We start from the raw sequence: 143,342 nt of genomic DNA, 5'->3' as shown, positions 1-143,342 counted from the left end.
TCTTTAAATAACATATCAAACTGGATAATTGATTCTGGAGCAATAGACCACATGACATGGGATGTAACAAAATTGCACGATTTTGTTTCTACTAATTCCAGCCATGTGACCGTTGCTAATGGAAATCAAGCTGAAATCTCTGGTTTTAACTCCACCAACTTACTGCATAATGTTATTCACAACATTCTTCTGTTACCGGACTTTAAATCCAATTTGTTATCAGTTGGTAAGATTACACAAACTTTAAATTGCATCACAGGGAAGACGGTTGGTGAAGGTCGATTTGAGAATGGCCTTTATAATCTCCTTGATCCTCCCAACCAGTGTCTAGTCTCTACCAAACCTGTCAGTTCTGATTTTTTGATTCATCAGCGGTTTGGGCATCTGTTGGATCGAGTTTTAAACCAGCTTTTTTGTTTAAACATCAACACTAGTTGTTGTGATGTCTGTCAATTCGCCAAACATACTAGATTACCATTTCCTGTATCTTCTACCACATCAAACAATATGTTCGATTTAATCCATTTTGATGTTTGGGGCCCTGCCCCTGTTACTTCTTATAATCACTTTCGTTGCTTTGTCACCTTTGTTGATGACCACTCTCGAACCACTTGGGTTTATTTATTAAAAGGCAAAAATGAAATTTTTGCTTGCTTCCAAAATTTTTTCAATTTTATTCAAAATCAGTATAATGCCACAATTAAAATTTTTTGATATGATAATATCACTGAATATATAAATAAACATTTTTCGAATTTCTTTTCCACTAAAGGAATTTTGCACCAAACTACCTGTATTTACACTCCCGAGCAAAATGGAGTTTGTGAAAGGAAAAACCGCCACCTTCTTGAAGTCACCAGATCCTTGCTTTTTCAAAATAACGTCCCTCATGTTTTTTAGTCGGATGCCCTCCTAACTGTCGCTTATCTCATTAATCGCCTTCCTAGCCCAAAACTTAAAAACCTCAGTCCTTTAGAAATTCTCAAGGGCAGAAAAATAGAGCTAGGGCATATTAGAGTCTTTGGATGCACAGCCTTTGTTCATGTTAGATGTTCTCACAAACTAGATTCAAGCTCTGTCAAAATCGTGTTCTTAGGCTACTCTTCTGGAAAGAAGGGGTATACGTGTTATGACCCGTGCACACATAAGACCTACATCTCCAGAGATGTGACTTTTGATGAATGCACACCTTATTTTACTAACTCTCACCCCACTCATGGAACTTTAACTTTGTTATTTCTAGATAATTCTTTCTTTATTGATAGTTCAGTACTCTCTTCTCCATCGACCGAGGAGCCAGCTTCCGCAGCCAATCCTAATGCCACCTCTTCAGGGGGAGTCAGTCCTATTCCCGAGACCACTTCTTCAGGAGGAGTCAGTCCTATTCCCGAGGCAACTTCTTCGGGGGAGATAGGTCTCCGGTTAAAGAAGTCGCCCCTCGAAGATCATCCAGGCCGATCCGACCATCAGTCCAACTAAAGGACTATGTGTCCCACAAGGTGACGTATCCCATCCAACACTTTATTAGCTATCACAGTGTATCCAACTCATATAGGACCTACCTAGATAAACTCATCTCTCACACTGAGCCCTCTTCCTTCTATGAAGCTAACACCGATCCTAACTGGTGTCAAGTTATGAATGAGGAGCTTCAGGCTCTTGAAAAAATGACACCTGTGAATTAATCTCTCTACCAAAATATAAAAAACCAGTTGGGTGCAAATGAGTGTATAAAATTAAATATAAGCATGATGGAACGATTGAGCGATATAAGGCTCGGCTGGTAGCCAAAGGGTTTATCCAAACATATGGGGTGGACTATCAGGAAACCTTTGCCCCAGTAGCCAAAATGAGCATTGTTCGCATTTTATTATCTGTTGCTGTTAACTCATGATGGAGCTTATTTCAAATGGATGTCAAAAACGCCTTTCTCCAATGATCCCTCGAAGAAGAAGTCTACATGACTTTACCTCTAGGGTACAAGCCCTCAAATGATCAATCCTTGGTAGGTAAATTGAAAAAGGCTATCTACGGATTGAAGCAGTCCTCGAGAGTATGGTATGCCAAGCTAAGCCACTTTCTCTTAAAAATTAATTTTATTAAATATGCTTCTGACTCTTCCATGTTTGTTAAACACACTCACACATGCACTGTTATTATCCTTGTATATGTTGATGACACCATCATAACATGTAACAATAATAATGAGATAGAAAAAGTCAAATGGAAACTAAAAAGGGAATTTGATATCAAGGACCTCGGACAACTGTCTTACTTCCTTGGAATAGAGATAGCCAAATCTTTTAAGGGTCTATTTTTATCCAAAAGAAATTATGTTCTGGATCGCTTAAAGGAAACAGAAAAAATAGGGGCTAAACCTATAGATACACCAATGGAAACTAAAGCCAAACTCAATCTTGAAGATGGAGATCCTTTAGATGATATAGGGCACTATCAGCGCCTAGTAGGAAAGCTGATTTATCTCACTGTCACTAGACCGGATATCACTTATGCAGTAAGTATGGTAAGCCAGTTTATGCATGCCCCTCGCACAAGTCACCTAGATGCCGTCGATAGGATCCTTAGGTACCTCAAGGGCACACCCGGCCAAGGTATTTGGATGAAGAACAATAATATGACTGATATAGTTGGTTTTTCTGATGCAGATTGGGCCGGAAGCTATGACAGAAAGTCAACTTCTGATTTTTGTATCTTTGTAGGAGGCAATCCAGTGACGTGGAAAAGTAAAAAATAACTGTAACTGCAAGATCCAGTGCAGAAGCAGAGTATAGAGCAATGGCATCAATAGCCAGCGAACTAATATGGATCAAGCAAGTTCTCGCAGACATGGGGATTAAATCTAAAAGACCAATGAAAATGTACTGCGACAACCAAGCTGCAAGACATATTGCTTCAAACCTTGTCTTCCACGAACGCACCAAGCACATCGAAGTAGATTGTCACTTTATAAGGGAAAAGGTCCAGTCTGGAGAAATTGAAACCCCATTCGTCAGAAGCAATGAACAATTGGCAGATATTCTCACAAAAACACTGAACAAAACCAGCCATAAAAATTTCCTCAGCAAGATGGGATCGGTTAACCTATTTGAACCCATCTTGAGGGGGAGTGTTGAAGAACATAAGCAACACTCAGCAATCCAAAACCAACAGTCAAGGACTGGGGGATAAGGCCTCAGTTTCTGTCATCACAGGCCAGAAAGTTGACATTAGGAGCATCAGCATCCTTTCTTCCCTAAGAAAAAAAGGTCACTTCCACTAATTTCAGTATAGCAAGAATAACGTTGACATAGAGTTAGGACCTATAGATCATAGCAATAAAACCGTTAATCACAACCTCAATCCTGTAAATCTCAGAATACATATTTGATCATCATCACAGATTAATACCAATTTCCTACAGTTTATTTTTCCACAATATTGTTATATGACTTTAAAACTAATTACAACAAATTGGCATTTCTCATTAATTATTACCATGTGACAATCAGATAATTAACCCATTAGCCCTACCTTAAGATACGTCTTTATCTCTGAAACAGCCTAAGTGGATAAAATAAAGGAGCACTGTTACGTTTTCAGCATGCATTTGCATTTCTGATATTCACTAGGGTTAGCACCTACATTCAGCCAAATTAATTAAGGCATATAATTGGAGCAATTGAAATATTGGAGTAATTCCTAGTAAGATTTGATTTTGTTTAGGACATTAAGCATTAATTTGACGATCATATTTCTACTATGTAATGCAAAAAGGGAGAGTTCTATGTCTCCCTCCTTTTCCATAACCATGCAACAGATTGTTTATTATTATTATTATTATTATTATTACTGTTACTATTAAAATGTAATAATAAGCCTATATGTCTTTACGTGCATTCATTCGCACCGTACGAATATGATGTAGAAAGGAATTTAAAAATTGATGTCATTTAAAAGACTATCTGGAATACAAGAAAAACATGAAGCATAGACACAAACATGGGGTGTCCAGATACAAAGAATATTAAAAATTGATGTAAATGAAAGACTATCTGGGTAACAAGAAAACAGGAGGAGTCGACACATCTCAAGATTCAAACATTAATAAAAGAACACGGAAATTTATAAATTCCTATTTAAATGAAATTTAAAGAAGAAGAAGAAGAAGCTAAAAGAGATGACACAGACAAGGGCAGTTTGCCCTTTGGAGCAAGGAATGGGCCAGAAATCTTCAGTTTCCAACGGCAGAAACAGACTCTTAAGAGGGTCCTGCATATTGGACCAATACATGCTGCGCCTGTCATAAATATAAGTGAAAAAGATTTTTATGTTTGAGAAAAGACTGAAAAAATTTAGACAGCAGAGAATAAAGAAAAGATAGAGAGAGAGAGAGGGGGGAATGCGGACGTGGTAATAATAGAGACAGTTCATAGGTGGCTTCTATGTTGCAATTTTGTATTTCTTTCCGATTTTTTCTTGAATAAAATCTGATCCTGGGATAGGCCCCCACAGCGAAATCTCTACATTTTATAATTTTTTTATTTATGATGCAAGCTATAAAATCTGTAATTATTTACGTGATATATGAATGGGATCATCTCAGTTCAGCATTCAAACTTATTTCCATTTGATCTTTCGTTTCTGTGAAAAAAGAAATGCATTAAAGCGATAGCCTTATGTGGTTGAACGGCAGTATTGATGACGGAAAAGATCTTTGAAGAAAAAGAAAAAGAAAAGAAGAAAGAGGGAATAAATAAGAAAGGGGAAAAAGAAAGATTAAGAACAACAAAGAATGGATCCTTCACCATATGCTTGCAAGTTGCAACAGATTAAGTATACAGTGATAAAGTTCAAATTGTAATAAATGAGGATTGTCCAGAGGTGAAAGATCTTAAAATTTCGATGCCTTGTACACATGTGGCACCTTTCACATCACAATAACACATGTCAATATATAAAACACCAGCAAGAACTCTTTTACAATAAGAAACAAATAAATAAATAATATGCAATTAAGACCATCCATCCCATTGTCATGGAACATACTGAGAAATGATGTTTCTGAATTGAACATACAAAAAGAAAAGAAGGGCTCGGGTCTGATCAATCAATTACTGTCGGGCAATGATAATTGTAGGTTTTTTCTTTTCTCGTTTTAAGAAAAACAGGGCATTTGATCTGATTCGAAAAATTGGAAATGTCTATAATAATACCAACGAAAATAAAAGTTCCAACAAGATATATATGTTTCGCATGGGCCGAATTATTCTTGCCTGAGGCATAGATTAATGTTTGTTCAAACGGCATCAATATACATATATATTTGTCCAAGACATTAGAACATATATATGGTAATTGGGACCGGCATCTGATTGTATAATGTTAATGCAATTTTTCTGAAATCACAACCAACATTTATTTTATCACTTCAAAAGATTTGGAATTAATAGCCCATAAAATTTGTCCTCTAAATGGATGATTGGCGAGTCAACACAACAGTCGAATCATGACTATATATGTATAAGAAATTGAATTCATTTTCTTTTTCTAAATTCTGAGAAGATTTTGGTTTGTTGAGACTCTAATTAAATTTAACTTAAACTTTGAGTTACATATATTATTAGAGGATAAAGTTAAAATAATTATGTATATTATATTATTACTACTATCGTCATTATGATGAAAATGCTAGATCTTGTCTCTAATACAATGAACTTTAGGGGATTTTATTGGGATATCGTAAGATTATGATAAGAATGAACAAAAGTATTTTGATAATTGAAGATATCTTCATGTGATACTTAAGAAACTTTTTCTTTTGGTTCATCCATTACAAATTATTAGCACGAACTGATTTTTCTTTTAGAAAGAAAACATAAGGACAGATTCCACAACAAAACAAAGGCAGAGAAAAAACATGTCTACAAGATGTAACCCTGATTGGTGCCATTAAGCTTGGCAAAAGAAACACATATGCCAACTCATTGCACGTTGATTCGTTTTATTAATTTCTACATTTCCACAAGTACTCCACATGGGTAGATTTTAATGCACATCACCAATCGTGTCTTTCCTCCTGGACAAAAAGTGAACGACGATAAGCAAATTTTCATATCTATATATATGAAATATATTCTAGTGAATAATCAACAACCCAACATAAGCATATTACGGTTCCTTTAAACTTGTAAGCAAGCAATTTCAATCCTGTATTTTGCAGCATGGTCACGTTCATTTGAAAACGATCAAACAAGTGGCAGAAAACATGTTTAAGCATGTTTCCGAACAGATAGTGATACAACATGCAGATTGATCAACGTCTTTTTACATGATTACATATTACTATTCCTGAAAGTTATTTACAAATTACAAATTGCATAGTGGAGTAGACTATATGTCAGTTTAAAGGTATTGATTCTTCTGCCTTATTTTCATTTTAAATAGTTGCCCAGTGGCCTTTGCGTGAGATTTCTATTATTATTATTATCGTATCCCCTAACCCCTAAAAAGAGATGAACAAATTTTTTTCTTGAGAATAATCAATTTTTTGTACAACAGTTTCACAATGAAAAGTTATGACATCTACAAATACTAATAGATGAGAACACATTCGTCATGCCTTGAATGATGTGAGAAGATGTGATCAAATTAACTAAGACTGATTAGCTAAGAATAATCAATTATACAAAACCTATTCCTTTATCATATATACTATGAATGGATTACTAAAGCCAAAGTGCATAGGCCAAATGCAGCTCACCTAGCATGTGAATGTAAAGATCAGGATATCAAATACACTATTTTCTTTTATTGTGGCTTAACAATACACACCAAAATCCTAGGACCAATAACATGAAAAATCCCATACATTACGAGCACTTTTTTTATACTTATATTCAAGTTATAACATTAGTTAATTCGATTCGGTATATATTGTTTAATTATTTGATTAAACTGCACATTCAGACAACACAAAATGATGGATGGTATCTTGAAAAGGATTTGTGTTCTGGAAAGTTATAGAATAAAGAAACCTGCTTGGTAGGTAGGAACTGCAGATTTGGCAATTGTTCATGCACTTAATTGATTAAACTCGTCTTGATTTTGTAATATATATGCGCTTTGTGATAGGCAATAAATAAACAAAAAACAAGTAGTTGTTGTGTTCTTACAACTTGCAAAAAAAACCCACATGGCCATCTTCTTATATGAAACCGTCACACATGTAGAGAGAGTGATTGATTCTGATTGACATGTTTATGCATGTTTGGGACAAATTAGATATCCAATCCAAATATTGCTGCATTAATTCTCTACAAATTATAGCTTGTTATTAACAAAATAATGAGGAAGGGTGAAAAAGAAAAAGAAAGATAAAGAGATAGACATATAATTGAAGAGAAATTATTCATGTAAGAAAAAAAAAAGTGAATTTTTATTCAAAATAATATTTTATAAATATGTACATGTAAAATTCACTTAATTCTACAAAAATACAAGAGCAACCCAAGGAATTTTCTAAACTATATTCAAATAGAATTTTATGAATTTTACACATAAGATTCACTAAATTTTTTTCACTGGTGCGCATGGTTGTGCGTCAGTCCTGAGTTCGGCTGATATACAAGCTTACACCTTTCCTCTTAGCCGAAAAAAGCCTCAAAATCTGACTGTATGCTTGCTGAAGATATGCCAAGAGCTCATTCTTTGGTTACAAGCTTATACCTTTCCCCTTAGCTGGGAAAAACCTCAAAATCTGACTGCGTGCTTGCTGAAGATGTGAGCGTACGGCCCATTTTGTGGCTTTACCAAAGGAACCCATTGAAGTGAGGTAAAAAGAGCAGCGAGCATGGTTCTTTTCATGATTTAAGCAATCTTTTTTATGAAAAATTCAATAGATTTATTCTATATCTTTACATATTTATTAATTTTAAATAAATAAATATGTGTAAATTATTCGGTACTAAAATATAAAATATTCATAATATGTATAACTATTTTATTAGTTACAGTATATAGATCTAATCTAAGTAATAATTTCACTCTTCGTATTAATAAAAATAGAGAAAGGGAAAGGTGTAAAGGTATTAATAGAAAAGTCCCTCTTTCTTGTATTCTTAAAAGGAAAGTAAAAAAGGTTCAGCCCAAACTTGGAGGACAAGTGGACCAAGCATACATCATTGTTGGACAGTGAGAACTAACCCATAATTCAACTTATCTTTTATAAGCCTATAAATCAATTTGATAGTCTCTTTTCGTGCCAAGTAATACAGGAGACATTCGTGGGCTCAATTGATTTTGGAGCCAGGCCTCTTTATCTAATAATTTTGAGGAATTTACAACAGGTAGGCTGTTTTGTTGAAATAATTATAAAAATACCTTACTACTTTTTCTCTTTTTTTTTTCTTTACGTTTTTATGATTTCTAGTTAATGACTACTGTAACATGTGTAATTGAAAAATAGAAAATTTGTCTTTTATTCTCAGAAAGGTAGACATAGAATGAAGAAATCAAGAAGGTGGGCCAGAGCCATGTCAATACTACAATATATGTGGGACTCTTGTTGGAAAGTTAAGACTGATGGCAGATGTTATGATCATCTACATGCATGCTGCATCGGAAGGTGATAATAAATTTAAGATGATCACTGACCGTTTATTTGTGTTGATTACAGTGTTTCTTCAAATTAAATTGAAAATTAAAGTATTAAACTGACTAATTAATATAAATTCAGAAGGATAAATATATATTTAATTAAAAAATATTAATAAAAAATATGAGATAGTGTTAAAAAGATTATATGAAAAGAATTTATAGATAATATATATATATATAGTAACTCTAGACATGAAAAAGATAATAATTTTAATGGAGAGATAACTCAAGCTATTAAAAAGTTGAGATAGCTGTTCTAGAGAAATAAAAAAATAATAATAATAATAATAATTATAATAAAAGTCCAAGCCCTTGAATTATGCTCTGTGGATCACTTGAGCCTTTCATGTTTTTCTTTTCTTTTGGTTCTCAATAAGAACATTTTCTTTAAGAAACGGCATATAGATGCCCTTTGGTTACTTCATCTTTAACACCTATTAATAATTGATGATGCATATAAACGGAGCCCCATTTCAATAAGTGAGGATGACAATTATACTCATTTGTGGACTAAGTTGAAACTTAAGAATAAGTAAGAGGATTAAAAATAAAGGTACAAATAATTTTGTTCATTTGCACCATCTTCTCGATGTAGAGAGAGATCATTTTGTTGTACAGTTTACTTTGAATTTTCTAATTAAATCACTACTATTACCATGTTATTTTGAGCATTTTAGCATTTTTGTGGGTATGCACACATAATATTTCAATATATGTATTTCTTCTTGTTTATTTTGTTAGTTTCATCTCAAAAACTTTTTTTTGTACTTCAAAAAATATTACCTCACATCATTATTTAAGGCTTGAAGCCTTACTAAAATAGAAATGCACCAAAGGAATGGACTTTAGATTCTTCCAAAAAATTTCTTTAAGGGGAAATTATCTTTTTTAGATTGTAAATATATTTCCTCTATACATGGAGAAGATGGTGTAAATGAACAAAATTATTTGTAGATTTGAATATCCTTTTATTTATCTTTTTTATTTTCAACTTAGTACATATAGATATATTTGTTATCTCCACTTATTTAAATTGCGCCGCATTTGTACACATGATCAAATATTTATAGAAGTTAGACATAAAATAACGAAAATATTTTTAAAAGAAAAAATTTTCTTTTGGGAATAAGAAAAAAGATATGAAGGGCTCAAGTGGTCCACAAGGCATAATTCAGGGGCTTAGCTATACTTTTGACCTAAAAAAAATTATAGCTAATAAATAGTTATAGAAAATAAGTCTAGAAAGAGATAATAAATAATAAATATATATTTATATATTTTAAGAACTTATAAATTATTTTTTTTACAGATCACCAGTTTCGGTTTCAAGTAAAAAATAATTGGTTGTTTCCGAATATGATTCAATTTGAGTATGGTTCGAATTTTAATAAGTTGAATTTCAGTTCAGTTCCAAGTTGAACCGGTTTGTGGCGAAGCTTATATGTGACTAATGAGTTATAATAGGGGGGGCTCAAATTTCCATCTTGTAATAACTAAATGCATGTAACCAATATCTTTCATAGTTAGAGCATCCAACACCCTTTAACCATGCGTTTTCTTTTATTTGCATACTTATCAAGATCAAATGTTAAATCTTATTTGGAACAAACTACTTAAATCTTAATGATATACAAATTGTAGTTTTATTTTTTCAGAAGTTAACATCTAAAGAATTTTCTATATTTTGATGTCTGCTGACGTTTTGGAGGATATTTCTTTCCAATTCTTTTTTAATATAATTATGGTATCAAAATTCCAGTACACGACTTTATATTTGTGTTTTTCTTTTTTTTATGATACGGTTGATTGTTACGTCATAATGTTATTTTATTTAATATTTACTAAATTTCTATAATTTCTAAATTTATTATTTTATCAAACCGACCAAACCGAACTATCAAGATTTTTAAGAATTTTATAGAGTTCTAGTCGCAGCTGCTTGACATGCCTTGGGACGGCTAATGGTCTGTACTTAATACTGTCCTAGGTGGTATGTACATCAACCAGTGCCAAAGAGCTCATCTTCCAGCAGTTTGTAGTTAATAGTGACACGATTACTTGGATTTCTTTATATATTTCAAGAGATTGGTTCATTTATTTTTAGAAAAATATCAGAAATATCAGGTTTTTTAGTTTTTTATTAAATTTATAGTATTTTTTATTTTTACTGTATTAAAATATCAAAAATACGATTTTTTTTAACTCTTTTTAAATTATAATTTGATTTAGTAATTTATTATTATTATTTTTAAATAAAACAAGTGAAAAATAATTACCCCATAAATTTTAAAAAAAATTTAAACAAAATAATAAATTTTTTAGAAAAGATATACACAGATTTATTGATTTTAAAATATTTTTAAAAAATTCTCAATCTTTTTTCTAGTCCCAAAATGCATATAGAGTAGCATTTCCACTGGGAAAAAGAAAAGAATAATGAAAATACTAGTTTATTTTTCTAGATTAAACATTAGCTTAGTTCATGATTTAATTTATTAAAATAAAAAAAATTCTATGCATTATCAAATTCATATCTTCTGCTTCAAATATATATTTATGCAAATAAATTTTACACGTCTATTTGCAAAAATAAAGTGGGCAAACATAATAAGACAGTCTCTTCTCATCGGCAAGGTTTTAGAATAAGACAAAAGAAAAGAAATGTTATCTTCTACAGAACACAATAAGCAAGATCACGATGGAAAAGAAGTACCCCAACATGAGCAAAAAGAAGTCCCTTTCTAGTTATTTAACCACGGGTAACTGCGATGATTTCTGCTTCTAACAGTTTCCAATACAAATTAGGCTACAGTTACATCATCTTATCCCAATAGACAAACCTGATGGTACAGATGATAATTCCACATATCTACCGATAAACCATTACACGATATTAACTTACTGCAAAGATAAATAAGAACAACAAACCCTCAACTTGATCGATGATTGCATGTTTCAAATGACGCAAAATTGTTAACCAAATGTGAAATTAAAGAACGACTTTAACCAAAGCTGAAAAGAAAAGTATTTCATAGAGGAGGAACAAGAGAACTCTACCACAAAAGATGATGACTATTCGTGTCACTGTAATTACTGGCACAGCTGCTCAACTGCTGTCACAATCTGTGCAGGTTGAACCACGGTCCATTCCTCCAATGTCCCAGCATAGGGGGTTGGCACATCCTGTGAAGACAAGCAAACAATAGGAGCATCCAAATAGTCATTGAAATTTTCAGTGATTGCTGCAGTCAAACTAGCACCAATTCCACCAGTCCTCATGCACTCCTCAACAATCAGCACACGGTGCGTCTTCTTCACTGAATTTCCAATTGTGTGCAGATCAAATGGTTTCAATGATCTGATATCAATCACTTCAGGATCATAACCCTTGTTCACTAAAGTTTTGGCAGCCTGCATTACATGATATCTCATACGCGAGTAGGTTAAAATGGTGACATGCTCTCCAGGTCTAACCATCTCAGCTTCCTCAAGATTACATATGTAATCCTCATCAGGGATTCGCTCCTTAAGGTTGTACAGCAAAACATGCTCAAAAAGTATCACTGGGTTCTCGCTTCGGATTGCAGCTTTCATCAAGCCCTTGGCATTATAAGGAGTCGAGCATGCAACCATTTGGATTCCAGGAATTGACTGAAAATATGATTCAAGGCGTTGTGAATGCTCAGCCCCAAGTTGCCGGCCGACTCCACCAGGTCCACGAATAACTATGGGTATTTTAAACTGGCCACCTGATGTGTAATGGAGCATACCGCAATTGTTTGAGATCTGATTGAAAGCTAGAAGGAGAAATCCCATGTTCATACCCTCAACAACTGGCCTCAAGCCAGTCATGGCAGCTCCAATGCCCATACCAGTGAAGGAGTTCTCAGCAATAGGGGTGTCAAGAACTCTGAGATCTCCAAATTTTGTAGCCAGACCTTTTGTCACCTTGTAAGAACCTCCATAATGACCAACATCTTCACCCATAACACAAACAGTAGGATCTCTGTCCATTTCTTCTTCCAAGCCTTCCCTTAAGGCCTCGAACAGTAGAAGTTCATGTCTGATAGTTAAATGCAAAATTGCGTGAGTACTCGTGGAATAATGTGAAAAGAGTACCACCAGCAAACATAAATAATGATGTGATTATCCCACACTTGTCAATCTCAAAACTAAAAAAATTAAAGAATAAAGCAGACTTGAGCATGATATGAGACTTAATATACCACTTATTTAGTAGGGGTATTTTGTCCAAGAGTTGAGCATCCAAAAAGAAATCACAGCTGGAGTAAGACAATTGGCCAACTAGCATCTAGGTTGAAATTTTCAAGTACTTTCACTATTTGGGCTGGGCAAGGATCCGAGTTCTCTTTAGCCTAGACCAGCCCCGCCCATTTTAAATAATAATTATCAGAGATCCTATGACAAATAATTTAGCAAACCATGGGATCAAACTCAGTGTTAAGTTCCATTACTGATAATTAATTCACAAACATGCTTCCAGTACACAAAAGAATTAAATGATCTGGTTTAATTTAATTTCATTTTGTTGCCCAGCAAAGCAGCAAAAAGAATGGCCGCTTCTATCCTTATCTGTCACTAGTTCAAACGTTGGAAAAGAGAATCTTGGAACTGATTTTTGAAAGATATGACAATATTGATAGCACACCATTGTCTTGAACTAGCAATACCTAAGAATCACATTGTTATGCATTCTGACTGAAAGATCAATCATAGAAAGGGAAAACAATACAAAATGATTTGAAAAGATTATTATACAAAAAAATACTCTTTGCAAACAGCTTTTTAACTGCTCGCACACTCTCACAACCTTTAGTTAGTAAGTTCAATTTTTCTAATTGATGCCTACGAAGTGAAGTCGCAAAATTAACAATTACAACAAAGCAATATCATGAACAGCACAGCTCTAACTAACTTTTTATAAAAGAAAAGATTTCTCCTTCATACAACAAAAGCTGTAGAACGGTCAAAGTATATTGTAAAATGAAAAAACGGAAATTAGAAAAGCACGAAGGTAACATGAAATCGAGACTAGCGAAAAGCACATGATCCCATTTTATTACAAGAACAATATGTCATTGAAGTAACATGAAATCATAGCAAAAATAGGCACGACAATATTATTTACAGAGTTGCAATTCTCAATGCACCAAAAAAGGAAGGTCACGATGATCGTATGCCATGCTTCTACACTTCAAAACGTCGTAAGCAAGTAACATAAAAATCCCAAATATTGACGCAAAACAAATAAAAAAGAAACAAAATCACTGATTCTTGAAAACTGTCAAGATACTCAAGGCAATAAAAAAGGAAGAAGCATACCCGGGTTTAGATGCAGACGAAGCTGCAGAAGCATCAGCTTTTGTCTAAACAAAAACGGTAGTAAAACAAATTCAGTTAAATACTATTAAAAGAAGCAAAAAAGGAGACACGGGGATAGATGAATTACTGCAACAGCATTGGTAATCAAGTGCTCAGCCCTGCGACCTCTTGAATTAGAACCCAAGTTGACGTTGTTGCTACCGTCAGATCTGATTACTAAGAGGCTCGCTTTCCTCTCTAAATGAAATTCAACAATACAGCAGATTCAGTTTCTTTTTCACAAAAAAAGATTAACAGGTTTCAACTAATAAAAGGAATCCAAAATTATGCACAGAAATCGAACCAGAGAGGGATCTGCGAGAGAGGAGTTTAAATTTGTTGGAATCTATGGAATTGGATGGCGTCAAAGCCGTAAAAGCTCCTAACCCCTGGAAAGTTGTAGCCATTTCTTTCTCTTTCTTTTAGCAAGAAGAGAACAGAGAAAAGAGGATGGGTAAAAGGGGTAGCGAATTAAAAGAAGGAATTTATAGAAGAGCAAAGGAAACTAAAATGAATGGGCGGAGAATTTGAGGAAATATAACAAAGAATAGCTACACTGCGTGTTCGAGCTGTTTAAGTTTGAGCATTGCCCCCTTTGGCGATTTATTTCAGGCCACATCCACACTCCCACCTTGTTTCCATCGCCACCTCTCGCCTCTCTTCACTTTTGGGATTTATTTGCTTCTCTACATCTCCGCTCTTTGCTTTTCCTACTACAGACTTGCCACGTTTTACCCTTAGGGTATTTGTGTCATTTCATCGCATTTAGAAGATTACGTGGAGTCGTCTGGATGGTTGTTGAACTTGAGGGAGATGCGTCTTTATGTACTGAATGAAGCACGTGAACTGTGTGTGATTTGTGTCGTTGGTCACCCACATGGACGGTTGGACCAACCCTAACTAGCAGCTCGTTAATAGTTGTCAAGTGCGTTCGGGTTCGCATCGCCTGCATGTTTGTTTAGACTAGGGTTGCTGCACTTATCATTTTGATAGTTTTAAATCTAAAATCAACATTTTTACTCCCAAATGGCCGTTTACTTGTCTACTCACATGGCAAGGCCCTGACATCACTTGGTCCACCTGTCATATGCTAAGTTTATTCCCTATGGGGCTTTGTCATGTGTCGTGGGGCACGTGATATGAAATGTCCACGTAAGTGTTAGAGTGACGTGTGAGAATTAGCTCTTAGGCCGTATGCGCAAGCCCAGACGATCTTGGACCAGGCCATTAAAACTCCAGGAATAAATGCTCCCGCCTGTGCTGCAGGTCAAACCACCACAAAAAAATAAGAAAGAAATGGAAGCTCTTTATCTCCTCTTATCAATCATATCAACATCCATTAGTTCCCTTGCTCTATCTCTCCTTCTCTTTCTCCGCACTCTCCTCACCCGCCTTCGTGTATTACACTCCACCGGCCGCCAGTCTGACTCAATCTCTCTCTACGAAGGCACTGTCTGGCATGAGCGTCGCCATCCCGTTCGCCACTCCTTTCAGTACTCAGTTCGTTATGCTCTTTTTGACCTCGACCGCTCTCCCTCTACTCCGGTTGGCCACCTCAGCGCCCATGATGCTCGCCGAATAGCAGACTCCAATGGACCAGTGTACTTATTATTAATTTACTTCAATCTTCAAATTAGTTGGATTGATTGATTATAAAATGCTGTGTTTTATGCAGTTATCTGTTGACAATTCCTCCCAGCGTTGGATATGAGCAAAATCCATTGAGTTTGTATTATTGCTATGAAGTTGAAGGATCTATTAACCATTTAACCAAGTGCATTGCTGAGGTCTGTACTTGGCATGTTTTTGTACTTTTGAGTCTGACCTCTGATCGCTGAAAACTTGCAATATGTTCTTTTCTTATTGCTATTTTCTATATAATATATGGTTAGTGTTTAATGATCATACTCTATATGTTCTTTTTTTTTTCTCTCTCCTTCAAGCAAGTATCCAAGTATATGATATTTAATGCTCCCCATTTGCTGTTCTTATATTACACTTCAACAGGATAGAGCTAAGTTGTTAATAATAAGCTTCATGTCCGGAAAACCGATTCGCTTTGTGGAACATCTCACTAACTGCTCTATAGTTCCATAATTTCTAACATATGAGCTTGTATGCAAACTGTGTGTTTTAGCTTTTATTTCATTTGTTCACAATTTTAAGAAACGGAGTTAGATACACTGAAACTATGCAATCTTTTGCTCACACTATGCAGGTGCTCTCTTGCTTTTTAACAACTAAAAGTAGAAATTATTTGAAAATGTTATCATGGAAATAATTACTTACATTTTAACAAGTAACAAAGAAATTAGTGCATCATTGCTTCCGTTTATTCATACTCTCTCTTCTATGTCTTATTTACTCACCATATCATTTTCTTTCCTTTTTTGTTTCTTTTGATTTTTTCATCTGTCTTCAATATTTTTCTGAATGAAATACGGTAGTGGGGATAATTCACACTGCAGGATACTGTGAATTGCTTGTCATTGTGTGTGATATGCATTCGAGCGTTAAAGACATCATATTCATCCCCAAATAGGAATCAACTATTGACCCATTCTTTTTCGAATGCTTGTACAATTGTTGGAGGTTCATTTGCTTACTATTGCACATTATTTTGATCACACCTGATAGCCTTTTGAAATTTGTGAGCTTGCAAATGTTAGGAAGAGAACATTCTACTGCTGTATGATTGGCATATTCTTTTAGATTGACTGTCTTGTATTCTGATGTTTGGATCTGGTACTTTTTGCTTACTTTTCATTGGTTCTGGTTTAAGGTAACAAATACGCCATGGGGTGAAAGAGTCACATTTGTCTTTAATCCAAGCTCAGATTTAGTGGCGAAACCATTGCATGTTAGCCCATTTATGGTATGTCCTAGAAATTTCTTTCATCTTTGTACTTTCTTTGTTGTTATAATTATGATGTGTTTTTTTATTGCTTCGTGATTTTCCTTGTGAATATATATACACCACTTTCTTCATAATTGATTTTTAGTTTAACCTTCCATGTCTTTTTATTGTTGCTAACTTTCCCACTATTCCATTGGGATACATGCAGCAATACTCAAGTCTAGGCATAATGCAAATCTGAACATTGTTTTCTGCGGTAATAATATATGTCATGCCCCACATTTTAGGCTCTGTGCCATAGTATGTATGAGTAGTCTGACAATGAGATATTGTTTTTGTGTTGGACAAGATCTGAAAACTTCTGCGACATAATTGGTTCCACCCAACACAGTACCTTGGAAAGACACCTTAGAATAGTGTCAGCAATTGTTGTCTTCAGATAGTGAGTGAAGCTTTTGTGTTGTTTAAATATGTTAATATAGGCTGTAAAATCTTAAGGGTTATTTGAGAGCTCATTGAATTCCCAGGTCAATTGAAATATAGGACTACTGTAATTAAGCAATTCAACATAAACACGGGGATAAGTGAATCAGGTGATTCAGATTGAGACAGTTTAATGATATAAGACTAGCAACTTACACCAAAATGTCATTTTGTTTGTCATTTTTCAACTGTGCATAATGTTGAAGTATTTCAATTTTCCAGACCCTTATTGTGAACAGAGGCCCTTCACTCTTTAACATTAAGATCTGCGGAAAATGGCAGGATATGCTGGGGAATTGGCGCATTAAAGCAAATGCTCCAGGGGACAGTTTATCCGTGATCATCTCAGTTCAACACCCTGAGTTTGGTGACTATTTTGTGGCTACATTGGAAGCTAAAAGATTACCCTCGCTATTGGCATCTGATCACTCTTTCTTCTTCTGGTTGATGCCTCAGAAAGTTGCACTATGGATATATTGGCATGTAAGTAGAGTTGAGTAGATGATAAGTGTACTCTTGATTGTAGTCTTGATCTGAATTCTAAGCAGCAGTTCTGTTGACTTAATTCATTGGATCACTTATTACAATTCCCGGAGGATATCATGGAGTACCTAACCGGAATGCACAAAAGTTTATTCCCCTATTCAAGTACATGTAAAACAAATTTCAGCATAATATTTTAAATATTAGAATAGTTGTTTTGTCTTCCCACTTGCTACTAGAATATTCATTGGGCGTCCTTATCTACTACAATATTCATAGGCGTGCTTGTCTACTTGTAAAAGAATGATTTGAAATCTAATAAAGATGTTCACTCTCTTTCACTATTTTTTCATGTAGGCTCTCAAGTTGTGGTGGAAAAATGTGCAATTTATCCAACACCCAAGGTATGGTAACCCCAGATACAGAGAGGAAGCCGTGCTACGTGATCAAAAGCTTCAATGCTGTCGGGCACCTACAAGGAACGAGGATAAACATTTGGAAGATAGAGGATTTTGCCCAGGAAGTTCTGTTGACAGGAGTCATGGTGAACGTCAGTTCAAGTGGAAAGATGCCAAGTGGCCTTGGTGTTGAATTGTAAGAGTAAGTTTTTCATTCAGTTGTTTTTAATGCAATTAGCTTTAAGCTTTTCTTATAGGTATTTACTTCTTCCTTTTTCCTATTTTTGAGTGGATACAGGACCAGAGGGTGAAAATATGTCAAGGTTGGTTACCAAAATTGAAACCTGCTTTCATAGTTGTCTTGCTACAGATGATTTTTCATTTCACTCTCTAAGGCTGGAAGGTTTTTTTAAATTACTATTAGAGTATAATGCCCTTCTTGCTTACTCAGTGTCATGGTCCATCCAATTATTTAGCAAGCGTTAGTGTTTAATATCTTATATAATTAGCATCTGAATAGTGCAACTTCACTGAAGCAAATGTGAGAAGTGGAACTCTGTGGAGTTATTATCTAACCACTTTTCATGATAACCAGTACCCCGTCTCTTCATCAATATGCTATACATTTCATCACTACTATAACTGTTTAAGGACCATATATCAGAAAATGAAATTCTGACGAAATAGGAGCAGCTTCCTCATTTTCTTAATCTTTTGCTCGAATAATAAAGCATTATTTTTTGCCTGCATTCAGGGTCACTTCCTTTCCGTCTGGTTATGACTTCAATACATATCAGTGTCAGTTGAACCACTAGCGTGCCAGGCTCACGCAAATTGCATATTCAATGATCATATTTTGCCTGGTAACAGAACTGTGCGAATCTGTATTCTTAATTTGATATACCTGATGATTCTACTTATCACTTGGTATTACAAGAGTATGTAATGGTCAATTCCTCATGGGATAGGCTCATTGTTAATAGCAAATAGCGTTGTTGGCGTGGCTTGTAGAATGAAATTAATAACTTGCATCACTGGTCAGTAATTACCAGCATTTGATATGGGCAGTGGTGCTTAGCAGTTGTACGTGGAAACCTTCTATCCGGCAATAATAGAGGACCAACATTAATAACTTGCATCACTGGTCAGTATTTCATGCTTATTTCCTTTATTTTGTTGTAGTTGGTCTGTCACGATCCGAATTTGCACCATGACCGGTGTTAAAACTTGTATAGGTGAGCTTATTGAATGGAAATAGTTGAACAAGAGTATTTAAAGAGCTAAGTAATTGGAATGAGCTATCAATAATAGTGAGTTGGACCCTAAGCTGAAAGGTTTAATTTTGAAAATTAAAAATTTTGTAAGCCAAAGGATTTTTATTTTTTAAAAAAAATTATAAATTTTTTGAAAGCATTAAATGTAAATATTGAAACAGTAAATTGGAGATTTGAGGATTTAATTTGTATAAAAGTAAATGCTTATAGAAACATGTATATTTGTTGAGAATTGAAAACTTGATTGCCCTATAAAATAAATGTTAAGAATTTGATAATATAAATTTTGGTTCTCTTGATTTAATTGATTAATTTGTTGGATGTTTGTTCTGCAAAGGGTCTTCTATAGAGCTCCAAGGATTGATGTCCAGATTTATATTATTTTGACACCTTAACTTATGCTTCCACCATTTTGTAGGTATTCGATGTATTTCTAACACACTCTTTTTCCCGTTCCCTTTAGTCTTCAAGCATTCACAGATTTAGTCTACAAAATCATTCACAAAGTTATTCTATAATAGTTGCAAAATCTCAATTTAAGACCGTTAAGCACGTTCTTAAGTTTAAATCATTTTTCTCCGTACTGGTAATTAAAAAAGATACTTAAATTTTCAACGGTTCAGGTCCACACAAACAACTAATAAGAATAATATAAATTCCAAAATCTAGACAAAGTTCACGCCTACGAAATATAAGATTCATATACGTGAAGGATAGAAAGTTTCTACATGTAAAAAAGGCAGACATAAGATTGCTCAAAAACTCGATGAAATAAGACATAACATAATCCTTTTTTTTTTTTTAAGATTTGACAGTATAAACAGACGAATATCGGAAAAATTAGTGGATTAAGTTAACAGCAAGTGATGACTTCAGTCTTGTGTGTTCTAATTTGGTAATGCACTGCAACAAACAATGAGAAGACAATGACGGTAAAAAATCGGCAAAACCATTCCGGCAATTAAAGATTTGATAGTTCTACTTTGGTCTTACAATCATATATATCTATATACATATTATATATATATATATATATATATATAAGAGATATGGGTCTGGTTTATGAGAATCTTCTCTCTCATCGGTACATTCCTTTCCTTCAATTTGATTGGTTGCGCCCTTTTATGTTGTGGCTTTTCTATTGGCTAATGGTATTGTTGTTTTCGTATATAGACACATGTCCTACACTTTTACTTTGCCCCAAGCTGGATTTATAGGTGATCCGGTGGATTTTCCGGGTCGGATTCTTCTCAATGGTTCTTTCATGGACTTGGGTGGTGGTGATACATGTGCCTAAGTGAGGTCGCTTAGTAGGGCTGAGCACGGATCGGTCCAATTCGGTTATTTATAAATCACCAGTACCATACCAAACCTTGGTTATTTTAAAATTGAAGGTATCAGTACCGTACCAAACATAAAAAGATCCAATACCGTATTGTACCAATTTTACGGTTCAATACAGTTCGGTTCGGTGCTATTTTCGGTTCTAAAAATTTTTAAAAACACAACTTTAATCTCATCTTTAATCAAATACATTTAGAGCAAATATGATTACCAACCTAAAAAAAGTAGCATGAAAATCTGAATTAAAATTGCAATCATATTCTTAAACAACATGTTTCATAATTCAGTCACTTGCAAATACAATAATTCATTCAATATTCAAATACAAACCATTAAAATATATGTTACTGCTAGCATAAAAATATGATCACCATAAACACCTAACTCTACTCGTCTCTTTACCATCAGAGTTCTTAATTTTTTCAAAATGCAACCAAACAAATGACCTAGTTTTACTAGGAGAGGAAGTAGGTGGATCAGCGGTGTTAGTACCTTCATTAGTGTCAACAGTGTTTTTTTCTTTTTCTGTTGGTGGTGGACACGGATGTTTACTTGAACAGACAACGATACTGTTATTGCCAGCAGATGAAGCATTATTTTCCGATGGAGGTGGAATTGAAGCTAACCACAAGCCATTGCTGTTTGAAGAAGTAGAATTAGTTGTTTTCCTCTTCTTAGTGTTGGATAGTTGGCTAACTCCATGTTTTACCATCTTTATAAACTGCAACATATAAGATAAAATTAAGTTAAAGCTTAATTGCTATAGATAAGTTATAAATTTAATATAACCAAATATGCATCTTTTAATTTGTGCACTTTCATTTTCAACTATTATTTTTACTAATTCAATGGCAGTCGTCCTCAAACATGTCCTAGTTAAGTTATGCGAATCATTATCAAGAGTAAAGCATGCAAATCATTATCAAGAAAATGTCCATAATCAAATCATTCATTAGCATGCGAATCATTATCAAGAGTAAAGCTTAATTTTTACTCTGCACAAACAGTTCAATAATGCAACAGGAACAATAATAAAAATGGCAGCACTAAAACAGTATTTCATCGTTAAAACAAGAAACAAAGATACCAAACGCATACGATTTCATCATTAAAAATGGCAGCAGCAATACCTGACGGGAACAGCAGGAACGATGGGCGATGGGAACAGCACCAACGATAAGCGACGGAAGCGGCGAAGCGAACGATGGGGCCGGCGGAACAATGCAGCGATGGGTGACCGGAAGCAATGGGAACATCAGATGGGCGATGGGAATGGCAGCAATGATGGGCGATTGGGAACGGCAGCAATGAAAAAATCCTAACTTTGTTATGTTTTGACAATTTTTTGTAAGTTTTGTTTCATCCTTTTTCGAAAAAAAATTAAACTGTAAATATAATTTAATATATTTTTTATATTTTAATTAATTCCCCCTGTGGACACCAACACGGCCGTGTTGATGTCTGTGTTCCCAACACGGGCTGGTGTTTATGCCCGTGTTACTCTCTGTGGCCGTGCTCCCTAAAAGTTTCTTTTTCTTTGATGTTTGATGCATCCAACACGGCCGTGTCTGTGACCGTGTTGGGAACACGGCCATGTTCAGCTTCATCATGCCCATACTTAGCTCGTTTCGGCAGCTTTGACTTCCAATTATGCTCCAATTCTTCCTTTTATCATTCTTTAACTTCTTTTGGACCTAATGCACACAAACAGATGCATAGGGTGAGTGTTGGGACCAATTGACATCCAAATGTCCATAGAATCAATCTTAAAACCCCATTTAGATGTGTGTATTTTACGCATATCAAATAACCCCACACTAACTCATTGTTTGCCCTCAAGCAATCAAAAATAAAATAAGAAAAAATAGTATGTATACTAGATTACTAGTATCAATATACTATGTGACATATTAATATATATAACTTATATTTTTTATAGAGTATAAAGTATATTATAATATTATAGTTAAATATAAAATAATTTTTTACAGAGTATATGTATTATTTTTTTAATATGTATTATTTATATAGTATAAATAATTATTTATAAATATATGTAAAAAATTCGGTTCTACGGTTTGGTCCGGATCAGTACAAGACGGATCGGTTTTGGTACAGTTACAGTACAGTTTTTACTAAAGAACCAGTACCATACCGTAATAGTAAAAAAAATCGGATCGGTACAATTCGGTTATAAAAAATTTCGGTTATTTTCGGTTCTGGTACTTTTCGGTACGGTTATTCGGTTCGGGCGGGAATCACCGAGATCCATGCTCAGCCCTATCGCTTAGTCTCTTATATTTGTGGCTCAGTCTCTGGTGGAGACCGACCTTCACTGAGACCTATTTGTCTTCTTTCCGGAGACCGGTTATTACTAAAAACAAATAATTTTACTTCTTTTGGCTTAAAATTTATTTATAAAATTAAGAAGCCAATTAAATATAGATTTTACAAATTGCATAATATTGTATCATTTATCAAAAATTCAAAAGAGGGCGTATAATAGCATTATAAATCTAATATTTTAAATATTAGATAAAGTAGACCAAATGTTTAAATTGAATACGTTATTGTCTAATCTTATTGTAAACTTGTAAATCATCTTGATGTGCCTAAATTAGTACTCATAAGTATACGAATCGAGTTATAATTCGGACAAGCTCACCACGAGGTCGATCTCACAAGAAATTATAAAGCATATATTATAAATATCAAGTATCACACATAAAATACTGAAAATAAATATAAATATTCTAAATTAATATTTTAAAAATGATATTTATAAAAGAAATTAATCATTCGAGTTTTATATGAACTATATGATAAAATAATTGTAATATCCAAAAATTTTATATTTAATAATAATTATATTAATAATGAGTTTTTATTTAAATTAATTTTATTTTATCTTTATTTGGTCTAGTTGGAATGATTTAAATGCAAAGTTTGAAATTTAAAAATTAATCAAGTAAATTACTTGAAGGGTAAATTATATTTTTAGTTATTCTAATTTTTTCTCCATGTATATGTATATATATAAATAAAATTATATATTGTAAAATTATGGCAGAAATTGTAAAGGATGTTTTAATAAAAGAATTTTGGAGAAATTGGTATTTTAATTAACTATTGGTATTAAATTTAATTAGAAAAATAATTAGTAAAATGATTATTAAATTTAATTGTGTGTAGGATTTAATTGGAGGATTATTTTGGAATAAGGATTAATATAATTTTATTATTATGGGGGTTTAATAAAAATTTATATGTTTGATATTTTTGTAAATAATTGTATCGGCACGGGTATATATGTAATTGTGTATTTTCAATAATTATAATTTGGCCCAAATTAAATAGTTAGTGGCTTAATTGAAAGGTTAAAGAAAAGTTTAGGGGTTAATTGGAAATTTTATAGGGTGAAATTGTAAGTAATTAAAAAGTTGAGGGATCAAATTGTAATAAAGAAAAGTTCGGGGGCTTAATGTCGATATTGAAAGGAAATGAATCGAGGAAGAAGAGAAAGGAAGGAAGGAGATGTCGGGGAGAGAGAAAGTGGCGGGGGAAAGAGGAGATCGGTCATGGCCGTGTCCTTCCATGGACAACCGGCATGCGGTTGGGCATGGCGACATAGTGGTCAGCGGCCGATGGCGGAATCACGCCAAGGGGGGCAGCGGCTTTCGAAGGATGTTCCTGCCGTTTCCGGCGGCCTTTCCTGCCGATCTCGGTGGCAATCGGCTCCCCTCAAAGAGAACTTCCTTTTGGCGGCAGCAGCGTCGGTTTCGGTGGCTAGAGGAGAGAGTTCCGGCGAAGTGGTGGCAGCCCCGGCTTTTTCGACGAGCTTCGGCGGAGGATGGATGATCGGAGGACGTATCCCAACTCTCCTTAGCTTAAACTTCGCAATGGCACCGGTTTCGTAGCGATCGGGCTTCGTTTGCAAATCGACGGCCGAGATCGTCCACAAATCTCTCCGGATGATCGGAGGTCATATCGGAAAATCGGAAGTAGGGATCGTCATCAGCGCGTCGTTTCGAGTCCGATGGTGAGTTCGAATCGTCGATCGGACTCCGGCGGCTGGAGGCGAGTCGACCGAGCGATCGAGTGTTTCGGTAATTTTCTCTGGCCCGTTAATTTGTGGAAATTCTTTGATTTAATTTGTGTCTATTGGTTTATGTTGAGTATTTGATGATTTTTGTGAGTCAAAAATAATTGTCTGCCAGTTTGCCTGCCTCGTGTTTTGTGTTGTGTAGCGAAGTCGGAAAAAATGTGAAGTCTGGGGACCCGACTCCCGTTGTTTTGAATTGTTGGATATTTGTAGTATTTTTCTGGCAGGCCCTGGACCCGTTTACGCTGAATTTTCGGTAGAATTCACCCAACTTGAGATTCTTAGACAGTCGGTGTTAGGAATCTAGACCTGGGGTCAATTGTAATTGTTCAGCATTTTGATAAATTATTTTTCGTGATTAGATGATCTGTCTGTTCGACTCACTCCAACCGAGGCACTGGAGCAGAGTTAGGAGGTCGCCAAACCAGTGAGTTAAAATCATATATCACTTATGCACGTGTCATGCATAAAATTTGATTTGCTACTGTGATTGTTCATTTGCAATTCCAATTATTCATTTAATTATTATTCACTGAGATTAATTTCAATATTGTTACTCGTAATAGGATATCACTATTTTGATAATTAATGTTATATTTACACAATTGTTATTATTATTTTTCCACATAAATTGCATGATTATTATCATATATGTTGATTGTGATTTGGGGATGAGGCTTTAGTAGAACATGCCATCTGATGGGTTACATCAGGACCGTGTGCGCACCGGTAATGATCAAAGACAGGTAATAAGGTTATTATGGTTTTGTTTGCCCTGATCGAGCATTGCTCTTTGGGCTGAGTTCAGTTGATTGCCGGGGTAAAAGTCCCTGATCGAGCTTGCTCTCTGGGCATCGGCTTAGTTGGAAATCAAGTGACCAGACTGGAGATAAGGTCCCTAATCGAGCTTTGCTCTCTGGGCGCCAGTCCTGTTGAAATGAGAGAGTTGAAATATTAGAGTTGAGCTTAGTCGAAACGTAAGTTTTGAAATTGATCGAGATGTTGAGTTGGGATTAGGGTTCTACTGAAGTACTCCGTCCCGTTGAGTGTGGAATAATTTTTGTTTAAGCATGGCATGACACATATGTTTTGACATGACATGTTTAATTTTTGCATGACTTATTATTTATTTTAAAATTAAATAAATGTAATTTTGAGATGTTTGAAACTGTTTTAGATATATGATTTTAACTCACTCGTGAGACTGACAGTCTCCATTTACTGTTTTTCATATTCGTGACTGTTAGTCTTCCCGCGACTCTTACTCAGTAACCCGACTTCTTCATCATCGAATGGTGTTTGGGTTGTTGGTATGTCAAATTGTAAAAATCTTAGATTCTCCGCAGTAGTAATAGTAGAGGTATCAATGGTAATTTTCTGTTGTTTCGGGTCTCGCCTAATTTTTCTGGCAAACCGAATTAATTATATAAAATGTAGCTATTAAGATAATTTGTGGCTTTAATAATATTAATTTGATATGAGATTTGTTTGAGTTGTGAGTGTCAGGCTTACTATGGGATTCGGTGGCCTTACGCCTACCCATTCCCTAGTGCCGGTCTCGGGCCCACAGATGGGGTCGTGACAATAGTATTTAGTCTAACTTATATTTAGTAATTTTCTTATTTTCTTTAAGTCCAAATCTATCAAATGAAATGGTGATGTGCCTTTTTCCCTAAGTCACTCAAGCTAATGATGTAATCTAGGTTTCTTATACCAATATAGATTAAAGTAAAGATGATGTTTCTAATAGTTTTAATCTAAAGATTTTCATAATAAATATTACTACTAAATTGATATGATGGTAACTAATAATAATAGATGAAACTAATAAATATATGAAAGTAAAGAAATCATTCATTGAACTCAAAATATATAAGTTCATACATAAGTAAAAAGCTAAACTAAACACTTATGGAACTTAGCCTAACATATTTGATCCAACGATCATTGTAATTAAATAGAAAGACTTAAGATACATAAAATTAAAAACTAAAACTCCCTCAAAGTTCAAAGGCCCTTCAAGGAATGAAGAAGATTGATCATCTCTCTTCACGTCTTTAAAAAAGCTTCTTTGATTTTTGGAAGAATGATGCAACCAAAAATTAGCTAGATGTACAAGATGATGAATTATAGAAATTTCTACAGAGAATAGTAGAAATCTTCTCCAGAGAGAATCGTAGTAGGCGAAGAACTCTCTGTTTTAATTAACCTTTACTCCTTATAGAGATTCCCTTGTTAGAGTTCTTTTCTCAGCACATAATTATTATAGTTATCTCTTACTATCCTAAACAAAGTAAACAACTTAAAAAATAATCATCCATTAATTACATTATAATTATTTAAATCGCCTTTCTTGGGCCTTAATGTATTCGGTTAGGACTAAGCTATTGATAGCCCATGTATCTGATTCCTGAGTCTTTTATAGCCGCAATCTAATTAAAGCCAATTAGTGCATTTTTAGCACAAATTCTCATCTTTGGCGATTATTTTCTGAATTTAGATAAAAAAATTAAAATAAAGTAAAAATACATATTTTCACAATAATATGTATAAAAATATAACATTAAAGTTCTAAAATATCTTTAAATATCTATATACAATTTGGATCGATCACAACTCTATTTAGTTTTCATAAGAAAAAACTATGCAAAAGAAACAAGAAAGGTATAAAGTATTTATTCTTGGCTTAAAAATATGAAGCCCTATGAATCCTGCCTTCATTTCAATCAGGAATAAGTTTTCATAGTAAAGAAGTATTAGAGAAAGTCATGTTAGGATAATGTTAAAGACAGGGTAGAAAGTGTTAGATATTAATGAAAATATTTAATTTAGATTATTTAATTTTATTCTTTTGTTAAATTTTGAATTAATTTTTGAAAAGGATTAACTAAGAAAAGATAAAGAAGAATATATATATGTATATTGATCTATCTGTTTTAATAAGCGTATGCTCTGTGCTTGCCTCATCTGAGGATCCTGCACACCAGAAACTTGTTGTTGATCTATCTGTTTTTCTCTATCTTGGTATCAGAGCCAATTGGGTTCCGGGAAAGAAACATCATCTGCATAAAGAAGATTTTAAACTCATTTTAATCTGCATCAGATCACTGATAAACAAGCACTGTTCATTTATGCACAGTAGTAAGTCCCGTCAGGTGTAAGGACAGTAAAACTGGTGGCTTGGTTCATGTTTGTTTAGAAAGTTATTTTGGTTTATTTTAAAATGAATTTAGAACCATTTTTCTGTAGATCTTCTTCTTTCTCAAACTCTTCTACCTCTGAATCTTCAAGGTACAAAGGTTTAGTAAATAGTGAAGAAATCACTATTGAAGATTTTACAAAGCATATTAATGATTGGGAAATACCCAAAGTTCAAAAGAAACAAATTTATGAGTATTCAAAGTTTTCTCTTTTCAAAACTTATTTTACTATCAAAACTGAAGAAAGAGATATTCAGATTTCAAAGCCTTTTGAAGAAATTTATCTTTTAAATCCAAAGACCCTCCACAAGCATAAAGAAAAAGATTATAAATATATCCATATAGGCCTTGTCCAAGTAGGAATAAAGCCCCTTACTAGAGAAGGTTTAGATACTTCCATCTCAGCAGTCCTTAGAGATGCTAGGTTTACAAATTTTTATGATTATTTATTAGGTACTGTCGAGTCAAGCCTCAATAAAGGACCAATTTCTTTCAATTATTTTTCAAACATCACAATTTCATTAAATGATAAAAATATTTTAAAGAGCATTGTTCTTCAAATAAAGACACATAATTACAAAATGCTTGAAGGATCTATTCTGATAGCATTGATTTTCAAAATACATTACAAAGCTATGATTTCTGCTTTTGGTTCAAAACACAAGCTCCATTCACCAAAAGGAGAAACCTTATTCCTACAAACAGATCTCTCCAAATCCAACGCAACAATTCCAAAAACCATTCAATGGAAAGACATCATCACTCTTCGAGAAGAATGGATTCTTGAAGGTGCAACCCAACCTGAATCCCCAAAGTAAACAGAACCAAATACAAATCTCAAAAATATAACACAATTCCCAGATGGAAAAGTAAAGCTTACATTCAACAGGAAATCAACCTCTTCTAGATTTTCTGATGATGATTCTTCAACATCAACCATAGATATTGGAAGGGTATCAAAAATACCTTCTATTATTTATGCTCCTTACAAAGAACCAACTCCATCTCAAACACAACTCAGATTTTCAACATCTGATATACCAAGCTCAAACAATATACTACAGAATGTTGATTACCAAAGCAATATCCCCAGACCAGTCTACAATGAACCAAAGAAAGAAAATGAGGATATAGAGATCGTCTCTACTCCCTCTTCACCATCACCATCTGCAATAACACAAAATCTAGAAGCAGAGATCAACATGATTTTAAAAGATTTTCAAATTGAGAAAAAGCTTTTACATGAAGATTTCTATTCAAAGAAGAACCATTCTAAAAAATTTTGGTTTTTTAAGAATTTTTTACAAGAAAAAAACAGTATTCAAGAAAGATACTATCAATTTTGCATTCAAAACAAAGTCCAAATCAAATTTTTTGATTGGTTTCAAATTTATTGTAAAGAAAATAGTATTCTTTATTATGGTATTCCTAACTCTTTTGCCTAGTATCTTAGGTAAATGAGCTAAGAATTTCTCTTTCCAGAAAGGTTGGTTTGAATCTTCCCTAAGCATGACTCTAGTCAGGAAGGTGTCTTTGTAGGCTTGGAAATTGCTAAGCTTTTTACAGGTTAGATTGCTAAGGAGCTTAGCATTCTTATCTTTCAGAAGAGAAGGGTCTCCTATGAAGTGGAGGGAAATCGTCAGGATTAAGGTTGACACAGCATCCTCAATTGGATTTCCTAGTTCATCTAAGATGGGGGTCCCTTCTATTGTGGTTTGGATGGCACCTAGGATTTGGAGTTGTTGTGCTTGTGTGAGATGGTAATCCCACCATCCTTTAAGCTGGCCAGAAAAACCAGCTATGAGGAGTTCAGCAATGGCTCTATCAGAGGTACTACTTTGGGTTTTGTAAGCATTGGCTGCCATGGTCATCTGTTGCAAGAGGCCAAGGATATTGTATTCTGACATTCCATCTATATTCCATTCATAGACGGAGGAAGCATTGAATCTAGATTGGGTTAGGATATTGTTCCTATTTTCTATTCCTAGATCTGGGGCAATATTCCTAGGAGTATGCCAGGTCAATATAGGGGCTTGTCATCCCAATCTGTTAATGTTAGAGGGTTTGTCGATGACACTTTCAAGCTCTGAATCATTTGATTCATTGCAATGGGCTTAATCTATAGCACTAATATTTCTATTGCTTTGAGAAGTATCTGACACTAGATTTTTGGAAGACTCAGAAGTTACTAATTTGCTAAGTTGTTATCTGACTGCTCTAACAAACTCAGTTTGCTTTTGAAATTGATATTGGCTAGACTTTGAGATTTGGTTGGGTTTGAAAACTGGATTATATATATATATATATATATATATTTTACTTAATCAATTCTTATAAGAATTAATTCATGATTTACCAAAAAGATAAAAATAAATTAGATTAAAGGATCAAGACATAACTTTTCAAAACTAATTACTAAATCGGTTATGTTGCTTCTGTGGACTTGTCAACTTTTTGTGTGGCTTTAACATTACCCCTCAGTATAAGCTGTAGCTTTAGGCCGCGACGTACTATTAACGGAAATACAACCAAAACAAAAAAATTATTGACCTTTGCTTTGTCAATAAGGATATAATCACCAAGAAAATATTTCTTAAATTTGTGGTGGAAAAAATTCAAATTCAAAGAATAATAAATTGTAGAATACTAATATACTTTAACAATGGTAGAAAAATTAATTATTAGAAAAAAATTAACTTGCCGAAAAATAAAATATTGTCAACGATAAAGAAGAATCGGAGGACCGAAGAAGTTTGGAAGAGAAAGAAAGGCATAAAAGAAATTATAGATAACCATATTAAGAATTTATGTCTTAAAACTTTGTTGTTGTTTTCTTGAGATTATTATTTGTTTGTTAGAGAAAAGAAAAGAATTTGGGACGGTAAGAGACGCAATTTGATTACGGGCTAGTGATTGCTTGTCCAGCTTGACTAGTTCAATGCAATGCAATGTGATTAGTGAATTTCCCCAAGTTGACTATGTCAGAAGCTAGGGTCAAGTGTAAGCTAAAGACAGGAATTGATTTGATGGAAAGGACAGGGCTCTCTGGTCTTCTGCTAGCCACTGATAGCCTAGGTCAACTTAAACCGTCTGCCATTAATACAGGTTCTAAACACAACGCAAGACTTTGGAGATGCGATGCGACCGAGTCACAACATCATTTCTAGTTCTCTTCTGCATCAGTCTCAGTTTGTTTTCATTTTTTTCTTAAATCTTTGTGTTATTGAACAATCAATCTTGCAGGACAAGAACTATGTGGTCGTTGGCTGGTTTAGGTCTATATAAATTTAGTTGAACGAAAAAAATTAATTTATTGAATGAGTTTTGACCAAAGAGTAATAATAATTCATAGACCCAACAAAGTTGGCCGTTTTTTCTGGTCACCTCTTCAATATGAGGTGCATTTTGCAAAACTTCTTTTATTGGATATCGAGACAAATATCTCGATTTACCAGCTATGATTGGTAGATCCAGAAAGCAAATTTCTGTTGATCTCATTACAAAATTCACATTCTTTAGGGGACTACTGTTTCAAATTCTTCTAGAGCCTAGCAAGGTCTACTAGCAAGGAATTGCTTCTTAAAGGGCCTCATTGGCATATTGGTAGTAGCCAGAGAATTTCAGCTGTTCCTGATGCTTGAATCTCTACTCAGTTCTCTTTCAAAGCATATTTTTCTGCTCCTGACATCCAAGATCATAAATTGGCAACTTACATTAACTCCACCTTTAGATCCTGAAGAGGACACGGTTGATTAGCTGATATAGCAGTTCCACATGTCAGACAAGTTTATTGTGAGATCAGGCTATTTTGTGTGGCTTTCTCTTTACCATGTCCAATTCCATTATTTAGTAATATCCAAGCTGTTTCTCCAGTTTATTGAAAGAATTCGTGAAAACTTTACTTACCCAATAAAATTAAGATGTTTTTGTTGTAAAGTTTTATCTAATAATCTACCTATAAGTTCCATTATTTTTGTTAGACTAAGGAAGTCTGAGCTTTGCATTCGTTGTGGGCACTCGGGAACTTCCAAACATCTCTTCTTTAATTTCGAATTTCCTCAAAACGTTTGGCGTTTCTCTTAAATGTCATTATGTGGTGGGTGTGCACCGCTAGAAATGATCTCATATTTAGAGTGTGTTTTTGGAATTATTATTTGTGTGCAATGCTAGAAATGATATGATAATTAGGGTAATGTTTGGGGTTATTGGTGGATATTTTAGAATTTTTTTTTAAATTTTTTTTGTTTAGGCTGGATACACTAAATTAATAGTTGATTAGCACATATTTATTAATTTTAAATAATATAATATATATCAATCATCAAATATTAAAATATAAAATATATCTCTATATTCATATAATTTTCTTATTTATTATGGTGTATATATACCAAATTTAAATAACAATTTTATTAATTTAACCTATTAATATTTAATTTTTTTCAAAAATTATTTTTTTAAATATTTTTTTTTTAAATATTATCAGTTTAACTATTCTTTTATATTTTATTTAAAAAGAAAATTATTTTTTTATGCTTAGCATTCTATCATAATAATGATAATAATAATAACTCATAAATATACGTCATGTACGAGACTATGCATAGATATGATTTACTAGTAAATTACATGATTCTTTTTATCCTTCTTTTTTTTTAATCTGAAATTAGAAGAGTGAAACTATTTAAGCATCGCCAATTTGTACGAAGATAGATTAACATTTAAACCAGGAGGGTCCACACCTGTTTTTATACTTTGATTTAAAATAAGATGTAAAATAATGAAAATGCAATTGCCGTGTCTATAAGTGCTTTCGTGTCAATGAACTTAAGGCATCCAATCCATTATTTTGCGTGATGGTAATGGAATGTGTCCCACTTACTCCTCATATGAAGACCACTAACATCATGGAATCAGTGCCCAATTCGCATTTGGCTGGTAATGAAGAAGGCAAAGAAAACAAAAAAAAAAGAAGAATTCTGGAACATTTCAAGCAAAATAGAAGTGTTTGAAACAATAAATTTACACACAAAGCATGCCTTATTTCATGTGAAGAAATCATTTTAACATCATGAGAATTGGCAAGGCCACACATCCCCTTAAGCTAATTATAGGTTCAAGATAGATTAGGATCTCTAATGAGACTAACGTTTTAATTTCGGTGGGTTTTTATTTTTGTTTTATTTTTTCTCCTTAATCCTCTGCATGAAGATGAATTCTCAAATTCAAATCTGATAAGAATATCACTTGGACATTTTCTTTCGGGTATGCCATAAACTGTGTGAATTTATTATTCATTTTCTCAATAAATAGGACAACCTATGAAAACGATACTTTCAAATTTTCCATAAAATTTTTATATATAAAAGTTCTCTTCTTGACTTGAGCTTGAGAGAGTTGTACCGAAATGATATGATCTCTTCACATGATAAGATTTGCCATTTGGATGTCCTTTTTTTTTCTCTAAGTAAACGTTCAAATCAAATTATTACTCATTAATGTGGCAAAATAATTCTACTGGGTGAATCCATCTAAAGAAAAATTTGTTTACAAAAATAAAATTCGTGATAGAATTTTTTTATTATTAGATATTTAATTTATCAATAGCGTATTTTTAATTTTAATTATTGTTTAAGTTCTAGTAGAAATAGATTTCAAATTATACACCACAAGCATGCTTATTTGGTATAATGTTATTTTGGTTTTTTAGTACATTTGAATTAGAGTACGAATAGAATGTAACGGAGGTTGGCCCTTTGCAAAAATTCCATGGGAAGCCGCAACCTCTTTCTAATAAATCAAGCATTGCCCTGGGAAACCTAACTAAACCATTTCCCATGTCCCAAATACCATGTGATAAAATTGAGCACATTGATCACGTTTTTAATTATGGATGCAAAATGAAAGTGACGTAGCTTGAGAAGTTTGCCATTCTCAATTCTCATCAAGAGACCAGAAAAAAATAAAATTAAAGACGATAGATAGGGTCGGCCATGGATTTATATTGACATCACTTTCACTGTTTGCTTCACGTGGTTTTATTTTCTTTAATTTATTTTTACTTTTCTTCTTCTTGCGTGAGGTTTGGGTTTCACGTGAGAAATTTAATGTTATTCCAAATGTTTAATGCCACAACATAATATTTCACTATTAACCACTGCGTTAATTAGTTAACTAATCCAGTGCTCGAAATTTAATGTGAAGTAAAATAAGTACCATGGAATTTCATTTTTATTCATTTATTTATTTTTCAAAATTTGGTGAAGAAAAGGTGCATTAGCACTTTCTGCTTTAAGCCATATAGTTGCTTACCCTCTTGTCACAGGTATCATGATTAAGTTTGATAAATTATGAAGGGAATCCCTTTATCTTGATTTCTATAAGATTACATTCATTTTAAATATATTAGAGTTTGATTACTTTAACTCTGCTAAATGATCTCTAGTTTTGATTTGGTTTATTTATGATAAAGGTTAGATAACTTTTAAAAGAAATTTACTCATTTTAAACTTTAAATAGGAAAAGTTTACAATTTCTCAATTTCTTTTTAGAAAAAGCTCTTCTATTAAAAGAAAAATCATTCTCCAAATAAATAAAACTTTAGAAAGAAAGAAGAGTTTAATTTTATTTTTTTCAGGATTTGAAGTGACTTTATAGTTTTTTTTTTTTAAAATTTTATTATTCCATTTTCATATATTAAATTATAAAATGCAACTAATAGTGGATCAGGTGGAACATAATATTTAATATTTAATATGTTGTTAATTAAGTTAATAAAATTATTTAATTTTGTTATAACATTTTAATTAATTTAAATTTATTTATGAGTCTTCCAATATATCCTTATCAAATTGGATATTGAAAGAGTTGTTGAAGATTCCATTTGTGTGGATGGAGATTTTCAGTCGAAGTGTCCTTCAATTATATTGGAAGATTCAGAAATGCTTTCAAATAATGTGTTTTGTTGAAATGTTCAAACACATGTGATATAACTTGGGGATGTATATTATTTATAGCAAGCTTTTCACTTCAACCAATGTTCTATCTATTTGGAAAAATCAAAGAATTTGAAATAAATTGGGATATTCACTCAGAATACATGCAATTACCAATTAAATAAAGTTAATAGTCATATTGGGGATGTATATTATTTTTTTAATTCATTTTGTTTGCTTTTAATATATGACCATTGAATTTGACTTTTGTTCTTTATCAAGAATACTTAAAATCTTCATAGAAAGTATTATTTTACGCTGCTAATAATTTATGTGGTTTATAACTATATTTTTTTAACCAAATTCTAGCGGATACTCCCAAAAATTTATGTTCTATTAGTAAAAACAATGGAATAATATGAGTTTCTAGGGCTTATTTCAATTGAGAGACTTTAAGAATTTAAATTTAAAGTTTTTTTTATTCTTTTGAAAATGTGGAAAGATATATTAGCCGAGGCCAGGAGGCTCCACAAAACAATCATCCAACACAGAAGTCATAACCTGAGGAGGGACTTCCTCCATCAATACTAAGAGCCCCAATATGCTAAATTGCAATTAAAACTAACATTTCATTGGACTGAAGTAAGATAAGAATTTTATAATTTCAGTAAACACTATATATATATATATATATATATATATATATATATATATATATATATATATATATTTATATTTATGAGACTAAACTTTTTTTATATGTATCTTATATTTTAATACATAAGATTTTTATTTTGATATATATATTTTTATTTAATATATGAGATTCAAATTTGTGTGTGATTTTTTAATTTTTTAATTAATTTATTAATTAATAAATATATTTTTAATTAAATATCCGATTCCAATTCTAATAAAAATTATATTTTAATATTATACTGTCTAATAAATAAATTAATTTCTAATCAAATACCGACAATAAATACTAAACTTTTTATAATATAGTAAACCCAAGTGTTTTTAGTAATCAATCCATGACATTTTCCATCAAAGAAGTTTCTATATCTCCTTTTTCATAAATTTGTTAAATATTGAGCATACTTTTTTTAAGAAAGAAAATAGATGTAATTTAAAAGCGCAAAATGACATTTCACTGGAACTTTCATCAGAACCACTGCCAAATCTATAAAATATTTTGTCTACAAGAAATGTTTTAGAAATTTCGGAGTAAGAAAAGAAAAGAGCATTCGAGAAACTACCCTGCAGTGTCTCCTCTTTGGCGAACCAAATACCATGAAACCTCTCTGTTTTGGTAGCGGCCACAAATTCAACATAAAATATAGAACAGACAAATGGGTGGAGAGATTTTTTAATATTTAATGCACCGCAAAGTACATTAAACGAAGTCATAAATTAATTGATTTTCTTGTTTTTTCTCACACTAGAAAAATATGATCTTAAGAAATGATTTGCGCCAATGGACTGGGAGAACCAATAAAGCGACTATGCGGCGGTGGCGGTGGCGGTGGCGGTTGGTATTACCAATTTGGCAACCCACCTGTTTCCTTTTTCTTCGTCTAAAAAGTTGCTAACTGGGAAATGACGAATTACCAACAGATCAAAGATATAGCTGTTCTTTTTGACAAAGATCACCAATAACTAGTCTACACCAAAAAAGAGTCCACCTTATTGATGGACCTATAAATCTTTTTTTCTTCTCTTTTTTATTTTTTACTGTTGAAGTAGATAATTTTAAAAATTAAGTGACTAGAATGAAAGTGTTAAAATAATTAGAGTGGAAAATTAAAAGCTTTAAAAGTTTGGAAGAAAAAATAAAATAAAATATAAAAAATATCGTAAGATTGTAAAAGTTATAGAAGTTGTATGGATACACACCATCAAAGACATTAGAAGTTAGAAAGGCTAAAATGAAAAATTCTAAAACATACATTTTATTTTTAAATATTATAAATTATCTTTTATGCTAAGGTTCTGGTTTTAAATTTAGTATACTATGTCATTAAAAGATTCATTTAGTAAAATAATGATATTTTTTATTATCAATCTTATTTTTAAAAGTTAAGTGTTTTATTAATTATTTAGATGATTTATTATTTTTAGAAGTAAGATTGATATATAAAATATATTATCTTTTTATTGAATGAATTTTACAATAACAAAGTAGATAAAATATCTTTTATTTATATTACATTATAACATATTTTATATTAATTATTATTTTGTACATTTTATTAAAATAATATTTAAGATATAAAAAGTTCTTCTTTATTCTCAAAGCAAAGATATTAGTGGGCAGCCTAAAACAAGGCTAATAATTAACTTAATTTAAAATTTTAAAATATCATAGATAAACCGTTTGTATTTGAAGAGCAGATTTTTTTTTTTTATTTGATAGATATTCAATAAAATTTATCAATTAAAATTCAAAAATCTGTTTAATATCTACGAAAGAAAATAAACCCAGAGTACTTTTGAAAAGAGAAAAAATCGAAAGAAACAAGTAGTAAAAGATAGAATCTGATTAAGATGACTATTAAATGTAACAGGCACAACCAGAAAAACGTTGGCTGTTGTTTTAGGTGGAAAAAAGAAAAAGCAGTTGGAGCCGACAATTAGGGAACCAAAATTCACGATTCTAATCCAAGAAACAGAATTTTAAAATAAATGATAATAATAATAAAGAGTAAACGAAATTGAGAACGACATGCATCCATGTCGACCAGTTTAATAAATAAATATATAACACGTGAAGGAATTAAATAAATAAACAGAAAAGGCCAGCAAAAGAAAAAGAAAGGTGGCAAGTTGATGTAAGCAATTAGTAAAGACAATACAGAAGATCATTTTCCACGTGATTTATTTATTTTGTAATGTGTCTGTGCTTTTACGTGTATATCCTTTAACTTGGTTGTCTATCAGCTAACTCTTCTTTTTGTGGCCCCCGCATTCTTAGCTACTTACAGTTTTCCCATATATATACACCCATTATTTGTTCTTCCAAAAAAAAACAATCCAGACCTTCTCTTATTATTATTCCTTCATTCATTCGTATCTCTCTCTTTATTTATATATCTCGTCGATTGAATATTAACAACAGTTAATAACTACAAAAGATCAATCGAGATGAGGCGAAACTGCAATCTTGAACTCCGCCTTTTTCCCTTCTCCGATCCCGATGACCACCTCCAGCATCCGTCATCGTAAGTTCTTTCTCTTTCTTCATCGATTTTGCATATCTAATGTATCATTGATAACTGCATTTATAGTCATTTCGTTTAATTTGTGAGCGCACACAATTAATTATATTTGCGAACAAATACATAGCAAGCAAAGTTTTTCTGATTCTCGATTCTTCTTCTTGATTAAAGGATGGAGGATTTTTCAAACAAAAGCCCACGCCAAGAAGGCCAGCAGCAGCAGCAGCTAACTATTTTCTACAATGGCAACGTTTGCGTTTGTGATGTTACAGAATTTCAGGTATGTTTTCCCTTTCTCCAGAAAGAACTATAGTTTTCTGTATTAATTAACCACATTAGATCATTAATTAATAATTTTTGTTTAACATGCAGGCTAGAGCAATCCTGCTGTTAGCAAGTAAAGAAATGGAGCATAAACCAAGAAGATCACCATCAGGATCGTCGTCAGAACCTGCATCACCAACGTTGCCATCTCCGATTTACAGCCCGAATAACGGTCTATCAATGAAGAGGTCATTGCAGCGGTTTCTTCAGAAGCGAAACCATCGGATCCAAGCTACATGCCCTTACAGCATTAATCGGCGAATAACACCGTTGATTAATTAATTGTATGCGGTGGAGATTGATCCACCTGCAGAGATATGAGATATAAAAGTAATGATTCTTTAAAATTAATCAGTGGATGGCATTTACTTAGGCTTGTAAAATTTTGGATTATGCTGTAGAGTTGTACATTTCTTGATTACAAAAAAAAAAAAAAAAAAAAAGAAAAGAAAAGAGGATTTATCTTTTGTTTTAATTTTCATGATATTTATTAATTTTCGGATTTTGAAATCCTAATTCTAGATCTCATTAGATTTTGGATGCAAGTTATTTGAAATTAAAATTGGGACAATTGATGGCATTGGAACTTATATGATAGGTTTGAACTCATTACTTCAAAATTCAAATACAACATTTCACTTTCTTTTCTCTTTTATTCAGTATTGTACTAATTAAGATAGTGTGGTAAAATCAGACGACTATATTCTTTTTAAATCTCCTTTCATGCTTAAGAAAATTTCCTTTTGCTAATCTTACATATTCCATTAAGTTGTATCACAATTCAATTCTTATAATAAAAATTACAACTAAAATGAAAAAAAAAATTATAATTTAAAGTTTGAAAAATTTTATTTTGGCTATAGGTCGAACTACTTTCTTTTTATACAATAATTTCTTAATTAAGGGAAAAATCAATCACAATAGTTGCACGTTGCCATCAAAATTTTAGTCATGTTTTCAATTGATATTAATATTTTAATTTTTTTCTTTTTTATACCAAAATTTTAATTTTAATTTTTATTATAAAATACTTATTAAAAATTTGATTATTTTTTAATAGTATGGAGGATAGAGCTTTACATTAGCATTCAGTCCGTTCACGTTACGTTTGACTTTAGACAAGCTTTACTATGCATATCTTGAAAAATATCAATTCTTAAATTTTTCTTTTCAGTACCACACATATTATTTTTGTTTTAACCGATAATACTTTATGCCATTGGATACTATCACCTGTAACGAAAATTAAAATTTAAGTATTAGTACTAATTAAAAATATATGCTAAAATTTTGATACAAACGAGATTATTTAATTTAATATCAAATTCTAACATTTTATATTATAAAAATTATACTCTCTCGCTTTTTTTTTTTTTTTTTTTGATACCTTAGGAGGATATCTCAGGAAAAAAGGGCCGATAAGTCATGAAATACACAACATGGAGGTAGTCGACGAAAACCCACCTACTGTAGAGGAGAATACTCAATCTTAAAACCTCTCACTCTAAAAGCAAACGTTCTTACATCTTGAACTAAGCCTTAAATGTCTCCACTCCCATATATTTAGTGTAATGGTACTTTGATATGACATAAATACAAAATTGTATTAACTGTATATCAATGAATAACTTGTACAAAATACTATCAAGTCTCCAATGTGAAATATTTATTTTTTCTACAAAAAATATGTATAGGATTATGACTATATCACTTTAATTATAACATGAAGATTGCTCATAACATTAAATTAAATCTACAAAAAATTCTTAGGTAATTAAATTTATCATATTATCTATAAAAATTACTAATTATATAATAATATGTGACATTATTTATTAAATATTAAATTTATATTGATTAAATTATTTATTACAACTAACCATTATAATTAAAAAACCATCGGCATAAATTTAATATTTAATAAATAATATTACATGTCGTTTTATTTATAAGGTGAACTTTCTTGAGCTCTACTTCAACTTTACTTGTGATTATTTTGTTTAAACTTCGGACAAGACCGAATTTAGACTTAAATTTTTGAATTTTTTTCCTGAATTTAGCACGTCATAAAAATATAAAATATTTTATCTTATAATTCATAAAAATATAAAATATTTTATCTTATAATTTTTAGGTTGTTTCGAACTTGTTGGATGGATGTCGAAAAGAATAATACTTTTAAATTCATCCAAAAAATAATTAGATTTATCAAATTTAAATTTAGACAAATCTAAAAAAAATAGAGATCTCGCTTCCCAGGCCCATTAACTGGTATACTTGCACTACTTCTCACAAAAAGCAATGTTCCAATAGGTGAAACCATTTCTTGTCCACGTAGTTATATGATTTAGTGTCTAAAAGCTTCGAATTGATGACTCCATTGTTTTTTGAAAGAGAATTGCAGGCAGATCATGTAACCCTTGTCATAAACTTGTAGAGTTCTTTTCTCCACCATAGCCATCTATTATTTTTTAATGAGTTAATGGTCGATTTCCTTTTTACCTTACAGGGAAAAAGATTATGAAAGAGAATAATGAGTAAAACTGTTTGCTATTAGATTAATTATTCTTTGTTCATGAATAGATTAAAATGGTGTGAATTACATCTATAAGGAAATCCAACTTACATGAATAGATTAAAAATGATAATCTATTTGGATGATCCTCAAAGTATTATGATACTAATAAGGCAAAAAAGGAAAAAAGAAAGAAATAAAAGGTAAAGAGGACTTGACTTCAATATTTGATACAAGACAACAATTTAAGCTCTCTCATTTTCTTGTTTTCTTATCAGAGTTTCATAGTTTTCTTTTCTTCTTAACTTATATTTATGAATTCTAATAAATATAATTAATGTATTTTTTGGAGAGTTTTGATGGAAATAATGAATTCTCTTTATACAAAAAAGACACTCAGTTTACAAAAATTTTAAAATAAAAATTGTAATAGAAAGAAAGAAATAAATTATACATGAAAGGTCTCAAATTGTTGTAGTTTAAAAGAACAAAAAAAGGAAAAGAAGAATTTTTCGTCAAATACTAATCACCATCTTTTAGAGTTCTCCTCTTAAGAAAAAAGGAAATAAAGAAGGAAGAGAAGACGAAAATACTAGCTATCCGAGGAAGATGCGCAGATTGCCGATTCTAAAGAAAATGAAATGAAAAATGATTTCGTTAAAGATTTAAATGACTTAATGAGTTAATTGTCACTTTACAAATAAATAAATAAAATATAAAATGCAAACACAAAGGAAAATTAAAAAAAAATTATATATATTTAAAAACAGAAAAAACTCAATGATGGAGAGAAAAAACTCAATGATGGAGAGAACGAGAAAAAGAAAAGGGAGAGTGAGTGAATAAAAACAGGAAAAAAAACTTAAAAAAGAGAAAAGTAGAAGGAAAGAAAAAATTAAAATAAATGGATAAAAAAAATTTATAATGTTGAGTGAACGACAGAGGTTAAATGATTTAAAGTCTTCCAAGAGTAACATTAATTAAAAGAGAAATTATTTCTTATTTTCAAATTTTAAATCCTACAACAAAACTTTAATTCTAAACTCAAATTTTATTAAGGGTAACCAAATCATTACACATTAGCACTATTATAAATATAACTCTAGAAAGAATTAAAAAATCTTACTAAAAGACCTTTTAATTCCATCAAACTGATTTTAGATAAATTTACTCTATTTTTAATTAGTCCCTGGGGCAAGAGTGGTTAAGGGTAGATTTAGCAATCCAATCAACAACTTTTGTGAAGGAGAAGGAATAAGGTTGCTGATTGAGCAATTGGATCTTCCTCACCACTGCCTCAATTTCCCAAGGAGGTAAGCTTTTGCCCAACAAACAGTAGTTGACTGTCACCCATGTGTCAGATTCAATAATGCACACCTTGGGAGATAGTAGTAAAGCATGCTTCCCCAATAGCCAGTGCTTTAGCAGCCAGAGGGGTTTACTCGCCAGGATCCTGCGTGAGGCGTTCCTGCACACTTGACTACTCCAGTGGCAGCTGTGTTCCCCCTATGAACAAAGGCTGCGTCAGAGTTGTAGCAGTAGCAGGAGGGGCAGAAAATATAATAATATAATGTTTCTTTGAACAATAATATAACACAATTGCAATTTTTTGTTTATAAAAGAAAAAAGAGAATGTGAATTACGGAGCTTGGAAGTTGGATGAGGTGATGGATTCATATGTGAATAATATAATGTTTTATTGAACAATAATATAATACAAAATTATGTCAAATCCTTAACCAGAAGTAGTGCTGGCATCGGTGGATAAAACTTGCTAGAATTATAATTTGATGCGGTCTTTAACACATTTATAATATCAATTCTTTTTATATTATAGGTGGAAGAAGAAATTTGCATTTAATTATTGAAATACACATTTTGATATAATTAAAGAATCTGATATTACGAAGATATTTAATGGCAGTGGGAATACTGTTTGATGCTTATTTATTTATGAAATAAGGTTCCTTCAACTTCTTAGTGAAGCTCCATTTAGTATTCTTTTTAAAAGTTTTGGTCAATTTAGTTTAACTTTTAAATGATTTTGAATAATATTTAAAAGATAAAAATCTTTAATATTTATCTAAAATCAGTTTTAGCTACTAAGTTGAATAACTATGTATTTTAAATTATAAAATAGCTTCTTTCAAAAATCAGTAAATTATTTCTTTATTTTATTTTTTAAAACAATTAAAGATTTAATTTTTTAAAGAAGAATGCCTTTAACTCTTTTATATAAAATAAAATAAAATAATCAAATCGACTTAACATGATACTCATTTTGTTATTTTTCGAGTGGACCACATCTTACCTCGAAATCGTGTACCATAGATTGCCATTGATGGCAGGCTTTGTTTTTTCTTTTCTTTTGAATGAACTGAGCTTCACTGTTTCCTTACGTTTTCTTTTTAAGAAATTAAGTTAAATAAACAATTCTTTGAAGAAAAGAAAGAGAAAGAGAAACCAGAACACATGGAGAGCATATTTAGCACACATGAAATCAACCTAAAACGACTGAATCGTACAGCTAAACATTATTTATAAGTTACTGACTATTAATTAAAACTGGTTCCATGCATCTGTGATCTGCTTATGTATTTTTAATTATGAAACTATAGAGAACTCATATGTTAATCCACAATGATTTTATTATTATTTCAGGTCTAACAACAAACATAAATTAACCCCTTCTTCTTTCATACGTATAATTTAGAATCGTTTTTTATTTTCTTCCGACATGATGGAGAATCATTAAGTTTTGCCCTGGTTGGCCGACAATGAATTATCTACCTTTAGTTCAGTCATATTCATAATTATTATTAGCATTTTTAATCTAGTGATAAGATATTTTATAAAAGGGTATTATGTCATCGTACAAGCAAATGTTTTACATTTAAATATTAGTAACGTTTTATTTAATTTGATAATATTTAAACTCTCTAGGCTCATAATATTAATATGAAAATTTCACCAATGCTTAAAAAAAATGGTCATAGATTTGTTATGGGAAAAAAAATTATAGGAACAAACAAATAAACGTCAATTTAATAGATTGTTTCTGTTCAATTAATCATTTCCTTTGCCCCATTAAAAATGAATCTAACATTCATTACATGCCATACTATTACTTTTATTTAAGAATTGGATCTGAGCCTTTTACTTTTTATATATATGTCTTTCTTTTTCTTTTTATAAAGTTTAATTATATAGATCTAATAATGGTTGATATGCTGTTATCAAAGAAATGATTTGCTTTTATATATATATATATATATATATTCTTTTTTTGTTTTCTTTATTTTCTTTTTTGTCCCTAAACTGAAAGAGCCATAACCAATGCATCTGTATTATTAATTACAAGTTTTTACAAATTTTAATTTTGTTAATCAGTTTTTGATATTGATTTTTCTTTTTGTTTCTACTTAGAAATTCTGATCGCTAAAAAGTGACATTTTACTTGTAGTACACTAAGAAAGATTCGTGGTTTTTGGACTCTAAATCATATTGAGAGTCCGAAAGAATTTGATGAGATTGAAATTCTAAATGGACTAAATGGGGAGAATCTAACTAAGAGATTGTTCGTAGAAACAATAGTGATAGAATTGTTTTGACATATTTGAAAAAAAGAAGAAGAAAATATGACTCTTAAAAACTTTTAGGGAATGACAATAAATTAGAGACTCTTCTTGGAGTCCTAACTGTTAAATATACTCTCTTAAAGATTTTGTTGGGTTTTTTTTTCTTTTTTTGTTTTTTTTTGACCCATGAGGAAAGCCCAACCATTGAGCATATTAAAGTCTTATTTAGACTTTCTATTTTGGGAGCATATTATTATAAAAACGTCTAGGGCTAGAGTTTTTTTTTACCAAGACTTCATATATTAAAAGAAAAGAGAGAGGTGAAGAGAGGAGAATACACAGCAGCAGAAAAGTTCCGTTTCCCATAGATTGAACCGTTGGATCGTCGTGATTTTTGGACAGCAGCTACACAGCATCTGGGCCAATATTTTGGACGGTGAAGATCGGTTTTTGAGGTCCGGAGGTCGGGTTTCGTTGGTCTGGACAGTAGCTAATTTTCTGGTGATATATTTCTTATCTTGGCTCTATTTTGATTCCATACACCTTGATGTGCTTACTTCCAAGGATATGATGATTTTGTATGCCTCTAGTATTATCTAGAGAAGACTTTGTATTGCTCCTTTGATGATGATAGTGGATTTAAGCGGCCAAAATGGTCCCGTGGTTTTTCCCTAGTTTATAGGTTTTCCACGCTAAAATTTCGGTGTCTTTGTGTTGTTGTGTGCTTACTGTTTTAGCTCAATATCTTGGTGCATAGCAGTGATATTGTGTGTGTTTTAATTGCATTAAGAACATCCTATTTGTTTGCATCCTCGGGGTTCATTCAAGTTGGGAAAGTTTAGACAAACAGAGATTAATTCGCATTTATTTGTTTACCGTTTGTACGTTTTTCCCATCAAATTGGTATCAGAGCCTGGTTCTTCTATATTGGGTTAAACTTGTTTGAATGATGGAAGCTAACACAAGTAGGATGATTAATTTGAATGGTTCTAATTATCATATTTGGAAAGGCAAGATGGAAGACCTACTTTATGTGAAGGATTATTATTTGCACATGTTTAATCGATAAACCCGAGAGTAAAACAGGATGCGAGTGGAATATTTTGCATAGACAGGTTTGTGGGTATATTCGTCAATGGGTTGATGATAATGTTTTGAACCATATCAGCGGAGAGACTCATGCTCGCACTTTGTGGAACAAGCTTGAACAGTTGTATGCTAGAAAGACCGGAAACAATAAATTGTTCTTAATAAAACAGATGATAAGCTTGAAATACCATGATGGAACTCCACATCGATCATTTGAATTCTTTTCAGGGAATCATAAATCAACTTGCAGGAATGGGTATCAAGTTTGAAGATGAGATACAAGGCTTGTGGCTCCTGGGCACTTTACCGGACTCATGGGAAACTTTTAGGACATCATTGTCTAACTCTGCAGCAGATGGTATTATCACCATGGAATTAGCTAAAGGCAGTGTTTTAAATGAAGAGATGAGAAGAAAGTCACAAGGTTCCTCTTCACATTCTGATGTCTTAGTTACAGAAAGCAGGGGGAGAAGTCAGAGTAGAGGTCCAGGTAACAAAGGGAAGCATCGAAGTAAATCCAAAGGAAAGTTTGCTGATTTTGAATGCTATCATTGTGGTAGAAAAGGGCACACAATCCTGATTCTGCAGGCAATTGAAAAGGAGAAGAAGAAGAGCGATTATGCAATCAAAAGAACCATAAGAAAGATGAGGATGGTAATGGCAATGCTGAAGTTAACATTACTACCGATGAGTTTCTTATTTGTTCTGATCTTGATATGATCAATATTGCACATGATGATTCGAGCTGGGTTGTTGATAGTGGTGCTACATGTCATGTAACATCACAGAGGGATTTTTATTCATCTTATACTCCAAGTAACTTTGGTAATGTTAGGATGGGTAATAATGGATTATCAAAGATTGCAGGCATCGGAGATATTTGTTTGAAGTTTGACCTTTGGGATAGAGTTGGTTTTACATAATGTAAAACATGTTCCGGATATGAGACTTAATTTGATCTCCATGGGCCTACTTGATGGCGATGGTTACAGTAACAACTTTGGTAATGGAATATGGAAACTCACTTGTGGTTCTTTGATCGTGGCTAGAGGTAAAAGATGCTCAAAGTTGTACATGACACATCCGAAGATCTTCAAGGATAGGGTTTATCTTTGTGGTGAATCGACATGACTGATTTATGGCATAAGAGACTTGGTCACATGAGTGAAAAGGGGATGTCTCTTTTGTTGAAGAGAAATGTGTTACGGTGTGCATGATATTCATCTAAAGAAGTGTTCTCACTGTTTGGCGGGTAAATGAGCAGGGTTTCCTTTAAGAGTCATCCTCCTTCCAGGAAGGAGAGTATACTTGATCTGGTGCACTCTGATGTTTGTGGTCCTATGAAGACTAGGACACTTGGTGGTTGCTCCTACTTTGTCACATTCATTGATGATCACTCCAGAAGGTATGGGTTTATACCTTGAAATCTAAAGATCAAGTATTTGAAGTGTTTAAGCGGTTTCATGCCCCTCGGTTGAGGCGGAAAGAAGCTTAAGTGTATTCGGACAGGATAATGGAGGTGAATACATTGGCCCATTTGATGCTTATTGTAGAGATCATGGTATTCGACATCAAAAGAGTCCTCCCAAGACACCACAGTTGAACGGATTAGCAGAGCGGATGAACAGAACTTTGATGGAGCGTGTCAAATGTTTGTTGTCACATGCGGTACGCCAAGTTCATTCGGGGAGAAGCTTTGAATACAGCAGTACATGTTATTAATCTAACTCCTTGTGTTCCTTTGTCTTTTGATGTACCCGGCGAGGGTTTGGAGTGGCAAAGATGTTTCTTACAGTCACTTAAGGGTCTTTGGATGCAAAGCTTTTGTGCACATTCCTAAAGATGAAAGATCAAAGCTTGATGTGAAGTCAAAACCATGTATTTTCTTGGGTTATGGCCAAGATGAGTTTGGTTACTGATTATATGATCCTGTCCACAAGAAACTTATTCGAATCCGAGATGTTGTGTTTGTTGAAGATCGGACCTTGAAAGATGTTGAGAAGAAAGAGCGAGTTCCTCAACATAATGATGATATTACTTGATTTGGATCCGGTGCCTCCTCGGCATGTAGAACCACCTCTTGACGATGATGTTCGGAATGATGAACAACATGATCGATGATATTGATGCTCCGGAGCGAGGTGGATGAAGAATTTCATTCGGAGATACCGGTACCAGACGTGCCACCATTTGTCCCACTTAGGCGGTCTACAAGAGATCGTCATCCTTCCACTCATTTTTCAGCCTAATGAGTATGTCTTACTCAACGATGGGGAAGAGCACGAGTGTTATGCAGAGGCCATGGAAGATGAGCACAAAAGGGAGTGGATTGAAGCCATGCAAGATGAGATGAATTCCTTACATGAGAATAATACTTTTGAGTTGGTGAAGTTGCCTAAAGGCAAGAGAGCTTTGAAGAACAAGTGGGTCTACAAAGTGAAGATCGAAGAGCACACCACACAACCTAGGTACAAGGCTAGATTGGTGGTCAAAGGGTTCGGAGAAAGGGTATTGACTTTGATGAGATTTTCTCTCCCGGTCGTGAAGATGGGATCTATTCGTGTTGTTCTTGGTTTGGCGTGACCTTGATCTTGAGGTTGAACAGGATGGATGTCAAAACAACTTTTCTTCATGGTGACTTGGATAAAGAAATCTACATGGAGCAACCTGAAGGTTTTCAAAGTTAAGGGAAAAGAAGGCTATGTGTGTAGACTTCAAAAGAGTCTTTATGGGTTGAAGCAAGCACCAAGACAGTGGTACAAGAAGTTTGAGTCAGTTATGGGGGAGCAAAATTACCGAAAGACTACTTTAGACCATTGTGTTTTCTTCCAGAGGTTTGGTGATGATGATTTCATCATTTTATTGTTATATGTTGATGACATGTTAATTGTTGGCAAGAATGCAGAAAGAATTACTCAGCTGAAGATACAATTGAGCAAGTCTTTTGCTATGAAAGACTTGGGGCCAGCAAAACATATTCTTGGCATTCGGATCACTCGAGATAGAGCTTTGAAAAAGCTACACATGTCACAGGAGCAATACATCGAGAAGGTGCTTCGCAGATTCAACATGGATAAAGCTAAAGAGGTTAGTTCTCCTCTTACTACTAACTTCAGGTTGACAGATAAAGATTGTCCATCTTCTGAGAAGAAGATTGAAGAGATGGATAGAGTCCCTTATGCCTCAACTGTAGGGAGCTTGATGTATGCTATGGTGTGCACACGACCTGATATTGCTCATACAGTAGGTGTAGTTAATCGTTTTCTGTCAAATCCAGGTAAGAAGCATTGGGAAGCAGTGAAGTGGATTCTCAGATATCTACGTGGTACTTCCAAATTAGGTATAACATTTGGAAATGGAAAGCCGATACTTGTTGGTTATACTGATTCTAATATGGCAGGAAATAAGAACAACATGAAATCCACTTCTGGATATTTGATGACTTTTGCAGGGGGAGCTGTGTCATGGCAATCGAGACTGCAAAAGTGTGTGGTTTTATCCACCACCGAGGCTGAGTATGTGGCTGCAAAGGCGTGTAAGGAGCTATTATGGCTCAAAAGATTTATGCAAGAGATTGGCTTTGTGCAACAGCGCTACGTGGTTCTTTGTGATAATCAAAGTACTATTCACCTTGCTAAAAATTCTATGTTTCACAAACGAACCAAGCATATTGATGTGAGGTATCATTGGATTAGAGATGCACTTGAAGATAAACTATTTGAACTTGATAAAGTTCATACTGATGATAATGGTGCCGATATGTTGACAAAGGTTCTAGCAAGGGAAAAGTTGAAGGTATGTTGCTCCATCGCCGGTATGGCGAACTCTTCCTCATAAGTCAAAAAGGGGGAGATTTGTTGGGTTTTTTTTTTATTTCTTTGTTTTTTTTGACCCATGAGGAAAGCCCAACCATTGAGCATATTAAAGTCTTATTTAGACTTTCTATTTTGGGAGCATATTATTATAAAAACGTCTAAGGCTAGGGTTTTTTTTTACCAAGACTTCATATATTAAAAGAAAAGAGAGAGGTGAAGAGAGGAGAATACACAGCAGCAGAAAAGTTCCGTTTTCCATAGATTGAACCGTTGGATCGTCGTGATTTTTGGACAGCAGCTACACAGCATCTGGGCCAATATTTTGGACGGTGAAGATCGGTTTTTGAGGTCCGGAGGTCGGGTTTCGTTGGTCTGGACAGTAGCTAATTTTCTGGTGATATATTTCTTATCTTGGCTCTATTTTGATTCCATACACCTTGATGTGCTTACTTCCAAGGATATGATGATTTTGTATGCCTCTAGTATTATCTAGAGAAGACTTTGTATTGCTCCTTTGATGATGATAGTGGATTTAAGCGGCCAAAATGGTCCCGTGGTTTTTTCCTAGTTTATAGGTTTTCCACGCTAAAATTTCGGTATCTTTGTGTTGTTGTGTGCTTACTGTTTTAGCTCAATATCTTGGTGCATAGCAGTGATATTGTGTGTGTTCTAATTGCATTAAGAACATCCTATTTGTTTGCATCCTCGGGGTTCATTCAAGTTGGGAAAGTTTAGACAAACAGAGATTAATTCCGCATTTATTTGTTTACCGTTTGTGGCTGTTTTTCCCATCAGATTTTATATATTCTTGGGCGGGTATAGTACAACATACTAATTTTTAATTCTTATATTAATCTCTTTAAGATAAAAATTAGAAAATCCTTTAAGAATTAGTAATCTACATTTAGTTAGGTATTGATGCGAATACTGATTGCTAGTTATTATTATAAGATTTAAAAGATCTAAAGCTGCTATTTGATTTGGTAGGTATTACTCCATACCATAAAGAATCAAAACAATGACACTCTTTTATCCACGTGCATGATTTTATTTTTCAATGCATTTGTCCAAGTTTCTTTTTTTTTTTTTTTCGAAAGAAATTTGTTCAAGTTTTAAAATAAGGATATGTGTTTGCATTTTCTCTTTTAAAAAACAAGTTTGATACAATAAGATCTGCAATGCAATTATGCATCTATTGAATATTATAAAAAAATGTTGCTCGTATCAAGAGGTTGTTGATATCTATTAGTAAATCTTCATAATAACATTCATAATTATCAAATAAATATGCTTGGCATTAATTATATCTATTGGAAATTTTGTTCTGATTTATATTAGCAGCCCAAATCAACTTTTGTCCATCATGGTTGAGAATGACTGTCAAGTTGTGGTTAACGCTATTATTAAGCGTGAAATGGATAGAACACGATTTGATCTTATTATTGCTGATGTTTTAGATTTTTCAAGTTATTTTGATAGCATATCCTTTTGCTTTGTTCCTAGATAAGCCAACAAGGTAGCTCATAAACTTTGCTCGTTTTGCTTTTAAATCTGAGATTGAAGAGTTTTCCTATTGTGTGATGTTCCAGCTGCTATTAGAGTTGCTGTAATTAGGGACTTCCCTTCATCCTCATACAAGCTATCTTCTTTTCTCCACAAAAAAAAATAAATAAATAAATAAATAAATAAAAAAGTAGAAGAAGAAAAAGAAAACAATAATAGCAGCCCAGTAGCCAAATATTTTCAAAGAAAAACGAAGTTAAGCTCAGTCCATGTGCATTTTAAAAAGAATTCCCGTACAAAGATTTGCTATTTTCGCACTTTCTTTCTTCCCCCCCCCCCCAAAAAAAAAAAAACAAAAGAAAACGAACAACAAAAAAGTTGATGCTTTACCATTATACTATTCATTCTACAACATATAACTAGATTTTTTTAGTCCCTAAGATGATGATGAATAATAATATAAATCATTATTGAATTAGTTTTATTTTAATTATAAAATTTTAATTTATTTTATTTTAATCATTTAATTTTGATTTTATTTACAATAGTCATTTTATTAAGAAGAGATTCATACGTTATTTTTTTTATTGGTTATTTTTATCACATATTAATTTTTTATTTGTAAATTAACTAAATTAAAAATAAATAAATAATTAAAATATTATAATTAAAATAAAATTAAATATAAAATTTAGTGAATATTTATTTAATTATCCCCGAGATGTACATGACAACAATGTAACACATTATTTATAAAAAAAAAAAATAGTGCATAGGTCACAACTTGTTATTTTCATAAGGACAATAACTCGAGAGGCATAATAGCAAACTTGAGCCGTACCGTTTCAGAGAGACTTATATTTCTGCCTACTGGTTCGCACAATCCAAATGCCAACCTGTCCGTATGAATCATTGTCCTTCTTTCATTAATTGATTCCTATGTATTTATGGCTAAAACTATATATCAAGAGGCGGTTAGGGCTAAAGAGTATGTCTGGGTTCCAATATAATTTTGAAGGGGTTTAGTTAAAGGTTGAAATTTTGAAAAGAATTTATTTTATTTTTAAAAAAAATATAAGAAAAAAATAAAAGAAGAATGATAAAATTGAAAGAGATATTTTGGTAGTATAGATTGTATTAATTTACTAATGTGGAACTCATTTTGAAATTCTAAATATTTTATTAAAATTTAATTTTGTTATAACCAATTTCATACAAATTTGATTATATAGAATATTAAATTAATACTTACTCCATTTAAAGTATATGAATTTTAAATTCGTTAATAAATTCTATAAATTCTATAAATTTTGACCAAAAATAGTATAAATCTGAATTTTAAAAAATCTATTTTGATTACTGATTATAACTTTATAAGCAGTTTTTGGATATTCTTTTAAGTTCTGCGAGAAATTATATAATATATTGTATTATTAATAATAGGAACCTAGTTTCTTTAATTGGGTTTTCTTTTGTCTTCTTAAGATGGTTATTTATTTTCTCAAAAAAGAAAAAAGGGTTATTTTAAGAATGTATTACTCGGTCATTTTGACCTCAATTAAATAAAATAAAAAATTCTAACAAGAAAATTGAAGCTCTTACCAAATTTTCATTTTGAAAACAACATTCAATATTTATTTCAGTCTCAAAGATACCAGTTTGAAAGTTGCGATTTTAAATTTTAAACTTGATAATAAAATATAATTTTAGGAAAATATAGCATTAAAGAATCTTCTCTATATTAACTGTTTTTACTCTTTTTTTTCTTATAAATAAAAAATATGTAGCTAATATAAGTATATTAAACAATACAACTAACATTGTCTAGTATACCTCATTGGTATGTTTAAATAGAAGACTAATTGAGAATTATCATAATATATATTGATAATGAAATGCATTGTTTTTTTATTTATATAAAAATGGTTGTATTTATAAAGTTGAGATTCAAGTTTTTAAAGATCTTATATTTTTAATTACTTGAAACATAAAATCGCAAAAATCTTTTACGTTGTAAATTGAGGTTATTAATATTTTTTTATATTTTTTTATGCTTGTAGAGTTAGTGATATTTTCTTCAAAAAAAAAATGGAATAAAGAGAAGAAAAAAAGTAAGAGAAGAGAAAATACATAATAAATTAACAGAGATTTAATGGGTTGGAAATAAAAAAGAAAAATCTCAAATTTATAAAAAGAATGATGAAAATGCATGAAGTCGACTGAAAAAAACATAAGGATGAATACAAATAGTTCATATATTAATTGAGGAAGGTTTGAATTTAGGTTATAGTGCACATTTGTAACGTGGCATATAGATGGTGAAAAATGCAACCGAGAAAGAAAGAAAAGAAAAGGAAAAGCGAAGAAAAGAAAGTTCCGATAAATGGTGTTATGGTTTTATGTGCATTACGTGTCAACCTTTTATAGTTGTCGACAAAAAGATACCTCTTATGCCCACTCTCAGTACTTTTGCCCACAAATTTGGCTCCTTATGCCTATTTTTGTATTTCTATAAACGTCTGTTTTCCATTTCTCATATAACGCTTCATTCGTGTTTGCTCTCTCTGTCTCTTTTTCTTTTTCCTCTTCAATTTGCTTTCTTTAGTTCTTGTACGTCAATCTCAAAGTTGGCAAACACAATATTCTATTATTTGATTTTATATACAGTCCTTCAGGATGAGAAGGAACTGCAGTCTTGAACTCCGCCCTGTTCCTTTCTCCGATTCGGGCCACAACCACCGGGAGCAGCAGGCAATGTCAGTTTCTTTTCTCTTGTTAGATACAATATAGAACTGCCGTTTTAGAAAATTGTATTTTGCAAACTTTCTGACATTCAGGTTTCTTCTTTCTTTCTTTCGGTCATATTAAGTGAAAGCCCACAGGAGAGACAGCAGCTAACTATTTTCTACAATGGGAGGGTTTGCGTCTGTTATGTTACAGAGGTCCAAGTATGTTTCCATTTTTATCTTCTTCATGAAAAAGCAATTTTTATGCATAATCCTTTTTTCTTTTCTTATAAATTTGATTGTTATTGCGTTCAGAGAGTTTTAGGCTTTTGTCTGAAAAATGTGAATAGTATTTACTTTCTATTGCCATGAACACGAACAACAAAAAGAAAATTGGAAATAGCAGATTTACCAAACAAAGCCTTATGATTGTAAGAGTATTTGCCTTAAATATTTCAGATTAAAAGATAGTGCTTGTGGAGATCATTGAGATCAACAATTTAAGTAGGAAACAATTTCTTTTCAAGTAGTTAGTATTTACAAGGTAACCACAGTTTTCTAAGAGTTCAAATCTTGAGTTTTATGTCTATTTAAAAAATATTTATTATTTATTAATAACAATATAACCTTTTTCTCTTTGTCAGATCATGGACTCATGGACTAGAGTAAGGTCCATCATGGACTCCTCTAGGATAGAATTTCTAGAAGCAAGAAATGAAATGTTCACCTAATAAAATGACAATAATTGTAAGAGCATATTACTAAGAATTCTTTTCTTTTTTAAATAAAAGATAACAAAAAATTATTTGTCTAGACATGGATAATGTAAATCAAAAGCTCAAAATATAAATTAAAATAATAAAAATATATGTTATTTTAATAGAAGAAATAGTAAAATGTATTGAAATTAAAAGTTCAATTTCCAAACAAAAGCGTGTAGACATAAATTTTATTAAGTGTCAGGCGACTTTGGATTAATAATTGGCCCCAATTTTAGTTTATCTGAACACGAGTTTAATGTTTTAAAGTGGAAAGACTTGTCCATGACGGTGCCATCCGTCCTAATTAGAAATTAGGTTCTCCTAATAGGGCAGAAAAAGAAGAATTTCCTTTTTCTTTTCTAATAAAAAAAGGGTTCAAATAATATAGCAACGGATTATTGGTGTGTCGATCAATGACAGGAGACTTTGAGGAACCTTCTACGTGTTGAGTGTAACACGCTTTCTTTGACCGAACTTTTGCCACGTGAGGTTTTCATGCCTTCTTTTCTTATAATCAAAGTAGCCTACGATTTTATTTTAATCTGACTCGTCTTTTGAAAAAAATTAAAATAAATAGGTGGGGATTGTTAAGAGCGCTCAAATAATGAAGTTTCCTAGCTAATAAATTGTTAAAATAAATATATTAAAAAAAACGTCTCACTTTCAAACAGAACGGCTAGAAGATTAATTATCATTATTTAAATGATACTAAAAATTTGTGCATTTCACAGGCTAGAGCCATACTGTCGCTCGCAAGTCGAGAGATGGAAGATAAAATGACGACTTCATTACTCGGAACGCCGACCGGCCGGTCAGAATTTGTTTCGCCATTGCCATCTCCGCTGTGTAGCCCTAGCACCGGTCTATCCATGAAGAGATCAATCCAACGTTTCCTCCAGAAGAGGAAGCATAGGGCTCAGGCAACTTCTCCTTACAATTATTAATAGTATTGTTGAGAACGGAAAATTAATATTGTACGTAGGTTTGAAGCCTATAATGTGTACCGTTCTAATTAAAAGGATATTTTGTAAATTAATCATATGCCATTGTGTCTTAGTGGCCAGCTTTTCTTTATAATTATATATTTTACATTTCTTTATTGTTTTATGTTATGTTCTCCTAATTTTTATATCAGCAAAAGAGTGCTTGAAAGAGTCTGCTATGACATCAATTCGTTGTTATAAACTTTGAATAAAAGAGTTAATTTTTTTTTTCATTGGATTAAGTAATATTTTTATGTTATATTTATATATGTATATATTAAAGATACGTTTTATTATAGAATTAGTTTTTATTTAAAGTAAAACATATTTTCAAGACAAATCAAAATAAGAAGTTAAATTATTTACTTCTTTCATCTTAAATTTATAGTTCGCTTTCATCTTAAACGTATGAATTAAGAAACTTAGGTTTTTTTTAGTTGATGCCTTTAATTTTTATTTTCTTTCTAAAATACTATTGTTAAACTTCTTATTTTAGTAGGCCAGTCATATCTCACTAAATACTTTATTAACCATTTTTATTAATTGATTTTTGAATAAAAAAATACTATTATATTGATACTTAAAGAAATTAATCAATAAAATTTTCAATTTCAAAGCAAGGAGACAGAAAAGAATTAAACAGTAAAAAGTCCTTTTATATAGTTACTCTCTCTATTGCAAAATAAGTCTGTTTATAGTAATTGCATAACAATTGAAGAATCTATGAAACAACCTCAATTATAATAAAACTAACTTGATATAAAGCATTCAGTCAGATAAGTCAGAATCAAATCGACTCAACTTAACTGAAGAAATTAAAATCTCTCTAAAATTGAACCAAATGAATTTAAAATCAATCTAAATTAATTAAATTATATATAAATATGATGCGATTTGAATAAGAAGGTAAGCAATAAAAATGATAAATCAAAGTAAATTTAAAATCACTTTAAAATTAAATTTTATAATGAAAATGAGAATATATTTTAATAAATAATTTATTATTTCAAAATAATTGGTTATTTGGAATTTCTTGACGTAAAACCAAGCAAAAGGAAAACTATTTCGGTTTTGTAAAAAGACTAAGCCAAAATTTATAGAAAGATTAAATTTAAATTTCTTTTTTTAAATATAGATATTCCATTAATGAGAATTAACAAATACATATTGATATAAAAAATAAAAGTAAACACTAAACATCAAGAATATATGTAAAGAAATTTATTTTTAAGAATCATCTATGGTGTTGATAAAGCAGTTGATTGTAATTCTGTGAAAAAATGCTTCATTCGGTAGCACTAAACCATATATCGATTTTATAAATATTTTTTTAACGAGTCTGATTGTTTGAATATTAAGCTTGATCTATTTTTTCTCTTCACTACTCTTATAGATGGAGAACTCAACAGTCCTATAATAGAAAACCATAAAATTTCTATCATAGAAGAACTCAACTTCTATAATAGAGGACTATAAACTCTTAAAAAAAATATTTATATTTATTTATAAAACTAATTAATAGAAAAAAAAATCACCGCCAAAATGAGATTTTAATAAAGAATAAAAAATAAAAAATAAAAGAGACGATTAAGCTTTTTTATAAAATAATGCCAAACTTCTAAAATCTAAACCTAACTTAACCAAGTAATAATTAGTTGGAGCTTTTCATAATTTTTCTTACCCCAATTTAACCCTTTAATTAAAAGAAAAGCTAAAATCATTCATATAATAGTTTAAAAACAAAGATAAAATTTAAAAAGTAACTGTTGATTAATTTCTTAAGATGTTACTTAAACCTAAAATAAAAGATTCCTGTAAAATTAATGCTTATTTTAAAACCTGAAAAGTATTAAACTAATAATTAAGAATGAATAACATTTTAAAACGAATAAAATAATTTAATATAATAAAAATAAAGTAAAAATTGTGAGAAATGCTTTTAATTTTTATTTTTTTTTGTGAGTTAGGAAATTCAAGGTCATCGTTGTATATAATATAGGATCTAAAATCAAAGACTGCAATTGTTTAACTGTATTTTGACTCTGACTGCAGCCCAATTGATATCTAGCAAACTCGGTACACGTTATTCCTGCTCACCAGTACAGAAAGCGTTTGCAATAGTTATTTTTATTTAAAAAGTATAATTTTTATAATTAAAAAATTATATATATATATATATATATATATATATATATATATATTACTTTATTTTTATAAGTATTATTAATTTTAATTTTTATTAATTTTTATTAATAAATATAAGAATTATAAATATTAGTTAAATTAAATATATAAATTTTTTAAATATAGTTATTAAAGATAAAATAAAAAGTGAAATTTAGCTTTCTATATAAAAAATTAAATTTATTTTTTATTTTATTTTTAGAATATAATTCTTTAAAATAAAGAGTTTGATATATATTAAAAATATACTAAAAATATATCTAATTAAATTTATTAAATAAATATTTTCATGACAAACCGCTTGATTAATAATAGTAATTTTTTTTTATAAGGTGTTTAAGGGCCCATTTTTTAGTACATATAGAAATTATAAACTTTAATAAGTTTTATCGTTTTTAATATTTAGAATTTTAAATTTTATGATTCTTATTACTCCATAACCAAGGTAATTATTTTTAAAGTTTTAAATTTTATATAAAAAATTTTAAAATAAATCCTTCTAATATTAAAACATGATAAGTTTGTTTAATGATATTAAATTTTTAATTTGAAATAGATTAATTTATAAAAATTAGATATTTGTATATTAAATAAAAAGATCTCACTCCTTCATTTTAAATTAAATAGTAAAAAACTTACAAAAATAATCTAGAAATTTTATGAAAACACAATTAAACTATAAGAATTAGTGAAAGAGTATTATAATTTTTTAATGTTTAGTTTAGATTTTTATTAATCGGAAAAAGAAAAAAAAAAACAGAATTGGGTTGTTATGGCTTCGTTGTCGTGTAAAATAAGGGCGAGTCATGATTCTAACAGCTGTGACAATCAGATAAATGAGATTAATTTTGATTTGATGGGACCATTAAAATAATAGAATAATAATTCTGCATCTCGGGAGGTCCACAGAGATAATGCATTATTTATGTTTGGATGGTGGGAAACTTCCCACTGTGAGACATACTATGGTTTCCCTTTCAAACATGAAAAACCAATTTCTTGTCTTTCCCTGGTTTTAGCGTTTTCTTTATTATTTGTAGAATAATCTTTTAGGTAAATTTAGTTTTTCAGGTCATTTTGTTAATGAAATTAGTTATGTGTTGATTTGTGAAATAATCTATTAAGGTTTAATATTTATATTAGATGAATAATATATTATCTTTAATTATTCATGATAAAAAAATTTAATCAATATAAATATTATAATTAATTATTATATATTAATATATAATTAATTTTATCTACAGATAATATATCAAATTTTTATTTTAAAAAATTATTATAAAATAACATTTCAATCAACCCTTTATTCCTTAAATATAAAGTAAAATATTTATTTGGCTCTTTATATATGTAGATACAAATTTTACTTTTTAATTTATATTTAATAAATGTACTATAAATTTATATAAACTTAATTAATTAATGTATATAATTTTAGTTTTTTATTGATAAAAATTTTAAAAATAAAAAAAATTAAAATTATTAATTCTTATAAAAATAAAAATAAAATAAAGAATAAAATATAGAGAGTGCATTATTTTTTAAATAAAATATTTTATTTTTATATTTAAATATTTTTATTATAAAAATTATATTTTTAAATAGGACTAATAGAGATGTTCTTAGTTTGTAAATAGTTGACTCTCAACCCTCAGTAATTTAAATTATTGGAACAAATATTAAGATATCATTTTATCCACTGTTTTGTAATTGAAGTCCGCATTTTTCTTTCTCCTGCTTCTTCGCTACGTTAAGATTGAAGGAAGGTATATAGTGTTTCATTGATTAGAAGAAAAAGGAAAACATCAAAAGAAAAGTATTTAACCCTAATACAAAAAAGAGCTATATATACTCCTACACTAAGAATATAGAAAAGACTAAACTACCTTTACAATATACAAAGAATTACATTATTTAACATCCCCCCTCAAACTCACGAAGCAATGGCAACAAGCATCGAGAGTTTGTCGAATGACAAGCAAGTAGGCGATTAAACATTTTGTAAACAAGTCCGCAAGCTGTAAGGAAAAAGAAACAAAAGGCAATGTCAAAGTGCCATTCTAAAGGTGATGACAGGTAATATGACAATCGATTTCGATATGTTTGATCCGTTCGTGAAAAACCGAATTATGAGCAATCTGAATAGCACTCTTATTATCACAATGTAAAGGAGTCGGTTGCCGCAGAAAGACACCCATATCAACAAGCAACCATCGCAACCAAACTATTTCACAAGTAGTGGAAGCCATAGCGCGATATTCAGCCTCCGTTGAGGATCGAGAAATGACGTCCTGCTTCTTACTTTTTCAAGAGATAAGGGAATCACCTAGAAAAATATAAAATCCAATAGTCGATTTGTGGTCAGTAGGATCATCGACCCAATCAGCATCAGAGTAAGCACATAACTCTAATGATGAAGTAGATGAAAGTAGAAGAGTCTGAAAATGAGTGCCGTGGAGGTATCTCAAAATGCAAAGAACAGCAGCCTAATGAACTGTAGTAGGAGAAGTAACAAATTGACTGACTATATGAACAACATATGCGATATCAGGACGAGTGATAGTAAGATAAACTAGACTTTTAACAACAGTCCGATATAGACTCGGATCCGACAGTAGAGAACCATCAGAAGCAGAGTAACGAGCGTTGAGCTCAATCGGAGTATCAACAGTCTTATTATCAGAAAGCTGAGCACGCTCAAAAATATCAGAAATATACTTAGATTGAGAAAGAAGATACCCTTTTGGAGAGGAAGCAACTTCAATACCCAAGAAGTAACAAAGGGAACCCAAGTCCTTCATAGTAAAACAACGAGTCAGTTCGGACTTTAATAGACTAATCCGAACAGCATCATCACCTGTAATAATCATATCATCAACATATAAAATAAGCAAAATTCGACCAGTCGAAGTACATTTGACAAATAAAGCAGAGTCATGGTTGCTAGGATGAAAACCAAGTAAAGTAATCACAGTAGAAAACTTTTCAAACCAAGCACGAGGAGCCTGTTTGAGACCATAGAGAGCCTTCTTGAGTTTGCAAACTTCACCAGGCTGATGATCAAGACCAGGATGAGGAACCATATAAACTTCTTCGTGAAGATCGCCATTCAAAAAGACATTTTTAACATCCATTTGAGTTATATCCTAGTGACGAACAAAAGCAACAACAATGAGTGTTCGAACTGTGGTCATTTTAGCAACGGGAGAAAAAGTCTCCTCATAATCCAGACCATATTCCTGAGAATAACCCTTAGACTGATAGAGCATTGTGAGGACGAGGTAGAAGGGGAGGTCCATTATGGAGAGGCGGTGGTCGATAAGACCACTATTAAGACTGCTGCTGTTTTCCTCTGTCCAATTTCGGACATTGAGATTTCCAATGACCTTTTTGCTTGCAGAACCCGCATTCATCCCGAGCAACAGATCCAGATGATCTGAATTGAGACTTAGAATTTCGAGGAGGCATGGAAAAAACGGATGAAGTAGAAGCTGAAGAAACCTCTTTTACAACCGAGTGCTTCAGATTCAGACGAATTTCTTCGGGCAAAAGCTCACTAATAACAGAGTCAACAGAAGGCAGTGAATGACGATGCAGAATAGACCTGCGAAGTCCCTCAAACTCATCATGAAGGGCCATTAAAAACTGTACCAACCTCTGCTCCTCTCTTCGTGCAACATAAACCCCAAAGGCTCGCAATTCAGTAGATTCTGTGAGAGTCAATTGATCCCAAAAATCTGTCATAGATTCATAAAATTCCTGAATGCTCATATCTCTCTGCTAAAAAGCACAAATATCAGACTCCAAATGGTATTGTTTTGCAAAATTAGGCTGTGTGTACAGTCTGGCCAGATGATCCCAAACCTCCTTAGCTGTCTCAAATTTTGCTAGCTGAGTGCCTATGGAATGTTTAACAGAATTATTGATCCAGGTGATAATTTTTGAATTATCGACCTCCCATTTATCCAGTAGTGCCACATAGTGCACGCTTACCGCACTATCTTGGGGCTTAACGGAGACACCCGAAATATATCCTCACTTTTGTTTACCTTTTAGAAAAATTTTCATCACATAACTCCAATAGGCATAATTTTTACCATCTAATTGAACACTGATTGCTTGGAGTAAGTCATCCCTAACTTCAGCCATCATGCCAATAGATTAACAGTAATCAATTATCCAAAGTATAACAGTCAACTTGCTACAGAAAAATGTTTAGCAGATAGTACCAACAAGCCAAAGTGATTAGCACAAAGAGAAAATGCCCACCCCTTTTGTACAGAAAATCAACAAATCAACAACAATCGATAAAACAACACATAGTCTAAAACACTAACAAACTGAAGCGAAACTAATTTTCAAAATCAATTTGAGTCCGAATACCTTCTTTTAGCTCATATGAAATGACACCGTTTCATAGCAGCTCTACAACAGCAAGAAGAAGTATTTCCTTTCACAACAGTTGAGCAGCAAATGCATAGCACAATAAATGCAGATGCACGCTGACAAGAGATACGATCGGCGTGTTTTCGCGAGACCAGCGGTCGGCGCGGCAGGAAGAAAAACAACACAGTCAATCAAAGCGAGACCAGTAAGAAAGAAGCGCCGCAGCAGACTTAGCGAAGAAGAAAAGCAGAAGAACCAGGACCAGCAGTGAGAGGAAGAACAATTTATTTTCCAAAACCTAGCAACTCTGATACCATGTTAAAATTGAAGGAAGGTATATAATGTTTCATTGATTAGAAGAAAAAGGAGAACATCAAAAGAAAAGTATTTAACCCTAGTACAAAAGAGAGCTATATATACTCTTATACTAAGAATATAGAAAAGACTAAACTACCCTTACAATATACAAAGAATTACATTATTTAACAGCTATTTCTACAGAAATAACAGGGAAAATTAAAAACAATATGAAACTTGACTTCATTTCTTCTACCAAAAATTATGGAGCCCTTTACAAGACATGGCTTTTAAGCAACCTGATTCAGTAACACACTTAAATTTAATGGCAACAGCCATGAGGGACTCAAATTGCAGAAATCAAAAAAGTAACATGACTAACTAAAGTGCATATCTCATCCACTTTAAACTCGAGCTAAATATGAAAATATAAGTAGAAATTATTTACAAATTAATTGACTGCCACAATACAAAAATATTTATAAAACGAAATATAACCGTGACAAGGAAAGCCTGGTTATATTTATTTTACAAAGAAATGAACTTTTTTCGTAATAGAATACTGAAAATTTTCTGGTAAATGAAAGCCATGGAAAATGGATGTGCCTTGGCAACTCCATACTTTTCCCCGTCTTTTGTGCTTGGGAAGATGCACAGGAAACTTATGAGAAACTGTATGTTTTACAAAGGGTTGCAAAAACGTCAATAAAAACACGTGGTGCTCACAACAAAATATCATGGGGAAAGTACCAAATTTAACATAAATATAATAGGTGGTGTGATTTTTCGAACCCCTTCAATAGCTCTATTGAATTTTTTTAACCTAATCTGGTGCTTATTTTCCTTATACATTACAATTAATTAGTAATAGCATTATATGATTTTTAATAGAAATTATTATAAAAATAGTGTTCAAACTTATAAATATTTGACAATTAAGTGTTTGAACTTTTAAAAGTTATAATTTGATTTATGAACTTAGTAAATATTTACGATTGAGTGTATATAGTAGGTCAACAATAAATTATATATTTTTCATATCAGTTTAATATAAAATGGTGTGTCAACTAGTTAAAATTTAATAATCAAGTATTTAAATTTTTAAAAATTATAATTCAGTATATAAAATTAAAAATTATTAATTATAAACAAATGAAACTCTATTATATTTTCATAATGAAAAGTAATATTGATATGATAGAGAATAAATTTTTCATATAAACAATAAAAATTATAAAGATAGATAAAAATATATAAATAAATACTATACATGTCATAAAGGGATATATTAGTAATTAATATTATAGTTAAAATTATTATTTTCACTAATGATTGATTTTATTTTAGATGTTTATAATAATGAGTTGAAGAAAATAAAGCGTCGCTCAAAGTTGGATAGAAATTTTTTTAAAAAAATTTGATAAAAATATAGTGAAAACAATATAATAATGGTGGTAGTAAGAATAATATATTAATCTATTAAAAATACATATTTTTAAAGACTTTTTTAACGTTTTATTTTTTTAATCTACTAAGCGGATGATATGTGTTTTAAGATTACAAGTCTGTAATTACTATTGATCTGCTATATGCACTCAACTATAAATATTTACTAAATTTACACCCCTAATTGTAACTTTTAAAATTCTATAAACTTAATTGCCAAATTTTAATCAGTTTACATATCATTTTTTTTAATTATCTAATTTTTTTTTATATAGGTTACCGGTTTAATACACTTTAATGTTAATAATTTCTTATTTCACACACTAAATTATAATTTTTAAAAACTTAAACACTTGGTGGTTAAATTTTAAAAAGTTTCCACACCATTTTTGTGATTATTCATTTCTAATATATCTTTTACATGTACATTTTAAAAAAAAAATCTCCACATAAACTAAAAAGATAAATTTTATTAGTTAATATTATTATTTTTTATCATATTTTTAAAAAAATATTTTATAAACACTCGATAAAAATTAATTTGAAAATATAAACTATAAAAATTAGTGCATCTTTTTGACAATTAATTACTAAATTAATAATTAAAATAAGAAAAAAAATTACTATCTTTTTTAAACTAAAGAGTATCAATAATTTATTTATCTCGAGTATCTGTAAGAATTTTCTCTATCATTCCATCACACTTCCAAAGTAAGTATTCTTCGATGACCTTTTTATTTCAAATCAAGTATCTCTTTAAAAGATTAAGGAAACATTAACTATATTATCTTCAAGTTTATCCTTATTCATTATGAGTGAAAATATTAATTATATGAAGAGACCGGACCACTTGAGAATTAATCCATTTTATAGCAACTTGGTAATTAAGTAGAACAATTTATAAACTAATATTAAGTCGTCTCGTAAAATAATTACTGGGTCAGAAAATGGGCCTTTCCGGGCTATTTGCTTTGATTTTTTCTAGAAACTGGAATATGTTTAAATACATAAGCCGTTCTATCTTATTAATACCTGTTGACTGTTTATTCTCGTATAAGAAAGTCTGTTTTGATGGTGATAACAAACAGCTTCATGCATAGTACTGTCTTTGTCATTTCATAATCAACTGATTCACTTAATTACTTTTAAGCTGAGTAGCATATAAGTTGATATTCGTGAAATGTACAATTGTTTGTTCTCCTAATTGCTATTCAAGATACAAATTAAGCAAGCTTCCAGCAAAAAATTGAAGAAATAACTGAGTTTGAAAGAAAGGGATGTTTTCCAAAGGGCTTGTTTGTTGATCTGTTATCAGGAACTAGAATGAGTGATTGGTGAAATAACACCCCAGAAGATTCTGAGATGCTTGCTGGATAGGAATATTGGTAATGTAGGTGTACATGAGATGGGTGGTATTGGAACAACCATTCATGATGCATGTGAACAATTTGCTAGTGTCATTTGGGTTACCGTATCGAAATTTTCAGCCCCGAAAATTGCAAGCTTTTATAGCAAAAGCAGTTGATGTAGATTTCTCGGATGATAATGACACCACTAGGAGATCAACAATCCTGTTTGATGGAAAGAAAAGATCTGAACTCATTCTTGATGATCTGTGTTATGAGTTTTCACTAGAGGAGGAGGGAGTTCCTCAACCAACTAAAGAGAATGGCTGTGAGTTAGTAGGTATCACTTGACTAATAATAGTTCATTAAGGAATGGAAGCCAACAGGGGAATCATAGATCTCCTCTCTAAAGAGGAGGCAAGCAATTTGTTCTCTGATAAAGTAGGAAAAATCCAATTTCCTTTCTCCTGAAATAGAAGCTGTTGGAAAGCTGATTCCTAAAGAATGTAGTTAGTTGCACTGTGGAACAGGCCATGAGAAAAATTGATAATAACGAGTATTGAAAAAAAACTGTGAACTTTGAGCAGAAACTGAAGGTATGGAAGAAGACGTTTTTTGCAAGTTTAAATTTCAGCTATAACCATCTCATGATTCGAGAGTTTTCTATACTGTGCATTGTTTCCTGACAATTACAAGGTTGATGTTGAGGAATTACCGGATGGGAAATAGATGAAATTTTGGACAGGGAAAATGAGATAAACAAGGGATTTATACGCAGTGCTTCAGGAACTCAAAGATGTCAGCACACTAGAACTTATAAGAAAAGGAGGCTAAAAATGCTTATGCAATGGGATTGGGGCGGATAGTGTCTTTTTGCGTTTGAAAACAGGGCATACCCACAACTGTAATAGGCTTAAATGCTTCTTCTCAACTGGTTTCTTACGGTGCCTCCAAGTTGAGGTATGGAATTGTGGTTCGATAGAGGGGATAATCGACGAGGACGAAAATAACACGTGCAGACAATGGTAATGGCTTGCCTAGTGTGTTCCTTTGGAGGCTACGTTCGTTATATTTATCAGCATTTCTAAGAGAGCATGTTATGTAACTCCCTGGAATTTATTGATGTGGAAAGCTAAAGAAGCTCCATTTCTCGATGGACACCTTGCATTTATCCCTAAGGAGAAGCAGCAAATGGTGGAATGAATTGGCTCGAGATGAGGCTAGTGCACACAGTTCTCTACTACCTTTCTTTAAGAAGATAGCTAAAACACTGTCTTAGCTTCAGGAAGCTGCAGGGAAATGAACATTTGACATGCCATAAAGTCTCAGAGAATTTGGATCGCAAGTATGCTGATCCGTACAAGAGCGTGAGTGATGAATTGACGGAATGCCTGAAGTATGATGCTTCTTTCCTACTTCGCTCCAAAGATGTACCCGTGTTCGTTCACAAGGAAATCTTCACATAAAGTAAAAGATGTTCATTAAAAAGACTTCCATGGAGATCTTCAAAAAGTTGGATGTAAGCAGCTTTCTCTCTTATATTTAAAGAATTTACGCCGTTAGATGATAAAATATCGTTTTGTCATTTTAACTAAAAGCAGAATCATGCAAAACAGTGATTCCCAAGGATGATTTTGCGCAAGAACTATGGTAATGATGCCCTAGTTTAGCAAAAGAATAGAATATACAAGGAAAAAGCAGTGGCCATTCATAGCAATACTGTTGATTGTTATTACAAAAGTTCAAATTTCTTCCAAATATTGATCAATCCGATATATGTGATTCTAATGACAATTTCCATTTTAGTCAACTGCCTTATAACCTGGCAGAGGCAACAGGGCGAGGAAGATCCCAGTCAGTTACAATGTGGTCACGGGTAATTTCCCTGAGCGAGCGGCAGCCACTTAATGCCATTGTTAGCTCGAACTCATCGCGAAGCATTTGAAGTACTTTCCTAATACCAGCTTCACCTTCAGCAGCCAATGAGAACACAACTGGCCTTCCAATCTGAAATCAGAATGCATCAAACAGGTAGCTTAATTTAGAGCACGAAATTACAGAGTTTAACAGTTTAAGTTTCTTTTTCATTTCCTAGTTGGATTTATGGAACAAACTCCTAGAATGGCAACAAAAATATATAAGACAGGACTGCTGATTTTCCTTTTTCTTTAAACTTGATAGGACTATTTAGTAATTGCTTCTAATAGTTTCAAATGTCATAACATTAACAATGGACTTACAAATATTCCAGATGCTCCTAGAGCCAATGCCTTGAAAACATCTGTTCCACGACGAACTCCACCATCAAGAAAAACTGGAACTCGGCCTTGAGCAGCTTTGACAACCTGTAAGTTGAATAATATCACTAAATCAGATTTTTACATTTTGAGTGAAAAACATTATTTAAATTGGAAAAGAATATTGTACTTGAAGTATGCTAAGTCAAAAGCAGCAGCAATTATACCTCTTCCAAGGCCATAATAGTTGCAGGAACATAATCAAGCTGGCGAGCTCCATGATTGGAGACGATGATTCCAGCAGCTCCATTCTGGATGGCTAGCCTAGCTGCATTGGCAGGAAAAAGAGGGGAAAAAAAGTAGGAGGAGGGCATTAGAGGAGTGTTAATAAGCCCAAAGAACAGAATCTAAGGAGAAATTAAATAGATTGTTCGCTTCTTTTTTTTCCTTTTCTTTTCCCCACTATCTCTCAGTAGGTGAGGGAAGAACAGTATTCTTACTATCCTCTGCAGTCAGCACACCCTTCACCAGGATTGGCAGTGATGTGATTGTCTGAAGCCACTTTACATCCTGTCAAAATGACCAAACGCAGTTCACTAAAAGATCATGCATATACTATAGCTCCAGAACTTGTAAATTTAATTAAGGGCAAATACCTTCCAGCTAAGTGTTCGGTCAATTTGGCCAGCAACATATGATGATAGTCCAGAGTCATCACTCTGCAAGGTCAAACTAGTTACAATCGAGAAAACAAAATAAACATGGAAAATGGTTTCCTGAAATTAGTTAGTTGTACCTTATCCATTTTTCCAAGATCCAATCCTTCAAAGTTCTTCAAAGTCAAAAATGGCGGCAGAGTAAATCTGTAACACAAATACATTAAAGAAATTATGCACTTCATCCAATAGCAAACTAAATATAGTTACATTCTTCCCCACTTTGATCAGTAAAATTAATATACAAGCCAAATGTTGATCCTCATTTATATCAACGATGGGAAATTGCATAAATCTTAATGTTCTTTTTCTTTGTTTATATTTAAATTGATGTTCACCTGTTTTTGATGTCAGCTTCTCTTCGGCCAAGTCTTGGAGTATCCACAGTGAGGGCAATTGCCTTGAAACCAGCCCTTTCAGCTCTTCTTACAAGCTGAGCTACCACATTCCTATCCCTGTACACCTGAATAATAAGGAAACGGGGTGTGATTGAGAATTGAGTATCAAGCATAACACAATGAGAATTTGTGCTCATATATATAATTTTGAACTTGGGACTTCCTAAATGCCACGATCAAAGATCATAAATTAGTTAACTTTTTCTATTTTCATATCACCAGAAAACTCATTAGTGAATCAGTTAACCATAACAAATCTCAGAAAACTTCATGAAGGTTCTTGAATGTGTATTGTACTGTGAGTAATCAGGAGTTTCTGCGAAAAATAGCTGAAGGACGTAGACTATATATAACGAAGAATTGATGTCATATGAATCTTAGCAACAACTGACAAGAGATGGGAAAATTATTTTGTCAAACTCACATAGAGCTGGAAAAAGCGAATGCCAGGTCCTGTCGAAGCAACCTCCTCGACACTGGAAGTAGCCCATGAAGATAGTGTCTGAAACAATACAAATCAAGGATGACTTAATCAGGTGGAGTTAAATACCAACTGCAATCTGTTCAAAAAAATATGTTATATATACCGTTTGCAATGATCCCTGAGCTAAGTTGGCTTCTACAAATTACTAATAGAATCTAATATCATAAATAAATTTTAAGATACAAGTTGAGATTTGCAAAGTATGAAGTAACAGAATCAAACCATAATTGTGCCAGCTGCTGAAGCTGCCCTTGCTGTTGCGTATTCTCCTGCATTAAAATATAATTTCCCAGTCAGAAGCAGTTTCTTTTGCCCTCTCCATGTTCAGAAGTTAGTTGCAGAACAAATAAAGAAGGAAAGGGAAGAGAACTCTAAGAATTTTGTTATCATCAGAAGAATAACTTAACATCTAATTGTTCAAGTGATCGATCGTTTAAAACTTTAAATCCATTCCATGTAAAGAACACAAGTGCATAAATTTGGGCATAAACCTTCTGGGTGGGCCATTTTCTGCATGGCTGTTGGAGCAATCATGATAGGCATTGAAATCTTGAATCCCAAGACAGATGTGGTCATGTCAATCTTGCTCACATCAATAAGAATGCGGGGGCGGAACCTATTTTAAGAAAAGAGAATCAGATAAGAACATCAATCTTGAATATTATGTAAGATTGAACCCTGGGCATAAGTTAAAGTAACACTAAGCTTGACAACAGAAAGATTTAGTCAAGAAAACAAATGAGAACAAAGTAAATATAGATAACGAAAATCACAAGAGCAGCTTCGATAATTCAAGTGAGCTCACAGAATTCTAGAGAATGCATTGCGGTTCTCCTTCAAAGTCCACTGGTCCTCTGCACCTGATGCATAGTAGTCGTAAACCATTTTTGGCAACTTCTGCCTTGCAATTTCCTCATATTCCATAACATTGGTTATCTCCATCTTTCCGAACTGATTGCTTCCGCCTTACCAAAATATTCTGAAAAAGTTTAGTAGGTGACTATTAAAATCTCTTTAATTTCAAACATAACAGATTTATCAAAAATATCAAACATATAAGGTCTCTTAAAGGCACTTCAAAAGAGTCCTTTTGAACAATGAAATCTACAAGAAAAGAAAGCATCCAGCAATCGGAGCACAGACGCTCATCAGCATCCCCTGAAATTGCACTCCGTCAGCTATCTTGGCTATCTTTTGGAGGGAAAGATTTTGGCTATCCAGTAACACAAGCATGATTCGGAAAACTTTCAATGACGAGGAGCAGGTTTCTCCAACTTGTTTTATTCTTTTATTGCAGAGGACAATTTACAGATTATGTTCAATTTAAACCGTATATGAATTCTTTGCAGATAACAGGAGTACCTTCGTTGAGCTCATACGCTAGTAAAATATGATTTAAGTCTTATAATACAAAGACAGAAAAGTCACAATCTCACACAATTAAATGACACAACAAACCAAAACCAGAAACTAATCAGAGTCTGAAGATTTCCGAGAAAACATCAAGACACAACAAGTAATAACATGCCACTCAAACAAAGAATTCAAGAATTCAGAATCAATTTCCACATGAAAAATCGAGATTAAAGAAACTGAACTATCAAGGTCAAACGATAATAAAAACCATACCAATGGAACTAAAGAGCAACAAGGTGAAAGCCCAAGAAAGTGGATGACACAAGAATGAAGCAAGAGGAAAAGAAAAGAAAAAGGAACTGACCTTGGGCGAAACACTACCAATAGGAGAGAATGAAAATGAGAAGAGAGTGGTGCATATAATGTTGTAGAGAGAGAGACAGAGAAGGCTGAAGGCTGCAAGCGATACTAGAAAACAAACATGGTATGTGAAATATTAAAAGAAAAATGAAGATGGAGACAAATATGGTGGGATCAAATGAGAAGGATGAGTCACATTATAGAGCTAAAAGGATTAGTTTTTCAAGGTGAGCATTTGTAGCCAAATCTGTTTCATGGAAGTTTGAGACTTGTGTGGAGAGCATTTCTGCTGGATTATCATTCCCATATTTATTTTATTTTATCTCTGTATGGAGATTTTAGAAAACTTTTAAATCACAGAATATTGGGTTCCCTTTTTAAATAAAATAAAATAAAATTTCTTTCTATTGATTAGGAATCAAATTTAACAAAATTTGGAAACGCAATTGACTTAGGTATTCAATGAATGTAACGCTAATAAGGTGTAATCTGATTGATTTCTTCACGTTTAAGGAGCGAAGAAGTTATGAACTCGAATTATTTATTCATTAATTAATATTATTCATAAGAAGAGATTTACCCCGTCCATTAGCACCAAAAATTAATCTTTTAACTCTGTCCAACTCTGATTTCTCTAAGCAATGATCCTCTCTAGAAGTAATGACTTGAAAAGGGATGGGCAATTTGAAGAGAAAATTAAGAAATGAAAGTCAATCCTTACGCAAAAACATTAAATTTAAATTAAAAAAAAAAAAAAAAAACAAAGACTCATTACAAAGCAAGTAAATATATTTTTTATATATATTACACTCTTTATTTTACAGAATCATCTCACGAAATAGAATTTTAAAATAATTCTTTTTATTAACAATCTGCTATTATTAGGCAAGATTAAGGAATGCAGCCGCATTTCGGCTTCAAGTATTAACTAAGCAAATTATTTCCCTGTCATGTTATTAAAATATTGTGTTATTTTTTTTTCTGTAAGGAATAATATTTTTTTTTATATAAATATATATAATGAATAATATTTCAGTTTTCGTTTTCTTTTTCTTTTGTTTTTTCCTTATGAGGGAGATAATGCTAAGTGAACTATCCATAAAAAATAAGATGGGTTGTATCATTGACATGAATGAATCATTTATCAGAACAGATTTGTGGTTGATATGGATTGTCTATTTCTCTCTTTCTTTTAAGTTCTAAATGACAATTTCTTTACTAAAGGTAACTAAATTGACAGCTTACACTAATAAAAGTCGGATAGAAGCAAAATGCAACTAATTGGGAGAAAGGAGATTCTTAAGTATATATTATTTAAATCTAATTAATATGTATCGATCATCAATATATGAAATTAGATAAAAAAATATTTTAATATATTATTATATTGAATTGAATTAAATGCTTAAATGGTACTTTCTACATTTCAGAAAATAATTTTTTTTGTTTCGGTCTTAATTATTGAATTTTTTCAATTATTAATATTATAAGTTAAAAATGCTTTTTAATAATTAATATAAACATTAGCAAATATGCAATTAATTGTCGTATTTTATATTTTAATATTAAAATTTTTATACAAATGAATTCGAATACTTTAGAGAAATAATAACAAGAATAATTAATATTATCAATTAAAAATTGCATGCAAATCGTTAATATTTTTTTTTCTTTCGGGGGCGGAAGTGATGACGGGTCCAACTCTAAAATTGATTGGTTGGAGTTGATCACATGCTCGTGGAAATGTGTGGGAAATGACGTTAGCATGCGACAAGTGTTAATTGGTGATGTAGATTTGGCCTGCCTCACATACTTCACCCAAGATGGACTAATTATAATAATTTTTCTCCCTACAATCTGCATTTATTTTTTCTATGCTCAAAGGACATTCACGGGTCCATGTTAACACAATAGTTAAATAAATGAGTCAAACATACAGTTTACTGTATAATTAGAAATTTTAATTAATATCAAAATAATTACAGTTAACTTAATTAGTTCGATTTTAGCATTTATTAACTATTTATAAACTTATAAAATTTAAAATCTTGGATAAAATAAGTGTAAAGTCGACTAATAGAATTTAATTTAATTAATATTAAAATAATTAGCATTAACTATTTAATAAAAAAACTCTTAATATTTATAAATTATTTATATATTTTAAGAATTAATAGCAATATGTAATCTCTAACTGTCGAATTAATAAAAAATTAAAGGTATCAATTTGTGAAATTTTGAAAGTTGAATCAAAATAAGGCAGATGAAGAGTGTGACAACATGAACCTTTTTTAACTTATACAATATTATTATTTATATTATAGGATTAGGAATTAATTGTGGTTTAGGAATAAAAATTGGTACTAACCATAAAGATAATTAGAGGCCATGTAGGTTATAATAGTGGCAACTTAGTTAGGTTACTTATCAAGAACTGATTTAATTTATATTTTTAGGTAATCTTAATTTTACTTGCAGAATTAAATTTTATAATAAATAATATTACTTTGCATTAGAAGTCATGTAAGATAGTAAAAGTGTTGAATGGGTTCAAAAGTTAGTCCCAACTGTATGAGAACGTTTTTGAATATACGTTGCAGAGAAGACAATGCCAATTTCGATTTGAAAAGGGAATCACGTAAGAGAATTTATGCTCTCGACAGGTCTAAGATTTTAAATTGTTGTGTTTATGTAAGCATTGTGTTGTCTGTATTTATGGACAATTAATAAATCTATGTATCACTAAGAAATTAATAATTGTATGACAAATGAACCAATGAGGTATCTATTTAGACAAGGAGCCATATTCTACTCCAAACAGGCTTTGATTTGTTATATATATTTAGACAAGTACGATTTTCCAATTCTGTGGGCTGGAAACACTCTTTCATCAAGTCAAATTGTGCCCACTCAACACTCACAAAATTCATTCCTACTCCGCATTCGAATTTTTTAAAAGATTAATTAAATAAAAAAGTTAATTTATGTTTACGGGTTCTTGGTGTTATCCTGCACTGTTCACGTTCGTGAGAGGGAGAAAGATAAGTTATTAGCCTACAAGAGATTCACATATTCTACTCATAACAATTATCATGCCCATCATATATTATATAAAAAATAAAAATAATTATTCCACATTAAAAAAGTTATATACTCTTAATAATTATTAATTATATTGACGGAACAATAGTTTGCAGTTCTTTTCTTAAATAATATTAAATCATGTATGAATTTTATGAAATTTATGAAATTTTTTTAACAAGTTTGATTGTTTGAATATTAAATTAAATTTTTTTACTATTTTCATAGAAAAAGAATTCAATATCTCCGTAAATGGAGGACCATAAAACTCTCATAGAATAATAACTTAATATTCTCACAATGGATAATGAGAATCCACGTACCACAATGAATCCTACTTCAATAAAGAATTCTAATTCCACTAAAGATTCTAATCCAACAAGGAGTCTTAATGACATTAAGAGTTAAAGCGACAAAAAGAATCTTATTTCCACTAGAAATCCTAATCCAATTAGGAGTCCTATAGAAATTCAACTTTGATTAATTGTATTGCCCAAACGTAAAGCCCAAGTCCAATGTTGAATATTCAAAGTCAAAATTCAAATCAAAATAGGAGTCTTCTTTTAACAAGTCAAAGTCAAAATAGGAGTTTGCTACTCTTTTATTTCAAGTTTTGTTTATTTAGGAGCCTTGGCCGCATATCCTAGTAATTCTAGGATTATGATTATTTAAACTCTATAAATAGAGCTATGTAATTCTGCAAAAGTATATATAAATCTTTGATTGAATAGAAAACATTGTTTTGCTTAAAGAGTTTCTTTGAGTGTTCTTGAGATTAAAGCTTATTGTTTAGGTTTTGATTTCACTTCTACCTTAATTTAAATTCTATTAACTTGTTAGTTTATAAGATTAATTAAGTTCATCTCATTATAGCTATTGATGTTATTTTTTTTATAAACAAGGGTGATAGTTCCGCAAATAACTTTTGGCACACCTTATAAGTATCGATCTTGGCGTGTAATTTTCTCTTCCATAGAAGGTTTACATCAATAGATGATGAAAAAATTCCTAAAAGATTATTAGTATTAATTTATTAAAACTAATTATTAACAAAAAAATTACTGCCAAAAAATGAAGCTTTAATGAAAATAAAAAAAAAAAGAAAAGAAGAGAAGGATAGAATTTTCTCTAATTCTATTTTGACTATATTTATTGTTAAATAATATTTATATAACAATGGTTATATATTAAGATCTTAATTTAAATATAATTTAACTTAATGATTATTAATACATACTAATCCAAATATTATTTAATTTAACAATTATTAACAAATAAATCACTAATTGCACTCAAAAAATCACCAGAACCCAAAAAATTTTACTCAAAATTTAGCCACCTACTATGCAAGCAAAATTTAACCAATGTTCATACAAACAAAATTCTAGCCAAATGTCCACGTCTTATGCAATAAATAGTTAGCTAAAAGTTATAATTTTACATATATAAATTAATTAAAGTAATCTAAATTACTAAACTAATATAACTTAATCAAATATTTATAATTTTATTTGTTTATAAGATAATAGTTTAGTAATAAGGGAGATCAACGGTTGTAATATTAACTTAACTATTTTTTATTATTTCAATAGTTTATACCGCATTAATAAATTTGATCAATAGTTTTATTGAAAATTAAAATTATATTAAAGTATATTATTGAAAATGAAAATTTAAAAACAACGTTCTAGTTTGATGACAAATGTACAGTTTATGAATATTTTTTATGACGATTAAGTAAAAAAAAATGTCAAATGGACTGAAATCTTAGTATATTGGTGTATTAAGTTTTCCAGTTCGACAGTATTGAACAGTGTAAATGAAACCCATCTCAGAAAAAGAAGAAAAATGTATTTAGGAACGGCAAAAATTTACTTCATCTATCATTGGGTCCACATGAAACTATATCTTAAGAGATAGTATTGACAAGACATGCGAATTTATTAAAATAAACTTATGAAATTAGAGATTGGTTAAAGTTTGTTGATGTTAAAGGCATTACCATGTTACTAATTAAGTAGAATTTAAATTGTTCTTTCAATTAGTAACAATGGCACTAAAATATTTCGAATTTCACATGTAAAAATTTATGAAAAAAGAAACAGATCCTATTTTAACATAGATGATAAAATATTATGCAAATAAGGCTCAACTATTTGTTTTATAATTATCCATAAATTATCAGAAACTGTATAAAGTATGGGAATGAGCTGATCCAACTGAGAATGAAACTGTCCGTATTCGAATATAGGTAATCCTTTATCATTGGACGTATCGGTCGAGGCATTTTGGGCTTTTCAAATGAAATGCCAATTCAAAGATTAAAAACTTGGGCCAGACTTGGGAGGGCTCTTACGGCGTCTCCGTCTTTGGAGACTGGAGATCTCTCTCGCACACTATCGAACGATTACGGATGCTATATTCTGTTTCCCTTTCTGAGTAATCAATAACGCTGATGGATCAGGAAAGAAACTCAGCTGTTTCTTTTCTGTTTTCTCTTTACTTTTAAGAACGTCAAAATAAAAAACTAAACAAACAATGACAATTGTAAAAGCTTTTCCGCCCTTTCGTCTTACTTCAACTATTGATTAAAATAACAATACCTATCTTCATTCCGCACCATTTTAGCATCCCTGCCTGATGCAAGTTTTGCTACAGGGTAGTAAATGCACCCGTTATTGTGCTGAATGATGCTTCTTAGAGCAAAACTCAGTCTCCTCTACATGACAGTGGAAAAGAAAAACCAATGTGTCCTTTCACTTTCTTTCTTTCTACTTGTAGTAGTAGTAAAACATGTATATCCTGTGTTTACAAAAAGAAAGGTGGAAAAGAGAAAAGAAGAAAAGTACATTGAAGAAGAAAAAGATTCTGATATGGGGATGCTACATCTATAGCATTTGAACTTATCTTGCCATGGTACCATGAATATTGCATTCCTTTGGACTGATCTTGATTTTCTTTATCTGGACAATTATTATGCTCACCGCTGCCTATTGTATCCAAGCAAGACGGGGTCTCTGGATTTGCAGAGACATTTTTCTTCTTGTACGTTTCTTTGCTTGTACACAATCCATTGTTTCCTCTAATATCTAACCTCTTGCCAAGCCTGTTAATGAATTCCTCCGGAAGTAGTAGTTCTCCACTTAGCTGATTGTTGCTTACATTCAACAGATCAAGGTTTGGCAGTGACCCAAAGTTTGAAGGAACTGTCCCAATAAGGCTATTGTTATCTAGAGATAAGGCTGTTAGATTTTTTAATGAAGACAAAGAATTTGGTATCAAGCCTGTTAATCCACATCCCGACAAACTTATTGATGTAAGCCTTTCCAGTGACCCTACAAACAAGGGTATCCCTGAATTTATAGGATTATAATCAACTATCAAGTACTGTAACTGTTTTAAACCGGAGAGGGTTACAGGCATCGGGCCATTCATGAAATTATGGCTCAAATCAAGCAATACTAACCTCTTTAACATCCCCAAATCGGGAGGTATCCTTCCAAGAAGCTTGTTAGAGCTTAAATCAACTTTCTGGAGAAGCTGAAGCTGACCCAAAGAACAAGGAACCTGTCCTTCAAGATTATTCCAGCTTAAGTCCAAAATGGTCAAGCTTTTCAACCCAGCAATCTTCTCAGGGATTTCACCACTTAGATTATTATAACTCAGATCAAGTTGCTGTAGATTTACCAACCCACCAAGCTCACCAGGAACATTTCCTTGTAGATTATTCTGAGACAGACTCAGAACTCTTAAGCTGGTAACTTGTCCTAAACTTGATGGTATCTTTCCAGTGAGAGTTGGATTAGAATCAAGGGCAAGATGCTCCAGTGAAGAGAGAGTTCCAAAAGCAACATGAGAAAGAATGACAGGAGATGTTACAAAACAGTTAAATATAGAAAGGAATTTAAGGTAAGGTAGTTTATGCAAGGAGCTTGATAACTGAGCAGAAGTTTTACAAGGAGGGTTAACAATATCAGGACCAATATGAATCTTTGTGACATGAAAGATAGCACCATCAGCAATCTCACATTGAACACCAGGCCATGGTGTGTCAGTGCAAGGTTGTGGGTGCGCTTGGGCCCAATCAAAATCATCAAGAAGGGCACCCATAAGATCATAAAGACCTAAAAGCTCTTCTTCTTCCATCGCCATATTAGTACCACTACTCCCATCTGATGAGTAGTTTCTTGAAATAGCAATCACCTCACTTGCAAAAACAAGTAACCCAACAAAAAAAAGAGACACGGAAAGAGCCATGATATCACCTGGGAGGAAGAAACTAAATCCAATAATATAAGGGAAAAAGAAAAAGAAACACTCTAGACAAAAGCTTTTATCTTTGATGGATATATAGAAGGCAAAAGAGATTGAAAGGAAAGGAATATATATATATATATCTAGCAGTCAATTACTTGATCTCAATGCCAGTGGTTGTGCTAAAGCTGCATGGAAATTAACCCTTAAAGTTGTCGTCATTGGTTAACCAATAAAAAGCCAGAGAAAATGATAGTGTTAGGGATTGCATAGAAATGGAAGTGAAAGGAGATGACAGAATTAGTAACTAAATGTGGAAAAATTAAGCAGAACGGTCAAAATGACAATAGAAGGGGGAAAAAGTGATAAACATGACGGAGCAGAACTATGGTCTTTGAAACCGACATAACATAACTATAGCAATGTCTTGCACAGAGCTAATTACTGTGCTGTGCTCTCTCTCTCTGTGGGAAATAGGGCTGGCAGCTACATGCTCTAGCTACTGGAATCTTTCGTTTCAGCTTGCAGCAGGCTAGCTAGTTCTCATTGAGCATATACATATTTTCATAAAGTTGTTCTATGATCAATTTTTACATACTAACTCATTGAATGTTTTGGACGAACACGAGTTAAGATGACAACGGTGTTGCTCCTCGTAGCTTCCGAGGGTTTTCTTTTTCCCCCTGTTTGATACTTTGGACTCGGTTTTCATTTTTGTTCTTTGTTTCTTGTTTTTGCTGTACACTTATAATTCTTTCGTTAAGCACGCAAGGATTCCCTTTTTAGAATAAGATTAAGAATTTTTCACTGCAATCCAAAGTTATTTCATAATCCATAATTTGGTATTTCATTCATGAAAGCTAGTGTTCATAAAGTAAATTTTTAAATATATGTATTGTTTCCTTAAATTTTAAAAGACACTTTAATTCATGGATTATTGATATACTTAATTTGATAGTAAATGGATACTTTGGACAAAGTTTTAAGTCGGAATCTCCCTTTTCTATTTGTAATTCAAAAAAGAAATAATTTGAATGTCTCTAAATTGAGCAAATCATCAATTTGAAGTTGTTGTTTAATTTTCTGCAAATCCAGGACTTCCCGGTGTGGGTGGCGAAGGTTATGGACTGGCCCAGGAATTGGAAGAAAGAGTATAGCGATAGAGTAACAGCAGCCCAAATTGTAGGGTTGATATCAATTTCCCCAAAATTAGAATAAAACGTAGAACACAAATCGACATAATTCAAGAAATACAGCATATATGAATATTAACTTATTCGAAGTCGATATTGTTATCATAATTACTTTTGAATTTAGTGAAATTCCAAGTATGATATTATTATTTTATAATATTTTAAATAAAGAGTCATGATATCATTATTGGGGCAGTCACTTGTAATATTCAATTTTCAATGGTGAAAATTGAACGTATCAAATTAGAAATAGAGACATCTGACGAACTAACATGTTTAAAAATAGAAAAGCCCAATGGAAGAACTTGACAATCTTCCTTTCCCAGAGGTCCAGTCATGACAAAAAATCGTAAGAAATGCATGAATTATCTTCTTGTGATGTAAAGGAAGATACTCTGCAGCAATATCATATATTTAATTAAATTGGCATTTTGTTTATTTTGTGCATAATAATTTTTATATTTGGTTCAATAAAAAATGATGAGTTAAGAGAAAATGCTTTATGATTAAATAAATAATTAAATTATTTCTGAGAAAAATAATTTCTCTTGTACAAATCAAAAGATTAGACACATGAATTTCATCTAAAACACCATTTTATTAATAAGTTCTTTTTAAGAGAGGCACCATATCAGTTTAAATCAAAATCTTTAATTTTAAAGAACGACCATAAATTTAGCGTTATTTTCCGTGACTAAAGATTATTAAACTGATCACAAGAAACACATATTGTCTTGCTGTCTTTGGAAATGTTCCTTTCATTAAAGCAAAAGTCAATCCCATTATAACTTGATTATGGATAAATAATGGTAATTTTATCATCGGATCACGCAAGACAGAGAAAGAGAAGAGAAGTAACCAATCAGGAAATGCCATCAAATCTTCAATCTTGCACCCTCACGAGTTCTTGTTCTCTAAGTTTATAATAATATAATATATTAACAAATCGGCAAAGTTATTCAAAGAAAGAAGTGAAATGCAAGCACAAGTAAGCAAGCAAAATCATTACAAAATCACAGCACGATAACTCAATTACATTTTCAAGTACAAAAATCTTATTATTGTAATCATTTATGAAAAAACACATGATAGTGTTCATGTTAAGATCGATTGTATCTTTATATATGATTTATTGGCACAGTGATGAAGTTACCACACACGTGGCAGACACCCAAATGAGTAGGGACCCAACAATTGGCGGCTACATCCAAGAGAGACTGACTATTCATGCATGGGTCCTAAAAACAAATAGATGGTACATGTGTAAGGATGTAGGAGCAACATAAAAATGTTGTGGTGTTACATAGGGGCTCCACACCCACCATTATTAGTTGCTTAAAATCGGAATGGCCAAGGTATTGTAGACTTCACAAGAAGAGTATTGGCCCTCTAGTTTATTGTAAAACTGATACATGCCTATCATGAATAGAAGCTCTCACTTCAAAAGATGAAGATCGATACATCTAGAAAGTTTTCTTGAATATGCTTTTAATATATATATATATATATATATATATCTTATAAAAATGTTGCATATAAACAAAATATAATCATAACCATCCAAATATAATTGATCACTTGAAAAATTAAAATATATTAATGCTTTTGGAAAATGGGTCAGGTAGCGCTGTGTACTGAACTAATGATAGACTAAGTTTAAGGAATTGGACTGTTCAAGAACAAAAGTCCAAGGAATTCTTGTTTTTTCTTTTACAAAAAAATGGGTGGTACAAATTTATTGAAAAGTACACTTTTATTTTCTGAGAAGACTCAAGTCTGTGAAATATTCCACGTGTCGTCAAAGAACTTTAATCCTACGGTAATGTGGCATTGCCACTAGATTTCCTTGCATAGCTGGCACAATTACAAGAGCTAATGAAATAACTTTGTTGCTTCCATGCACTGCATTCACACAAGGAATAGCAGCATATATTGAGATCTTTTTGGAAGTAGTCAAAATGTTTCTGCCGATAGTCATTCGTATAATAGATAAGTTGAGCCATAAATAAATAGCAACAGTCTGTGGTTGCAAGAGTAAACTACTAGTTGCAGGGTAAAGTTGCATTTATAATTCGAAAGGAGGATCTATTTATAATTACACAGGGTCAATTATTAGCCAACTCACCCAATAGTTTTTCCTATAAAAGCCTCTAAATATTTCTAAAACAACTCACCAACCAAGAAAACATCCTAAAACTTCTCTCAACCTCCTTCTCCTTCTCTAAATATGGAAAACCCAACAATAAATTTTGTTCAAAACTCGCTCATCAATCCTTACAAATCAAAAGAGAACTACCCACAAAAGGCAAAAGGGATGTCCTTCTTTGCATTTGTTTTCTCTATATTTATCTACGTCTCTATCTTCTATATCTTCAACCTCTCCCCTTCAAAACTCTTCAACACTTCCAAGTTTTGGTTCTTTATTTCCAATACTCTCATTATCATCATTTTAGTAGATTATGGTACATTCTCTTCCTCCTCAAAAGAAAGACAGCAGCATGATCTTTACCAAGAGTACATAATGATCAGAAGGCAACGAAGTGCTCCATCATTCAACAGAAGCTGTTCTCACGTTATCAAGACATGCAAACCCGAAGAAGAGGTTAAGGAGTTTGGAGAAAAGAAGAAACTTACCCATCAAAGAATCAAACTTCCTGATAAAAGATTGTCAGTTGGTCCTGAAAGTAGCGGACCTAAAATGCCTGCTAAAACCAATTCTCAAGGCAAGAAAACTGAAAAGCATTGCACATTCAATATTGAAGACAAGAAGCTTGAAAGTGCAACAAAACATGATTGTAATAGTGAAGGCGGTGACAAGGAGAAGGCAATGACAAAAACATTGCTACGTAGTAAATCAGAAATTGCTAAAAGGGTAGTGATTGACGAGAGTAAGAACATTGTTAGAACGGTAGCAACAGAAAAATATGATACAATATCACCGGACTCTATAGATGAAGAAGAAGAAAATAATGAGTATGCAAATATGTCGGATGAAGAATTAAACAGAAGAGTTGAGGAGTTTATTCAAAGATTCAATAGGCAGATTCGGCTTCAAAGAGATGTTTATTAGAGTATATATATATATTTCTGTAGGGGGATTCGTAATAGTTAGAGACAGTAAATTGCAAAATTAGAGGGAAAGTAAATAGGATGAGATATTCCAAGACATTTTCTTTTCTTTTGTCTTCTTGCTTATGTTTATGTGTCTATGTATTGTCTTCCACTAGCTCTTTATGTTAATGTAAATGCTTTAGACTCTTGTTCGGAGACTTGTCCTTGTTAATATACTATTCTTTGCCTTTGTTAGTCCTCTCCTTGATTTCATTTTCTACAACTTGTTTTTGTCCTGTTTTTTTTGTCTAAAGTATCCAAGCCAAGTATTATCATGCATGAACTCCCAGTAATCCTTGAATTGAATATTGCATTTTCCAAGAATAAGGGTTGGACAGATAACATATACAAAAGAAGTGAAGACTACTTCAAAAGCGAGACTGAACCCTCTTTTTTATTCCGAATTGAAAATTTCCCAATCCCTAGTTGCTATTGCCATGGTACATACATAATTCTTAAACACAAGGGAGGTTAAAAACTTTGTGGGAAATTTCTTACATCTTCTGAGAACTGTACTATCGGGTTTAATTCCACGTCTAATATAAAACTCTAAAACAGTAATTTAATTTTCGTTTAAGATCTTAAAACATTTGAATTATTTGTCATATTTTTTCATTTATACATTTGTTTAATCTAATTTGTATGTTACTAGTCCGGGACATCTTTCTTTTTACTCCATTTTTGAATTCATGCTTGTTATGCAACCTAATCAAAACAATTAATTTAATACTTGATTGAAAGCATCCCCCACCAGTCCTGACTTGTTTTAGTCATCAAGAAACAATTAAGTATTTTCCAATAAAAGGGGATTAAAGATAAGTGTTGTGTAAATTATAGGATTTGAGATAAGTTTAGCTCCTGAAATCCCTTATTATTTACTAATCTCCATTGCAAATTGATATTGACAACAAAGTCAAATTTGAGGCATGGCAGTTCATCGGGAAAGTGCTATGCAAACACTGCTTACTTAAATTTACGACTAACTTCAGATCCAACATGCATCTCTTATCTAAATCTAAAATTGGCTTTTAATGAACCACTAAGAAAAGAACGGTATGAAAAATACATATGAAAAAAATTAACAGAAAATAAAATCATAAGGGACTTTATTTTGTACTTTTACTAAAACAGTGGTTATTTATATTAATTTTGAATTTTTAATATTGATAATCTTTTTAATGTTTGTTATATACGTATATTTGAAATTAAATTTTAAGCCATTTATTATGATAAGATAATATTAATCATTAATTTACAACAGAATTTTAAACTATCATTTTATTAAATACATTATATTTTATATTCTTTTTAGAATAGAATTAGATTATTTTAAATATAATATTAATATTATATTTTTAATATGCAACTAAAATATAGTTATTTTATTAAAATAAAATAAAATAAAATCATTTTTGTGATAGCAGGTCCATGGCATTTAAAACAAACTCGAAATGACTTCAACTATATTATTCGATCATGAAAACCAACATATTTAACTTTAATTTAGTTGATTATTGGACCCATTTAACTCCGTATATGCATTTGTACGGTGATATTTTTAAATAAATTTATCCGTAAAGTAACATATACGTAAAAATAAAAAAGATTATTACAATGATGCTCAAATTTATTTTAATTGCTAACAAGGATCTACTGAGATACTTTTGAAGTTAATTTCTATAAATTATTTTCTTGAATGTGCTTGATTTTTTTCACTATTATTCAACACTTGAGAGGAAGCTAATTATCAGGAGGTGATTTTCTTTTAAGAAGTTGATTCATGCTAACATTAAACATGAATATAAGTATTATTAGACAAAAAATAAATTAAATTACAATAAATAAAAGAATTAATTAATTAATCAATCGCTAATCTGATTCTGTCTTGAAAGGAAGAGAGGATGTTGATGTTGGTCCAATGGGGCAATAGTGAACAGTAATAAAAGCAAACGAATTTATTTCAACCTAAAGAAAAAAGGCAAAGAAGAAAAGTTACAGAAAAATGTATTATGTGATAAAATAGAAAAGGAGTTTTAGTTTTTGGTTCAAAAAACTATGTACTTTATATTTTAAGAAATTAAAAAATATATTATATATGATACTATCCGATAGCATTGGGGCATCTAGGTGTTTGGTTTTTTTGGTAAATCACGTAATAATATGTATGAATTTATAATAGGGTGAAGGGGCGTTGGCCCCACTCACCTTTTAACACTCTTGCCCTGTATTTATACATATTGATAACTTGGTGAAATAAGACAAGTTATTATGAAGATTTTTAAATTTGGACCCGAACTCAAGAATATTTAAAATAAAGGTTAGAAAGTGTAGGACGGATTTGCCTAGCCACTTATTTTGATAGTTAAGTTAGCAAAGGTTTTAAATAGTATAAAATATAGTGATTATGCAAAGTAGAATCAATATACTTTACATGTTGTGTCACATTCTTTTATATAAAAACTAAAGGTCTCCTAGTTCTATAAGGAATAAGACTTATGAATGTAAAGTCTTCCAATCTTATTAAGATTCGTCTTCTTGGTCATACAACATAATTCTAGGTCGGGTTGAATTTCTCAACTAGAGTCGTAATTATGACTTAGTCTTCAAGACTTGTTGTTGTACTTGAATTTAGCATAATTGATCCCGTATTTTTTGGTTGTGACAACTCGGCACAATATTCGATTATCATTAGATGCTCAGCTTACTTTTGTCTATTCAATATATTCTTTTTTGTCAACCTATTTTTTTATGTTCGACATATTCTTATGATCGGCCTATTCTTATGATGAGTTTATTCTTTCATGCTTGGCCTGAATTTTGATTGATTATTACATATAAATATTAATCATCATCCCACAAATATTGATAGGGGCTTAGGCGTAGCATTCTAGAGCACAAAGGATATAAAAAGGAACAAAAAAACCATAAAGTAAAATCAATGTACTTTACATATTGTGTCATATTTCTTTATATAGAGAGTAAATGTCTTTTAGTCCTATAAGGAGTAAGACTTATGGATGTAAAGTATTCTCATTCTATTAGGATTAGTCTTCTTGGTCATACAACAGAACTCCAGGTCAGGTTGGATTTCTCAACTAAAGTCCGATTATGACTTAGTCTTCAAGACTTCTTGTTGTACTTGGATTTGGACATAGTCAATTTTGTATTTTTTAATTGTGACAACTCAGCATGCAATGTTCGATTATCTTTAAATGCTCAACCTACTATTGTCTATTCGCTCTTTTCTTTTTGGTTGGCCTACTTTTTCATGCTCGACCTATTTTTATAGTCAGCCTATTCTTATGATTGGTTTATATCTTTTATGCTCGACATATGTTTGAAATTAAATTAGTGGGAGTTTGTAAGTGGTACAACTTTTGCAGTTCCTAAGGTGGGTTGATTGATTAATGGAGAGGATAGTAGAAAATAAAGAATTTTTTGTTTCTTCATCAAAAGAACTTTCACGACAAGACCCACTTTTGAGGTTGTGGTCTGCAGATGCTCATGCTTCTTCTTCTTCCTTTTTCCATTTTCCTGATTCGTCCAATACAATTAGAAAGTGACTTAACGTCGTCAAAACTGTTTATAAATTTGTTCCCTTCTGTTATGTGTTCATATTTATCTATTTATTTATATATAGCTATAAAATCTTGATTGGTAACTGTGAAATCTCGATAAATTAATAACCTCAATTAAAGAATATTTTCTTTCGATTCCGATTTGGACCAATAGGATAAATTAATAATTTTGCTAAATTTTTAAGATAATAATTTTTAAAATATAAAATAAGAATTCATTAAATACATATAAAAATTACATATATTATGTAAATTCGTAAAATAAAGCACTTTTTAGCCTTTTCTATTAGTGTAGATTTTTTTACGCTTTTCAAATGAGATTATAAATATTTTATTATGCACTTGAAATACTTTATATTCTAATGAATATATATGCATATATTGCATTGTGAACCACATTATTTCTAAAATTAGCTTTGGTACAGTGCACTATCGTCCATCATTGCATCTAAAATATCAAAAACTATTTTTAAATTCTTCAATTTCTTTATTAATTTTATATGAATTTAATAAAAAGTGATGTATAAAATATTAACTATTATTTAAAATAATAAATATTAATTTATCGATAAATTAATAAAATATAAATTTATCGATAAAATAATAATTTCTATAAAATAATAATTTTTTCTGATTCCAAGATTATTATTTTATAAATGTTCTACTGTAGCTCTTTTGGATTGATAACCGTCTATATAGCCTAGTGCATGATAATGTCGTTAAATTCCGACTTTTCTTTTTCACTACGACTTTTTCGGTAAAATCTATTTGACTATAAAATAATAATATAAAACTGTTTAATTCTAAGAAAATTATAATAACTAATCAGAGTAAACATAGTGAATGAAAACTTTTAACAGTAAAGATCAATTTTTTTAATGAATTATTATAATATATATATTTTTTTATTTTATAAAAACTACATATAAAAATAAGCTAAAAGTAAAATCACAATCTATTTTATTTTGTTCTATAGGAAAAAGGCACTTTATTTTGTACCTTTTCCTTTCTTTTTTTTTTTCTTAAATCTTTGTCCTTTGGTTTTTGCAACAAGATAGGTACATTTGGTCAATTTGAATTTTGTTAAACTAATTAATATTTTTAATCTTTTTATAGAAAAGGAAGAGTTTATTTTTCAATTTTGAATTGAATTCCTATATTCATTCTCACTTTCATTCAGAAAAGGAATACGATCAGAAAAAGGAAAAAAAAAAAGAAGAAGAGGATAAGAAAAGAAAATAAATATTTTATTTCCAAAAACTTTCAATACTTATTTATAAACAAAAATAGGAAGAAAGTGAGAGTTTAGCCTTTATGCTTAAACACACAAGTAGATATTTCTCATTTAATAAGTTATTCTTTTAAATTTTTAATGAACTGTGTTATTAAACATACTTTAAGGAAAAAAAACCTTAATTATATTTAACAAATACGCATTATCTCCTTTTCTTTTGAAGGAAAATACAAATTATCTTTTAGGAGATAATATCGGAGCTAAATTAGATGAATCATTTTGCTGATTTTGTTCTTATAATCTCCAATATATATCTAAATAGTTGATAAATAAATGTCAGAATATGCTTAGAACGGGACAAACAGCAATTATTATAACATATATAAAAATACAAAAAGAAGAAGATATGTAAATTTATTAAAAGAATCTTACTTATTATTTAATTAATTTAGTTAATTAAAATTGATAAATAATATTTATAATTTATTAATTATATATCCAATTTAAAAGTTAAATTTCTATTAGAATTCTTAATGTTGGTTATATAGTAATATTTTTAAAAAAATAATAAACTTCGTACATATCTAATTTTAGATGTTCAATTCTTTATACAGTAAAATCCTAAAAAATAATAAATTTTAATTGATTATTTAATCAATTATAATTGATATATAGTATTTATAATTCATTAAAGTTGAATTCTATTAAATAGAATTGGTTATATAATAGAATTTTAAAAAAAATAAAAAACTAAAATAAAAAATTAAAATTTGAAAAAAATAATTTAACGACAATTATTGAAAGTCATACTTTAAGATATATATACTAAAAGGAGTTCTATGGCAATTAAAAAGAGTCACACGTATATCCATAGAAATTCATTTTTTTAAGTTATTAATAATGATAATTTAGTCTCAAAAAATTTATAAAGCAATAAGAATCTACATTCTTTGATGAAAGTTAGAGTTGTAATTAATTAAAAATACTATTACTATGTATTTCTTTTTAAATTTAACTTTCACTAATGATATCAAGTCAAGGAGATTTCTTTTTCTGTAATTCTGTAGACCATCAACTTCTCCTCCCTGCAAATCTTGTCAAATCAGGCAAGATTTGACACTTTTACTGAATTAGAAGTATTTTTGTATTGCCATTTAAATAGAATTAAATAATTAATTTTAGCTATAATTTTTTTATATAAATATGAATTCAATTTATTAAAAATACTTACAAAATATAAACACAGAATTTAAAATATTTATAATTAATTTAAGTAACCAAACCTAAATATAATATTAGAATTAAAAATCTAATTTTATAATATTTCAAAATATGAAAAAATAAATAATTAATACTAGAAAGTATTTAGTGTATTCTAATTATTAGAATAAAATATAACTATAATTGTATAGTTACTTAATTATATTATATAAATAATCAGTATAGATTTTATAAGTCATAAATAAATTTACTTAAAGATAAATCTATTATAAAAAAAATATTGTTTAATATTAAAAATATTTATAATAATGAATCTAAAAATATGTATTATTTTATTTTTGAATTATAATGAATTAAATAATTAGTATTTGAATACAAAAAAAATTAGTATCTATAAACTGGGTCTGAAATAGGTGAATCGTATCCAATCCATCAAGAACGGACATTAGTAAGCATCAACCCACTAGCCAGTAACATAACTGGTTAAGCCCACATAAGACCGTCCAGTCTAGTTCAGAGATTTCTTATCTGTACACTATATATAAGGAAAGATGAGAAAGAAACCGGTTTTCCAGTTGGAAATCCAAGAAGCAAGCAAAAACAAAATGATGGTGTTGGGTCCTTTGCATGTGCATAGCATCCCCTCTTCACCTCCTGTCCAGTGCACTATCTCTTCTCCTTGTTCAAATATTGAAGATTCTTTAAATAAGAGCTTAATTAATCTTGCAAGGAGAAGAGCAGTTGTAGGCTTTGGTTCCAGTATGGTAATGGCTTCACTACTCAATGTGCACAATCTTAATTCACTACTACCTTCACTACTTCATTCTGCTATTGCTCTACAAGAAGATGACCTCCAAAAAGAAGAGGATAGAGTTGTTAACCTCTTCCAGGTCTCTTTCTATATCTCTCTCGTCACATTTTGCCTGATCACATCCTTCTTCTTCATGCATGATATTTTTTTTTGACTTGGAAGTCATTGCCAATTTGCCATATATACAGTTTAACATCTTCATTAATTTTCTAGTATGTTTTAGGTGACTAATCGAAAGAAATCACCAATTGGGTTTTGAAGTTCTATGTTGTATCTATTTGCACCAGATTTCATCCTGAAAAGAAAAAGAGACGTTATTTTAGTTTTTATTCACCAAATTGAATGGGCAATTGTTGCTGAATCAGTAAGTACAATGGCCTTGCTGGTTTGTATGTGTTTTAAAAATTGTTATTGGAGATCGAGTCTAATTTGTATATTGCATTGCTGAATTGTCCTCAGAAAGCATTGCAAAGGGATCTACTTGTCTTTCTTGGCTCTTCCATTGGCTTTTTTTGGGGTGGGGTGGGTGGGTGCTGGGGCAAGTCATGAGTGTTGTTCGCTTCTGCAGATGATTCTTTCTCCCTACCCTCTTCTAATTTATATTTATGAGTGGTTATTCCTTCTTAATTTGAATATGTGAGTACCTTTATTTTCTTTTTGACTTTCTTTATACAAATTACTGCAGTTAACTTCACCATCAGTTGTCTTCATTAAGGACCTTGAATTAGCTAAAATCCCCAAGAGCTCTTCCAATGATGCTACACTAACTGAGGATGAAAATGCAAAAGTTGAAGGGACAGGTTCAGGCTTCATCTGGGATACGTTTGGTCACATTGTAGGCATTCCTTCCTTATACTCTTTAGACCAATTGCTTCATGCACTGTTTACATGTGTGATCTCCCTTTTTGGGTTTTTAGAGCCCATATTTCTAGGTCTCCTAAATAACTTTATGAAGGTCATGAACAAGGAGTAAAAGCTAGACTTCTAAGTACAAACTATGAAATGATGAGCGTGCTGACAGATGGGTCTTAAGATTTCATTCGTCTTCTCATAGAGAAACTTTTAGACCGTACTTGTTACTTGTAACGTTTGAAGATTTAGATTTCATTAGTGACACACATTTCATATCCAAACTATCTCTTTAGCTCAAGCATCAATATCTGCCATAACTGAAAATTTTAGTTCAATGTTTGACAGGTCACTAACTATCACGTTGTTGCTAAGTTGGCTACAGATCAAAGTGGATTACAGCGTTGTAAGGTCTTGCTATTTTTAGTTATCATAAATGTTTAGTGATCATTCATTGTGATTCTTCTTATAATTTATCAAACTGCATGTCTCATGTGTTGGTCATCTGTCTGAGTAGCATTATTTTCTTGATCTCTTCTTCTATAGGTGTTTCTAGTTGATTCTGCAGGCAATAGCTTGTACAGGGAAGGCAAGATCATTGGTTTTGATCCGGCCTATGATCTCGCTGTTCTTAAGGTACTATTTTGCTCCTATGGATTGCAGTTATTTTAAACTAACATTGTTTAATGCTGAAGGTGCTTTAAATCTCTAGTTGGTCCTGCTTAGTAGATCTCACCATAAAACATTCACAAATTTGTTCAATATACGAGGAGGAATTCCAGTACTTTGGATACTTTTTAGGGAAAGAAAGAAACTTACCTCAAAGAAAAAATATGGAAGAATAACATCTGTTAGGAACGTGCTGTTCAGTCCAAAAAAAGAGACGATGACACTGTATATTGAAGAAGTGCTACTACTTTAATGGTATGGACTAGTCTCTTATGGGATGAAATGGGTTGTTCTCTTCAGGAGACGCTCTTTTATATGACTTGCTATCATAGACATTATTTGGCTGTTAGCGTTGTTATAACGAGTAAAGAAGGTCTCTAGGAGTCTAAAATTTTTGAGGCATGACAGATAAGGGAAAAGTAGAAATGGGGTCAACATGGACTGGTATAAGGTAAAATTCCATTCAGGAATGATCTGTAGATCTTTCTTTGCCTTTTGGAAATGTCAAAAACTCCCAAGTTCCAGCTCAAGTATGATAAGCACAAAGGATTCACATCCACACTATATCCAAGAAGGCTCTGAATATGATATGTAAATTCTCTGATCATACTGGAGCACTATAGCAAAGTGTTTTGCAAGCTTTTTCATAACTTACTATTTATATAAGAAATGTATTTGATTATTTTTTTTCTTAGTTTGATTCTTGTAATCATACTGCAATTTGCAAAGCATCAAGTATCCCGACATGTTTACTCTTATGGCATCTGCAGGTTGATGTCGAGGGGCATGAACTGAAGCCTGCTGTTCTTGGTACTTCTAGAGATCTGCTCGTTGGTCAGAGCTGCTTTGCAATTGGGAATCCTTATGGATATGAGAACACACTTACAACAGGGGTAACTCTTCAAAATGTGTCACAATTCATTTTCAGAAGAATATCTTTCTATTTACTTGTTGGTTGGTATGGAGCATTTGAAAGTACTCCCAGGATCCTTTCCTTTTGTTCTCTGATTACCATTTGAAATGTTATGATTATCTATGGTTGATCGATTTTACAAGCAAGAATCAAATTTTCTCCATTTTTCTCTATGTTATTATAAAGATTGGTTTATCTGTGGGAAGAGAAGTACATTGTGATTGGTCGAAAGCATGAATTATATAATGGTTTGAATAATACAGGTAATTAGTGGCTTAGGCAGGGAAATACCTTCACCAACTGGGAGGGCCATTCGAGGAGCTATTCAAACAGATGCAGCTATTAATGCTGGTAACATTATATTTTCTTGCCAACATAAACTAAAATGTTAAAGATCCTGCTTGTTCAATTTCTGATTTCCAGTAGTGTCACTTTTCTATACCAACCTATGCTTTTTTTTTTTTGAACTCTTATTTGAAATTCATTACACTAGGTAAGGATAATAATGGAATGGTAGTGATTTTAAATGCTAGGAAAATAAAGCATTTAACCAAAATCTTTATGGTTCTTATTCTATCTTCTTTTACCCTATCTTTTCTTCTTTGATGCATCTATCTTCTTTTACCTTGAAATCTGTTGATATCATCAATTCTGCCACTTTTACATGCAGGCAATTCAGGTGGGCCATTAATTAATTCATATGGACATGTTATTGGAGTTAACACAGCAACTTTCACTCGAAAAGGTGGAGAGATGCCTTACAGTTATTTTATTTTCTACGGTTCCTTGTAGAGCAAAACAAATTTAGGAAATAAGAATCAGTCTAGGGGACTTCGTTACATTTGAATTGGCAAATGAATCTGCACTGAGATAGATTTACTGATTGAAGGTTAGCTGATACAAAGTAGGGTTGCATTCATTGCAGGAACAGGAGTGTCCTCTGGAGTGAATTTTGCAATACCAATTGACAGTGTTGTGCGCACTGTACCATACCTTATAGTTTATGGAACCCCGTACATTGACAGATTCTGATCATTTGTATCTTTTGTACCTAAGAAATGCTTCAGGTGGTGCTCATTTCAACCCCTCTGGAATTCTTTTGGCTCAAACAAGGTCGTTGCTCTCGGCTGTCAATTAGAAGCTATTGCAATAACGTACATGGAGAATTCCCTCGTGTATTGCGTGTAGACATGATGTTAAGACAATCCTGTATGGTAGAAACATGCAATATCTTTCTAAATATATATGGGTACCAAGATCTTCTTGCAATATACAGACGCCAGACATCCTAACTGTCGGATGACAATAGATGTAATGATTATCAAGATTGACTAGCGACGACCATCTTACAGCGGCCCCAAGTTCTTTACTTTTAACTTAACAGAATATGTCTGGTGAAGTAGTAATGATCTTTTGCTCAATGCTAACAGTCTATCTCTGCATCATAAACTGCAATGTTGGCCAAAACTAATAAGACAAATAAAGATAAGGTCGAGATACTCATGTCTTAGCTCATCTCTTCCTTAACTAACCAGAGGCCACAGCTGGATTTTCGTCATAATCTATCATCTTCTTGCGATGCCATTTTGCAACAGATAATTTTAAATGCACATATTCGGTACAGGATTGACCGCCACAACTCGACTTCAGAGATAGCTACAACGGGCCTCACTCATAGTCTTCAACTCGATTGAAGTGACAAACTAATGGATTCATGTATATATTAAGGAGAAACAAGAAAGGTAATGCCTTTCTTAGTTTTTTGGGAAAAGGGTGAAAAAAACTATAGCCTTTTCTTATTGTAGTTAAATATATTAATAGTCTTATTACTTAAATTATAAATATTTGCACGTGACATTCAAAAATATATTTTTTATTTAAAAGGTATTTATATATCAAATATGAATAATATTAAATATATATAATAACATTTCAATAAGATATAAAAGTGTTGTATAAAATCATTATTTTGTTAATTTATTGATTAATATATTAAAATATATTTATATAAATTAATAATACTATTTCATATGATTATAAATTATTATTTAAACATAGAATTAATTTATTAGTTAATATTTTCTATTCCAACTTTTCTATATTAAAGTATAAAATTTAATTTTTTAAATATATATTAATTTCATCAATTAGTATATTTTTTGTTGGTCAATAACAATTAGAGGTCGTTTTGTTTCGGAAAAAAATAGGGTGGGAATAAAAATGGGAATGACTGATTCCCATTATTATCACTCCAAAAATGGAATGGGATTACCCCTTCAATCAGTATCATGCATTCCCCTGCTCTTTAAGGAATTAAAAGTTAACTCCTATGAAACTTAAGTCAATTCTATTGTAAATATTAAATAAAAAAAATAATAACTTGTTAGTTATATAAATTTTATTTTATATATTTGCTCCATATAATAATTACAAATTAAATACTATTATTATTTTTTAACTATAATGTAGTATTATTGTTGATATCAATAATGAATAAATTCGATTCATATTCTATATTGAATTAAACAATATATAAAATATAATTATTTTTATTTTAAGTCCTCTTTCATTTCTATTTTTATTCTCATTTTATAATATTAGAAGTATCAGATTCAAAAAAAAAAAAATCATCGTTTGCCCATTTTTATAAAACAATTACAAAAATATTTCTTTTTTTTTTTATTTTTTTAAAATTATCTCCTATTGCTTTCAGAAGTACCAATCCTTCACCTTCTTTATCTTTCTTATTTTTTTTAAAAAAAAATTGATTTTAGATACTTTACAGATACCTAACGTATACCATATTTTAGTAAACGTATACCGTTTGTTGTTGAACATTTGAGTTGAATTCTGTTTGATTTTAGAAAATTTTAAATACCTAAAATATACTATTATTTGTCAAACGTATATCTTTTGTCATTCAACTATTTTCTAAATTTGTATTTTATTTTATTTGGAAAGGTTAAAATATTTAACATATATTTAATATATACCATGCATATACTTTTTTCTTTAATATATAATGAACATGTATTTTTTTATCTTGTAACCATTTATTTTATTTTTTAAATATAATTTTCTCAACACATCTTCATATCTTTAAATCAGAAAAATACCTTTTAAATTTATTTATTTATTTATTCGTTCATTAATATTACAAAATCAAATAATATACAACAATATTTCATAAAAATTACTATATTTTAGATTCATTGTTTGTCAAAAATATTATGAATATATACACTTTATTTTCAAAGTATATTGAATATGTATATTTTCATCTGGAGAAATATACTGGGTATATCTGTAAATAGAATTTTATTTTAGAATATTTTTGTAAATAGAATTTTAATGTTAAATATTTTTATTATCATAAACTCCCATTGTACTCCGGAAGCTCGTAGCATTGGTCCGGATAAACCCCTTATTTTTATAATTATTTTATATTCTTACGGCATTTATGTTAAATCGAAAGGAACAAAGTGGGCTAAGTTCATGAAATTCTCCAAACCCAATATGTAAGGCGATCAAATAACAAAAGCCCAATAAGTAATTGGCCCTTAATTCTCTCATCTTCATATTATTATTTATTATTTTTCATTTTGATATTCTGTCTCTCTATATTTATTTTTTAAATAAACTTTCTTGTTTCTCAAATGTGCCGATCTGCTACTGCTAGAAGAATCTCAAAAAATTGCGAGTAATTTCTAAGATTAAAAGAATGGGTTTGGCATCAGCTAACACAGCAAGTGAAGGAATGCAACTGTGCGTATTTGACTTGAGAAGAGGCCAGCTAGAAGGTCAAGAACTTGACAAGATACTATTTTTCTTCCCAGCTGATTTGCCCTTCTCTACCCAACTTTCTGTTATTGGCCTAAGTGAAGGACTCGTCACTTTTACAAGGTAAATACTCGTTTTTATTAAGGTTGTAAGTGTACTCATTAATTCGATTTAGTTTCCGTTTAAGATTATCACATTATTATGTACAGAATTTTCTCTCCAGAAGCACCTTGTGAGGTTATTGAAGCAGAGAGACATTCTCATGTTTTTTATGAGGCAGAACCTGATATTTGGATGGTTATGGTATGGTACTTTTATGGGTTTAATCAAAGTTTTCTTTTTGTAATGTGGGCTTTGATTGAATTGTCTTTTCTTTTAATCTACATTGGGTATGTTGGTGCTTTATCAAAAGTTTCTCTTTTGTAACGTGTGTTTTGATTGATAGTCTTTTGCCTATGGTTCTTGAGTCTGATTTTCGTCAATTGACTTAATTTTAGTAGGTTCGTAGTCAGAATTTTCTTTTTCTAATGTGGGTTTGATTAAATTTTCTGTTTTTATCTAGCTTAAAATGGCTTATTTTAAGTTTGTGCTTAATCAAAAAATCCTTTTTTGTAATGTGGGTTTTGATTGAGTTGTCTTGTTTATGATGCTTGAATCTGAATTTGGAAAAGTGCCTGGTGCTTAATTTTGTTGCAGATAGTGGAGAAAAGTAAGGGGCTAGAGGTTATATGGAGGATAGATGCACTACGAGAGGTGCTGAAGGAAGTTCACTCACTTTTTATGATGTTTAATGGGTCTGTAAGAGCAATGCTTGAGAAAGATCCAAGTGGAGGACTAACTCGATCTCATTTATACCCTTTCATAATGGATTATCTAAGTGGTAAGTTATAATGCAATTGTTTGGCAACTAGAATTTATCTAAATCAAATTTTATGTCTTTGATTCAAAATGTTTCATTGTAAGTCACTAATTGTCAGCATGTCAAATTTGGTCTTCATTGGAACACTGCTGCTCGGGTAATGCTGAAGTTGCTGTATCAAATGGCCTCCATTGGGTTTGAGCCACCAAAGTATTGCTGAAGTTGCTGTATCTTGTAGTACCTTACATGTAACTTTTTATCTTTGGGACAGATTTTCTTGGTGGGAAGAAACTTCAATTACCATCATTTCGTGACTGTTTAACAGAGCGTGGAACTGTGCAGATGTTGACTGTTGGGAGGGAAGCTGCAATAGAAGTTCAGGTTTGCCTCTAGAGAACTTTTACTAATCAAATGCATATGAAATGCCGGATTACTCTATGTTTGTACAACTCTTACAGTTTAGATTCAACATGTTCAATATGGACATTGTCAGTCTTGCATAAAGTTATAGACTTTGATTTTTCTTTGTTAAATAATCATGTGATTGGAACTCAATATTACAGAACTATATTTTTTGGCATGTGAGCAGAAGTTTGGTGTTAATGATTATATCTTCTTTTGGCAGTCACTTGTCAGGATACTAGAATCTTGTGCTGGGACCGCATCTTGTTATTCACTAATTTTCTTCCAGGACCTGCTTGTCTCCACAACAGTTTCTCCTGTACGTTTCTATTCCTTGGATTTTCATGAGCTTCTGTCCTGTATAATTTGCAGTTTCCTCTAAAGCTTATATTCCAGTTAAGACATTCATAATATTTATCCAACTGAAATTTGACGATTTTTCCAAGGATTTTTAGACCCTATTCTAACTTTGGTTGCGTTGTGGTCAGGATGATACCATAAATTTATTTACGTATGCAGTTTTAAGGTTGACCACTCGTGCTTTATCCTCTGGTGCAAGTTCCTGGTCCTATTTACGCAAGGGAAATGCTTCATCTTATGTTGCTGCTGGCTCCAGTCTGGCCCACTCCGGTGCTGTTTCAGAAAATCTTTTTCGTTCACATGGTAACACTGTGGAACAAGATAATAATTATCCAGTTAAAAGACCCTTGCAGCCTGACAGGTGGGCTAGAGGGAAGGATGGTTTTCTTGTCACTGATATTTGGGGTACAGAGGTTGGAAGCTTGATTTCAGCCACCCCAACAATTTGGCTTCATCAGACTGAGGAAAGAATGTATCTTTGTGCTTATCAGTTTAAAGGTCTGACCTTAATCCTTCTGATTCCTGTTTCCTCCATTCTTAATGGGGAGCAAGGTGTTACCCTGGTTAAGCAGCAGGTTCTTGAAAATGTAAGTGCCTACTTATAGTGACCACTGATATTGCCTTGCTATTCAGCTTGAGACTTGTGTGGCATTTAGTTAGGAAGCTATTCCCATAGCCTAGTACTCACAACATCAACTTTCTCTTTAGAGCCTTCAAACTTCAGTGTTGCATGATGGGACATTATTTATTTACTGCGAACATAACCCAGCACTTTCAGGTTCTTAGTAATATGACTCCTTTTCCACATAGCTGGTTTATACAAATTTGGTTCTGCATTAAATACTTGTTTCATATTTCATCCAACAATAACTGTATTCTACTGATCTCTACTCCCTCTATTATGTATATAACGATTTGCTGCATCAAAACTTTATTTACCTGTGAAATTTGGTAATTATGTGATCTCATTATTTGTGCTTGCTTATATGATATATGAAAATCAGAGATGTTTTCCTAGTATACAAAGTTGTATTCTTTACCCAACGATATGTAAATACCTATAGAGGGATTATGTCAAGCACAGGAGAAAAGCCGAGCTACATGGAAATTCTGCTTTATGTTCTTTCTTTAGCTTTCTTCTTGAAAATTGACATGTTGCTCTTATAGTTATTCTACTATTGTTGCTCTTATAGTTATTCCAGTATTTTCATCCATTACCTTATTGTCATTTCTTTCATTCTAATGAGTTAGGCATCACTTAAGATGTTGAAAGTTGAAGAGAAACTATCAAAAGGATGGGGTGGTGAGAATGCTTATCACGTCAGTGGGTATCGTTACTTGCTTGTTGACGATGATCGAAATGTATCTAGGGCCTCTCCATCAGTAAAGGTTACAACCCTTACTAAGGTAAATTGCTCTTTCACTCTTGCTTAAGTATGTTCTGTTTGACAGGCGCTGGATATTTTATAGTCTACTGAATTCTGGAATGAACCCCTTCTCCTTAATGAAACAAATTTATGGAATCTTCTGTGATGGTTTTGGAGGGAAATCAGTATAATACGGATTTATGTGTAAGAATGAGAATTTCAGAGAAGACCTTTATGCAATCTCCTCAATTTACAATCTACAATTCCACCCACTTTATTGTTAATGCATCACCCCCAAAAACATTATCCAAAAGTTACATATGAATATCAAATTTCTGATGGGTAATGTTGGCATGCAATAAAGGCTTTGTCATTGTCATAATCTGAAGATTGTCAAATAAGAAGGGTCCTTCAGTGGAATTATCTTGCTAAACCAACAATCCTGGTATGTGGGATCATGTAATGGCAAAAAGATAAATAAATTGGTATTCCTTAGGGTATTGGGTCCTGTTACTACAAAGTTTCTAGTCGGTTACAGAATTATAATTCTGGGATGGGAAGTGCACCTAGTATAGGTAGGTCCAAAAGGGCCATAAATGACCTTTTTATATGTTAGAACTTAGAAATCTGGAATAAAGAATTGTCTTCCGGAATCAGTTTATATTGCTTAGCTTATGGAACGCATTTGTCTCGTTCTCTGAGAGACTTCTCTTGGTTATCTTCAAAAATTGGCCTGTCGGTCAAACATAAGCCTTTGCGGTGGTCAAATGAGAATATTGGCACTCAGTAGCAATATGTAGAATGTTGATACTATTCCATTGAAGACGCTGTTGTTGGTAATTTGAAGATTATGTCATCATATTGCAGGAATCCTTACTTGCCATGAATAAGCTTAGAGAAGAGGTAGATGCAGAAAAAAGTAGAGCAAAATGGAACAGTGTAGATCGACAGAAAGATTTGGAAATATGCATCAGGGTAAAAAATAATGCTTGGGTTATTGCTCGTACTACCAGAGGGAAGGAGCTTTATATGGTTCTAGAGAAGGCCAATGAAACACTTCTTTATGCCTCTGATGCTGTTGAAAAGTTTAGCAACAGGTTGAGCATCTTTTTTCTCATATCTTTGTTTTTTCATTTTTCTTTTTCTTTTTCTTTTTTATTACAATAGAATGATGCACATTTGACTCTACCAGTCACTAAAATGTTAGAAATCTTTCATTGGTGTATTTATGCAGGTATTGTAGTGGCACTTTCTCGTTGGATTAGAGGGGAAGTTTGTTGTTCTTGTACATATGTGTACAAATAATGAGGATTAGAGGAAATGCACTGCTCTTGCATCTTTGGGTTAGGGTACCTGCATGTGTAGTAGCAATGGTCTCTATCTGCTTCTTTCATTGTTTTCCAGAGGCATCAATCATCCTGTAGATTTTGACAACACTGAGGTCCAAAACGGAAAATTCAATGGTTGTATATTTATTTTGATGGTCTAACACATCCATGATAATATGCTGATATGGTTATTAATTCTGACAAAAAACCAGGAAAAGAAAAGAAAAGGGAAAAAAGACCTGGCAATCTACATAAAATTTTTAGCATGAGGAAAGCTTGATCTTAATTTGATACAGTTCGAGCACAGTTGGTACTCTGGTTGGCAGAGTGTATTTGTGTTTCTTTATTCTTGTTAAAAATGCGACAAGACCTTGGTTTTATTCCTTTTGTAAACTGAGGTGTATCGTCAAATTGCATCTTTTTATATTATCTTTAGGGTGTTGTTTTTATTTGATATAGTGTTTTAGAGCCTAGAAGAAATGTAAAATGGAAGAAGAAATTCATGCATCTCGCTCACCCCTTCTGCTCTCAGGACATCACTGTACATGTAATGTACATACGGCTCTGCCAAGTTACTTCCACAAGAAAGTTCTGAACTTCAGTAGCCTGATATTCGGTGCAGTAATTGTGCACAGGAAGACGAAAAGAAAGGACATTAAAGGGAAAATAATTTTAATATTAGTTCTATTTTAAGTTCATTCTCCACATCCAGAAAAATAATTTATTTATGAATCAAGAAAGTTAATATTAACTCTCTAAAATATCTTTATTAAAATTATAAATAAAAATATGAAATATTAAGATTAATTATATGCGTTGATATTATATTAATTAATAAAGAATATTTTCATAATTATGTATTAAAAAATAATAAAAAGTAATTATCTTTTTAAAACGGAGGAAATGTGAAGTATGATATTATATATCTGTACTCTTTTCAACTTTTATTTCCTTCTCTTTGCGAAATGAAGGGAACTGACCAATTTGCAAACATTATCTGACTTCATTGTTGGCAAAGATAAAGGGTCTACTAGACCTTATGGAGTTGAAGTGTCTCCGTGGAAGATTATGCATTTCAAGATTGGAAAATGGGACAGATGCTTGAGATGCAAGAGAGGCCAACTTAAAGAACAAGGAAGATCTAGATGTGTTGTTTTTTTAAATGGGGTTCTAAATTTGCAGATTCGCGGAATGAAAGAGTCGAAAAGGATGTACTCGATATGCTACACCACACACAAAGATGAAAGAGCTAACAATTCAATGCTATGGTGGAATCAGGTTTCCTATTTGGTTAGTAGATGCTTCATTCTCTTATCTTGCAGTCGTAAGGCTAGAGAGTTGAAAAAAATGCACATCATTGCCACCAGTTGGGCTCCTACCCTTCCTGAAAGACTTGAGTATCATAGGAATTTCGGGGATCAAGAGTATTGGTCTTGAATTTTATGGTCCGAGTTTCTCTAGGCAATTTCCAGCCTTGGAGATGCTATGCTTTCAGGCCTTGGAAGACTGGGAAGGTTGGATTCCATATGCAGCTGATTGTAAAGAATTCCAATGTTTGCGTGAGCTTTGGATTGAAAACTTGTTGGAAAGTCGAAGAATATTTGTATTAATAAGCAATATACTGCTGCCTTATTTAGGAGATTAGTAGGAGCTTGATTGTAGGATCAGATCAATTATAGGAGCTAAAATCTCTCTATCATTTATGTAATATGCTGTATATAAACAACCTCAATATACAATATAAATCTCTCTAGAATACCTGTGTACTTCTTTTCATGGTATCAGAGCAGGACTAGATCTGACTCTTTATTTCTTTTAAATCCTTTGATTATCATTCTTGTATTTCTCTCATCATGGCTAAAGGAGATGTCCCTCTTCCTTTTGAAACAAACAAAAATCAAAACTCTGTTGAATTATCAAAGGCAGATTCATCTGATCCTAATCACAGTCATCATTCAGATCATCCTGGAATGATTTTAGTCTCCAAAACCCTCAACGGTGACAATTACCCTGGTTCGAAAAGGGCCATGACATTGGCTTTGAACTCAAAGAACAAGCTAGGATTCGTTGATGGCTTTTGTGAACCACCATCAAAAGAAAAACATCATGATTCATATGGATCTTAGTCTAGATGCAATGACATGGTCCATTCTTGGATTATCAACACTCTTGATCCAGAGATCGCTGGCAGCGTCATCTACTATGCTACTGCTCACGAAGTTTGGGAAGATCTACGTGAGCGACTCTCACAAGGTAATGCTCCTCATTTTTTTGAAATTTAGCAAAGCATCGCATCTCTCAAACAAGGACAACTCTCTGTTTTTGCTTATTATACTAAATTGAAAAATTTATGGGATGATTAACTATCTATTCTGACTCAAACAAAGGAGCACCGGGTGAGCAATAAAAATTGATGCAGTTTCTAATGTGGTTAAATGATACTTACACTGCGATTCAGAGTTAGATTTTGTTGCAGAGCCCTTTACCCACTATTCGTCAATCATATGCCTCAATCACCCAAGCAGAAAAACAAATCCAAATCAGTTCTACAGCGAATGAATCAGTAGCAACCATGGCAGTCAAGAGCAATCCCAAACAACAAATTCAATCATCATCTCATGGTGGAAACTCCAATAATTCTTCAGGGAACAGTGGGTGATGGCACTCAGGCAATGGAGGATGATGGACCTCAGGTGATAATTCGAGTGCGGTTGATGGTCGTCAGAAGGCCGATAGGGAAGAAGACGCGGCCAGGACAGAGGAGGTCATTCTATTGGCATTGGAAGAGGACGACCTTTTTGTTCATACTGCAATGACGAGGGTCACTGGGTTGATACATGTTGAGAATTACATGGGTATCCATCTACTCATCCAAAAGCAAAGTCAGCCCAATATAAGTCTGCTAATAATATCTCTATGACTCCAGGTGATGAAGAAGGAACCGTTACTATATCTAAAACCCATTTGGAACAGCTTATTTCAATGCTCAACAAACAAGAAATCAAATCTGGTTCAACCTCTGATCGAAAAGCTAATACGGTAGCAAGAACAGGTTTGTCCAAAGTAAATTCACAAAATTGGATCATTCACAGCGGTGCAACCGATCATATTGTTTCATCATAATTATTCCACAAGAATAAAAATTGCTCATTGTCACCTGTGTTATTGCCAAGTGGAGATAAAATTGAGATTGCAGCTAAAGGATCATTGCCTCTTAGTTCTAAATATATTTTATATGATGTATTATTTTGTGCCTACATGTAAAGTGGATTTGATGCCTGTAAGTCGTTTAATAAGAGGTTTGAATTGTTCAGTCACTTTTTTCCTTACTGGTGTATTTTACAGGATTTGGCTACGAGGAGGACGATTGGTTTGGGTAAACAACAAAGTGGACTATACTATTTGGAGGCATTGGCAGTTTACAAAGATAAGCATAAGTCAAACACAACTAAAATTTCTCCATCTTGCAACCTTATCACTTCATCCACTGATTTGTGGCATAATCATTTGGGACTTGTCTCTCCTTTACGATTGAATTTTTTTGCTAAACATATTTCGAATTTTTCAGTTGAATCAAATAAAATTTGTCATATTTGTCCTTTGGCTAAACAAAGCCGTTTGTCTTTCGGAACAGTACTATTTCTTTTATTTAACCATTTGATATTATTCATTGCGATATTTAGGGTCCCTATTGTCATGTTTCACTTTCTGGTGCTCATTATTTTCTCACCATTGTTGATGATTATACACGTTTTACATGGATTTTTTTGATGAAACACAAAGATGAAACTCAACCTATTTTGAAACGTTTCTTTAGCTATGTTCTTACCCAATTTGGAACATGAATTAAAACTTTTTGCAGTGACAATGGTGGAGAATTTCTTTCTCTTCGCATTTTTTTTCAAGATAATAGTGTCATTTTTCAACATTCTTGTGTTTACACCCCCCAACAAAATGGGGTGGTAGAGCGAAAATATCGCCATATTCTTCAGGTTGCTCGTGCCTTAAAGTTTCAGACTAGTCTTCCCATAAAACTTTGGGGAGAATGTGTCATCACATCTGTTTATTTTATTAATCGATTACCCTCTCCGCTTCTTTCTTTCAAAACCCCCAATTTTTTCTCACTTTCGCGTGTTTGGTTGTCTTGCATATGCTACAAATGTTAATGTTTCTCATAAATTTGATTCTCGAGCTATTCCCGCTGTTTTCATTGGTTATCCCCTTAGTCAAAAAGCATATAAATTGTACGATCTCACTACAAAAATAATCTTCACTAGTCGAGATGTCAAATTTTATGAGAACATCTTTCCTTATTCCTCCTGTCCAGATACTTACTTCAGACCCCAAACTGAAGCCCATCTTCCTGGCCCAATCCCTCTAATTCCACCTACCTTTAATGACCTTTTGACATCTCTGAGGTAAATCAAAACACTAAATAGAGGACTGGCCAAACCGACCCATCACCCCCTATTACACCACGGTCACATCCACCACCAACCACCGTCCCTTCCACCACTCTTCACACCTACTCCCGGCGTCCATCTCGCCATACAACCATCCAACCTCCCATAAATCCAGTAGCTATTGATCCAATCTTAACCCAATCTCCCAATCTATCAAACCAAGAAACAATTTCACCAACTACTGCTCCTTCCGATGTCGCACCTCAACCCGAACTAGCCGCTGCTTACCGCTGAAGCCGCCCCACAGTTCAACCTCAAAAGCTTCGAGACTATGTTTGCTCTGTTGTTACATCTGACCACTCTAATCCTCTATTGCCAAGTTCTACAAAAGGTACACATTATCCTCTTAGTCATTATGTTTCCTACCATCGTTATACACCCACTTATAGATCTTTTATAGCTAATATACAATCTGACATTGAAGCAAGTTCCTATTCAGAGGCAGCAGCTAGTCCCAATTGGCAGAAAGTGATGCAAGCTGAGTTATAAGCACTTGAGGACAATGGAACCTGGTCTCTTACGTCTCTTCCTGTTGGTAAAATTCCAATTGGATGTCGTTGGGTGTACAAAATAAAACGGAAGTCAGATGGCTCAATTAAAGGTATAAAGCATGGTTGGTTGCTAAGGGCTACACACAGTTGGAGGGTGTTGACTTTCAAGATACTTTCTCTCCTACCGCCAAGATTATTTCAGTTTGGTGTTTGATGACTATTGTTGCTGCTCGGGGTTGGACCTTGCATCATCTTAATGTAAACAATGCTTTTTTACATGGCAATCTTAATGAGGAAATATACATGTCACTGCCGCCTGGGCTCCGGCGACAGGGGGAGAATCAATTAGTTTGTCGCCTTCACAAATCCTTATACGAGCTGAAGCAGGTGTCTAGACAATGGTTTGCAAAGTTTTCAGAAGCTATTCGTTCAACTGGTTTTATAAAATCCAAGGTAGACTATTCTCTCTTCACCAAAAGAGAAGGCAAGTCTTTTACTGTCCTTTTGATTTATGTGGATGATATTCTGATTACTGGCAATGATTCGCTTTACATAACTGATGTTAAGAATTTCCTGCATAAAAATTTTTGACTCAAAGATCTAGGAAATTTGAAATATTTCTTGGACATTGAAGTTTCTACATCTAGAAAAGGCATTAATACATCTCAGCGAAAATATGCTTTGGAGATTATCAAAGATGCAGGTTTATTGGGTGCTGCTCATGTTGAGACTCCTATGGAGCGTAGTACAAAATTATATGAAAATAGTGAACCACTTCATGACCCGGGAAAATACAGAAGGCTTATTGGCAGGTTAATTTATCTCACGGTTTCAAGACCAAACATCTCCTATGCAGTTAATGTTCTAAGCAGATTTATTCATCAGCCTCGGAAAGAACATTGGGATGTAGCTTTGCGTGTCGTGCGCTACTTAAAAGGATCCCCTAGTCAAGGTCTTTTCTTTTATGCAAACAATGATTTTAAACTAAGGACTTTTTGTGATTCGGATCGGGCATGATGTCCTCTCACTAGAAGATCAACCACAGGTTACTGCATATTCTTGGGTCATTCTTTAATATCATGGAAGTCAAAACGGTAGAAAACAGTTTCTCTATCATCAGCAGAAGCCGAATATCGAGCAATGACAGGAGCATGTTATGAATTAACATGGTTGCGGTGTCTGCTTCAAGATTTAGGAGTTTTTCAACAAGAATCTGCTTTATTATACTGTGACAATAAGATTGCGTTACATATTGTGCTAATCCTGTTTTCCATGAAAGGACCGAACATATTGAAATGGATTGTCATTTCATAATGGATAAGATTCAAAAAGGGGCTATTGAAACAAAATTTGTAAAGTCAGAAAATCAACTCGCACATGTGTTAACTAAAGCTTTGGAAAAGGATATGTTCATACCAATGATTCGCAAGTTGGGAGTTCAAGATATTCACTCTCCAACTTGAGGGGGAGTATTGGAAAGTCAAAGAATATTTATATTAATAAGCAATATACTGCTTCCTTATTTAGGAGATTAGTAGGAGTTTGATTGTAGGATTAGATCAATTATAGGAGCTAAAATCCCTCTATCATTTATGTTATATGTTGTATATAACCAACCTCAATATACAATGGAAATCACCAATTCCAGAATATATGTGTACTTCTTTTCAAAACTGCCCCAAACTAAAAGGAAAATTACCAATCTCTCTCTCGTCACTGGAAAAACTTGTCATTCTTAAATTTGATCAGTTAGTGGTTCAATTCCAAGCCTTCCAATGCTTTGCAAACTTCAAATTAAAGGATGCGAAGAGCTGGTGCATGGAGGTGTGGTCACTTTCAGCTCACCAAACTCCATGGTAGTTTCGACCATTGCAGAGCTCGCATACCTTACAGAAGAGTTCATGGAAGCGTTAAACAATGTGGAGGAATTGAAGATCTTGTACTGCAATGGGCTTAAATCATTGTGGCAGAGTGACATAGGACTATATAAATGACTCGGTTCTCTTCATAATTTGGTCATCGAGGGCTGTCCCAAACTGGTTTCTTTGGTGGAAGAGGAAGATGCAGAGCAACTGAATCCGGGATGGGGCTCTGAATTTAAATACCTGGAAGTAAGACATTGCGAAAGCCTAGAAATCCTGCCGCAATGCTTGCATAGCTTCGATTTTCTTAGAGAGCTACTGATGAAGCCTGCCCTAGACTCGTTTTCTTTCCAGAGGATGCTCTGCCTCCCATGCTTAAGAGTGATTCGTATTAAAAATTGCAGTGCTCTAGCTCCCTTGCCTGCTGTCTTGACTTGCAATTGCAAAAGCCTTGAGAACTTGTGCATTGAAGGATGTGATTCTTTGATATCCTTTGCAAGAAGCCAGCTTCCACCAACTCTGAAAAGGTTAGAGATAAGAAGTTGCAAGAATTTGCAGTACTTGTTGAGCGATGGAGAGAGTTCATCTTCTTCCTCGTTGTCAATAATGTATGAGAAGAATATCAATACATCCAATCTAGAATATTTAGACATTTATGATTGCCCATCACTCATGTCCTTATCATCTAGAGGTAAATTACCTGCTGCACTAGTGCATCTCCAGATCAAAAACTGTTCAGAGCTCACTTCCTTCTGCGCAGAAGGCAAGTTACCAGCAGGGCTTAAACCTTACCATTGAGGACTGTCCAAAGCTGCAGACAGTGGCAGAGAGGTTTCAAGATGAGATGTCTCTTGAAACTATTTATATCTTCAGTTGTGGAAGTCTTAATTCCTTGCAGATGACCCACACAAGCTAAGCAATCTTCATGAGATCTCAATATAGTATTGCCCAGGTCTCGTTTCCTTTCTAGGAAGGTTGCCCACTACCAATCTAAGAGAACTCTGCATTTCTTGGTGTGAACAACTGGAGGCCCTGCCCGATCATCTTCACAATCTGACATCTCTTCAAGAATTGTGGATATATGATTGTCCAGGCATTGTTTCGTTTCCAGAAGAGGGCTTCCCCACTAAGCTAACATCAGTAACCATCACAAATCTCAACATATGTAAGCCATTATTTGAGTGGGGACTCCAGAGACTCAATTCTTTGAGAGACCTCTACATTGAAGGTGGATGTTCCATGTTCTTTCCTTCCCACAGGACGAGACAAGAATGGTGCTGCCTGCCTCCTTAACAAGCTTATCCATTATAAAGTTTCCAAATCTAAGATACCTATCTCCGAGGGGCTTTCAGAACCTATTAAGATACCTATCTCCGAGGGGCTTTCAGAACCTCAGTTCTCTTGAATGTTTGAGTATCTCATATTGCCATAAGCTCACATCCTTTCCCAAGAAAGGCCTGCCATCCTCACTTTTGCAACTATATATCTATGGTTGTCCTCTGCTGAAGCAAAACTGCAAGAAGAATATAAGGACGTGAGTGGTTCAAGATAGCTAATGTCCCTTGTGTAAGAATAGATGGCAAATTCATCCATGACCAGTAGGCATATGAGCAACTCACAGAGAAGATGTACTATCAAGCTACAGGTAAAAATTGTTGTGCGCCTCCCTTCTCTCACTATGATTTTAACTATTGTAACAATTGACAAGGTGATGATTTCATAATCTAGAAAGATTTCTATTAGACAAGCACTGTGACAACAATGACAGTTTTTAACACGTCATATTTGGTTAGTGATTCAATACCTCTAGTGGAGTCGTTGACATTAACTCATTTCTGCGATAAACTATCAGAAAGTGCTGATAATTGGATCTTAACAATCATAGCATACACGTTAATCAAACAAAAGAGAAGTAGAGGGTTACATTTATAGAATTTATCAACTCTAGAAGTTACAAATAACTGACCTGCGGTATCTGAATTTGCTCTAATTTGCACGTTGCCGCATATGTCACTTTAATGGTCAGTTCTATAGAGTGTGCCAGTGGGAGGTTAATTAACGACTAATCTTTTGGATTCTATCTACCATATAAAATCTTATCGTCAGGGTTTTTCTCATAAATTACAGCTGTAAATCTTTCTTTGCCCGGTGAAAGAAGCTCCTTTTGTATTATTACAGGAAAATAAACTTAATTTCATGGAAAAGAAATTAACTGGACGTCCTATAATTTTGAATCATCAGTGTTTACTAGCTTCGTTTTATATATCTATCTACTTCAGTGTTTGCTAGCTGTAACGTTCAGCCTAGTGTATTTGAAATTGTAAGTTGTGACCTTTATCTTCAAGACAGAATAGCAACTAAAAACCTATGTCTTGGAAGTTGAATACTGTTTGACAGTTGCTTCATTAAGGACACAATTATTCTTTAATCGGTAACTGTTAAGTTTCTTATTTCAAGTATCTATCAATGTTGGCCCACCTAACATGGTTTGCTAGTCAAACCAAATCTCTGCAACTACTAATCATGGTTTGCTAGACATATGTCTTGCATATTGCTTGTCTGTAGCTGAATAGCTGGATTGTAATAATTTTGTTTCAGAAGTCCTGTCTCTTTTGTCCCTTTCCAACTTCAACGCACATTTCACTTCCAGTTACACTAGTATGACATCATGTTCTTTATATAGCAGAGATTGGGAGCACAGAGGATGAATGTTGACAATGACTGGCAGGCAGCATCAGCAAGCCCAAGTTCCTATACTGTGAAGGAAATCTTGCGTTCTGTTGATAGCTATCGAAATGTAAGCCATGTGTATTATATTGGCATGCTTGTCTTTACATGTATCTTATAGATATTTAGTTTTGCATAATATGCAAATTGATAAGTAACGGAATTTTTTATTTCTATGTGGAGTTTAGTTCAATTTTGGCAGTGTCTCTCCTTTCACTTCAGGCGGAATGTAACGAGCCAAAACTGGTCAAATAATACCTTTGATCCAATCTCCTCGCTGATTTTCTTCTAAAACACTCTTTGAATATTTATTACCACTTAATGCTTCTCATTATATGTCAATACTGTATAGCTGCAAAAGAAATGCTTTAGACACGTGGCTGGTAGTTTCAACTTTGGTTATTTATTGGGTAACATAAACATTAACAAGAGAAAGGAAATAAAAATTCATTTGTTACAGCTGTCATTGTAATTGCTTGCAGGTGTACAAGTTTATAAAATTATTGAATTTGTTCTGTAATTAACATGAATTCTTTATCTGAAACTAGTCTGTAATTATATGCCAGTAGTGGATGCAGGAACTTAGTTTGATTGCCGCCCTCTCTTCTTTCGGAAATGTGAATTCTTATCTTTGAATGGGTTTTTCCAAAAAGAAGAAATGAATCAGTTGAAATGAATTTGGTGTTTCTGGAACCTGTCATTATGATCTATTATGATATTTTAATTATTTCATATTTCTCATCTTTTTTAATTCTTTTTCATAACTTCCACTTCCACTTCAATTGGAGAGAGAGTGAACTTGTTCCCCTGCTAGTTTTTTATTTTATTTTTTCCGTTTACCACATTCACATGATTGTCTAAGAAAGTCAGCAGCCAAGAACCATGTTCTCAATTACATCCAAGAATTAACCTTTTTAAAAGACCAGGAAGATCACAGTGCCAAGATGCATATCGAAAGAAAGAAAAGAGGAACTAATTCAATTCATAACTGAAATTGTTCCTTTGGTCGAGCCATTTAAACAAATGTGGCTGTTACATTGGTGCAAAAGCAAAAAAATTTCAATTCTAAAATTCCCGCAGGTACTAGTTCTATTCAAGTGACAGATATGTAACCAGGAGATGGTGAATTACATTGCACCAAGCAGAGAATTGCGGAACAAAGAATTGCTTCCTATTCTTGTAACTTAAACAGTGATAATTGTTCTTCAATCGAGCAATCCACATGACAAGTGGTTCTGCAAGAAGCGGGGATAAGAATAAGCCCAAGGCACCGCTGTTCCATTGGAGAAGGAGATGTGCGTCTGGTGCTTCGATATTCAACTGCATCTTGGAGAATGATGTTTCCTTGCTTGTCAATGCAATGGAAGGTACCCAAGAAAAAGCGTCCATCTTTGATGCCAACCAGCATTTTGCGGAAAAGCAGCTTCCTCACTCGAGATACAGGACCTGAGCTATTTGAGTTAGACTTATCTGAGCTCCCTGGCTGTGCAGCGGATACCTCCATTGCTTTCTCCACATCAATGTCCATGTGCTTAAATTGATCTCTGTTATTGTGAAAAACTGAGAAGAATTTAGAAATGCCGTCTTAAATGCATCAACTGAAAAGCAACTTCACCAAGATTGTGATATTAGGTGTAGAAACAGCCATCCGTTGTTGCTGAGAACTATCCTTTGACAACAGATATTTGAGGTTTGACAATAGGAAATAGGGCTACCAGAGATCATTAGATTTTTTGTCGCTTAAATTTAACAGTAAAAATCTACGATCCGGACAACTAAAAGTTTTCTTTTTTTCCACATAAGCAACAAACTTAATTTCATTCCTAAGAAAACCACCTTTCCATACATTAGAAAACCATTATAAATTGAGAATAATTCAAAATGCAACAAGATGCAATTTTAAGGAAAGAAAACACTAAAAAAGAGATAATCCCATTTTAAAATTAAAGCGAACAAGAGAGAAACTCGAACAACGTCCATCTAAATGCTATTTGTTCACTACAAACTGTATTGCCTACACAACCCCAGTAGGGTTATTCAAGAGTTCAAGGCACTGCTTGTTCTTCTCTTTTTCCCGTTTGCTATTCTTAAATTGATAACCAGCCACTAACACATGTTAGAATCCCGAGAGTTATTTACGACCTGAATACTAGAAATGTGCTCTAAATAAAGTTGAGATAGGGTTTGTAGTCATTTTGACTAGCAGGTTAAGACAGGTTTGGAAACCAGAAGTTTTTTGGCTCATTTTTGCCACTATTCTTTCTCATTTCCTATGGTGCCAGCCTTCTATGTGAACCGTGTACATCACATCCGAGCCTACTTTTCCAATAACTTGTCTCCTTCAGAGTTACCTCCATCATATGATGAGTTGAAATGCATTTATTTCAAGTGTTATCCTATGTTCTCTTACCATTCATCTAACTCAACTACCTGATGTCAAAGCCATTAAACAGCTATGAAGAAAGTTGCCCTATCAAACCAAAACCAAACAAGGGTCATTGGGCATAGAGAGTTGCTAGTTATCTCCAGCAAACTCCTTTGTAGCTGCCCTTTGACTTTTAGGAGTCCACTTTCCAGGGCTTGATCATCAAACATGTAGTTTAATATAATGGGTTTGGAGCATTTTGTTTATATTATAGTGATCCAAATGTCACAGGGTTTTGCATTTATTTAGTGTAGAGGTACACTAATGAAGCAACCTCATCCAAAATAAGTAGCTTGCAGCACCATGAACAAAACGCTTGGAGCTGAAAAAAAAAAGCCTCATTTTGTAGCCAAAGAAAAAAGAGATATGTTGAGAAAAAAATAATGTATGTCCAGAAGATAATGTCATAAGTGATTCTGAAATTACTTTGAAATTTAGTACGTATTCTTGAGAGCTTGGAGCAAACCTCCATTATTCACCATAGTCTGTTAGCTGAATCTTTCAGCAGTTATTTTCCCACAAACTCTCAGCAGATTTTATATTCAACTCTCATTTTCTCTGAAGTTACAATTTCATCATTCTAGCACTTCTTCCAACTGTATCCTCCACATTCTTAGAAAGACAGATATACCCTTCAATATTACATTCTGTAAGGCTGGCCTGCATCACCAAAAAACACCTAACCTAAAACTTTTTAATCAGTAAGAAAATGTATCCACGCTGCTCCATATTACTAGCCTACTATTGTAACAGCATAAAAAGTATGTTCCCCTCAGCTTAATTTTGTTCTAATCCATCCCCTTGTTAGGCCAAGAAACTAACACAGTTAGATTCAACTAAAGAAACAGAACATAAGGACAATTTATCACATGAAATCCTTATTCCACGGCTGCATTATCCAAGATCTCAGACCAAAATATATAAGGTAACACAAAAGCGAGATGGTATGCAGCATATGCTTATCTAAATTGCATTTTTCATATTTTTTTCTCTCTTCTTCTCTTACTTATTGTTCTAGTTTTTGTTTTTCTATTCTGAAAGTGAATGACTTTAAGATATCATGATTGTAATTCTTGAAAACTCCAGACACTAATAGAATACAAAGTTTTGAGTTTTATTCACTTTCTACATTCTTTAGCTCAGCACTTTCAGCAGCTAAACTCTATAACAACTATACAAAGGCATTCAGCTTGTAAGAATTTGAAAACAAGTAAGATAACTCAAGTACCCATCCATGTACAAGTGCCTACCTGTCGAGAGATTGAATCAACAGAAGTCACTTTCCCAAATCGGAGGCTGAGAAAACATCTGCAACAATCACTATGATCACAGCCTGAAAACCTAATTATATAATTGCAATTTGCAGAGAGAAAAGAGCGAGTGAGAGATCAAAGAAAAAAAAAAACAACACGGAGGAGAGGAAAAGACTGATGGAAGTAGGAATGGCATTGAGAAAAAAAGAACTACTAGCTCGAACGGCAAGGGATCGGGTACCATTAAGGACTACCCGAACTCAAAGCCCTTTCTTTTTTAATATACCCGATTCTGTCCCAAACCATTTAAAAAGTACCATGTATTCATCTTCATCAGTTATGGTACTTGTAATATTTATGTGTATCCAAATCCATTTAATATAGGTCCGGATATATAGTTATGTCATTTTTATAATTGATACTATTTATTTTTATTATTTAGTCTAATTAGATATTTTAAATATTAATCATTCAAATCAATTTAAAATATTATTGGATTTACTAAATTAGAATAGTTAGTATTAGATTATAAATTAATTTTAGTACTCAACTTATAGACAGATTTTTTAATATATATATTTAAAGCTGAAACAAAAAGAATTATTTAACTATAATTTTTATATGTAAAATTATTATAAATATGACATTTATTATTTTTTATAAATATTAATTTTTAAGAAGAAATAGAGTAATTACTTTGATGGTGTTCTAATTTTTTAAAATATGTATAAACTTTTTTTTATTACAATTTCATAGTTGAATTTGTTAATTTTAAACATTTAATTGTTTCTAGCAGGTTAGTGCTGAGATGGATATACTCAGTCCCCACATAATTGTTGATGTGGACAATAAAGTCTATATATCTCATGCATGTGATTGTCACGTGACTTTTTTAAGTTTGAAAATGCACATTTACTCTTTTCTTAATTATCTTCAATTAAACCCTAAAGGAAAAGAACTAAAAAAAATTGATTTTTGCCGTTTCTCCTTTCCAGTAATTCGTTAAACCTAAAACAATACCCTCTCTATCAAAGTAAAGATTTGTTGTAAGACACCCAGAAAAGGAAACTCAAACTTATCGAAACATGAACAAGTAATAACGTTATCATGTTTTTTGGTTAATTATTCTTGGGACTCTATATAAAATTTAGAAATGCTTTGGATTTTTATGCAAGTGCTGTAACAGTGTTAAAAGAAATTTGTAATTTTTTATGCATTTGGACCTTTTTTAAAGAGTTGCTCCATTTTCTGCATGGATTTTCGTTCAAGCATTTTAACAAACAGGTTGTATACAATATGTACGATATAAACATACTGACTGACATTTAGCAGCCATTACAATCAATTACTTCCATTTACCAACTATTACAATCAATTAGCATCCAAGTATCCAAAATAAGGCAGATTTTGGACAAAAGTAGAAGCTTACAGAATAGCCTTAACACTAACAAAATTAACAGTACCTGAATTACTATTTGTCCATAAGGTTCTCATAATGCATTGCCATAAATCAACAACATTATCCATGTTTTACCGTATAAAGAAGAAAATGAAACGAAGAATAGAAATTATGAAGCGAATGCAATGGGTTAAAACCCTAAATGTCTCTCTTTTTCAAGTGATGTTATCAGGGATATTAATGTATTTTTATATTGCAGAATCCAACTCAGCAAGTAGTTTAATATTTTTTCACTTTGCCATTTGATATTAGGATACTTGAACTAACCTCCTAGAAAAATTTAAATCGTTCGAAATTAAAATATTTAACCACCAAATTATAATACAAATAATTTATACATTCAATTGTTAGATATTAAGAAATTCAGATTATTCCAAAAAAATTGACAGCAAATTTTACAAAAAAGTATTTCAATAAACTATATAACGATTTTATAAATATCTTTTTAATGATTTTTATAATTTAAATATTAATTTTTTTTTTTTTCTTTCCACACTATAGATATAATTCAAACTCTTGCCAGTATCAAGTACTCGCCAAATTCCCATCATCAATGGGGGACCCGAAATTAGCCAAATCCGTTACCATTGTATATCGTACAACATGGCGTATGGAGCAAACGACTGGCTAAAGCTGTGAAGGACGTTGGGGTGCAATTGTTGAAGAAAACGCGAGAATTTCTTTATCCTTTTGGTAAACGGCGTCGTTAAGGTCCATGGCTATTAACAAAACAAAATCAACCTTTAAAAAGAAAAATATAAAATAAAATAAGTTACCGCGAGCTGACTTGTCGTGTGAGTAGGAAACTGCGAATTTATGTTACTCGCCCTCTCTCTCATCTGTTTAGGGTTTTTGTTTCGTCGTCACCATCACCTTCATCCACCGGTACGGACTTTATCCTCTACGATAATATTCCCTTTCTCTTCAAATTTAATTCTGGTTGTTTTCTAGTGTTTGTTACTATAATATATTTTCCCACTCGAGGTGTATTTTTTTTCGCTTTTCTCCAATAGATTCTAACCTGTGAAGTTGAAAGGGGAATTTACTGGTAAAAACACGTTCTTTTGCCCTAATTTAACACCAGAATTCTATGTTAACCTTTAATTAATTTCAAATACGTCTCTATTCATCCTTTTATTGGTGATAGAGTTCTTGTAATTTTAGTCCAGAAAACTAAATTTTACTAGTCAACTGAATCTATAATCTTGCTATAATATTAAATTAAAGCATTGACTAAACAGTGCCTAGTTATCATCTGTTGATTTGGAACTAGTTCATGCGTTTTATTTGTTCAATCTTTTTTTAATTAACTTGTGTGGTTTTCTGGTTTCAGAATACAGAAAAAGAAAACAAATGGGTGAGGGTGGGAAGCGGAATCGTCTGCAAAGAGATCATCATGATGGAGATAATAAGAACCAGAAGAGAAGGGTAAATGATAAAGATGAAAGGGGTAATAATGATGAGCTAGTTGCTTATAGAATACTTTGTCCTGATGAGGTTATAGGTAGTGTAATTGGCAAAAATGGCAAAGTTATCAATTCAATAAGGCAAGAGACCAGGGCAAAGGTTAAGGTTGTTGACCCCTTTCCAGGCCCTAACGATAGGGTTATTACAATTTATTGTTATGTTAAGAAGAAGGAAGATGTTGAGTTGGACGATGAATTTCATGATCATCAGCCATTTTGTGCTGCCCAGGATGCTCTTCTTAGAGTTCATTCTGCTATTTCAAATGCAGTTTCGTCTGTTCTTGATTCTGACAGGAAAATGAAGGATAAAGAGGAATGTCGAATCCTTGTCCCATCTAGTCAGTCTGCCAATATTATTGGTAAGGCTGGGACCACAATAAAGAAATTGAGAAGCAAGACGAGGGCCACTATTAAAGTTACTCCTAAGGATGCTTCTGACCCAACTCACTCATGTGCTATGGACTTTGATAATTTTATAATGGTTAGTCTGCACGCCATTAATTCCTTTAGAGTTCACTGTTAAGGGTAATTATAGAGTATCATGGAAAATCTATTATTTGCTATTTGTTAGAATGTGATATGCATCTGTTTACCGGTGAACCTTTCTTTGCTTTCAAGAAAAAAAAAAACCAGAGAACAGCTGAATAAATCTGGCCTTGGTTTTAAAAAATTCAGGTTGGGACTTGATTTTTGTTATGATTTCTGAACACTACTGTGTTGAACTCAATTGAATGATTTTGTAGCCTGGTAGCCTTCTGAGCTTACAATTCTTGTTCCCGTTGGAGAGAGTATGGTTGATTATATATTGTGTGCCGCTTCTGAAGTCTCCTATGCACTTGCTCTGTGAATAGTCATGCTTTTAATTGCATGTGTTTAGATATGACCTTTTCATTGTCATTTCCTAATAAAAACTGCATACAACGAGGAATGCTGAACGTAGTTCGTATTTGAGGTCCTCAACTCTACCAAAATCATTACTTTTGGCATTTATAGAGTTTAATTCCTTATTATGAACTAATTCCCATTACCTGTAAATGACATTCTAGCTGCTATATGGTGTTTTCTAGTGACTTTCCTTTGCTCTGAAAGTTGAAGAACTATTGATGCTTTGCATGAGGCTTCTTCTTTATAGAATTGGGTATTTTTCCTTTTTTAATATTCAAGTTATTTTGACTTTTCTTATGCGTTTTTTCTAAGATCTAGAGGACCAGAATGTATCTTAAAGCATTTAACTTCTTTATTTTGACAATTACTCCCTCCTTCTTCCCCCTCACCCATCTCTGGCTTCTCATTCTCTTTCTTTGATATTGTTGATATGTGAATTTGTGAAACCCATTCAATAGGGCTTTCCTATGATAAACAATTTTAACCTATGGGCTTTTGACCTTAACTCTTCTATTCTATAATCTGCTCTTTGTTATGATGTTTCTTCCTTAGAGCTTAAGATTCTTTTTCATGCGATAGATAGCTGGTGAATCAGAAGCTGTGAAGAAAGCATTATTTGCAGTTTCTGCAATTATGTATAAGTTCAATCCTAAGGAAGAAATTCCGCTTGAGACGACTGTGCCAGAAGCTCCTCCAAGCATTATTATACCATCAGATGTCTCCATTTATCCACCAGGTGGATTATATCCTAATGCTGATCCAATTGTCCCTTCTAGATCTGTTCCACCAATCTTAGGCTCTACACATTTACCAGAACATCAAGGATACCAGGATGCAGGGGGTTCATGGCCTGTATATTCTTCCACCCTTCCTGTAGTTCCTAGTTTTGGCATTGCATCTCAATCTGAGGAATTAATCTTACGAGTATTGTGCCCCTTTGATAAAATTGGACGTGTCATTGGTAGGGGTGGGGGTACTATTAAAACCATAAGGCAGGCTAGTGGAGCTCGTATCGAGGTTGATGATACCAAAGCTGACCGTGATGAGTGTATCATTACAGTGACTGCTATGGAGGTGTGCCTTCTTTCTTCTTGGAGAATGAACTTTCATATCAAAGTTCTTTTTCTTATTTAAATATAATTCAAAAGAAGAATCTCATTAGAAAGAAGTTCAAAATTACTTTTGTTTTATGCTGGACCCAACTCAGTCGAGTCTTTCATCAAAAGAAATTTGATATCAAATGTACTCTGCTCATAAATTCAAATCCTCTTGGAATATGTTGTCTGCTGATCATCTAATGTAATGTGTCTATCATCTTGCAGTCACCAGATGATTTGAAATCCATGGCAGTGGAAGCTATTTTATTGCTACAGGGGAAGATTAATGATGAAGATGATGACACTGTTAGCATTAGACTCCTTGTTCCATGTAAAGTTATTGGGTGTATAATTGGAAAAAGCGGTTCAATCATAAATGAAATTCGCCGGAGAACCAAAGCTGATATACGCATTTCCAAAGGCCAGAAGCCTAAGTGTGCTGATTCTAGTGATGAACTTGTTGAGGTCTATTTTATGAACTTTACCAACTTCTTACTGCTCGTTTTGGTTTGTCTTAGGCTGACCTTGTGCTTATATAGGTGCTAGGAGAAGTTGGTAGTGTGAGAGATGCCCTTGTCCAAATTGTTCTGAGGCTCAGAGATGATGCCTTGAAAGAAAAAGATGGCAGTCATAATCCTTCAGTTGGTGCCGATCCTTTATACTCAGGTGGCTCTGGTATTTCAGTACCATCTCTATTGTCTTCTGTTCCACCAGTCACTCCACTGGCTTATGACCAGAGGCCTGAAACTGGAAGTGGCTTGGGCCTGCTTTCATCAAGCAATCTCTATGGATATGGATCTTTGACGGTATGTCACTGATTGGGCAAATTTTGTCGCCACTAGTTTCGTCCTCATTATTAATTTGATAATTACAATCTAAAGTTATGTTATAGGCCTCCTGTGTAGCCATTATGGGGTTTGAAATCAGTCCATTGATAAAAGGATGTAACTTTCTTTCTGCTTGTTCTATTCAGTATATCATCTTGTATTATTTATTCCTGCTGTTTGTTCTGTGTTTGCTGTTTGAAGCTTAAAGGTAAAGCATCTTGCAATCACAAATTTATTCGTGTTTTGTTGCAATCCCGGCTTTATTTGGTTTTCTTGGGTGGTTCTTTTGTGTTCTTAGAGATGCAAAGTACTAGATAGGATATTTCTTAGGTTCACCAACTAGGCTAGGCTCATCTTTCATCAAATAGGGGTTCCCAATTCTGAATTGCTAGCTGTTTTGAGTCTGTACATGCATCAAACTTGAGCAAATTTTATAATAGGTTAACGGCCTGACAAGATGAGCCTTATTGCAATATTAAGGTTGCTCCACCATGAGGTCACTGGTCAGATTATGGGCAAAGCATAATTCTAGATTAAGACTGTGCTCCTTGAAGTCACTGATGACTCGGGCAGTTTCTATATTAAGGCCCTTGATCTGTCCAATATAAACATCTTTAGGTTAAGACACCTGGTGTGTCCTATATCAACATTAAAGTAAGTAGGATAGATCCTATTCCCTTGAGATACACAGATTTTTATGCAATGTGGGTGTGCGTGCACACTCATCAGATGTCGGGGTATGTGTATTTTCTTGCTGAATTCTTACCTCTTTTCTTTCCCTTGATATCCCATTTCTTTATTGAAATATTTCTTGAATGTTTGCAGTTTTAGGGAATGATTTCAGGCCATTCTATGGTTGTTCAAGGATCCTTTCATGCATTATGTAGATATCAAGGAAAATCTGTTTTGGCTTCAAAAGATGGGCCTCTTCTGATAAAAAAAGTGGTTATGTTACCTTGTCAAATTCCACTGTAATTTTTAAAATGAACATTTGAATGTCCTTCAAAAGTAAGTAAAATAAACCCGAAACATGTAAAATGAAGTTAATGCAGCCGTGAAATAAGCTATTATTGCGAAAATCAGTGAATGCAACCAACTATAATTAAGAATTTCATCTTTGGACCAAAAACAGGCAAAGGGTGGAATACCACAAAGACAAAGTGTTCCTGAAAAATAAAAGGCAGTTTTCTTTAGTTGAATACTTTTTTTTTACTTATTTTTATTTTTAAAAGATTCCTCATTTTAGCTCTTTCTTCTTCTGTTAGCTGCATACTTATCTTTTCTTGTTTTCTTTTTTTGTTTAGATGGGAGATAATGGGTATGATTCAATGTCTTCATATTCATCGTCTAAGCTGTATGGAGGGTTAGTACATGTTATTCTCAAATTCCTGTGATGAACCTTGTTTCCTTGGGCTTCTGTATTTTTTATTCAAGCTGATTTTGTGGACATGCACAGACTGCCTCCACCCTCAACCCTGGAGATGTTGGTGCCTGCTAATGCAGTGGGTAAAGTGCTGGGCAAAGGAGGCGCAAATATAGCCAACATACGGAAGGTTGGTTCAGAGTTATTCGCATATATTGCAAATTTGGTGGACATTTGTAAGTTCTTATGCTTTCTTGTTTCTATTTCAGATATCAGGAGCAATGATAGAGATCTCTGATGCCAAGTCTGCTAGAGGCGACCGTATTGCTCATATATCTGGCACGCCAGAGCAGAAGCGTGCAGCTGAAAACTTGATCCAGGCATTTATAATGGCTACCTAATTTTCAAGAACACATATCTTGGTATTTTGAAGGTGAATAGTTAAAATTTTGGAATATTCTTCGTCACAGTCATCCTTAGTTCTTTAGGTTCCATATGGAAAGGGCTTCACTTTCTAGGCTTCTACAAGTGGACTCCTGTTTCTTACATAACGATATCTGCCAAGATCACGTGGGATGTACAATGCTGGTTTACATTTATGGGCATAGGTTCCTGCCATTGCTGCTTGATCTATTCCTTAATCTGCAGATCTTAGAAACTGTTAGGTTCTTTCTTTCCCTCCGTTCTGTTTTATCTGGTCTTATCATTAACTAGTATGGGCCCCACCTTATTTCCAATATTGTTTATTCTCTGATTTGATAATCACTAGGAAGTGTTTTCAATACCATATTGCCAAACTCATTATGAATATGTGTTGTTTTTTCTGGCCATACAATCTCTTGATCTCTGCTTGTTAGATAATCTTCTCTCTCAGTGATTCAAAATGCTGTGCAGTTGTTTCTGAACTCTACTTGATTTTCCTGGCTTTTACATTTCTAATGCAGTTTAAAGGCAATCACCCTCTTGTAATGATTAGTAAAGTTGACTCTCTGGAGTCTTGACTTGCTTCATTCTCCTCTTAGCTAAAAAATCGTGTGTCTTTTTCTCCGGTTTATGAAGACGAAGACTTGGAGATTAGATCATTAAATTGCTACATGTCATATAGTTCTCTCTCTATATCCTCCTTCATGCATATTTTTGTGAGTTGCACATTACGTATGCGATAAAATTCAAAACAAGCTATCAAATTTCTTTAGGGAAGTTATTGTTGTTTTAATACTCTTATAGAGCCCCGAAGATTTTTCTCTCAAAGCTTTTACTGTGCCACCAGATACAAGTTAGACGAAAGATACCTCTTAACTGTCAGATTTGAACAGCTATAGGTAATTGCAGTGCCACTATCTTTTCTACATTTGGGTTGTTGCTTTCATTGACAGCCCAGTTTCTTATGTCTTAAGTTCAGTTAACTTCTGCTTTTATTGGTACTTGAGTTATTGAACATCTTTTATTGATCACCTTTAGGCCATGATTAGGTTAGCTGCCCTCAAAAACTTTTCAAAGTTGTCATATAGCCTTAATATATTAAGTTACTCCTCTTCCTTCCTCTTATCTCTCTTTTCTTTTTGCTTTCCCACTGCTCTTTTGTTCTAACTTCTTGTTGACCCCCTTTTACTTCAAATATAATTCCAGCCTGATAACATGGGTTCAAAACAACATTTTGTTTTTCTTAATTTTAGTGAGCTGTTTATTGTTAAAAGGCTCTTCATTATAAGAATATCCAATTTCCTTTCATGGTGAATCCCCTGTTAGTTGTTTCCATAATCCATTTTTGAAAGACAGTCCAGATGGTGTCAAGTTGGTTTTCATTCAGCAGTGGCTCTTCGTTTTTTGTTTGGCACGTCATCATGCAGCTCTACTCAGTGTTCATTGTCTACCATTTTGGCTCCTAATTCTCGCTAAAAGCGTTATGAATATCCTGTTCCTTTTGTCCATTTGATGTCCAGTTATTCCGGATTTTGTAACGAGGGATGGGTCTTTTTCCCTCCATAATGCCAACCTGCTGTAACAGCCACTCTCCTAATTCATAAGGTCAACCATAGGATTTCAACCTACTGGCAAACACTGTTACTTTAGGCGATGAACCATTAGGTAGCCAAATTCATTGCTATCAGATTCTGATGATCATGTTGTGCACAATGTTACCAAAAACTGTACATTATGCAGTTTTGTAAGTGATCTACTTTTACCTGCACCCTTTTCCATTTCTTTTTTTGACAATGAACTGTTTTTATTAGTTCCTTTGCCTTGAAAATCTGCAGGTAAAGCACCAATTCCCATGTAACTTCCTTTTTTATTTTTTCCCTTTCTCAAAGTTCCACAAAATATGCCGTACAGCACCAGTAGACGCAATTCAAAACTGCCATTCTTTTAACTTCAGTTATGAGTCATAGCAGAGTTCCTTTCTGTTAAAAGTTCTTTGCTACTGAGTATACTGTAAATGTGGAATCGTTTTGTAGTAAAGTTAGCCTGCCATGTTTAGTTATGAATGCATACCCAGCCTTTACTTTTTTCCATGATCAAGAGCATTTCTAAGCAAGTTAGTTCCTCCATTATCCTAATAGGATTACGCAAGCTGGTCTGCTGTGATGAGCTAGAAAACCCTCCTTCATTGTCTTAGATCTGTCTACATGTAAAGGTCTTTTTATCTTGTCCCTTCACGTAAAATTGAGTTTGAAAGGCTGTTTGATGACTGATCAAGTTAGTATTTGGTAGAAAGTGGAGTATTAATATTCTTTTACGATAGCAGTGGAGGTGAGAACAAGAAAATTATTTGACTAGGAGGCTGTTGCATTAATATGGTTTTGTATTTTTTAATTGATGTAGATGGTTATGTACGCTATTGTTAAAAGCTTGTGGTGATATGTGGTAACTTGCTTAATGCTATACGTTGTGGTTTACAAGTATTTGTCGGATTGTTGGATAGTTTTTTTTTTTTCCTTACTTTTTGTCTCTCTTATTGAGATCTTAGGTAATATTCTGATTGTATGGATGGCCTTGTAATGGGAAAAGACTAATATTGTTGATCACATCATGGCCCTGTATTATATTGTAGTTCCTTGTTCTAAATTCTGGAACATTTGCAATTCTTTATGATTTAATAGTATTGAGCTACATTAAAATGGCACAAGTGGCTAAAAAACGATGGCGAAAATCTGTTCCGGGATTGATTCTGGATGAAGTAAGAAGCTGACTTGTAGTTGCAGAGAACTAGTAGGGTTTCTGAATTTATTGCAAGTTTCAACCTGATTCTATCATAATGCTGTTACAGTGGGGTTTCTGATATTTATTATGGAAAATAAATTACTTGTTTCTATTTTCAACTATGTTAATTTACAAATTTACAGAAAATATCTTCTACTGGAAGATTTTAAGTCCTTTTAGTTAACTTTATGGCATGTATTGCTGCTTGTAGAAATTTTGCCCGTCGGCTTAGCTTTGGCAATATATTGTACTCATAGAAACTTTGCCTCCTGATTTATTTTACATTTTTACTAACCCGAAAGGCCAGAGAAGCAAGTTTACCTCAAATATTAAATTGCTTTCTTGATACCTTCTTGACAAAAGAAGAAAAAAAAAAAGGTATACATATTCAAATGCAAGAAACAGAAGGTTAAATTTTGGAAGTGAGACGTATTATGAAGACGTTATTGGCTTTATGATGTAGATCTCGGATTAATTATTCTGAAAAACAAACTAATTTGATTAAGACAGTAATTAAGAGAGAGACTGGTATTGTCCATATACAATATAGGACAAAAATTTGATGTCCGTGGAATTGATATGGGCTTCGCGATATAATATCATAAAACTGATGATGAGACTATAAAAGAAATACTTTATGTTCTCTAGAAAATAAATATATAAAACAGCAAAAATTAATATTAGAAGAAAAGTGAAGTAGTATAAGCGATGTAAGTTGAATGGTTTCCTGAATTTGCAAGTAAAAGAGAAATGTGGAAGTGAGGTTACCTAGATAACTGGGATACTTAGGTTATGCTTTGGGGGATGTATCACCGCACACAGCGACAAGAAGCATGGAAAAAGGTTAACACGCAAATAAAAATGTATCAGACAACCCTTTTATCCATTCTTGATTTGACAGCACATAAAATCATACCTCTATGACTTAAAAATAAAAAGAAGAAAAAGAAACGCACCTCTATGTATCATAACTGATTGAAAAAGATAATGTAAATTATTCACGTAAAACCACTCTCTACATTCTCCTTCAATAAATAATTATTCTGTTGTATAAAAGCTTTCTTCTTTGGTTCTGATTTCGATTGTCATCGTTTATATCATATTTTTTTATGGTGGCTGACAGATAACAATGGCATCTACAAAGAGACTGGTGCAGTGTTTGTTGAACAGAGTTTGTAGAGAAACTAGGAGGAGTTATGGTGCCCTTCCTGAAGGAACCACTTCTTCCTCTTCTCAACAACTTATTGGCTTGGAATATGATTTCAGTGCCCACAAGTAAAAGCTATTTCCTCTCTTATTTTCTTTCTCATCATTAGTTGTTTTTTATTTCTTGTAAAAGTTCTTCAATTCTTTCACTTGTTTTATTTCTGGGTTTGACTCATATTATCTCAAGTGCCCATAAACATCCACGTCTCCTCTTTATTTTATGTATTTTAGGTCTATTGGTAACTGGATATATCACTTCACCGATCTTTCAATTGATTGGCCGTGTAGACATGTATTTTTTGTGTTCACATTTTATGTTCACTATGTTAAGTGGAGGATTATTGTGATTGAGCTCTTGTTATTGTTTGTTGTATTGAATCTCTCTCTTGGTTAAATAAGAAGGCACTATCAATTTTAGAAATATCACAGATAAACCAAAGAACTGGTATAATCATAACTACAGAATTAATTAGTCAGCAAACTTTTCTATCTCTCTATTGTCAAGTGTTCAGAATTTCATCGTGATGCCAGTTTTGCATTCAATTTTTCGGTTATCTGCAATTTTGCACCACACTCAAACCTGCATGCGGGTTTGTGTTTTAGTTGGTTCTGGATAAATGAAGGTATAATTTGATAAGTATCAGAAGTGTCAGTTGATTTTAGCATTTGGGCTGTGGTGCCCAAGATTGTGATAGAGTAGATTTTAGGTAGTTTTAATTTGTTATACTCTTTAGATCAAAAGTCACTTTTCTGTTTCAATGTAGTTATCATCCAGTTCCCATTGTATTCTCCCGAGCAAAGGGATCTTCTATATGGGATCCTGAAGGCAACAAATACCTAGATTTTCTTTCAGCGTACTCAGCCGTTAATCAGGTAATAACAATGTTTAAACATGTTTCTGTACTAAATGGATTTAATGTTCAACTGTGGCCAAGCCATGGAGTGTTTTATGCAATTGTTTTGCTATATCAAATTAAAACATAAAAGAGGAGTAATGATTGATTTTGTGGTAAATAGGCAATTGTTTTTTGTGCTTATAGTTAGAACGCAAAAACTTTTGTGGAAAAACCTTACTATGAAGGACATTCCTTGTAGATTGAATATTGCAATAGACCATACTGTATAGATTTTCGTTAGTGAATTATATGGACATCCAATTTAACTGTATTGCTTCCTTCTGCAGGGACATTGTCATCCTAAGATAATGAAAGCGTTAAAAGACCAGGCAGAAAAGCTTACTTTGAGCTCTAGAGCCTTCTACAATGATAGATTCCCACTATTTGCAGAGCGCCTAACAAGCATGTTTGGCTATGATATGGTGCTACCAATGAACACTGGTGCTGAAGGTGTGGAAACAGCTTTGAAGTTGGCTAGGAAATGGGGATATGAGAAGAAGAAAATTACTAAAGATGAGGTAACCATCCCTACAGATTTTGATCATTAAAATAACTATGAAAATAAAACTTATTTAAGAGTTTTGTTTGCATTTCCTCTCCTCAGATCAATCTATATGGAAATATTAGACTTGGTGTGTTTAGGCCTGTTTATTCATGTGTGATAATATCTGTAGTAATTTGTTCTAGCTGAAGGGAGTTTGATGATCCGTTCACACACCCTTTTAAGATATGAGTTGTGCCGATTTATTAATTTTCCACTTTATTTAAGATGTTTCCTTTTTCCTTTTCTGTTAATTACGTTAATCATGGATATTGAAAATGAAAATGCAAATTTCTCACCCTAGCCACTAGAAATTGGATTTATAAATTACTGTTTGACCTCATATAACTCCTTGTTTTTTAATTTACTGTTTTATGAATGTTCATCTAATTTATGCTACATTCAGGCCATTATTGTCTCTTGTTGTGGCTGCTTCCATGGCCGTACAATAGCTGTCATCTCTATGAGCTGTGACAATGAAGCAACTCGGGGGTTTGGGCCATTGTTGCCTGGTCATTTTAAAGTCGATTTTGGCGATGAAGTTGCTCTTGAGAAAATCTTTAAAGGTTTGAATAGACCAAAATGTTTCAATAGTTTGATGATTATTGTTCCATTTGCGTGGTAGCAAAGGTTTCTTGAACCAGTTCTTTTATGGAATTGATATAGTATCATAAAAACATGTTTAAAGCATTCTCATAAGTCAACTTCATAATGGCTTGCAGAAAGAGGAGATCGAATAGCTGGATTTCTTTTTGAACCCATCCAAGGCGAGGCAGGGGTATGTGTTGTTTGAAAATGATTGGATACTTATGGAAAATGCTACATGGATTCTGATTCTGTCTAGATTTTTTCTAAGGTGTGCATTAATTTTGTTTGAAACAAAAGTGAAAAGCATCGTTAAATTTATTAAGTTTAATGCTTTAATTATAATTTGGATTGTCCACATAGAAGAGCAACATGGGTACTTCAATTCTTCATTTATTTCTATATGTATAAACTAAATCACAAATTCTGCTACGAAATAGTTTCTTAGGAATGTATGTAACTGCTTCTTGTAAATCATATCTGATGAATTGGTTATATGATAACTTGTGCATCTGATGCCTATGCCTACCCTATACCCAAGTGCTGTTGAGTGGTATAAGACGTGGATACTTCACAAATTCAAAGTAACTGCTGAAAACAGCATATGGGAGCTTACCAACTTTGTCTGATAAATACTCTGGAATCTTAAATGAGTCAAACCATGCTAATCTGTTTTCTGGACAGAGATATTGATTAATAGCTAATACCAACATTTTCCTAATTTACTTGGTTCTTTTGAGTGAATTATCCGTAACATGTTCGTTTGCATTGAAGCTCACATTGCATGGGCAAGAGCAGATCCTTTTTGTTTACCATTTGGGCTTGCGGCTTTTTGTGGAGAAGCTGATTCTCCCATTTCTGAAATCCCCTTTAATCATTCCAATCTCTCTTTCATTTTGTGGTAGGTTGTAATTCCCCCAGATGGTTACCTAAAAGCTGTCAGAGACCTTTGTACAAAATATAACGTCTTAATGATTGCTGATGAAATTCAAACTGGCTTAGCACGAACTGGAAAAATGCTGGCCTGTGATTGGGAACAAGTTCGCCCTGATGTAGTTGTAAGGCTCTTTTCCTTTGATTCTTGATCGATGAATTTTTCAAGTATTGGATGTGAAAATGGTGCATTCCTTTGTCAGTATTGTGCACCACCAGGTGAAAATTCCTGAAATTGGTGCACAAGCTGGTTTCTGTGTCTATTTCTAGATGCTGGGGACCATGCCTAGAAGGATTATGCATAAACAACAACTACAATGGGCTTGATCAATTTGGGTTTTAAATTTTTATGCCTTTGTATATATATAATATGTTTACCTAAATTGATGTTTTCCTTGCTTTAGTTATAATCTTAATTGGTTACACTATGAAGCCTGCCCTTAAATAAATATTATCATTCTCTAAGTGATTTCTTGGAAGTTTGAGGAAAAGTCTAAAAGCATGTGTCCAATTGAAGAACGGCAAGGAATAAGTACCTAGATAATCTCTGCTCGCATTTTGATTGCATATATAACATTTTTCTATTTGTCGTGGCTGATTAATCTCCAAATTGAGAGCAACTATAGTTCATGAAACTAAATTGCTATAGTGAATCAACCATATTACACATTTTAATGTGCCTTAATGCATGAAATTCTTCCATGTTTATTCTTCTCAGATACTAGGAAAAGCATTGGGTGGTGGAGTAATACCCGTAAGTGCTGTGCTCGCAGACAAAGATGTAATGCTTTGCATTCAACCTGGAGAGCATGGAAGGTTTGTCATTCTAACAGTTTGGTATTATGTACCTATCGTTTCTTCTCCAGATGCCTATAGCTTTCTGATTCTGATCTTTCTACTATCTTTATTGTGTTGCTTTTGTGGCCTTTCTAACAAAGGCTCTGGTGTTTTTATTTGTTGTTGTTCTCAGCACTTTTGGGGGTAATCCTTTGGCCAGTGCTGTTGCTGTTGCCTCATTAGATGTGGTCATTGATGAGGGGCTTGCTGAGAGGTATCCTATCCACGACCAATATGAATGACTGATCCTTGATTTTTTTTATTTTTGCAACTAAATTTTTTTGGAAGCTTATAGAGTATAAAGAAGATTGTAATTTATTAATATCACTAAAACCTGGTTTAACAATAGAAGGTTCAGAGTTGTTCATTGAAGTGCATCTCACAGGTTATTGAACTTTTTAACTCTATAGATCTGCCCAATTGGGGGAGGAGCTCAGGGATCAGCTACTTAAGGTTCAGCAGCAATTTCCGGACTACATTAAAGAAGTTCGAGGAAGAGGTCTATTCAATGCTGTGGAGTTTGACAGCAAAGCTTTGTCTCCCATTTCTGCATATGATATTTGTCTGAAGTTGAAGGAGAGAGGAATTCTTGCTAAGCCCACACATGATACAATTGTTCGGTTAACTCCTCCACTCTCCATGAGGTAAGGAAGCATTGCAGAGTGTTCAATAGGATGTCTCTGTGCAAGCTTAGTTTTTCTTGACAAACTTAATCTTGTTTCATAATGCCTTGTCGTATGTGACCTAGAGGAATCAATGAAATCATTGATATTAGTCAAGTGAGATGCTGCTTGGATTCTGCAGGAATCATCCTGACATCATATTGTTGTCCTTTGAGGCCTTTGAATGGGACACTTGGACCTGTTTAAATCTCAATACTGATAATTGATATAAAATTCGGGCCAACTAGTCCATAATGTTGGCCAAGTTGGAAGGGCCACTTTGGATTAGCCCATGTGGATTCTTTCCTCTGGTTTGTTATGGCATATGGTGTAGGCGAAAGAAATGGCATGCACATGGGAATATCATACACTATATTGCATAACTAAGTGCCACTAGAAAACGAAGTTTTTAAAGCCTCAAGACTTTTTTATGGAGCACATAATAAATTTTGTATGAATCCTATTATGTTGTTTGTCTTCTCAGCCTTGCATTTTGAAAAAAGGATTTCCGCAATCAGTCTTGTAACAGCAGCTTTCCTGAGCTTTCCACTTCCAGATTAGCATTTTTTCCCCCTATTCTGTTCCGCCTTTTCACTTCTATCTACTATCGATAGGACACCTTTGGTAGATAGTTGATGATAAAATCATGATGCTATGAAATCTAAGACCTTTCTGTCCTCTTGCTAACTTTTGAGTCAATTTTTCCGTTTAGGTAGTTTTTACATTGGTCTGAAATATTTTCTTCCAACTTTTTAAGACTCGTACTTGCATCAGTGTTATAGACCCCTCCTGTTATCTACTTATCGCTGATTGTTAATGTTGACTGCTATCTGTTACATATTATGAGTTATAGTGAAAATGAGAAACGGTATACCTAAGATTTTCAGCAGATTGTTTTTTATGGTACAACTGTATGACTTCAGATAAATTGTGGTATTTTCAGTTTGGATGAGCTCCAGGAGGGCTCAAAGGCACTGCGTGAAGTTCTGGAATTTGATTTACCCAATTTGCTGAAAGACAAACCGGAAAAGGCTTCCTCAGCTGCTTCTACAAGTTGTGACCGTTGTGGGCGAAATTTGTATGCTTCTTCAGTTTAAGATGATTAAACTCGGTCCTTAATATTTTCTGGCATATGAATTCCCTGAAAATAAGTATTAGTTTATTTCCTGCTCCTAGCCCACTTAATAATTAAATTAAGCACTTGATGAAACCTCAATCAGTATGATACCCTTTTTGTGGAAGAAAAGCAGAAAAAGTAGCGGCATATCTATCACTTCATCGTTCTTGGTCTTGTCGGAATTTTGTCTTCCATAAATCTTTTGTAGAGGAAATTTGAGCAGCTTCTCAGAGTGGAAGATAAACTAACCAATTCGCCTCATTCTTGCATTTTGCATTTTCATAAGATTACTCCTAGACCATAGGAAATCACCAAAATTGTTTTACTAAGTTATGAATTTGGAATTAATTAATATGTATGGAGAACCTGAAATTTATAATCAGAAAATTAAATTTGAACTTTGTAAATTTCTTTTACATGTTTAGTTGAAATTCATAAAATTTATAAAATTTATTTACAAATTTAAAATTTATATGTTTTGATAGTCAAAATAATTTATAATCTTACATATTCAAATTTTTATAAAATTTACTATAGTAAAATTAAATTCTAATAAAATAGATAAAAAATTTAAATAAATTTTAAATTAGTTAATCATAGTACTAAAATATTTTTTTAAAATTTTATTATTTTTATTTTATTTTCTCTTGTATATTTTTTTAAATAAAATAAATTCTTTAATAAATTTTATTACACAGTGCATTAATTTTTTGTCCAACATTCCTTCATGACGAGACATTGCACTTCAGTGTGAAATTGCTAAGAGTACGCGTAGTCCAGAAAGAGGCAGCGCCCTACCGGATTTGGCCTAGTATAAATATATATATCTTACAACATGCATGTATGTCTAATCCGAGGTTATTGAGTTACATTGTTTACAATGTATTTCTACGTGAATGATAGAGAGAATTATAACATGTTTCCCTATGTTTGTTACTCTGCTAAAATGGGTTCTGATTGCAGCATGGTTCGAGGATCAGGTACCTGTCGAGCTGCACGTGGAAGGTAATGTGAATGGGCGAAACATGGGATGGTGGTAATTAACATTTTCTTGGGATTGGGATAGGATCCAATCTGATAACATCGTCTGCTTCATCTACATAATCATGCTATAAACAAATAAATAAAATTAATGAATATTATGTATATGCATATGTATATATGGACGTAGAGGAGGGGTGCGTGCATGTGAATGTGAATGTGAATGTGCATGTACATGTACATGTACGTAAGGGCATGGCTCAGTTTGGTAGTGTCTCTCTTCTGCGCTGGTCACATAGCACATGTATGATTGTGTTCGTGTTTATCAGTAGGAAACTGACAAGGACGTGTGTGTGTGCGCTCGCACCGTGCGCACAGCACATGTAAGTAGGTTAAGAGGAGGTGTGATTTGTGGGATAAATGAAATGAGTTACGTGGTTCTGGTTTTATTTTGGAAAGCATAAAACAAGATGGTTCTTGGGTTCATATCACTTGATGAATGCTATTTTTATTTACATAAAATTCCATCTTTATTCTTTATCATTTTGTTTTGTGGGATGAAACGTGTGCACAAATGGATGTACGTACTACTCTTCAAAAGGAATTGTTAAATTTCTATACTTTGGTTGAGGGAGACATGGCTGAGACACAATAATGCAGAAACTTTTGGGTGGTTACGTAATCATATAGCAAGAAACAGCTTCTTCTCCTTAATTATTTGGTATACTAACAGATGGGTCTGTTGTTAACCGAGAGAGAGAGAGAGAGAATTAAGAGCTGATCTTAATGGCGTAGGTCATGTGCCCTACAAGAATATTTTAGTGGGTTTTGTTTGTTTGAACTTAGCTGGTTATATCATTATTGTTTTATACTGGAAAAAAGGCTTAGCTGTTATATAAAACTATATAAGGATTAGTATTTAATACAAGTTGCATACTTTTTTTATTTTATTTTGCTTTTCAGTAGATAATGCAAGTTGAAGTTGATGTTATATGCTCAGTTAATATCGTTTAGTGCTTTGTTTGTTACTCTCTGTCTCTTCTTGTTTAATTTTGCCTAAACTAAATCTCTCCTCTTTTCTTGAAAAAAATACTATATATTAAAAGTTTGGTCATTAGGTGGCCTTAAAGTCTCTTCCAAGAGATACTTCACTACTTATATAATAGCCAATCTATGAACCACTTGCCATTTATTTCTTTTCCATTATTTAATAATAGATTGCAGAAAATGCTCAACTCCTAACCTTTTCATTAAATAAATAAACGATAATGTATATTTTAATTGGTATAATTTTTAAATCTTTTTCATTTTTTTCTATTTACATATACGGTGCATTAAGTTAATGCTAAGAATTATTAATAGATCATCAGTGACTTTCAAAATTAGCATCTTTAAAAGAAATTTTTATCAGTTCATAAAGGTAAAACGAATGCTGGTCTTTGTGAAAGCTACCTTGGCTTGCAAATCCAGGTTGAACATGTAGGTGAGCAATAGGTTTTGGGGTTTCCATTTATTTTTTCTGGTGGTTGAAGTTGTTGAGACGTTACAGTCAGTAGATCTCAAGATTGACATGATAGACTGACTATGCTTAGAATAGATCACTTCCAAGCCTTGTTAAATTGCTTCATATAGAATTGGGTTGGTAAAAAGCATCCCCTAGATTCAGAATTTGTACCTGAGATGCTTAACTTAATTAAACATTCAATAGCTAGATCTAATCTTCATTGTCACAAGTCACCGCTTCTACGTACTTTGATTTTGTCATAGCAAGTAAGAGCAAAGGTTAATTCACAGATTTGTTAGACCCATTAACTCTATGATTGGTGTTTAACGGGCACAACTCTAAAGTTATCAAAGTTAGTTTGGCAGCTTAACTGCCTCTGGAGGGCTTTTTACCCTTAATATCCATCTGTTTTAGATTATTTTTTTCAATCAAACAAAACGTTTGTATTACAACAAATCTAAAGAAACCATCGCTTGAATAAAGAAGCCTCCATGGGCAAAGATACAACACATTTGGTTCTGTTTAAAAAGATTTTTACGATAGATTAAAGTATGCAATCAATTTCTTTTTTTTTTTTTTCTAGAGTATCTCTAATTTACTTTTTATATGTCAAACTCTTTATTTTTAAAAAGTCATATCATAAAATGACACTTTAATGTATTCTTTACTTTTTTATAAATATAAAATAAATAGTTAATTTCACTCTTTATATATAGAGAGAGAGCTAAGAGTATTCCTAATAATGCTCTTTATGTTAAAGAGTATAATTTCTATAATAAAGAGCATCTTAAAAAATATTGATATATAAAGAGTAAAATATTTTATTTAAGTCCAATAATCTCTTTACTTTTTATTCTATATCTTGCTTTATTTTTATAAATATTAATAGTTTTAAATTTTTTTTAAATTTTACCAATAAAAAAAAGATTGTAAATATCAATTAAGTCAAATGCATAGAAACTTGTAGTGCATTTATTAAATATAAAATAGAGTCAAGTTTGGTTCTCCATATGTGAAGAGTGAATTTGACTCTCTATTTTATATTTAACAAATAAAGAGTGTATTGGAGTGTCATTTTATGACATGACTCTTTAAAATAAAAAGTTTGACATATATAAAAAATGCACTAGAGATGTCCTGAACCTCAATTTTTACTTTATTTTTAATAAATGCACTATACAAATTTTATACATATTGATATTCGTAATTCTTGTTTTACTATTGGTAAAAATTAAAGCCATTAATGCTTATAGAAATAAAAGCAAAATAAGAAATAAAATATAAAAAAACTACTAGATTTAAATAAAATGTCTTACTTTTTTTATATTTGAATATTTTTTAAAATATTATTTATTATAGAAATTATGCTCTTAAAATAAAAGGCACACTATTGGAGATACTCTTAAAAAAATATTTCCTCCATTCTATATTAACTGACTTTTTTTGAAATTAAAAAATAAAATAAATTATTTGTCACTTTTATATAACTAATGCAGTATTAGTTTTTTTTTTTCTATTTTATCCTTATTTGGAATAGGTATAATAAATTTTGTAATATATATATGAGGGTAATTTAGTTTAGTTTAGTTAGTTTTTTTTTATAATTAAATTTATTAAATATTTTTTTAATTCAAATAAACTACTAAAAAGTGATAATTAGTATGAAATGAAATGAGTAATATATTTACTAGCGTACATTAAATAAGTTGTCTGAAAAATACGCTAATTCAATGATTAATTATACAACAATAATGATTATTAATAAAAATATTAAATTTCTATGTTCTATATCGAATTCGAATTCCAATAAAAATTAAATTTGTGGATTGAATATGAGATAGAAAAGATACAGTTCAACTTCAAGTAAAAGAATTTGTTAAATGTAAGCTTCTTCTCAGTCATTACTATTAAGCATGCAATATCTGAATATCATTCCTTATATTTTCATGTGAATTTGGGAGTGGACAATTATCTTATACAAACTGCCAAATCATCAATTTGAAGATTTTGCTAATAATATTTTACAAATTATTAAGCCCTCTCGTTCCTTTTTAGTGAAGAAAAAATACTAATACTTACATGATTTAGTTTAATTTCATTTAAAAATTATATTCAAAAATAATTTAAATCGTATCAAATTGTAAATAACAGCATCCATCGTGGTTCGTTTTGGATGATTTGAGCTTTTGATATTAAGGTTTAAATTTATATAATTTTGATCTTTTATTTTAAACTAACAACAAAATTAGCAGCGATTATTTAAGAATCTTTAACAATTATAGCAAAAAAATTAATAAGATGTCTATATTTAATAAATTACATTATAAAATCTAATAAAATAAAATTGTTCTTCCAAAAAAAATCGTAAAATTGAAACATGACCTGATTTAGAAAAATCGAACAGAACCCTCAGTAAAGAAAAGAGCAGAGTTTATAATTGTATTACTATGCGTACGTTAAGGGGACCATGACAATGAGTAGATATAAAGTTGATTAAATAACAACCATAGGCCAATGGCACTAAATGTTATTGGCAAGCAACAGTTGCCTCAGATATACCTTATCATCATAGTCCTCAATCCGATAAATTATGCCATTCAATTGAGAGATTTACATATTAAATACCCTGGATATGAAGATATACATTCAAACTCATCCAATGATTATTATTATTTTTTTGAGTTTTGACGTTGTTTCAACCTGACATATTCTTATATTAATGGACTTAGATGTACATTATTATATAAAATCAATTGTGATAGCATACTAAGATTTAAATCAATATGTCTGTAACAATAGCCTTTGAGAATAATTTCTTCTTCTTTTTTTTCAATTTTTGGAAAAAAATAAGGTGTTGGTGTGATGAAGTTAATGGTCTATTGGATAAACTTTCTTTAGCCTAGTTGAGCTGTGGACATGCATGCTGGTTTCTCTTTACTTTTACCAACTAGAAAAAGGCTCAAGTGGGGGCCTTGAAAGGGGCATTTTGTCATTTTGTTGGTCGGTTGGTCTGATTGGGGAATGAAACCAATCAGACTATTGATTTCCCTTTGCGTTATAAAGCTGTAAGGTACCTCTCAATTCCTTCAATTTCAATTGCCATGTATCTTCACAATTAGACCCCAAAAAGATATTTAGTTCCCTACCCTATACCATGATAAGCAAAGCATTTTAGCACCTCAAACTCAATTCTCGTCTCTCGATAAAAAGGGTTGCTCTTAGGTGCAATTCTATACCTGATAAATGATAAGATTTTATAAATAAAATTTGTATGTTTATCTTTCTCAGTGAATCTCTCTAACCAGGCATAGAATAAAAGCAAATAAAAAGTCCCTATTGCTAAATCAAATCTGTACCCAACAATAATAATAAGGGCGCAAATTACATACATCACTTACTAATTATGTTAATTATATTTTATTTTTGGTTTTTCCCATCATAGTGATCAGCTTGAGTGAAAAACAAATAAATAAAGAATCATATGATAAAGCTGCAACTGTACTCAAATCGATTAAAATTCTAACCGAAGAAAAGAGAAGAAATAAATATACTTCAAGTCCTTTGTATATGTATGTACTTTCATACTATACGGACATGATAATTTTTATAATATGGTACTATTCTATAAATATATATGTATGGTTCTCCTTTTTACTTTGCCTGAAGATTGGTGAAACCATAGCCACAACATAATACATAATTAATATAAATATCAACAACACATGGCTACTTCTTTTCTTATTGGCAAGTTATTATGGTTCCTTAAATTTGATCCAACTCCAATGCAAACTTGCACATGATACCCTGCAATTTGTGATACAATCTCTCACCTTTCGCTTTTCATCCTTTCATCAACATGTATCAGAACTGCCCATATTAATACTTGAAAATATATACATATATATAACTTAGAAGTTGTATTATAATTAATGTGCACTTCATCCTCCACATTTTTATTATCATGTGTTATTATAATTATATCCAGCTACACTTTCATCAACTTATTATATTCTTCCTGCATTTGGCTTTATTAAAGCTATTAAGGATCAAATTATTCCTTCTAATTTATTTGTTTGTCTTCATCGCTAATTTAAGATTGACATTGAATTAAAACATAAGGCATGCATTAGGATGCAAATTCACGTCATTCTCTTTTTTCTTTTACTTTCTTGAAAAATAATTGAACGATGCCTAAGAATGGGATTATTGTCATCAATATTAGGAAAAAATACTTGTTCGTTTGCTCTTTCAATTTAACATAAGTTTTTTAAATAAATTTTGAATTATTAGTCCGTTAAAATAATATTATCGACTTTGATGCGGTATTTCAATTTGGTGATGACAATAACTGATAATGGTCTCCTTCAATTCATTACAACCTAGAATTGCATACTATGGCAATATTATCAATTGATTTAATCAAAGATTGCCAAATGATTTATATTAATTTTCTTTTTTAGTTTAAATCAGATCCAACGAGTTTTGGACGACATGAAAGTACCACAAATTTTTATACATTTATTATAACTTTTCAGCATAATTGATTTACAATGAGATGATTCGAAAGTATTGAAAGTATTAGTATATATTGAAAGTCAATAACGATTTAAAGTATATATTATAATCTATTTTTTCCTTAATATTATTATAAAGATATGCGAGTGGAGTTTGAAATGCAATTATCAATTTGGACTAATTATTATTAACTAAGCTGATTTTCTTTTGGAGAGATGTTACCTAAGCTGGTTGGTCCTATCCATGAACATAACATTAGTACATAAAAATACCTTATAGTTTTATTATTTTACAACTTTCATAATGTGGTTTCTTTTCAAATAAAAAGAGACATGTGGTTGCAAATCGTGAAAAAAGAAAAAAAAGGTATCTCACTATTAAAAAGTCTCGATTTGCAAGGATTTACCCATCTTCACTTCGATCAACCATCATTATCATATTTCTCGTGTTCAATAATATGGATTTAGAGCTTAACAGCTCAAAATATCATTAACCGTTAAATTGATATCATCATATTCATAAGTTCTTAAATCGCGATTTAATGGTCAAATATTAAAATTATGAGTTATTAAGTTTCAAACTCACGTTATCAAACACAAACAATATGATAATGATGGCCGATCGCTGTAAAGATAGCTGAGTCCTTGCAATCGAGACTTTTTAATGGTCAGATACTTTTTTTTGTTACGATTTATTACCACATATGTTTTTGTGAAAAAAAAAAAAAGACATCCTAAAATTAACCCAAGGAAGATCACGAGATGCAGAATTAGCACAATATAAAAATTAAGGGTTGTTAATATCATATATAATTAATATATGAAATGATAATAGTTATATTAATATTAGTTGGTAATTAATATGGTTTTAAAGATGAAATAAAAAAATAAAAATTGTTCTTTCATGAAAGTTAAAACTAAGAACTTACTACAATCCAAATAAATGTCTTAAAACTAAAAAAAAATTTAAGTGATGAGACAAAAAGCAAAAGATAAAATATTGCTCCTTATGCAAGACAAAAAGTGCAAGACCCATATATTATTTTCACGCAAGATTGCTCTGTTAGAAAATAAAAAGTTGCACTATTGTCATATATAAGTAATTGAAAAACAGAAGATTGAAACTGAGTATAAAAAAATAAATTTTTGAACTAACCTTTACATATGTTTATTATACTAGTAATTGGATTTGTTTAAGTTGTTATCCAATGATTTCATTTTCAAAGTAAGAATAAATAGTTCTTTACTAATAACTTAGAAAAAGAGAAAAGAAAAGAAAACAATCAAGATGAAGTGAAAACAAGTGGTATAAAATATATAAAAATTTAAGAAGAGAGAACAACTACATTAAAAATCTTGAAAGGAAAAATTTTTCCACTCATATAAAAAAAAGTATTTGTTTAAAAGTAGCACTTGAAATGATGAGTTGTTCTATTTTTGCCAAAAATTATGGCACGTTATGGTATTAATAAAAAGTCATTAAAATTATATTTGGTTGTTTGTATAATGAAAGATTTTGTAACTAACTCCTAAGGAAGAGCTAAAGTCTATACTAATATTTTATGTCAAGCGATATACATATGTATGCCAAATGGGACATCTACAACACTCAACGTGTAATACAATACTCTTTTAAAGAATAGATAGAAATATTATTTAAGAATTAAGAATATATATTTAAAAATTATATAACTTGCCTTATGGAATATGAAAAGTAATGTTAGAGAATATTTTTTATGAGAATTAATGATAAATATTAACTTGATTTTAATAGCTTAAATTTCTTATAATAAATAAGAAGTTATATTTTAAATGTAATTTAATAATTTAATAAACTTATTAGTATATGTAATGCTCTTTCATACTCTAAAATAATTAAAATTTTCATAATTTAAGAATTAATGTTAAAATTCATATAAGTTGCCAAATAATAAAGAGAAAGTTTGTGTAAAACACTATTTTCATATATATATTAATAATTTAATAAACTTATTAGTGCATCCATACTCTAAAACAAGTAAAATTCTTATAATTTAGAAAATTTGTTAAAATTCATATAAGATATATATATATATATATATATATATATATATATATATATATATATATATATATATATATATATATATATATATATATATATATATATATAGTTCACAAGGATATACTATCAGATAATTTATTGCCCTTAAACCGACATCACTCTTAAACTTCCAAAAAAAAGAAAAAAAGAGTTTTATTTGATGTACACTACACTTGTTAACAATCTTATGCCAAACACATAAGGGCGAAAAGTATTATGCATTGAACAACAATGTGTACAATTTATTCTTTAGAATAAAAATTCAATCCATACTGCTGCCTCTATTCCATATTAATATTTTTTTATTAGTTTACTTAGATTAAAATTTATTTAATAGATTTAACTATGAGAAAAATTAATAGATTTAATTATAAAAAAATTAATTAAATTAGACTAATTATTATTTTATAGATATTGTAAAATTTATTATATCTATTCTAATAGAAGGATAAAATAAAATAAAATTAATGTTACATTAAATATATAAAAATAATAAATAATTTTAAAAAATAACAGTTAATATAGAATGAATGAAATATCTGATAATTTAATAAATTTTATGTTCTCTTATAGAACTAACATTGTATACTCAATGATTAGCAATTAATCAATGAACTCGTTAAGTCGATGAAGAAAACTTCCTTTGGAATTTTGAACCCAAAAACTTTGGAAGTTTCAATTTTCCAAAAACAATGTCGTCCTTTTCTTTAATTTATAAATAAATAAACGGGCCTTGATTCATTTAGAGCAAAAGGTTCGATCCTTGTCGTGGGATTCTGTTAGGTTGGAGCACTGGAATGGGCCTTGATTCGATTGATCTTTGGTATCACTGGTGAATAGAATAGGGGAACATACCCCACCATCATCACAAGTAGCTGCATTGCCTCTCGCCACTGTCTACCCATATCAACTTACTTTACTTCCACACTTTCATTACCTTAATGTCAAAAACTCGATTAACGTACGAACTTAAATTAAGCAATTAGTCTTTTGCACATTTTTATTACCAAAATTAACAATTTATTTTTCTTTTTTAACCTTTTTTCTTTCTCTTTTTGTCGGTATAAGGGGTTCTCTTCCAAATTTGATAAACGAAAACTTTATTTTTCTTAAAGTGGCATACGATGGGTAAATATAAAATAATGAAGGCCATATGTAACAAAAAAAACAAAAAAAAAAAAAATCACCCGGCATATATCTTGATGGTCAAAGACTATTATATCCCCGGTCGATTCATCTCATCTCCCCATTTATACTACTTAATTCAACTCTTGGTTCAACGCTCGAAATGGAAATGAGAATATATTGGAATAAAAATAAAAATAATTATATTTTATATGTTGTTTGGTTGAATATGAAATGATAATTAATTCATTTATTATTGATATTAATAATATTATTTCTTTATAAATAAAAAAACTCTCATTTCTCTAGATATTATAAAATTTATTACAGATTTTTCAATATAATGATAATATAGAAAAGAAAAAATTAAAGTTGCATTGGATATATAAAAATCATATATAATTGAAATTTTTAAAAAATTGAAAAAGAAAAATTAGTATGAAGGAGAGAGTATTTAATTTGTAATTATTATATAAAATAAATATATAAAAACAATGTTTATATGAATAGTACATTATTGTTTTATTTGTTTGACAATTTATATTTGATTAGACTTGATTCTCGTGAGAATGTACTTTTCATTCCTCAAGAAAAATTGGAGAAATAGGTTATTTTCATTGATAGAGTAATTTCATTCTTATATTGGAGTGATTTTAATGAACCGAATACCAATAATGAAAATCACTCACTCCACTCTCACTCTATTTTTCACAAATCAAACAATGCCTTAATATTATATCTATTCAAATATTAAGCTAGGTTGCATTTGCCTTGTGCTTGATAAAGTTTAAATTTTTAAGATGTGATTAGGTCTGAATACATTATTCAGTCTAACCTTTTTCTAAATAAAAAATGTGACTAAATTATACTTTAAAATATATTTTTTTGTCATATGCATATTTACACGTCTAAACATTATACATCTTGTCATTTTAATACTTTAACTTTTGATATAATCTAATAGATATATCAATTTATTATTTTATAATATTTAAACATTTTTTGACATATGACTTAATTTAATTTGTCCATGTATACTGCTCATACTTGTTTAAACATCATAGAAAAATAAAATTGAATTAAATTAAAAATTAAATTGTCAAAGTAACTAAATGATCAAAATTTAAATATTTAAATATATTTTCTTGTTCTGTTTACACTTGACTCATTGTTGGTTTGAGAAATAACATTCCTAAATCCATCTAATTTTCTTATAATCGAACTCGAAAAAAGTTAAAAGAGAAAATCTATTTTAAAGTTTAGTTTTCTTTTTCTTTTTTCCATTGAATGCAAGTACTTGACCATGTGATACATATATTTAAGATAAATTTGATGTTAGATTTAAATTATTAAATGACCTTTTTATAAGTTGCCGAATTGAGAGTTGAACTCAAGTACATCGATTATATGATTGAGCAAGCTCAAGCTCGAAAAATAAAACTTGATCAAATTTAAATCAAATTTAAAATTTAAAGGTTTTGAATTGAGTTTAATTTGAATTCAAATCTAAAAGTAATTCAACTCAATCGGGTCAATTTATACGCCTTAACATTAAAATTGAATTATTATTTCTTAAAAATGAATTATTGTTTCCTACTGTATATATAAAAGAAAAATTTGAATAATATACCTTATGATAATAATAGAATTTCTTCCTCGATTTAATATACTATATTTAATTTTTTTTAATGAATATCACAGTCGCATTAAAAATAAATAAATCAAAACATATATATAAAAATGCTAATAAAATATTTGTTATCAAAGATATAAGTCCATTCCTAATAAGCTCTTAGAGCATCCTCAACAATACTTCATATATATTTTTTTTATTAAATTGTAAATAATTAATTTTCTATTTTAATTTATCTTGAAATATGTGTATATTTTAATAATATTATCTATTTTACTCCATAATTAACTTTTTTATTAATAAAATATAAAAAAATTAGTAAGGAAAGAAATTGTGACTCTTAAGAAAAATAATAAAAAAGAGAAATAATATAATATACTTAAGAGTCATTTAAGAGTTACTTTCTTCCTTATTAAATTTAATGATAAAGAATATAGCTTTAAATAATTTTAAGAAAGAGAGATGAATTAGAAAGTCTATTAAAAGCTTAAGTTTTATACATACTCACTGTAATAAAAAAAGAGCATATGACTTAAGAGCTCGTTGGGAATGCTCTTAAGTCATGCTTCTTATCTATTATAGGGATTACATATAAAAATTAGGCTTTTAAGAAATTTTTTATTTTATTTTATTTTCTAAATAATTTAAGAGTAATATTCTCTCATTTTAAATTTAAAAAAAAAAGAGAAAAAATAACTCTCAAGTATATTATATTAACTTTTTTTACATTATCTCTCTTTATTTATTTTTCTTACTTTATTAATTAAAAGTCACTTAGAGAATAAAATAAAAAGTATAGTTAATGGACATAAAAAGAAATGTTGGAATGCTCTAAGTAAATTTTACGAGGCTAAAGCTTTCATTTTTAAGTTGTCATCATAAGAACAAAATTTACACCCCTTGAGTTAGTTTCGTTTTTCACGAAAAAAGGAAGAAGAAAGAGTCAGTTTGCCCCTTATCATAAAAGAATAAATAGCCTTATTTAACTATGACTATCTGTTCCTTGATAAGATTCACAATGGGTAGGATTTCATTTAACAAAAACCACATAAATTTAAATCTATTTAAAATATAATTATCTAAATTTACATAAAATTCATTTAAAAATATAATTTTAATATATTATAATATTTACTTCAAATTTAATTAGTGCTACTCACATATTATATAAAATATATAAATTTAATTATATTTTACATTCATCGTTATATTTATAAGTATGAGTCGAGCAATAGTTATATATAAGTACATTGGAATAATAAAATGAATTTTTATTTAATAAAATTATTTAATAATAAATATTAATAAAATTAAAAATAAAAATTAAATTGATAAAATAATATATTATAATAAAAAAT

At 31.9% G+C, this 143,342-nt stretch overlaps 13 protein-coding genes and 2 long non-coding RNA genes across 27 annotated transcripts; 11 read left to right on the top strand and 4 right to left on the bottom strand.

Annotated features, from left to right (window-relative positions):
- Positions 1–2,392: 2,392 nt before the first annotated feature.
- LOC125370024 (uncharacterized mitochondrial protein AtMg00810-like) lies at positions 2,393–2,755 on the top strand. The gene has a single exon (XM_048373595.1). The coding sequence runs from the start codon at positions 2,393–2,395 to the stop codon at positions 2,753–2,755; it is 363 nt and encodes a 120-aa protein (XP_048229552.1).
- An 8,620-nt stretch (positions 2,756–11,375) lies between these two features.
- LOC8264092 (pyruvate dehydrogenase E1 component subunit beta-3, chloroplastic) lies at positions 11,376–14,713 on the bottom strand. The gene is made up of 4 exons (XM_002519618.4): positions 14,342–14,713; positions 14,126–14,235; positions 13,999–14,042; positions 11,376–12,718 (listed from the first exon to the last, which is right to left on the bottom strand). The coding sequence occupies exons 1-4, from the start codon at positions 14,442–14,444 to the stop codon at positions 11,746–11,748; spliced, it is 1,230 nt and encodes a 409-aa protein (XP_002519664.1). The 5' UTR covers positions 14,445–14,713; the 3' UTR covers positions 11,376–11,745.
- A 564-nt stretch (positions 14,714–15,277) lies between these two features.
- On the top strand, positions 15,278–19,392 carry LOC8264091. 4 transcript variants are annotated; one of them, XR_001535258.3, is made up of 8 exons: positions 15,278–15,638; positions 15,713–15,824; positions 16,820–16,912; positions 17,660–17,860; positions 18,218–18,460; positions 18,557–18,581; positions 19,013–19,121; positions 19,327–19,392. XR_001535258.3 is itself a non-coding variant. In XM_015719459.3 (7 exons), exons 1-5 carry the CDS (start codon positions 15,283–15,285, stop codon positions 18,449–18,451), a joined length of 996 nt encoding a protein of 331 aa, XP_015574945.3. In that variant the 5' UTR covers positions 15,278–15,282; the 3' UTR covers positions 18,452–18,460; positions 18,557–18,581; positions 19,013–19,392. The 4 variants fall into 4 exon arrangements, 2 of the variants coding, with proteins under 2 accessions (XP_015574945.3, XP_002519663.4); XR_007215876.1 differs by lacking the exon at positions 18,557–18,581; XM_015719459.3 differs by having other exon boundaries at positions 19,013–19,392.
- An 18,739-nt stretch (positions 19,393–38,131) lies between these two features.
- Positions 38,132–39,009, top strand: LOC8264090 (protein TIFY 5A). The gene is made up of 3 exons (XM_002519616.4): positions 38,132–38,334; positions 38,503–38,611; positions 38,704–39,009. Exons 1-3 carry the CDS (start codon positions 38,258–38,260, stop codon positions 38,935–38,937), a joined length of 420 nt encoding a protein of 139 aa, XP_002519662.2. The 5' UTR covers positions 38,132–38,257; the 3' UTR covers positions 38,938–39,009.
- A 14,666-nt stretch (positions 39,010–53,675) lies between these two features.
- On the top strand, positions 53,676–55,741 carry LOC8264089 (protein TIFY 5A). The gene is made up of 3 exons (XM_015719485.3): positions 53,676–53,911; positions 54,025–54,103; positions 55,374–55,741. The coding sequence occupies exons 1-3, from the start codon at positions 53,832–53,834 to the stop codon at positions 55,584–55,586; spliced, it is 372 nt and encodes a 123-aa protein (XP_015574971.2). The 5' UTR covers positions 53,676–53,831; the 3' UTR covers positions 55,587–55,741.
- Positions 55,742–66,972: 11,231 nt separating this feature from the next.
- LOC8264086 (glycolate oxidase) lies at positions 66,973–70,996 on the bottom strand. Of its 3 annotated transcripts, none has more exons than XM_015719519.3 (12): positions 70,843–70,996; positions 69,928–70,101; positions 69,614–69,738; positions 69,345–69,391; positions 69,063–69,140; positions 68,579–68,703; positions 68,321–68,387; positions 68,181–68,243; positions 68,025–68,094; positions 67,752–67,852; positions 67,528–67,632; positions 66,973–67,294 (listed from the first exon to the last, which is right to left on the bottom strand). In XM_015719519.3, the coding sequence occupies exons 2-12, from the start codon at positions 70,062–70,064 to the stop codon at positions 67,103–67,105; spliced, it is 1,110 nt and encodes a 369-aa protein (XP_015575005.2). In that variant the 5' UTR covers positions 70,065–70,101; positions 70,843–70,996; the 3' UTR covers positions 66,973–67,102. The 3 variants fall into 3 exon arrangements, with proteins under 3 accessions (XP_015575005.2, XP_025013204.2, XP_002519658.2); XM_025157436.2 differs by having other exon boundaries at positions 69,928–70,087; positions 70,843–70,978; XM_002519612.4 differs by lacking the exon at positions 70,843–70,996 and adding an exon at positions 70,752–70,775.
- A 5,001-nt stretch (positions 70,997–75,997) lies between these two features.
- On the bottom strand, positions 75,998–78,887 carry LOC107261277 (receptor like protein 29). The gene has a single exon (XM_048373721.1). The coding sequence runs from the start codon at positions 78,174–78,176 to the stop codon at positions 76,728–76,730; it is 1,449 nt and encodes a 482-aa protein (XP_048229678.1). The 5' UTR covers positions 78,177–78,887; the 3' UTR covers positions 75,998–76,727.
- Positions 78,888–81,522: 2,635 nt separating this feature from the next.
- LOC8264084 lies at positions 81,523–82,672 on the top strand. Its single transcript, XM_002519610.4, has one exon. The coding sequence runs from the start codon at positions 81,594–81,596 to the stop codon at positions 82,434–82,436; it is 843 nt and encodes a 280-aa protein (XP_002519656.1). The 5' UTR covers positions 81,523–81,593; the 3' UTR covers positions 82,437–82,672.
- A 6,374-nt stretch (positions 82,673–89,046) lies between these two features.
- Positions 89,047–93,021, top strand: LOC8264083 (protease Do-like 5, chloroplastic). 2 transcript variants are annotated; one of them, XM_002519609.4, is made up of 8 exons: positions 89,047–89,400; positions 90,007–90,156; positions 90,519–90,581; positions 90,717–90,806; positions 91,610–91,732; positions 92,016–92,103; positions 92,423–92,497; positions 92,678–93,021. In XM_002519609.4, exons 1-8 carry the CDS (start codon positions 89,062–89,064, stop codon positions 92,782–92,784), a joined length of 1,035 nt encoding a protein of 344 aa, XP_002519655.2. In that variant the 5' UTR covers positions 89,047–89,061; the 3' UTR covers positions 92,785–93,021. The 2 variants fall into 2 exon arrangements, with proteins under 2 accessions (XP_002519655.2, XP_015574968.2); XM_015719482.3 differs by having other exon boundaries at positions 92,661–93,021.
- Positions 93,022–95,283: 2,262 nt separating this feature from the next.
- LOC8264082 (vacuolar fusion protein CCZ1 homolog B) lies at positions 95,284–100,302 on the top strand. Of its 2 annotated transcripts, XM_015719543.3 has the most exons (11): positions 95,284–95,301; positions 95,435–95,655; positions 95,742–95,835; positions 96,229–96,412; positions 96,510–96,548; positions 96,663–96,772; positions 97,017–97,112; positions 97,282–97,740; positions 98,405–98,560; positions 99,388–99,617; positions 99,755–100,302. In XM_015719543.3, exons 2-11 carry the CDS (start codon positions 95,474–95,476, stop codon positions 99,783–99,785), a joined length of 1,581 nt encoding a protein of 526 aa, XP_015575029.2. In that variant the 5' UTR covers positions 95,284–95,301; positions 95,435–95,473; the 3' UTR covers positions 99,786–100,302. The 2 variants fall into 2 exon arrangements, with proteins under 2 accessions (XP_015575029.2, XP_002519654.2); XM_002519608.4 differs by lacking the exons at positions 95,284–95,301; positions 96,510–96,548 and having other exon boundaries at positions 95,376–95,655.
- Positions 100,303–100,692: 390 nt separating this feature from the next.
- On the top strand, positions 100,693–106,202 carry LOC125370106. Its single transcript, XR_007215922.1, has 3 exons — positions 100,693–102,900; positions 103,194–104,642; positions 104,751–106,202. It is a non-coding gene; the product is annotated as an uncharacterized LOC125370106 (long non-coding RNA).
- A 60-nt stretch (positions 106,203–106,262) lies between these two features.
- Positions 106,263–109,592, top strand: LOC125370107. The gene is made up of 2 exons (XR_007215923.1): positions 106,263–108,309; positions 109,351–109,592. It is a non-coding gene; the product is annotated as an uncharacterized LOC125370107 (long non-coding RNA).
- A 750-nt stretch (positions 109,593–110,342) lies between these two features.
- Positions 110,343–113,394, bottom strand: LOC8262280. Of its 3 annotated transcripts, XM_048375141.1 has the most exons (3): positions 113,067–113,394; positions 112,243–112,500; positions 110,343–110,935 (listed from the first exon to the last, which is right to left on the bottom strand). In XM_048375141.1, exon 3 carries the CDS (start codon positions 110,917–110,919, stop codon positions 110,563–110,565), a length of 357 nt encoding a protein of 118 aa, XP_048231098.1. In that variant the 5' UTR covers positions 110,920–110,935; positions 112,243–112,500; positions 113,067–113,394; the 3' UTR covers positions 110,343–110,562. The 3 variants fall into 3 exon arrangements, with proteins under 3 accessions (XP_048231098.1, XP_025013192.1, XP_002519649.1); XM_025157424.2 differs by lacking the exon at positions 112,243–112,500 and having other exon boundaries at positions 110,343–110,951; XM_002519603.4 differs by lacking the exon at positions 112,243–112,500 and having other exon boundaries at positions 113,067–113,388.
- Positions 113,395–115,274: 1,880 nt separating this feature from the next.
- On the top strand, positions 115,275–123,069 carry LOC8262279 (KH domain-containing protein At4g18375). Its single transcript, XM_002519602.3, has 8 exons — positions 115,275–115,413; positions 115,862–116,475; positions 117,459–117,953; positions 118,202–118,441; positions 118,516–118,782; positions 120,108–120,166; positions 120,260–120,356; positions 120,436–123,069. The coding sequence occupies exons 2-8, from the start codon at positions 115,882–115,884 to the stop codon at positions 120,565–120,567; spliced, it is 1,884 nt and encodes a 627-aa protein (XP_002519648.2). The 5' UTR covers positions 115,275–115,413; positions 115,862–115,881; the 3' UTR covers positions 120,568–123,069.
- Positions 123,070–124,156: 1,087 nt separating this feature from the next.
- Positions 124,157–131,665, top strand: LOC8262278 (ornithine aminotransferase, mitochondrial). Of its 4 annotated transcripts, none has more exons than XM_025157438.2 (12): positions 124,157–124,210; positions 124,491–124,642; positions 125,338–125,446; positions 125,757–125,987; positions 126,417–126,576; positions 126,733–126,788; positions 127,501–127,653; positions 128,247–128,344; positions 128,499–128,579; positions 128,776–129,009; positions 129,971–130,105; positions 131,108–131,665. In XM_025157438.2, exons 1-12 carry the CDS (start codon positions 124,160–124,162, stop codon positions 131,151–131,153), a joined length of 1,506 nt encoding a protein of 501 aa, XP_025013206.2. In that variant the 5' UTR covers positions 124,157–124,159; the 3' UTR covers positions 131,154–131,665. The 4 variants fall into 4 exon arrangements, with proteins under 4 accessions (XP_025013206.2, XP_002519647.3, XP_015575015.3 ...); XM_015719529.3 differs by lacking the exon at positions 124,157–124,210 and adding an exon at positions 124,239–124,356; XM_015719528.3 differs by lacking the exon at positions 124,157–124,210 and adding an exon at positions 124,245–124,369.
- The last annotated feature ends 11,677 nt before the right edge of the window (positions 131,666–143,342 follow it).

The sequence above is a fragment of the Ricinus communis genome, chromosome 5 (genome assembly GCF_019578655.1).
Source record: "Ricinus communis isolate WT05 ecotype wild-type chromosome 5, ASM1957865v1, whole genome shotgun sequence".
In the NCBI taxonomy this organism is placed as follows: domain Eukaryota; kingdom Viridiplantae; phylum Streptophyta; class Magnoliopsida; order Malpighiales; family Euphorbiaceae; genus Ricinus; species Ricinus communis.
Note: the sequence above shows the minus strand (reverse complement) of the source record. Positions and strands in the feature narration are given on the sequence as shown.

Excerpts from the sequence above, each read along its gene's own strand:
- LOC8264091 (XM_002519617.4), top strand. The coding sequence starts at position 15,283 with ATGCTCCCGCCTGTGCTGCAGGTCAAACCACCACAAAAAAATAAGAAA. Across the intron at positions 15,639-15,712 it reads GCAGACTCCAATGGACCAGT|TTATCTGTTGACAATTCCTC; the intron begins GTACTTATTATT and ends TGTTTTATGCAG. Across the intron at positions 15,825-16,819 it reads TAACCAAGTGCATTGCTGAG|GTAACAAATACGCCATGGGG; the intron begins GTCTGTACTTGG and ends TTCTGGTTTAAG.
- LOC8264089 (XM_015719485.3), top strand. The coding sequence starts at position 53,832 with ATGAGAAGGAACTGCAGTCTTGAACTCCGCCCTGTTCCTTTCTCCGAT. Across the intron at positions 53,912-54,024 it reads CACCGGGAGCAGCAGGCAAT|TGAAAGCCCACAGGAGAGAC; the intron begins GTCAGTTTCTTT and ends GGTCATATTAAG. Across the intron at positions 54,104-55,373 it reads GTTATGTTACAGAGGTCCAA|GCTAGAGCCATACTGTCGCT; the intron begins GTATGTTTCCAT and ends TGCATTTCACAG.
- LOC8264082 (XM_015719543.3), top strand. The coding sequence starts at position 95,474 with ATGGGTTTGGCATCAGCTAACACAGCAAGTGAAGGAATGCAACTGTGC. Across the intron at positions 97,113-97,281 it reads TCTCCACAACAGTTTCTCCT|GATGATACCATAAATTTATT; the intron begins GTACGTTTCTAT and ends CGTTGTGGTCAG. Across the intron at positions 98,561-99,387 it reads AGGTTACAACCCTTACTAAG|GAATCCTTACTTGCCATGAA; the intron begins GTAAATTGCTCT and ends ATCATATTGCAG.
- LOC125370024 (XM_048373595.1), top strand. The coding sequence starts at position 2,393 with ATGGAAACTAAAGCCAAACTCAATCTTGAAGATGGAGATCCTTTAGAT.
- LOC8262279 (XM_002519602.3), top strand. The coding sequence starts at position 115,882 with ATGGGTGAGGGTGGGAAGCGGAATCGTCTGCAAAGAGATCATCATGAT. Across the intron at positions 118,783-120,107 it reads ATGGATATGGATCTTTGACG|ATGGGAGATAATGGGTATGA; the intron begins GTATGTCACTGA and ends TTTTTTGTTTAG. Across the intron at positions 120,167-120,259 it reads TCGTCTAAGCTGTATGGAGG|ACTGCCTCCACCCTCAACCC; the intron begins GTTAGTACATGT and ends GGACATGCACAG.
- LOC8262280 (XM_048375141.1), bottom strand. The coding sequence starts at position 110,919 with ATGGACATTGATGTGGAGAAAGCAATGGAGGTATCCGCTGCACAGCCA.
- LOC8264084 (XM_002519610.4), top strand. The coding sequence starts at position 81,594 with ATGGAAAACCCAACAATAAATTTTGTTCAAAACTCGCTCATCAATCCT.
- LOC8264092 (XM_002519618.4), bottom strand. The coding sequence starts at position 14,444 with ATGGCTACAACTTTCCAGGGGTTAGGAGCTTTTACGGCTTTGACGCCA. Across the intron at positions 14,236-14,341 it reads CTCTCGCAGATCCCTCTCTG|AGAGGAAAGCGAGCCTCTTA; the intron begins GTTCGATTTCTG and ends AATTTCATTTAG. Across the intron at positions 12,719-13,998 it reads TCGTCTGCATCTAAACCCGG|ACATGAACTTCTACTGTTCG; the intron begins GTATGCTTCTTC and ends TTTAACTATCAG.
- LOC8264090 (XM_002519616.4), top strand. The coding sequence starts at position 38,258 with ATGAGGCGAAACTGCAATCTTGAACTCCGCCTTTTTCCCTTCTCCGAT. Across the intron at positions 38,335-38,502 it reads CACCTCCAGCATCCGTCATC|GATGGAGGATTTTTCAAACA; the intron begins GTAAGTTCTTTC and ends TCTTGATTAAAG. Across the intron at positions 38,612-38,703 it reads GTGATGTTACAGAATTTCAG|GCTAGAGCAATCCTGCTGTT; the intron begins GTATGTTTTCCC and ends TTTAACATGCAG.
- LOC8262278 (XM_025157438.2), top strand. The coding sequence starts at position 124,160 with ATGCTTTGGGGGATGTATCACCGCACACAGCGACAAGAAGCATGGAAA. Across the intron at positions 125,447-125,756 it reads CGTACTCAGCCGTTAATCAG|GGACATTGTCATCCTAAGAT; the intron begins GTAATAACAATG and ends TTCCTTCTGCAG. Across the intron at positions 128,345-128,498 it reads CAACCTGGAGAGCATGGAAG|CACTTTTGGGGGTAATCCTT; the intron begins GTTTGTCATTCT and ends TGTTGTTCTCAG.
- LOC107261277 (XM_048373721.1), bottom strand. The coding sequence starts at position 78,176 with ATGGCTCTTTCCGTGTCTCTTTTTTTTGTTGGGTTACTTGTTTTTGCA.
- LOC8264083 (XM_002519609.4), top strand. The coding sequence starts at position 89,062 with ATGAGAAAGAAACCGGTTTTCCAGTTGGAAATCCAAGAAGCAAGCAAA. Across the intron at positions 92,104-92,422 it reads AGATGCAGCTATTAATGCTG|GCAATTCAGGTGGGCCATTA; the intron begins GTAACATTATAT and ends TTTTACATGCAG. Across the intron at positions 92,498-92,677 it reads AGCAACTTTCACTCGAAAAG|GAACAGGAGTGTCCTCTGGA; the intron begins GTGGAGAGATGC and ends CATTCATTGCAG.
- LOC8264086 (XM_015719519.3), bottom strand. The coding sequence starts at position 70,064 with ATGGAGATAACCAATGTTATGGAATATGAGGAAATTGCAAGGCAGAAG. Across the intron at positions 67,853-68,024 it reads TGTGCTGACTGCAGAGGATA|CTAGGCTAGCCATCCAGAAT; the intron begins GTAAGAATACTG and ends CTGCCAATGCAG. Across the intron at positions 67,633-67,751 it reads CTATTATGGCCTTGGAAGAG|GTTGTCAAAGCTGCTCAAGG; the intron begins GTATAATTGCTG and ends TTCAACTTACAG.